We start from the raw sequence: 144,179 nt of genomic DNA, 5'->3' as shown, positions 1-144,179 counted from the left end.
TTTGCCGAGTACAACTTTAATATCTTTCACCTCATTGTAAAGCTCTTTCCTAGTTTTAAACCTTGACTTCCTCTCCATCCTCTATACCATCAAAATCTCTTGTATATCTGTGATAGGGGTGATTCATCTGAAGGAACCTTACATAGTGCATGTACACCATCTTTAAGGAATTCTTAAGCTACATACTCATTCCATCATTCTTACGCTTTTCCTTGTGCTTGCGCATCATCTCAGTGTTCTTCCTATAGGCAAACAAATGTTTAGTTGAGGGATTATAGGGAAATACCACACCATCTAAGCTTGACCGCACTTCTTCTTCTTGTTCTTTGCAATGGGTTCGTCAATTGCACAATCATATTTTCTAGTCTTGTACCGGGAAGATTTGCACACCAAACATGCATCCAAGTACTCAAGCTACCCTTAATATAGGATACAAAATTGTGACATGTGTGAACGTTTTGTACTTCTAGACCAAGTGGGTAAACTATTCCCTTCCCTTCGGCATATTGTTTCGAGTAGTATATTATCCATTGGTATGATCTCTCTCCTGTTGTCGTAACTTAGTGAAGCTTTTGTCAAATCAGCTGTTGCTTGCCTTCAGTTGCAGTAGGAATAGGAAAATGTGTAACTTGGTGTGATACACCTTGCAACCATTGTAAATCAGAATTTTTCAAGTTCTCAACTACGGTTTAAACATCTCAAAGTCTATCATTGGTGTAACCCCTCTCTTCATCGCACTACATTTCATCTAAATTATGTTCATCACCAATTCACCGCTTTCATCAAGCTCATCGTTTGTGTTGTTGATTGAGATCTCGTGGTTGACTTCATCTCTCTATACACACCTCTTCATCATGGTTGTATGGAAGGATGCAGTTAGGCAGAAAACCCCTTGTAATGAGGTGTAGATGTGCCTGTTGTGCATGAATTTGTCCTGCATTTCTGCAATCAACACATGCACACCATATCAATTCCAAGGTATTCACTCTTCTTGACCTCGTAGTTGTGGTGACAAAGGACATTACTCCTCTAATATACTCTATGGAATTGAGGCTCTAGCTGTACATCCATCCCTTGCAAATAAACATTACACGCAAAATTAATCATTAACAACTGATTAAAAACTTTATGTGTAACCACTAGAATATACTCCCTCTGTCCAACAATATTGTTTCAACTTGCACTATTAAAAATACCTATGTTGTAATACAAAAGTTGGGGTACATTTCTCAAAAATAATCAAAAAATATTGTAAACATGTGCAAATATCTAAAACAATGTAATAGAAATTACTATGTCCCGTAGATTACTAAAAAAATAAACTAATAGTGCTTATGTCGTAGACCAAAATTAATCAATGAGAAACTTAATTTTATGAACAAAAATCTTAGGTTCGGCAAGTTAAATTATAAGAATCACAATAATTTACCAAACATTACCACAATGGGAAAATTTACCAAAAATTAATGTACATAAATAAAATTCATGCTAGCGAAACAATAATACTCTAAACCATATTTATTTGTCAATACCAACAATATCCCCAACCACCTCTTAATTTTTTTCTTGACAAAAGCTCAACCAACTCTAGTTTTTGACTATTTGCAATTCTCTTGGATGGTGTGTTCCTTAATACCATCTTCTATAGAACTTTGATAAAATACTGTTTGGACTTACCAACTCGTTTTTTTACTACTCTGCCAGCACATCAACTTGAGTGGAAATGACCTCACTGCTCCTCTCATCTCTCTTATCTCTTATTTCTACCCAACATCAAACTGATCACCGTTGAGCGTAAAACCCTAATGCACTCATTTTGGGGAGGGGTGTTCCTTATGGGCATCAGCACCTCCTGCCACCGTCATTGATTCCACCCCTCTATTGTAGCCAAAGAGGACACCCAACACCACTTCCTAGCGACAGTGGGCTAGGGCTCTAGTGAAGATGAGTGGTGGTGGCATAGAAGGGATGGCACGATTAAGGCCTAGGGGCATGTAATGGTCTTCACAAAAGGTAAGCTAGTATAGGGGCTAAGGTAAATCGTCAACCACATTGACACTAAGATCTAGACGACACTGCATCAAGGATCATGCTCGTCTCGTCCTGCAAGGTCTCGTCCCAGGGCTCCATCCACTGTGATGTTGACAAAGGAGGGGACAAAGGAGGAGACAAAGGAGACAAACACCATTGATGAACTCGTGTTCATCGTGTGTAGGAGGGGAGAAAGCACAATGATGGGAGGGAGTGGCGGCTAGAGGAGAGTGAAGGGAGCCAGGAGCATAGCATCGTGCTAGATGTGGAAGCAATGGTTCACACACTCTAGATAGAGTAAGAAGACATATTTGAGTGACATAAGCAACACTATTATTTTTCAACTTGGTTTGTTGAGCTTGCTACCAAAAGTGACAAAAATGAAAACAACTTGGCGGCCCTGGAGGGCAAGTTATCAAAGTATTTTAGGAAGATGTCATTTAGAAATTTGTTGCCCAAGAGGATGGCAAATAATAAAACAAATCTCATCAACTTTCTATTACCCATACTATCTTACCGTGCTCTCTAACCATCTTAACTTTCTTGCTAAAATGAGCAATGCGAATTCTCACTCACTGTCTCCAACCATTAATATAACTATATTAGTTCCCACGCACACATAACTCTCATTCCCTCCCTCGAATTGTTGGAGCATTTAATTACTTGTCACCCCACGCAATGTGCCTATGATATATGGGGGACCTATATATATTATAGACATATAGGTTAATTGCCACACCTAAGAGTGACATTCTTAAATATGCCTTTATTGCTACAGTTGCTCTACCTCTCCTATTTTCTTTCTGCACCTTGGCGTCCAAGCTAGTTGTTGTAATTTTTCAACCACAGTACTGCAATTCCCTTTTTATTTTCCAAACTTCTTCTCATCTCCACCATGATGACACCTTAGAGCTGGCTCACTCTCTCCTCTTTGTCCACTAATGGTGTGTTTAGAGGAGGGGTTGAGAAACCTCCATAACCCCTCCCTTGTCAGCACGTAAAACATAACAACATATTAATGTATAATTAATTAAGCTAAAAACTTGGAAATAAATTAACATAGTATTTTGAAACTAACGGTTTAGAAAACGTACATGTGGGAAACAAGGGACTACAAGTTGTTAGACACACCCTAAGTGTATAAAAAATCATAAATGATATATACCGTATTCTATAGAGTGTGATACATGAGCTAGCTACTGCTACACCCCTCGCAAAATGTAGCTGCCTAGTATGAGATGTGTCCATTTTCATCCCAGCTAGCTACATTTGGAATAGTTAGAGTAGAGTTTAGGTGTGATAAATGTTTAGTTTCACCCTGCATTGTGGCGAAGGCTAAAATTGTGTTAAAAGTCTAAATTTTCAATAATATTAGTAAATTATTGATAAATGAGATCAAGTAAATATGTAACGACCTCACCAACTCCTTGTTTTTTAAACAAAAAATGACTATAAGACCTACATGTCAACGAATGTTTGTGTGGTTAGAAGTATAACAATTAAGAAATGCTATGTAAAAATAATATTAATAACATGTTGATAATACTTTTAGTAAAATTCTATTGCAATACGTGTGCAATGGATAGTACTAACTGACTTTATTTTTAGCTTATCTTACGTATACCGATTTAAAGATAGAAATGTGGCCATGTTTTGGATTTTTAACAGAAAAACGAAACTATATATTTGTAAATAAAAAATAATTTATGAATAAACTTTTATAGACGTGTTTAGTGATCTAAAGTAAATGATAAAAAATAAAATACGATGAAAGAAAACAAAAATTCAAAATTAGACTTATAAACATAGGCGGAGTCGAGAAGATAAGGATAAACTTATCTTTATCTTCTCAAATCCAGTGCATTTATCAAATACCTTTTCAAATTCTAAATTTATCCTTATCTTTTTAAATCCAATGCATTTATCTCTTACTTTAAAAAATAGAATAAATTAATTACTAAAAAAATAAAATCATTACTAGATAAATATGAGTAACTAAATATTTGATAAATAAAATGGTTACAAATAAAATCCTTTTGGGTCGAAAGCACTGCAATTAGAGAGTCTCAAATTGCGAGCCGTTCCAGACGATTTTGCTCGAGTATATTTGCCCCCCGTCCCGTCCCCTACCCTCCCTCGGCGTCTCTCTGTCTCCTCCCCTCCCGCGCGAGCTCGACCGCCCGCCGCTGCACAGCTCTTCGGCGAGCAGGGCCGCCGGCGTCCTGCTGTTTCCGCTGCATACTCTCCGGTGAGCATCCGTCCAATCCGTTACGCAGTCACATCCTCTTTCTCTCTACCTATGGCACTTTTTTTTTTTGTCTGCTGGGATTTGCATAAACCCTAGGTTCTCTTCTAGTAGATCTGTTTAAGTTTTTCTCTTGATTTGCCTTAACAGTTTTGTTGTTCAAAAAAGGTTTCTCTGCTTCTTGGAATCCCCCTCTTCCCATTAGCAATGCCGTATGTGCCGCCTTGTTCAAATATAAGGATTTGGGGTTTTTCCATTTGTTTTTTTGGTCAAATTTATTTTGTTTCCAACATTTCTTGTGGATACTTGCTTTTATTCCGTTTGGTGTCACTTAAAATTTTGCCCTAGGGGTCAATGTGCTGTGCTTGGGTTTCTTGGTTCAAAAGTTCATCTTTTTAACCCAAGTGTTGCATTCAAGCTTTATGTTTGCTATTCCCTGGAGAGTCAATATTCTGTGCTTAGGTTTCTTGGCGCAAAAGTTGGTTTTTTCAACTCAAATATTGTGTGCAACGCTCTTCTCAATATGCTGTACTTAGGTTTCTTGGTTATAAAATTCGTCGTTTTAAAGCAGCTCTTCTGGACCGGAGGGGAGGGTTAATGCGCTGGCTTAGTATTTCTTTTTGTTTAAAAAGTTCGTTTTTTAAGTCAACTGTTGTATACAAGTGCTTCCGTTTGCTACTCCCTGAAGGGTCAATGCGCTGTTCTTGCGTTTCTTGGTTCAAAAGTTCGTTTTTTTTAACTCAACTGTTGTATACAAGCTCTTCAGTTTGGTTTGGTTTATTTTTGTTGAAACAGTGTGATTTAGACGAGGGCTGCCCCTTCTTAGTTGATGTATGCATTAAAAAAATAGCAAGAAGAACATCCAAAAGCATTAAGCACTACAATACCTGCAACAAATTATGGCTCGTTTGAAACAGACTTTTCACTGGTTTATTACGCAGATTATCTTCTTAACTATAAGGGAAATAAATATTTTGAGAAATAAACTTAACAAATAGTTTAAAACAAGTACCTAAGCAATGCAGTGGAAGATTTTTTTTTTTTGAGAAAACGTAATTTTGGAGGCATGGAGCAAATAATCCATGGGAATAATCTAGGGGGTGATTGTTTGGCTTTTTCATGGAAAATGCCAAATGACTTATTTGCAAATGAAAAATTATTTGTGAAAAATTTATATAAGTATTCTTAGCAATCTAAAAGCCAAGGCTAGAAAATAAACTTTGTGAAAAAAAACTCAAAATCAACTCTAAATTTAAGGGTGAAAATACAAATTTTGTCTTATAAGCATAAGCAAAAGCGAAAAGATGGGTTTGTAGTGAAATAGCACTTTAGAACAGAGCATAACAACAAGGTGGAGTCGGTCAGAGAGTGATATAAACTTTCTTAAAAAGGAAATGCTGTAACAGGCTGGTTTATTAATGATTTCATTTGTTCTCTTACATCTCTGTTAATTCGGCAACATGAATTTACATATTAGTGCAACTGTGATTGTATTAATTGATTTAACATGTTGATTGATGGTGTTTCTGTCACATTGATGCCAGTTCCTTGAAGTGCTAATCTATACTTCCCTTGGTTAATCCCCCTCTTTGCAGTTTGTAGAATGGACACTCATGATGGTGAATCTGATGATTTGCCACCTCCTCCTCCCGTACCTCCAAATGTGGTTCCTATTAAAGCTGATGATGTTGAGAGTGAATCGCCAGCAAACAAACCAACAAAGCCTAAGAGGTTTCCGATGGCCAGGCCTGGTTTAGGGAAAAAAGGGCAGCCAATCCAGCTCTATGCGAATCACTACAAGGTTTCTGTGAAGAGTACTGAAGAATTTTTCTTCCACTACAACGTATGTTTCTTTTCTAGTTTGTTGTCTTGTATCCAATGTGTTGAAACTCATGACAGTAATCAACTTATATATCTACTCCAGCTAATTTCTAGTCCTTTGGTACTTTATTGAATAGGTTATTCTGAAGTACGAGGATGATCGACTAGTTGATGGGAAAGGGGTAGGCAGAAAAGTGATTGATAAGCTGCAGCAAACCTACCATTCTGAGCTTTCAAACAAGGAATTTGCATATGATGGTGAAAAGAGCCTGTTTACAATTGGTGCTCTTCCACAAGTAAACAATGAGTTCACAGTAGTGTTAGAGGATGTTACAACTGGAAAGTTAGTTTTATCCTTGATTTGTTTTTTCATTGTTTGTCCTTACCTAATACTGTTACATTTGATATTATGTCATGTTTAATTATTTCTTTTCTGTAGAACTGCTGCCAATGGAAGCCCTGGAGGTAGTGATAGCCCTGGAGGCAGTGACAGGAAGAGACTCAGGAGACCATACCAGACAAAATCTTTCAAAGTGGAGTTGTGCTTTGCAGCAAAAATCCCTATGAGTGCAATTGCTCAGGCCATAAGAGGTCAAGAATCTGAGAACTCCCAGGAAGCTCTCAGAGTTCTTGATATAATATTGAGGCAGCATTCCGCTAAACAGTATGTTTCTCCACAAATGAATTATCCCTGGAACTTCAAAGTGCTCTTCTGTATTCTGGTTTTTGTATGCAGTATACCACCGTGACAACCACAAGTGCATCATCTTCATGTATACATTAATTTTTTTTTTCACTATCTACAGGGGCTGCCTTTTGGTACGCCAGTCATTTTTCCACAACAATCCTAATAACTTTGTTGACTTGGGTGGTGGTGTGATGGGCTGTCGAGGATTCCATTCAAGTTTCCGTGGCACACAGAGTGGACTTTCTCTGAATATCGGTATGTATTTTGTGCTGACATTGTTGTGCAATTGCATTGTTTATTTGTGGTGCTTATTTAATCCTATATTTTAAGTGAACCCACTTTATTTTCAGATGTTTCAACAACTATGATCGTTAAACCTGGTCCTGTTATCGATTTTCTTCTTGCCAACCAGAAAGTTGATCACCCTGACAGAATCGACTGGCAAAAGGTGGGCTATTTAATATTGTTGATGGTATTGTTTGAATAATCATCCAACCATATTGGCACATTTTTACTCCGGATTTTCTCTTGCTTAATGCAGGCCAAACGTGCTCTCAAGAACCTGAGGGTAAGAGCTAGTCCTGCGAATTCGGAATTCAAGATCATCGGTTTGAGTGACAGAAATTGCGACGAACAGATGTGAGAGCATATACTTTCCTTAATATATTATTCATCTAAAGCAACTTTAAATTAATATTTTGGAAAAGGTACCTGATTGTTTTGAGCTTGTATTTATTTATTTATTGTTCTGAGAACCATTCTGCTATTATAGATTGCTTTCTGATTGGCATGCTTGACTAGGTTTTCGTTGAGGCAGAAGAATGGGAATGACGGAGATGCTGATGTAGTTGAAGTAACAGTCTATGATTACTTTGTGAAGAACAAAGGCATAGAACTGCGCTATTCTGGTAATCTTCCCTGTATAAATGTGGGAAAACCAAAGCGTCCGACTTATTTTCCAATAGAGGTCTGTTTTATTTTTGTTATTATGCAAATTAAATAAAAACAACTAGAATTATCTATTATTTTAAATTCCTGTTGTGAACATTTTTGCATTACCAGCTATGCTCTCTTATTCCTCTGCAAAGATACACCAAAGCTTTGTCAACACTACAAAGGTCTTCTCTTGTTGAGAAATCCAGACAGAAGCCCCAGGAAAGAATGTCAGTCCTTAATGATGTGAGTTATTATCCTTGATGCTAACCTGCTACAACCATATAGAAATGGGTGGAATTGTCATTATGAATGGTAAATGACTGTTTATGTTTACCCTAAATGCAAGGCACTTCGACGCAGTAACTATGATTCCGATCCCATGTTGAGGGCATCTGGCATTTCTATTGCTCAAAACTTTACTCAAGTTGAAGGAAGAATCCTGCAACCCCCGAAGGTCGGCGACGGTTCTCTGAATTTATATGTTTTATGTTCTATTGAATGTATGTAAGTAAATATTATATCATGTAGCTGAAAGCTGGCAATGGTGAAGATATATTCCCACGCAATGGTCGGTGGAACTTCAACAATAAGGTCCTATTGATCTTCTTTATCATACTTTTATCCTTGGTATGAAGGTCAACATTATGATTTCTGTCTTTTTTCAGAAGCTGATTCAGACCTGTTCCGTCGAGAAGTGGGCAGTAGTTAATTTCTCTGCACGCTGTGACGTGCGAAATCTTATCCGGGACCTCATAAGAAATGCAGCTGCGAAGGGGATTGTATGTTTAGCTTTTTATCACATCTATTGCATTCAATATGTTTAGCACTGAACTTTGTTAACTCTTCAGCAAATGGAGGAACCTTTTGATGTGTTTGAAGAGAGCCCATCATTGAGACGAGCTCCTGTGTCAAGAAGAGTAGATGATATGTTTGAACAGATAAAATCGAAACTTCCTGGAGCTCCAAAATTCCTGTTGTGCCTTCTTCCTGAGAGGAAAAATTGTGAAGTTTATGGTTTGTTCACTGTTTCCATTCCCTAAAATGATTCAGTCCCTTGCAAAAAGTATATTATTTTGTTTCAACCAGGTCCTTGGAAGAGGAAGTGTCTTGCTGAATTTGGTATCGTCACACAATGCCTAGCTCCACAAAGAGTCAATGATCAATACCTACTTAATGTTCTACTGAAGATAAATGCTAAAGTATTTAGCACAATCTTGTCTTTTTTTTAACTGCACAGTCCATTTATGTAAGCTTATGGACTTACACTTTCTCTTGTCTCTACTCAGCTTGGTGGAATAAACTCATTGCTGCAAATTGAAGCATCCCCTGCAATACCTCTTGTATCCAAGACACCTACTATCATCATAGGTATGGATGTGTCACATGGTCAACCAGGACAATCTGATAGACCTTCCATTGCTGCGGTAAGAGGGATATACCTTTACTGTCAACTCCACACTTCAATCTGTTGTAGCCCAAGTAACATGCATTGTTTTCTAAAATTTCTATGTTTGGTGCTTAATTGGTTAAGTATGCCTTTGGACTTGTTTAGGTGGTTAGCTCTCGTCAATGGCCTCTTATCTCTAAATACAGAGCATCGGTGCACACTCAGTCACCTAAGCTAGAAATGATGTCTTCCTTGTTTAAGCCACGAGGGACTGAAGATGATGGCCTCATTCGGTAAGAGATGCTAGTTGATGCAATCTTTGTTGCCACTTTATCCTTTGAATGTTCACTAGTTTCATATCTCATAGATGCTTATCTTTGCATTTGGGATTTTCAGGGAATCACTGATTGACTTCTACACGAGTTCTGGAAAACGGAAACCGGATCAAGTTATCATTTTCAGGTTTTGAGTTAAAAATTGTTGTAAAACGTCTCCAAATGTTCATTTACTCAAAATTGTTAATTGAAGCTGTCCTAAACACTGGTTTAAATGCTTGCTTGTTTTAGGGATGGAGTTAGTGAAAGTCAGTTTACTCAGGTCATTAACATTGAGCTTGATCAGATCATTGAGGTTTGTATTTATTTCATTAGCCCTCCCATGTATGTTTAGTGCACGCGCAACTTCTGTACTCACCAATTAGTGGCTATTTCCAATTGCTTACATTTTTTTTTAGTTGTCACCTATTGCACATTGCTTGCATTGTTTTGCTTATAATCAATGCAACTCACCAATCACTAATTACCCCCTATTGCTCATCTGAAAAAATATCACCTATTGTGCATCACTGTTTCCTTGGCTTATATTCAATGCAGGCATGCAAATTTCTCGATGAGAAGTGGTCACCTAAGTTCGCACTGATTGTTGCACAGAAAAATCATCACACCAAATTCTTTCAGACTGGATCTCCAGATAATGTTCCGCCTGGTAACCTTTTAGGCTATTTTAAGAAATCTCTACCATTTGTTGTGTTTAAGTACCCTATGTTATGCCATTTTACTATGATCTGTCATGTGAAATCAAGGCGAGACTAAAAATAAATGTTAAAACACCATTCTGTAGGTACTGTTGTGGACAAACAAGTGTGCCATCCAAGGAATTACGATTTCTACATGTGTGCACATGCTGGAATGATTGTAAGCTATCTCTGGTTTCTGGTTGCACTGTGCTTAGTGAGCTCATTTGTTTGTATGCTCTCCGTTGCTTGTGTATATAAGGTATTTGTTGTTTCAGGGAACAACAAGGCCAACACATTATCATGTTCTGCATGATGAGATAGGTTTCTCCCCGGATGACCTTCAGGAGCTAGTGCACTCGCTCTCTTATGTGTATGTAGAAAACTACACTGGCATTTCATTCTGTGTTCAGTTAGTTATGTTTCTCATGCAATGCTGTGCCTTTTTCAGGTATCAGAGGAGCACAACAGCCATATCAGTTGGTACGATACTTCCCGAGTTTTGTTCGCTAGATCGCTATGGTTTCCTGTTTGAGCCTAACACTATGCATTTGTATGCAGTTGCTCCGGTTTGCTACGCACATCTTGCTGCTGCCCAGGTGGGTACATTCCTGAAGTTTGAAGATATGTCGGACGCGTCATCCAGCCAAGGAGGCCATACGTCTGTCGGAAGCATACCGGTGCCCGAGCTCCCACGCCTTCATGAGAAGGTGAGGAGCTCCATGTTTTTCTGCTGATGTGCCGGTCAGGCCTCACGATCGATGGTGACATTCTGAAAATCTGGTTAGCCGGTTTGTGGAAGTGCTAGTACTTTTGCATCTCATAATTAGGAACATGTTATGGAACCTATGTTAGCCTTGGCATGCTGCCTGTCATGGACTATCTGCTGGTAGTGGTAGGAGTATCGTTGAACCAACCTTTTTAGCTTCAAGTTAGGTTTTAGTTTTAATGGACTGCCGTTTAGTTTGTGGTATTAGTGTGTTTCCAGACTTGGACGTTGTGCAGCGATGCCTAATGCTGGTTATGGTCCTCGCTATCTCCTGCCTTTTACATTTGTTTGGAGTATGCTTGAAACAACCTATGATCTGTTCCGAGGTTGGGGGTGACTGAGGAACTCCTTCCTTGAGGCTATCATGACACCCTCAAGATGTTCCTCTAGGTACATTTAACCTTTTTGCTACTCTTACGGATGAGTCATGGAGCGTTGTGAGCGAAATTAAACTCAGGTTTGGGATATTTAATTTTTTGTCACTCTTACGGCTTAACCCTAGTGTAGTCCGTGAAGCTATGGGTCTTGAGCTATTTGGAGTTGGTTTAAGGCAGTTTGGTCGCAGCTATTCCTTATAACCTTGAGATAACGACAAAGTCCATGCATTGCTAGGATAGAATAGACATCATTCGAGCACCGCGATCACTATACGCACGACGAAAATGCACTTTGGCATGTTTTACAGGTCAAGTCAAATATGTGGGACTATCATCATATCAGGTCAAGGTCATGCTAATCGAATCTAGTTTTCGCTTTTTAGTAGGAGGATATCTTTTTCTTTGCCGGCTGTAATACTTTTGATGGCAATAAGCGCGTAATCAGGTGATGTAATTGCCCACGTAAGCAATTAGATGTGTCTGTATGAAGTAATTATTTATTCAAAAGTCGAATTCTGTAGCAGAGATTTGTTATCACTCGTACGTTCTCCTGGTGTACGATAACAAAATATCGTAGGCAACGTTTTCCTTCAATAGATCGACTGCTACTGTGGTGCAGCATGCAGGTTCCAAATAAATATGAATTTAAATAGTATGGTGGCCCGAGCAATATGCGTGGCTAGTATCCTTACCTTTATAATTATTAGGTTTTAAATGTTGATTTGATTTAAAAAGTTTAAATAATATTTTTACCTAGAACTCTGTATTCTACGTAAACTCATTTCTACATAATGTTTAATTTATAATTCAAATTTTAGATATTTCTAAATTGTATTTATATATTGACTTTTTCTCTTAATTTTTTTCTAATTTTTAACCAAAATTTTATATATTTCCAAATTGTACTATGGTCTCTTTCCTCAATATCAATTATTTTAAAATTTTTAATCAAGATTTGAATTTTTCTAAATTGTATTTATAGATAGACTCTTTCCTTAATATCAATTACTTTAAATTTTTTAATCAGAGATCTATTTGCGTATGGACTCTTTTTTTCATTATTTTTCTTAATTCTGAAATTTTATTTCTAATATGATTACCATAATTTTAGATGTTTCTAAATTATATTTATATTGTATTTATAGATGAATCCTTTCCTCGATATCAATTATTTTAAAATTTTTAATCCGAGGTTTAGATTTTTCTAAACTTTATTACGCATAGACTTTTTTTTACTCCATCTTGTCTTCATTTAGTTGTCACCGTTAACCATTACTATTTTAACTTTGACTATCAATAACATTTAAACGATCGGGTGAAGATTAGCGAAAGTTGTATTGTTGTATATTTATACGTCAAGCATCACAAATTTAATATATTTTTTAATATACACAATATTTTTTAAAAAAGACGAATGGTTAAAGTTCCGAAATAAACCGTAACTGGTATCAATTATTTGTATTATTTTTCTTTATTTTTTAGTTCCAATAATATGATATTTTCTAGCCTATGAAAGTGAACATGTGGACTTATTATTTATTACTTTATATATAAGATTCGATCTTATTGTGTCTTTGTTTCGTATGTATGGGCTTTACATAGTTGGGGTTTTTGTTTGATTATTACGTGCGCTAATTCATGGGCTTAAAATATATTCATACCATCCTGGAGGGGAAATTTGGGATTGTTTAACGGGATTTTCCTTGTCCTATTAAAAAAGCCGTTCTTTTCTCTTTTAATTATCTGATAAAAATAATCTTTTCTTTTTTTCTTATATAATCTGTTGGATTGGTTTCTATTTTTTTTATTGGTATTGATCGGGCCTTTTTCTCTCATAGCTGTTCGAATAAAAAAATATCTGTCCGATTGGTTTATCTGTCCGATTGTTTTTTTTATTGCTATTGCTATTTTTACTTTAGTTGGATTGATCTTTTTTTTCTCTTATTTTTCTTTGATTAATCTCATAATATCTAGCCCGTGAGAAACAACGTGCAAACTCTTTTTTCTATTACTTTATATATATAATAGATTTATATATATAATAGATAGATGCCTTAATTTAAAAATATAAAAAGTGTTATTATAAAAGAATATTGACTAATTATAAGCCAACCGTTAAACTTGCCCAGATATATCTAGGATTTTTTTAAGGTACCTTTTTGCAACTGTAAGCCACCCCGTTACTTTAGATCCAATGGATCTGATTTTCTTGTAGCGTAGTATAAATTTTATAGGGATAAAATTAGAACTAACGCAATCCCCAATTAAAAGTGTTTAGATGGAGAACAACGCTGGTTTAGAACGAGAATTGGATCAACCAAAAGTTCATTCTTATGCCATAAGTGTGTTTTGCCTTACTCTTCTTTGAAAAAAAAATGTTTTAATTTTGCATTTCTCATACATGTACGAGTCTATACAGCATCAGAAATATTTCATCACAAAGTAATTAGGAAATTCAGTATGATAACACAACTGCATCAATAAGGCATAGCATAAACGCACCAACAGGACATAGGGTGCATTCTATCTATATCACGAACCAACAACACTTTATTCCAAACTCAATCCAGCAATAACCTGAGATAACATTACATGTTAAAAAACCATAGGCCGTGTGCATGCGAACTTCTCCTCTTTATACTGCGAAAACATACACAATCAATCACTGTATTACGCAGCAGCAGCATTCGAGCTGTCTGATATTGTAGCGAAGTTCTTGTATCTCATTCTGCAGATATTCCTTCTCTTGAAATCGTTCTCCTGATCTTCCTTCGTCTTCCTGAGCTTGTCCAGATCTTCCTTCTTCTCCTTCAGCTCGGCCCATTCTTCGTTCCGCTTCTTGGTCAGGCTCTCGTATCGCTTTGTAAGTTCTTCATGCGTTCTTCGAAGAGCAGCCAACTCCATCAGCTCATTGCTGTGATCCATCCGCAGCTCTTTGTTCTGCTTCGACAGCTCCATGTTCTGCCTCCTAAGGTCCCTGTTCTCCGTCTTGTATTGCTCGATTCCAAGGATTTGTTTGTTGATGCCTTCGATGAAGTTTTCTGCAGCATTGTTCGTGAGCGATTTTGATCCTGACGATGAAGAACTAATTGCCTGCAGCACGAAGTTTTTGTGAGCTGAACCTGAATTCAGACAAACAGGAAGGAATAGGACAGTAAATAAACTAAGTCATGTCTACTGCTGCTGCTGCTGCTGCTGCTACCTCTGACTTGTTCATTGTGGAAGCCAGTGTGCTCTTGATTAACTTTGGTAATTCATGCTCTCATTTCGTGTATGGTACATTGTATCCACTTAAATAGGTGGTGGGATTTGGGAAAGGCCTGGTCATCCAAACTGAATGTCATTAGTTGGTTGCAATTAGTATTGAAAATAAAGTAGATTTTAGTGGGTTGGTGTTGTCCAAAGGTAAATTGATGCCACCAAACTCAAGTCATAATAAATTGAAATCGCCCCTTGATACGAGTACGTGAAGCTTACTTTATATTCAGCTTTCCCCTATGGGCTATGGCACGAGCTTATCCTATGTGTCACCTATTTGTGCAAGAAATTTATTGTGACTGAACTTACCTGCCGCTGCTCTCTGCAGTTTGATAATTCCTACTGTTTTGAACAACGACAAGATTCAAAATTTATCTGTAACTATATATAATTTTTCATATAATAGATAAAAATAGATCCTTGTTAAAATGCACTTTAATACTTGTCGATGTGTTGTCTCAGTGACTTCAAACTAAACATTTTAAAAGTAACTGATAATTAAAGTTTTAGAAGTTTAACGTCAAATTTATTCAAAACTACATTAATTATAAAATTGAACGGAGAGTACCAGGTGCCAATTTTTTTCCTTTGAAGATTTACCAGGTTCCTAGCTACTACCTACGACTGAGCACCATAAGGACGGACATAAAAGCCATCCATATTTTTAGACAATGGACAACAGACAGCCAAAAGTGAATGTGAGAGATACTCAACATCATCTTTTCGCTAACGCTTATGCTCTTATAAGCTATAATTTAAACTTTAAATCTAAAAATTTGAGTTGATTTGATATTTTTTCATTGTAGTTTATTTTTTAGCATTTGTTTTTAGATTGCTAAGAATATATGTAAAAGTTCACACAAAAATCATGTTTTAATCATCAATAGGCCTTTTCACTTGAGAACATGTTCGCAGGTGGCCAAAACTCATTTTTCTACACAGGCTACTTGGCCTGTCTAGCTTTTTCTATCTGTGATAATAAGACACTTTGCAGGCGGCCAACTAACCCGACTCAGATAATCGATTATGCCAGACGGACCACTTAACATGTTTGTCTAGGAAAATGAATTTTCCTATTTTATTTTCTTTAGGTGCCAAAATAAAATAAAAAATATTTTTTTGTGCACATGTTTTGTTTATAAGATTCAAACCCAAGACCTCGTATTCACCTACACTCATCCTTGCCACTATATTACAAACATTTGTTGCTTAAAAATGAGATGCTATTACTTTAAGTTCACATCTACTAAACTTGTAATGTTTACAAGTGATGTTAAATGAAAGTAATTAATTGCAAAATTATAGATCTGGTCGAGATCTAACTTTTATATAGATCATATCTTCATTTAAGATCATTTGTAACGTTGATATGAGATTTTATAAAAATATGAGATATAATAGTGAATATTTGTGCCTGTAATAAATTTTAAATGGAAAAATGTCAATTACGAGGTTTTAGATATCTCAAAACCAACAATTTTTGTATAATGTTCATCTTTGTGTGACCTCTATGAGAAAATTAGGTGCAAATATATATAATTATAAAATCTGCCTCATTGCAGGGGGACTATTTAGAGGCTTGCCTGTGATAACCGATGTTTCCATAGGGCCTCTTAATGGACCACCAGCAATAATACAATTATTTTTATGGATTTTTCATAGGGCCTCTTAATGACCCGCTGGCAATAATACAATTATTTTTACAGGCAATCCTCTTATTGCCACATCTACGACAATAAGTTTTCGTAGGCGGATCATGTCCTCTTATTCTTATTCGGGTTGAAAGTGATTCGGATAATTTCCGTCCGATCGGATCGTTGTTCGGATTTGGATAGTTTCGGTCGGATAGTTCCAAAAATTTTCGGATTAGGAATCGAATTTGGATTTTTTTCTTCGGATACGAAAACGAATACGGTACGGGTGATATCCATTGGATACTATCCGGATTTTTTTTCGGATATCCGAACCTATGCAATAACCATTCAATCAAATCAGCTCGACCTAAAGAAGTCCATACCAACGGTCCAACTAGTGTTTATCTTAGTTGGTTCTGACTAACTGGCTTCAAGCAGTCTAAGCGTCTACAACCACACAACCGCCACGGATAATTTCTTTTTATGATATTAGTAATCATTTATATTTAAAAATACTGATAAGTTATATACTTATATTAAAAAAATAACAAGTGATATTTATTCTATGATTTGAGAAGCATAGTTTAAGGGGTTTTTAAGTTCCGATTAATATTCGTTACCGTATCCGTTTCGATTCGTATTTGCTCCGTATTTGTATTCGATAATATTTGATTCCGTTTACGTATCCGAGTTTCCGATTCCCATTTTGATTCCGAAAAAAATATGAAAACGAATATGATAGAGCTAGTTTCTGACCGTATTCGATCCGTTTTCATCCTTACCTCTCACGATTGATCACATCATAGACAGTTTCTCTAATGGTTCGTATAGACTATTGATGAGGGGGTTGCCCATAAAAATCGTTTTTCATAGTAGTGAATTATTCTTAATATAGCCTAAAGATGAGGCTGACCATTTTTGGTCTGATATCTATCCACAAAATATGCAAGTTCTTTGTTGCACTGGGGAATCTATTTAGCACCGTCTCTATAGTGAGTGTGGCTAATATGTAAGACCGAACCCACCTGCCAATAATGTCACTGCAGGAGAGGTATTCTAGAGAATCCGAACCCTCTTTGTTGTGTAACATTATATATTTATTGACGGATTGTGGTTTAGTTTGTTTTATTGGTCAAGTCAATTATTTGCCACTATAGTCCTTTTTTTTTCCTTTACAGGTCAAGTCCATCCAAATCAGATCTAGTTCTTGCCTTTTAATTCATCTTTAAAACCATTATCATACTTTTTGGTAGTCAGGTGATGTATTGCCCATATCAGCAATTAGATCTCTTTGTACAAGATCATTATTTAAGTAATAGTAGCATTCCCTGAAAGCTATCGTTATCACGTTTTATGCAGTTGCATGTGAGATATCTCACTCGGTTTCGTTTATCGCAAGAGGTAGCCTATATAATATATATATATATATATAGAGAGAGAGAGGGGTAAGACCTTGAATTGATCCTAGCCATTCATTCTTTAGGGGTAGTTTTGCAACAAAATTATATACATATTTAGCATATTTTCTATAGTTGCCATGAGAACTCAAAGAAAGAAACAAAATAAATGAATGCATTAATGTTGCATAAGATTTGATAGCATGTGTGACACAGTAATAAGGCACATTTATGCCTAATTGTCTTGTTATGAAATGAAAGTTTAAATTATGTGTATTTAATTTGAAAAATCTAGTGCACAAATATATGGTTACTAAAATTATTTAAATTTCGTTGCCATTACTAGAGTTTTAACTTATGATTTTAAATTCATACCAACTATATTGAAAAATTAAAGTTTGCATTTATCAAATTTTTCTTTCACTGCCTCTTAAAATAAATTTATTGTTGTCTCTATTATAATAAATGGTAAATTATCAAGATATTTCAAAACATCACTAAATTAATGTTCGTCGCATTCTTGTGATCCTAAATTATTACTTGGTTCTCAACTTTTATAGTTTCAGTTTTTGATTAATTTCATACTATTTTTTCTCGAGGATTGACATTTGCATATAATATTAGGGGAGACAATATATATATATATATATATAAGAATCATGGTATTTGCTTTTTAACTGTGCAAACCAAAAGTTTCTATACTAATTAAGGTAAATCATATTAAATGTAATATTAATTGAGCACTTGTTTTTCTTCTATAATAGTAGCATATCACCCGTGCGTTGCAATAAAATTTTATTAAAAATATCATTAGCATGCTATTTAAATAGAGTTAATAAAAATGATTTGACATATAGGTCATAGTTGTTTTTCCTCTCGAAAAATAGGAAGTGGCGGTGCGGTAGGCTCCAGATCCACCACCAACACTCTTTTTCTTTATAGGAGTATAGATATAGATGTTATCACAAGTCATTTTTACCCTTGAGTGGTAAGTGATCTCATCTTGCTTCTTGCAGAGTCCAATTAACCATTGAATATTCTAAAATGGATGATCTAAAATTAACCTTAAAAAGTCCGGCTAGGTAAGAGAGCATGATACAAATTGGATTGGTACTCTAACACGTATATTGGATAGGCTCTAAAGTGGCCATTTGATTCGTTCTAAAGTTAGCCCATGATATCAAGGACTAGCTCATTACAATTAGCGCTGAGCCGTTACAATCCTATTATTATAGGCATGACTAGATGGTTAACGCGAGAGTTTCTAGAAAATATTTAATTACTATAGGTATAGACAGATAGCAGCATTTAACCTTTTGTTACTCAATACGAAATGAGTTTAATCTCTCTCATAGTGGTTGTAAGAGATAAGTGATAAATTTATTGGCACTAACATATAGGAGTAACAAAAAGTTAAATTTTATAGATGTGCCAGTGGAATAGGCACGTGGACACCCTGTGCAGTGGGCAAGTGAAATCGCGCATTTAGGGCACCCTGTCACCCTAAATGCGCGATTATGTTCTTGAAGGAAATTAAATCGAGCTTATTCATCTGAATGGTTGCAATTTGATGGCGCATCACCGAAGGTCCTGGGAGGAGAGACACCATCAGCTCAGGCGATGGACCTCGCCATGGCAGACACACGGGACGTACGACGCTGCGATAGAGACTCGATGGCCTGCTTTGCATGGCTTCCGGCACTATATTTTGCCGACGAAGAAGCAGAACGAATGTTCTCTTCTGCCTTTGCATACGACATCAGCTCTGCCGTTCTTCCGGACGAAAGCGAATCATCATCTTCTTCCTGCAGCGGAGCAAATCAACAACCATGAGAACTAGAAACGACATGAACATGAGCAAATCCATGGCATCCACGTGGTTGCTTCGCAGACGACGCTAATGTCTTAGCAAAACGAGAGAGACTCTATCTGGTGTGGGCGTCGCGATGGTATTTGAGATGGTGTTGACAACGGCGTGAGCAGCGACCTCGCCGGCGTTAACGTCGTTGCCGGCGCTCGGGTCAGCTGGCGCACCCGCAGCGAACCCCTCCTCATCGCCGGAGAGAGAGCGCCGTGGGTTAGCAAGCGAGATTGAGCAGCAAGCGGGATTTTTTTATTTTTTTTTGCCAAAATCAACCGAGTGACCGCATGGCCAAATTCAATGTTCATTGCTAAACCACAAGACAAGTCTGTCTTGCCTTGCTCTTAACTGCAGAAAAGACCCTAGGTTCGTTGCAATCATCTTGCATTTCACAAGTCTGTCCGAATGACAGCATTACAAATGTTTCATGACAAAGTAATTATAGAAAATTCAGCATGATTGCACCAAAAGTGCAATTATTCTTCTAACCAAATTCAAATCCCTATCAGCAATCTGAATTCTGACATATATAACATCACGCGTTTGCAAACACTAGCCGTACGCAAACTTATTTTGCTGGAGAATATATTGAGTTGATCGATCATAGTATTACGCAACAGGGCTTGTTCTGTAGCTGTATGATCCTCTGATGAAGTCTTCGTTTCTCCTCACCCGTATCTTCCATCTCCTTCTTGAGCTTGGCCAAATCTTCCATCTTGTTCTTAAGTTTGGCCTGATCTTGTTTCCACCTTTTATTCAGGTTGTCATACTTCTTGGTCAAATCTTCTACTTCTTGGTCAAATCTTCATACTTCTTGGTCAGTTCTTCGATCTCCTTCGACAGTTTCTCATTCTGCCTCTTAACTCTTCTGTTCTCCGTCTTAATTTGGTGGAGACTACGAAATTGTATGTTGACACCATCAAGAAAATTGTCAGTAGCGTCGTCTGTGACCGATCTTCCAAACGATGAAGAGGCCTGCAACACAAAGAATTTGTGAATTCTACTCCTCTCTCCCAATAGAAAAAAAATGGAAAATTAACAAGCGTAACATGCATATTCAGACAAAGACATATAACAAGGCAGCACTCAAAATTTCTTCATGTCTAGGACTATGTACCTCAGACTTCTTCATTCTGCAAGCTCTTCCCAAACAGCTTTGGAAATTGATGCTCTCGATTCATCAATTAATGAAGCCTGGTCTCCACTTAAATAGCTCTTGGGAGACAATGTGCATGCTTTATCCAAGCTGAATGATTCCTCTCTCTTTCATGAGTCGGTTGCTGTCCTGAAGAAATTATTATTAACAATAAAGTAGAGTTTGGGAATAAAGTGTGGGTTTGTGGGTTAGTGCTGCTGCGGCCCACACGGGTGAATTCAAGCCAGTCACCAAGCTGAACTCAGAAATTTTAAACTCGCCTTGCAAATACATGAAGCTTCCTTCGCATTCTTCTTTTTTTATTTTCTCTATGTATGGCATGTGCAACCCTCACATATCTATACAAAACATTTCAGGAGACCGAAGAACACGCTTTCTTAGTTTATCTGCAAGATCGCTTTGTCAAACTTTTGATGACTTCGTTAGAATAGCTTGGTCTTCGTTAGAATAGGTTTGTCCTCAACCTTTTTAAAAGCTCATTCCTAAGCCACAAACCTGTTGGATCGAATCTAGAATGATCACATTTTATCCTTTAGTTCTTGCTATTCTCTATTTCTCGGAATGTGCTACTACAGATTTAGTTTTTATGGGAGACCTCCCCAATATCTCAGCCGTTCCGAAGGAAGCGCCACCTGTGATGGGCAAGGCCAGGAGGATGAGTCACCTATGAAGATGAGACATCGTAGGCGACCCGCTTAAGCTGACTGCCTGTGAAGATGTGTGCCCTCTTGGCAAGCAGTCCCTTAGAGCATCCACAACAACTTATCTATCCCATTCTCTATCTTGAAAATAGAGGATGAAGACTACAAATTAAGCTCTAACAGAATGACCATCCTATCATCTATTTTTAGATGTCATCTATATTAGGAGAGAAAACCTTCGTATTTGGATGATCTCTCTTCATTCTCTGAAGAGATATGGAGGATATCATATATGGATAATCTAGCGGAGCACAAGGAGTACAAAGAGATATGAAGGATGAAACTGATTTAGATGATCATCTAAATAAAAATATGAATGACCAAATTTAGATGAGCTATTGGGTATGCTCTTAAATGGCCCGCCTGCCATGTCCAATCTTCACAGGCGGCCCACTCAAGGGCCCACTTCGATGAATTCGTAGGAGTTTAACTGCGCACCCAAAGATGATCGAAGCCAAAGAAAACTAAGCAGCAGCCTGCAGAGTAAGGCGTGGAGGGCTCAGGAGGGCTCAGGAAGATGGATGATGAGCGAATCCTGCTGGTGGCTCATGACATGCTCCATATCACCAAGGATGCCTTCATTGATAATATGTCTTACGAGGATGATGTCAACAAAGAAGAAATTATACGCCCTGAAGCCTGGTCTGAGAATGAGATACCGTACGATCGATGTGGTCGACATGGAGCTCTCTCATGTTCGACATTCTCTACACCAAGCAGCGGCGTCAGGTGAAAATATGAGGCCCAGTTCAGAGCACTAAGTAGAGGCATAATAACGAGTGCTAAAACAAAAAACTAATGACGCTTATGCAATGGTTGCATTGGGAAAACACTCATGTCTCTTCAAGAAATTTAGAATTTAGACCGGATCTTTATTTTCTTGTGGAATAAAATCTTGAAGAACTAAACTATTATATATATTTATTATACAAGACAACTTAGACTAATTTCTAATTAAAAAAACCCAAAACTATTACATCTACTTAGTATACTTTGTAAATATTGGGGCCTATGATTTTTGGAGGCACTGTGCGGTTGCCCACCTCGCACGGGCTCCAGACGCCCCTGCACCAAGGCAGCCATAATCACACAAATGGCGTGGCTGTGCCATCCGTGTCTCCCCTTTCGTCACAGCTGCAATGCTCCTGCTGTTTTGGTCTCACAGAAAGGTTGGTCTGCAGCAGCCTGACGTTTTGATCACATACATCTTACAGGCTTCCACTGTCTGTTAGGAGTAATGTTGTTATTAGTGAATTTCCATGTTTATTTTTGTTAGTATGCATGTAGCAAATAAATATACATGTAGTACTTTGCATTCGTAGCAGTATATGAGCCGGTAGATCAAGCAGAACATGGTATGTGAAATGCACAAGCTACTGACTTGAATCGGTGTGCATGTTTGGCGAGAAGTCATGCCCTGTGAAGTGGTACATGCATGTATACGTGTTGCTAGGCAAGTGCATCCGGATCATGGGCAACAAAGTGATTTTGTGCCAAGAGAATAGGTCAAGCCGTCCAGAGGAGTAGAAACTTGTATGCAAAGTTTCACATGTGTGTATGGCCGCATGCTAGAAGTTGGTAGTTAATTATGCATGCATGTAATTAGTTTATCTAGTCATTAGCACTTAGTGGGAATCATGGTGCGTGAGTTTTGGCCAGGTGATTGGCTAGTTGGTTGTAACTTCTTGCATGTACATCAGTCTATATAATGAATGTAAAACGGCGAGAGCAGTGTGGCTGCATCGACCAAAACTCCAGTGTCTTGCTCAGTTAGCGTGTGTATCCACCAGCTAAACAGAGCTAGTGAGTGTTTGAGATAAACACCTACAAAGTGAGAGGAGAGATTCCTAACACTGTCATCCTCGATATCAAATGGCTTTTTTAGAGCACACTACTATGGAACCGGTCATCTGTAACGGAACTAAACTTATATTTGTGACGAACAACAGTAATGAGTGGTTACTGATGAGAAAGACTTATCATTGACGGGCCAAAGTCCATCACCGATAAGCGTCATCTTTAATGGGCCAAAAGTAAAGCCTGTCACCGTGTTCATAGCCCGTCATGGATGATTAACTACATTCAAAAAAATAAGAGTGTATAACTCATCTTTGATGGGCTACAATTATGACTCATCACGGATGAGTCATCTTTGACGAGCCTTGAGTTACGACCCGTCACGGATGACTTATCTGTGACGGGCGTTTATTACGGTCCTTCACGGATGGTGAAATACACAATAAAAAAATAATTTGATTTATTGGCTAGCCTCACGATGTTCCTAGCTATGCCCTTTAAAAAATAAACGAATGGTGATCTTTTGGATAAAAAAATGTAATTTTTTAGATTGTGATCGGACAATGAATATCTTTAGGAGGAAAAACCTGATTTTTTGGATAAAAAAGATTTTTGGACTCGAAAAAAAAGCAAAGATAATGATTGTTTGCATCCGACAAGGAAAGATACAAATCAGGATTTTTTTGGATCGAGCTGTCGACGGGCAATATGATATAAAAAGATAATATTTCTTTTGAAATCGGACAAGGAAAGTGAAAAAATAAGTTGTTTTTATCGGCGCCGCTGCCGTCCGAGGAAAGGAAAAAATCAGTTTTTTTTGGATCAAGCGGTCGAAGGAAAATGAAAATCGCACTTTAATCGAAGGAGAATAAGAGAATAAAAGAAAAGATAATGATTTTTTGATTCGAACAAGGATTTTTTAGGAGAAAAAGAAAGTGATTTTTTTATTTTGAAAGGACAAGGAATATATTTAGGAGAAAAAAGAACTTGATCTTTTGGATAAAAAAATGTGATTTCTCTGGAATGGACAAAAAATAATGATTTTATTTGGATCTGACAAGGAAAGGAAAACAAATCTGTTTTTTTTATCTAGTCATCGAAGGAAAATAAGAGATAAAAAAGAAAAGATAATATATTTTTTTGGAACCGTACAAGAAAAAGGAAAAAAATCTGTTTGTTTAATCGACACGGCTACCGTCCCAAGAAAGGAAAAAATCAGTTTTTTTAATCGAAGAAAAATAAGAGAAAAAAAGATAATGATTTTTTGATCGGACAAGGAGTTTTTTTAGGAGAAAAAAGAACGTGATATTTTGGATTTTGATAAGACAAGAAGTATTTTTAGGAAAAAAATGAACTGGATAAAAAAAGAATGTGATTTTTCTGGAATAAAAAATAATGATTTTTTTATCGGAGAAGGAAAGAAAAAAATCAGTTTTTTTTGATCGAGTCGTCGAAGGAAAATGAGAGATAAAAAAGGAAAAGATATATGTTTTTTGGAATCAGACAAGAAAAGGGGAAAAATCAGTTTTTTTTTAATCTGCACTGCTACCGTCCCAGGAAAGGAAAAAATAAGTTTTTTTTTTCGATCATGCAGTTGAAGAAAAATAAGAGATAAAAATAATATTTTTTTGGCATCGAACATGAAAAGGGAAAAATCAATTTTTTTATTCGGCGCTGCTGCCTCCGATCCATATAGTGCAATATTAAACTAAAATAAATTAATCACATAGGCCTCAAATATTTATTTTATTTTATAAGTGAACTCTGTCTTATTTGAAACATGTTATGGACAATCACAAATAAGTGATATATATGAAAATTATGTGATTGAGGAAGATGGAGGGAAAGAAGAGATGTTATGCAGTAAATTTTGAACAACTATTACTGTTCGATCTATTATGTTATTAAGATAATATAAATGTAGTCATTGTGTTTACTATGTGTGGAGCATAAAATGTAAAGGTTTGATTTAAGTGAGTTCCGGGTTTAAAACTATATTGTCACTTTAATATTTATATTTTATAATATAATATAAAATTATATTTGATATAATATAAGAAATTTCATAAAGAAGTTAGTGGTGCAGTTTGCGCGCCACGATGCTAGTTTTATTAATCAAAATAGAAAAGAAGGAGAGCAAGAAGTCCCCGCAAGGAGACGTCTCCAACATGGGTCATTTTGATAAAAGATCCATCCGTTTCTTTGATTCCAGATGTTCCAAGAAGCCAACACAAGCTTTTCCATGAAACAGCCCCATGGGTTAGCTGCTATCATCGTCACACTTTGACTTAGATGTCTTCCAAGTTATGCCAACAGCTGCCCAACATGCTTGAGAAAAGGACCCAGGCGTTCAAAAAATCTTTAATTATCATAGTCTCGAAGATAAGATACCTTGGTTGCAGAAGACACAATCTACTACGGGATAGTGAGGAGTACTATAAAAGAGTCCACATGGGGCTTCTATACAATCTATTCAGCAAACTAATCAAAAGACACTAACTTTTTATGCGCACTTATATACTCTTCCACAACCATATAACGTGATCGATGAGATGGCTGGATTGATCTGAAAATTCGGAGAGAGAATTTTATGAGTATATCTATGTAATATAAAATTGCTATAGATAATAAACATGGAATCAAGAACATCCATTCCTTGCGATCTTGAGCAAAGGGCATCCTTCATGGAATTAATTAACTACCTAGATTCACATGGCGGCTGTGGTAGAAGCTTAATTAACTACCTAGCTAGTTTCACTTGGAGGCTGTGGCAGAAGCAAAACTGGGATCCCATTCCTGGTATGGTAGTGATGCTCATGTGGTGGTTAGGAGATACTAGTTGTACAAATTAACAACATTGGTCAGTGCGTTACCTTTAATCCCTTTAGTTTTTTTTGTATTACGTGGCTTGCAAAAGCACAGTGCATACCTAGTACATCCTTGCTGAGAATATGCCAATGACATGATTAAAAAGGGTTGATCGCCATGCATGCTAGCATGCAGTGTAGCATATTAATTAGCTTTTGGGCTAATATGAAATGTAAAGCCTATACATCCAGCATCATATGCAAATGAAAATGCTCAGATCCCTATAAATCATGGATGGGTACGAGCATTGTTAAGCACAACCAAGGCACCAAGTACAGCTTTACTTACCATCCTACCAATGAACACCATATATTGATCAGATTCGACGAGCGGTCGGTACTCGGTACGTCTCGATCGTTGATGTGTTTCACGTAATTAGATCATCTACTAGTTCACGTTATTAGACTGACACATGTATTAGCAGGGCAGGCCATGGCATTGTTCGATGTGCCGATCAGGGGATTGGTAATCTTCAGCTTCGTGGCGCATATCTTGCTCGTCGTCTTTGCCGGAGTCCGTCGCCGCAAGGCGACGAGCATTTGCACCGTCATCCTATGGGGAGCGAATCAGGTGGCCCGTTGGGCGCCGATCTCGGCGCTGGGCAAGCTGTCCGCCGGCGGCACGCCGCAGCAGGAGCAGCTGGTGACGCTCTGGGTGGCGTTCATGCTTCTCCATGCCGGTATGCCTGACAACATCACTGCCTACTCACTGGAGGACAGTGTTCTCGCATGGCGCCAAAAGATAACTGTGATAAATCAGCTGATGGGACCAGTTTCACCAGCCTCTATTCTTATCATGAATTGGTTCTTCATCAGCAGTGGCGACACCATGATCCTCATCTCCTCGGTCGTCTGCATCATGGCCATATTCAAGTATGTGGAGGGGGCAGACTACGCGCTGTCGCGCGGCAACCTGGAGAACATGCGAAGCTTAAGAAATGATGAGAAGAAGATGTGTCCAGGAGGACGACGAAACAGCCTGCAAATTGCTAGGCGTGGAGGCAGGAAGCTGGATGATGAGCAGATCTTGCTGGTCGCTCATGACATGCTCTATATCACCAAGGACGCCTTCATCGATTATTTGGGCGAGAAGAATGGAGATGCCGACGAACAAGAGGCACTCTCCAGCACCTGGGATGAGGCGGTGTACAAGGTGGTGAGCATGGAGCTCTCTCTCATGTACGACATCCTCTACACCAAGAAGACCATGGTGCACACATGGGGTGGCTACGCCATCCGTTTCGCCTCGCCGTTCGTCGGATCAACGGCGTTCCTGATGTTTTGGTTCCACAGCAAGCAAGGGCAGGCGATGGTGGACGTGTTGATCACCTATGTCTTACTGGCTAGCACCGTTATCTTGGACATCAAATGGCTTCTTAGAGCTGTGGCGTCCACATGGACCTATTCGTTCCTGAATGATAGGCCAAGACTGTGGCTCCATCATGCAGTTTTGTGCTCAGGGAAATGGCGGCTGATCCGTCGCATCATCATCTCTTTGAATCTGTTTCGGTTGATCGCCAACAAGAAGCCAAGTAGCTACAGGATGTGGTCAGGAACCATTGGGCAGTACAACTTGCTGCGCGAGTGCACTTGTGATGAGAAGGAGAAGACAACCGGCTACCGGAGTTCAGTGTTGAAGCGGATTGCGCCGGAGAACATGTGGATGGAGTACGAATACCACAACTTGAGGGGCACACAAATTTCAAGACATTTGAAGGAGCCATTGTTCAGTCGTATTTGGGAAAACATGAAGCTGGCCTTCCCAAAAAGAGACCCACCTCCCCTCCAAGTTTCGTCTCATCCTTGTCCTCCACCTGCAGCTGCACCTCCAGCTCCACCTCAATATGCACTTGATCCACATCAGGATATAAACAACGCTCTCGATTTCACTCCTGATATGCAGGAGACCATTCTCATCCTGCACATCGCCACAGACATCTTCCTCTTAAGCGAGAATTCCCATAAAATTCAGGCATCAGCGTGGGTGGAGGCAATCAGGGTGTTGTCAAATTACATGATGTTCCTCGTCGCGGTGCGACCCAACCTACTGCCGGGGCTCGCCCTGAGCAGTCGGTACGAAGCCGTCGTTGGAGCTCTGGGTGAAAAATGGAAGGAGGAGAAGAGTCCATCTTTGGCCGGCTCTAACGCGAGAGAGAAGCGTCTCGCCGACATGCTGCTTGAAGCAGAAAGCAAGAAAGGTCTAGCACCGGTGAGATACTACGAGTGGCTTGGAGGTAACAAGGAGATCATGGAACCAGGAGGCTTCCTAAGTGTTCTTTACGACTCAAGTTATATCCTGTCAGAAGGAACTAGGCTAGCAGGTCTTCTCCTGAACTGGGAAACAAGGAGTGGTTACAAAGGTGACGAAAGCAATCTTCACAAGACACTCAGGAAGAAATTCGAGCGGCTGTTCCCGGATTTGATGAAGTCTGAAGGAGAGAAGGATGAATTGCCGGAGGATGTGACGGATGCCATCTTCAGGGAGTGGGTGCGTCAGCTGATCAATGTGTCCATCCGATGCAGTAGGGATTCGCATGCCAAGCAGCTCGGCCGTGGTGGTGAGCTCACCACCGTTGTGTGGATCCTTGCTGAACATGCTCGCATACTTCGTGTCAAGCAGACAAGAGATAGATAGCTTCGACGCACACTACCCATTCGTGTTCGTGTCTCTAGTCCATACTGAGAGATTACAGTGTCACAGATTGATGGGCTTGATCTCCTACGATTCTTGGTCTCTCTCGTTTGTGTACCTGTACTGTAACTCGATCGACTTGTAGTTAAATATTTTTTCTCCATTATTATCTAGAGATAATATACCATTGCATCTCGCTCAATTTGTTGATTGGTTCTGAATCTATTAACACTGCATGAAAAATCTACGGCTGAACAGAAATGTCAAAAAATGCCAAAATCTATATATGGAAATAAATTCCTGAAATCTAAGATGATATTAGTATTTAGAAGAGATGCTAATTATTTTTTAAAATTTTATATATGATGAGAAAACTAAGTTTTTTTAATTGGACTATTTTTTAATTTCAGCAATCAAATCTCAATCGTTGTGCGTCTGATATAGCCTAAAAATATAGTCCGACTATTGAGCGGCCATATGTAATATGGGATCCCGCTTCAACGGATCCCACTGCAGCGATGGCGGGCGGCGATGTGCGAGACGTCCGTGGCGAGCGGCGGTGACTCGAATCGTACGTGCGTCCACGTGTGTTTGGCGTCGAGATCCAGCAGGGAACGACGGTGGCTACGGTCGACAGCGACAGCGATGACTACGGCGGCGGCGGAAACAATCTTTGTATCTGGATAAATTATATATATTTGGGGTAACTTTTGGCATTTTAATTGTTACATTCATTATTTTCATTGGTGATCCTTAAAGCAGTCAGTTTTTGCACAGATTAATCTTTGTGGGCTATTTGATGTAAGGCCTTGTTTAGATCCTCAAATTTTTTTTGCAACAAACATCTCATCAAATCTTTAAAAATCTAAATAGCGCATTAAACATAGATGAAACGAAAAATTAATTACATATTTATGAAATAAATCACGGGACGAATCTTTTAAGCCTAATTAAGCCATCATTAGCACATGTAGATTACTGTAGCACTTATGGATAATGACGGCTTAATTAGGCTCAAAAGATTCGTCTCGTGATTTATTTCATAACTGTGCAATTAGTTTAACGTTTCATCTATATTTAATGCTCTATTTAGGTTTCAAAAGATTAAAAAAATTTGGGGATCTAAACAAGGCCTAAACTATTTTTCCAAAAAGAGAAACTGAAATTTTGTAAAGTTGACAGGCATATCTCAGCTATGTGACCGTGTACATGTAGGCTAGATCTAGATCAAAAGCAACCACATGGAACAGGTTGTAAGGTTACTGGAGTACATCCCATAGCCGCCAAAGACTTGGCATATCTCCATGACTCCTATCGTTTTTGTCACTAAAATAAGATTTGCTCTGGTCCAACAAAAGGTATCTCGAGATATCAGTACCTTATGGTACCAAATTATTTCTTACTGTTGGATTTAGATGAATAGGATGTGCATTGTTAGATACAACAATCAGAAACGATTTGGTATCTCAAGATACCGGTATCTTGAGATACTTTTTATTGGACTGAAGCAAATCTCAACTAAAATAGTTATCTCCATCAATTAATATGTAGAAGGCGCATTTTTGCAAGAATTTGCAAAACCAACATAGGCCTCGTAATGCAAAAAATAACTAGTGTTTTTTTGGCTACTTAATCGAGAGTCATATCCAAAGATATCATATATTTCTGTAGTATAAGTCAAAGGAAATAAATTTTGGTAATCTTCACTGGTAGAATTTTACTACTCCCTCCATATTTTTTTATATGATGCCGTTGACTTTTAGATCCACGTTTGACCATTCGTCTTATTCAAAAAAATTATATAATTATTAATTATTTTGTTATAATATGATTTATTATTATATAACTTTAAGTATGCATTATAATTTTGCATATTTGAATATAAATTTGGAATAAGACGAATGGTCAAACATAATCCTAAAAGTCAACGGTGTCATAGATAAAAATATGGAGGGAGTACTATTGTTTATTATCACTCAAAGTGATGTCAACCATTGGTTTATGTGCTTTATTATTAATAGAAAAATTACTATATATTCAGTGGTACTATAAACAAATTTACACTTTAGTATACAAACATATTCTACTCCTCATCATTGCGTGATAAATTTTTTTTTTGCGGGAAATTAGGTGATACATTTAACAACCCATAACATGTAGATATGGTTAAGTGATCACATCCATACCGTGGATTCTTTATGGCATGTAGAGGTTTTCATTTAACATAAATCTTTGACACAGAAATCCAACACCATAACGTGGAATGATCACTAGTTAAGAACTTTTTTCCTCAAATCTTCTGTAGATAATTAAGTTGTTTCTACCATGCAGTTTTGTGCTCAGGGAAATGGCGGCAGCTCCGTCGCATCATTGTCTCTTTGAATGATTGAATCTGTTTCGGTTCATTGTCAACAAGAAGCTGAGTAGATACAGGGTGGGTTCTGTAACCATTCCTCCCTCCGTTCCAGAATAAGGCAAATTTATGTACCTCCTGGTATTTATTAAGAACTATAAAATTACTCTATATTATTAGTCTGGAGGAAATATTTTCACCATTGGGTTTTCAATGCAAGAGCCTAAAAAAGTATATTCTTACTCACATTCATTTCATATTATAAGACTTTCTAGGATTGTTTATATTTATCCATGAATCAATGTATATATTTTGTATATGTGTCTAAATTTATTAGCGTACATATGAATCTACATAAACTTAGAAAATCTTATAATATAATACGGAGGGAATATTTATTAACTGATCCATTACATTGCATAGAAGAAACACACGCAGGGATCAAGAAGGAGATACAATCATAACGTAGCATATATGAATCACTCAGACACATCTGTAGGATCGCAATATAGTAAAAGAACTATCAGAGGGAGAGTGAATGGTAGTAGATCAAAGACCAAATTTTTTCGCGGAAACAAAAGATTACCTTCACAAAAGCCTTACTGAAGCCTCCGGTCGCACTGCGAATGTACCACCGGTCAGACCGCCGTTATGTGGCCGGTCAGACCGCTCGCATAACCTCGGTCAGACCGACGTTGAGTGGCCGGTCAGACTGCCAGCCTACTTGCGTTTAGACCGTCAGGATCTTGGAAAAACGCCGATCGACAAAGCTTCAAGATGTAGATTGAATCTCTCGACTTTTATTGATCAACCAGTATTTACAAAGTGTATAGAAAGCACTCCTAAACAAAACTTTCGATCTAAAATCGAAATCGAGTCGAAACCCTAACTTTTCCTCTCAAACGGCACAAAAAGCTCTCCAGGGGCATACCCCTCGGTACCTATTTATAACCTTGACGTGGGTATGCAAAGCCCACGTATCTAGCACGAATTAGGATTCCCAATCTCGTGGGAAATATATCCTTATCCGTAACTAACCATATCTCTATCTGTAATACAACAAATCTTCTCAAATCCGGACTCTATCCGAACTCAACTTCCATATCCCATACGCACACAATATCTCCATCGTATGCCACATGGAATCTTCACCACCACGTGCATTGAACTCTAGCCTAAGTATCCCGAATGATATCTTGACCACCGGACGTCAACTTATCTCCAAGTTGACTCCCGATCCATCACCGGCAACACTCTCTCGAGGCATCAAGTCACCTACACATGAATCTAATAAAGAAACCATATTCCGAGACCAAGCTATCTCCAACTTGATTCATGATTAGCAAAACAACAGTGCCCATACGTATAAAAACCAACTAGAAGTCGAATTCACGAAGAACAAATCCGAAACCGAAAAGAAAACTGAAAGCTGAAACTTTCGGGACTGACCTGCCAGTCTGACCGCCCAGATACCTGCGGTCTGACCGCAATTATCTGAAAGGTCTGACTGCCCATATACATACGATCTGACCGTCCGATCAAATATCACAAAAATATTTATCTCGCAAACCACCAATTTATTCATCACAAAAACATGTAGATCACTCTTTGATCTTACAACATCGTCTTCTTCACTTAATTCCTTGTCGATGTAGAACTTGCCAGTTTGTTCGGCCATAAGCCAAACGACAGTTGTGAGCTCGCCGCCTTCACTAAGCTTCTTGGTATGTGACTCCCTGCTACAACGGTGGCTGACGTAGAGGAGCATTTCCACCCAAATCTGAACCAGAAACCCCACCGTGTCCACGGGCTTGTCTTCCAGGGTATCGGAATCGGACTGCTCCTTTGGGGACTTGTTCTTGAGGTCGGCAAGCCTGTGTGCAAGCTTGGTAGCAAGCCGCAGGGCATTCCCACGAAGACTCAGCTTTTCTTCCTTCTTCAACACCGGATTATTCTCCGTTATCGTCAGAAATTCGGCGAGTCTATTAGCATCGACTGCATCCATGTCAGTGTTGCCTGCATGGTTCAGTAGTTGATGGCATGTTTGTATTGCCGGCGAAGGGCGAGTCCAGGAACCATTCATGGCCGTTCCACGACGAGGAACATCAGGTAGTTGGACAGAAGATTGATCGCTCCGACAAGCTTGCCGGTGTCTTCGTCGTGTTTCTTCGCCTCCTCGGAGGTCCGGAGGTAGATGTCGGTGGCGATGTGCCAGATAAGGATGCCCTCCTGAATCTCGTCGCGGATGTACCGCTTGAGTTTATCCTTTGCGTACTCCTTTGCCACCAGTTTCTCCAGTGCGAGCTGACCCCTTTCTGCCTTGATCAACCCAAGCGAGTTCATCGGGGACGACTTCCTCCCGGTTGGTCCTACTGATCGACTCCTCACTTGGCTCTCCTGCTGCTCAATATTTCCTCGGAATTTGTCATCAGGAATATGTAAACTGATATTGTCGTCCTCCTCCACCTCCGGCTCCACCTCCTCCTCCTCCTCTGGCTCCATCTCCACTGTGATGTCGTCCTTCGACATGATCAGCTCGCTCGTACCAGATTCAGTTCTCTTCAGCCCGAGAGGAGGAACGCCGTCGTCGTTGTCTATTACGAGTGTGATGTCGTCGTCGTCGCCTATTACGACTGTGATGTACTCATCTTCGTGACGAACCTCCTTCACGTTCCGTCGACGATGACCCTTCTGGTCCTTTTGCGCCTCAGACTTCCTCTTCCAGTCCGGCCTCAGAATCACTTCGGTCAGCTTGTTGAACACAACCTCCATGACATCTTTAGGAATCTCTACACTGGTACTGGAGTACTTCTTCTCGTGACTAGTAGTGACACAGAACTGCAATACGTTGTACTGCCCAATGGCGCCGGACCACTTTCTTTTGCCGGCCGCTTTGACAAGCTCGCGGAGAGACTCGAGCCAGCGATGAAGCCGGCGCCATCTCCCGCTGCACATGGCTGCGCTCGGCTTGCCGACGACCAAGAAAGCGTATGCCCAGCCCGATCCGGCCGCCGACATCAGCGACACTATGTCCAAGAGGATAGCACCAACCAGCAACGCGTAGGTGATGAAGACATCCACGAGCACGGGAGGAGAATTCATGGCGGTGGTGGCAGTGGCACCCATACTACTTGTCCTGCGACTCAGATGAAAGAGCAGCAGGGCGGCGGTGGTGGCCAGCGGCGAAAACACACGGAGGCAGTAGCCATGCCAGGTGTGCATGACGCCAGCCTTGGTGTACATGATGTCGTACAGCAAGGAGAGCTCCATCTGGAACACCGTCCATTTCTCCTCCCATTTCCATCTCACGGAAAATATCGTCTCCCCAAGTTTAGATGTGTCGTCGTTAACCCCGGAGGAGTCAACCATGGCACCCTTGCAGACCTGAAATTGGGAGTGGGCAAAAATCAGGAGATCTTCGGGAGATCGATCTCCAGGAACGGTCGGCACTTGAGTCGACCGTTGCCCTTCATTTCCACCATCGTCGGCGGCGGCGGTGTCCTGCTTGTCGACGGCGCTCCGGATGGTGCTGATGTTTCCGTTGTAGAGCGCCCATATCCTCTCCGCGTACTTGGCGACGCCGACGGAGAATATCAGCCACGCCGCCGGAAGCAACGGTCCGCTGCTGGCGGGAAATGTTTTGTACAGGACGTAAGCGGCACCGAGGACCTGCTGGATGCAATCCACAAGCAGCTTGCGATGCCATAGCTTGTTGTCCTCGAGGGAGTAGGCGGTGATGGAGTCCGGGCCACCGAGGTGGAGCAACAGGAATGGCGCCCAGAACGCCACCAGCTGCTGGCGCTGCGGTGGTCGGGAGGTGATCACCGAGAGGTGGCCGAGGCCGTAGGTGGCGGCGTAGTCGGCCAGCAGGTACGAGTACAAGACGATCGACTTCGCAACGGGGGAGTCATGGCGCCGCCGGTACCCGGCTAGAAATAGGAGGACAACCTGCAGGAGGAAGCTGGAAAGCACAATCAACTCGATCTGATATGCGTTTAGAAGCTGCACCAACGCATACGCATTGTTGTAGTACAATATCTGCACGCTTCTAGTTCCAGCAATAATCTGATCACTAACAAACGCGGCCATCCGGAGATAAATCGCCGGCGCAGCCACGCACATGAAACCAAACACAGAATAAATAAAAAGGCTACTACAGCTCGTTCGATCACTGGCAGATCTGCTTCTGCTCCCACTGAACAATAAATAGGTCTGGTGATCACAGAAACGTAATACCTGCTGTATGTTACTTTTCTAACTAGACCATCAGCTCACTGATTGCACTACCTTGGTTGTGATCCGCTCTCTTGCAGTGTTCCCTTTCAACCCAATGTATAGATACAAGGAACAAGATTAAAGCGATAAGGCTATCTTAAGAAAACAATGGACCACCAACGCATGATAGAGCCATAACTGTAGTTTTACTCTTATGTTTCCTTTTATACCGCGAGATAAAAAAAAAGTATGGGAGTAAAACTTTAATTTAAAATATTAGTTTGATACGTAAGGACCGCCCCTTGTTAAATATAGGTATTTATCTTGTATATGGTTGTATGTGCGTGATGACTGGACGGATAGGAGATGGAGATATGGTCAGGTTAGTTAGCTTACCTCATGCAGCGCTAATCCATCCTATCTCTGCGCAAACAAGATGTAAGCCCAAGGTGATGGTTATTATCATCACTGTGTAAACAAGAGCAATTTTATCATTTTTAAGAAGATACCATGAGGTATCACTGTTTTATATGTAAAATTTGGTACTTTCTTAGTACCTTAGATATTAGAAGATACTAAATTTACATAGAAAACAGTGGTATCTCCTGGTACTTTCTTAAGGATAAAAAAATACTCTATAAACAAAGACTTGAGTAGGTACCATGAGATAATGTTACCTCATGGTATCTCCTCAAGGATAGAAAAATGCTCATAAACAAATGTACGGCCTCTAGCTAGGTTCAATGCTTTTGCACCTCTGATTTTTTTTCATATAGTATCAGAGCCTACCTATTAATTGCATCTATGCTGACCCATGGTGAGTTTGTCGAAGACGGTGGCTGGCATTGTGCTTGGCGGTAGCGCGATCTCGGAGAAATTCTCCAAGAACAACCATGTACTATGGAGAGTGCTGGTTCTTGCGTCAGTTGGAGGTGCCTGTCTTGATGGCCATTTCACCGGTGCTGCACAAATTCCTCCATCCTCAGGCCACGAAGATGGTGAAAGACGGCGACAAGGAGGTTTCTTGCTATGAAGATTGGATGACGACTGATCAACAAATGCTGGATTTCTTGCTGACGACACTGTCCAGGTATGTCATGACACATGTCGCAGCATGCATGTTAAAACCTCAGCCGCAGCATGGAGGACGATTGAGGAGATGTACTCCTCAATGACGCGTGCGTGCAGCGTCCTTCATCAACATGAGGATTGCTGTCTCCAGCAAAAAGAAAGCAGATCTCTCTGTTATTGAACACAAAGGGTTCTGGGATTTAAAAATTTCGGCACCTACCGAAATTGATGAATTTCGGAAAATTCGGATGAAATTTGATCGCATTTCACACAAAATTCAAATAAACAACAACAAAAATTGGTAAAATGATAATAGAACCATGACAAGCAAAATAATAGTAACTACAAATTAATGTCAAAGTTTAGAAATGCATTTGCAATGTAAATAGATGTGAACAACATTCATAGGATCATACCAGCATTATCACACATGGCATTCATTCTTTGTACCGATACTACGCAGAAAATTGCATGAACAAATTCCAATTAATATTGCTAGAACAAATACATACACGCATCAGACTACTTTGTTCTTACCTTCAGAACATGGTTCTAAATCTCCCGCTATAGCTGGAGATAGCTGTTGAAGAGGGAAAAAGCTAACCTAATTGAATATCGCCGCTATAATTTACCTGCCGCTAATAGCTATGTTTAGCCGGAGATAGCCGGTAAATTAGCCTTCGTTTAGCTTTATTTAGCCGCTAAAATTTTGACATCAAATTTTGGGCCCGCCAGGAATCAGTCCTACTAAAAAGCTTAGTCAATCTCTCATCCTATGAATTATGAACTCTCTGTATGAAATTATTAACTAAGAATTTATGGTGAACTAATTAGAGAAAAAATGTGTCAATTTTTAGCCAAAATTCTATCAATCTTTTGAATTTTTTTCAAATATTTTTCAAATCCGCTAAATGCCTTAGCTGTGGCTATAGCCGGCTATAGCTAATCTTAGCTGTTGGAGAGTCCAACCGCTAACCGGCTTAGCCCGCTATTTAGAACCTTGCTTCAGAAGCCAGTGACAACCTTGCCGCTTGCCTTATTGCAGCTCCTCTCGCCACATCATCATCAACCAATCATTTGGGGCTGCAATGTTGTGCATGTTTCTCATCCGATTGCCGCCGCCATTTTCTTGACCACCGGCGGCACCACCAAGCACTGGGTCGATGCCCCACGGAAAGCTCTATGACGAGGGGATTGTAGACTCGATCTGTAAGGAGAGATGGAGGGGAACAGGGGATTTGGAGCTGGGGAGAGAGTAGGACAATGGAGCAGCTACTCCTCACCTCCATCTTGCTGATCATGCCTCTCTGTCGCCGGCTTTTTTTTTTTGGAGCACAGCCGCCATCAAGGTAGTGGACAGAGAAGAGAAAGAAAGTTAGGGTTTTTCAGTGTGTTGCTTGCACTTTTATACCTAGGGGATGCATAGGTGGGCTTATATCGACCTTGGGTCAGCCTCATTTTTTAAAATGGGCCGAAATTAATTGGCCGGTTTTTAGTTGTCTCGGGCCCTAACGAAATGGGTGAATTTCGGCCCTTCGGTCTGAATCCCAGAACCACGTTGCCAAGATGAGAGCACTAGCCGATGAAATAGGCACATATGGTAAGAAAGTTGATGATAATGATCTAATATCATACTCCTTCCATCCAAAAAATGTTTGACGCCGTTGACTTTTTTACATACACTTGACTATTCATTTTATTCAAAAAAATTACATAATTATTATTTTTATATCATTTTATTTATTGTTAAATATTCTTTTATGCATATATATAGCTTTACATATTTTTTAAAAAATTGAACAAGATGAATGGTCAAACATGTATAAAAAAGTCAACAACGTCAAATATTTAGGGACGGATGTAGTATATAATTGCTGGTCTCGATGAAACCTTCGAGCCAGTGGTGTCTCTTGAATAGTCTCATATTAGTTATGGAGGGCAAATAACCTAGGATATAAGTGGGGTTACTCCTGACCTCAATGGCTAGCTTTTGAGGTGGGAAAGGTCCTTTACGATCCTATAATGGTATTAAAGTCTGACCAGTTAAACATCTTTGGTCCGATGGACACAGTGCGTGAAGGCCTGATGGACATGTTGACACCAAAATATGAACATTGACGTGTCACACACGAAGGCCTGGAAGCCAATCTTACACAGCTCCAGTGCGGAACCTAATTCTTAGAGTGCGTGAGCGTGCCAGTCAGTTTGATCTTGAAACTGATGAAATGAGCGGTAAAACAAGCCGATCGGCTACCAAGAAGATAGGTAATTGAATATCCAGCCGATTAGATATTGATGCTGCAACGATTAGCTGATAGGATAAATGATCGGCTGTAAAAGCTTGGATCGGCTAGAAATTCAAATAGAAATAGACTAAAATTAAATATTAGAGCAACGTAATCTGCCAAGTTACTTATTACTAGATCGAACCAAACATACGTAGATCGGACTTAATCAAGATAGTATGCAGGCGAGCACGATATAATTATAGGAAACATGAAGATCGATAAGGCTAATAAATAAGCTGACGGATTACTTGGAATAAATAATTAATCATATGCTGCGATCGGCTAAAACCAATTTGCACGTAATTCTCATAGGCCGATGCAACGTAAATAGCTATCGATCTAAACTAAATCAAACCGATTAGTATAAAAATAACACAGTAAGGTAATCGGCTACAATATTGATGTAAATATGATAAGTATGTAGATCGAAAAAAATCATCGGCTATAGATGACGGACAAACAACCAAGATATATAAAACATCTAGCCCAGATTGCTAAGAATAATCATAGAAGATCGGACCTAACCGAGACAGTTCAAGATTACACCTAGCAATGTTAGGATAGATACTAAACAGATCTAGATTGTTATCATGCCAATGAGCTGATGACTGATAACTTATCGGCTGGTACTCCGATAAAATAGTGAGCAAAATACATTGATTTGATATAAACTATCTGATAAACGCAATCTACTAGATCGGACCGAACCGAGATAGTACTAGATTGAATATGTCAAATAGCAAATATCAAGCCAACATAGATCACTCAAATGGTCGACCAGATCAACTCAAAGCACGAAAGTGATCTAAACTTAAACTGATACGATAACTGGCAATCTCATGACTAGATTAGAAGATAGGACCTAACCGAGACAGTCCTAATCTATCCGATGCGATTACCGTGGCCCGGCGAAAAATAGGACTTACCCCTCCGCCGGAGATTGAAGCGATGCCCCACGTCAGGTCCCAAGTTCCGTCGGAGTTGAAAACCTCGAACAAGAGGGTGGCGATGCACCGAAATTTGATTGATCTGATTGTAGATAATTTACAATGACCCCGAGCATACATATTTATACCTTTTGGTGGATGCTAGTCCATGTCGGACACGACTCCTAAGAGATAAAAGAAATAACAAACTTTATCTCTAACACGACACAATTTTAATAGATAAAAGAAAACAAACAAGTTCTGATCGGACTCTAATATCTTAGAGATAAAATAAAAATCCTAATTAATAGATAAATTTGCGCCGCCAAGCCTTGATCTTCACGATTCCTTCTCGAATTCGGTCTCTTGCGGATAAAATTTCTATCGGCGATTGCACCTTAACTTATCCAAATCCAATACAGAAATTTACCAAATTTTAGTGTTAACAGGACCGTGGGTGCTTGCAGGGCCCGTATACCTGATGGACCATGAGCCGGTGGTTCTCGGATACGGTGAAGGGGCGGTGAAGGGCTGATGGACACCAATGTATGAAGGAGGAGATTGTTGAATAGTCCCATATTAGTTGTGGAGGGACAAATATGACCTAGGATATAAGTGAGTGAGCCTCTCACCTTAATGACTAGTTTTTGAGATAAAAAAGACCTTTACGATCCTATAGTGTCCTCTCTTGTTGGTAAGATGCAGCCGATGACTATAGGAGAGGCGTACTCCCAGGCTCCCAGCTACTTAGCTTCGAGCAGCGCCAATATTTTCGTTAAGCTGGAGATTCATATCAGTCAACATGGCCCATAGGCCACAAAGGACGCAGGTCTGGCGGCCAGCAGCGTGAACATGCCGGATTTAATGCTTCTGCCAATCGTGGTCACGACAACATAGGTGGAAATAATTTCAATCGTGCATAGGGCGGCAATTAATTGTTGGTTTTAGAAAAGGGTATTTTGCCTGGCTTCTATGTTCGGTTGGATCTATACCACTTTTTTTTTTAATTTGGGCTTAGCCTAAGTAGGGTACTTAGCCCCACATATAACCCAATCTGAAATTCATACTCCTATGGAAATTTGAATCCAGGAACTTAGGTACTACTCAGGTCATTGCAATCACGTTGACGTAAAAAATATGATCAACATATCACACACGAAGGCCTGGGAATCACTTGGTAGAACGTTCTAGTGTAGGACCTAATTCTCAGAAAACCAAGCGTGCCAGTCAGTTTGATCCTATAACTAACAAGATATAAATATAGAAATCAGTTAAACCTAAACCGCTATCGGCCGAACAACCGATACCGCTTTAGGACCCTAGCTGATGCGTTAGATGATCGACTTTACAGAAATTTCATGGTAATGTGTAAAAATAAGTCCTGTCGGCTGAATTATGAGTAGGGTAACCATCAAATAGCTCAATCAACCATCTTATCTCAAACGATCGGACTTAACCGAGATAGTTTTGAGATTAGTCAGCCGATCGAACTGATCTAGCACTTATCGCACATGCAGTCAGTAGCCGATAGGACACTAAGCGTGTAATTCGAAGTAAAACTAGATTGCTATGGTAATTACTAACACAACACAATAATAACTAAATACATACATGCTCACGCTAGAGCTAGAAGATCAGAGTAAACCAAGACAATAATTAAATATGTTGGTCCACGAAGAAAATATTTAATGAAGATACTTGTTAACGCCAGATTTTAGCAAATGACTGCTATGAATTAACTAGCGATTAAAGACCAAATCGGATAGGAAACAGGGCAATCGGACACACGATCAATCGAAAGACAACTCGGGTTTAGCCGATAGAGTCAGGATCAGACAAGAATTGGAGTACGATTGGGCCCGGATGATTATAGATAGATTCGGAATTAATCACAGTCCGTGTAAATAAGCTTTATCCATATCTTAGAGTTTGTTTAGGATTTTATCTCTAATTAGAGTATGTGTTTAATAGTTTAGATATTAATACGGATTTGTATCTGGTTAGGTTAGTTAATTTCTGGGATATAAATAGGGTATCCGACTCCTCCCAAGCTTCGGTCGCCATTGGGCTTCTCCTCGTCGCGCCGCCTCCGCGCTGTCGCGCCGCCTCTGGCTGTCGACTTCGCCGAGTGTTGTGGCCATTCCTTCGGTTCGGCATCGTCATCTCCTCCGGCCACGCCCTCGCGCTGCTGCTGCCGTCCCTGCCACCGCCCGACATCCGCGCAGCTGTCACCGCCACTCCGGTCACAGCCGTCGCGTCGGCCGAAGCCGAGCGCCGCCGGCGCCATCTCCCCCTCCCTCCTCTTGTCTCCCTCGCCAACATGCTAGCCCCGTCCATCGGCCTCTCTTCACTCTCTCTCTCTCTTCCTCTCCTCTCGGGCCCACTAGTTAGCCCGGCTAGCCTCTCTCCCTCCCATAGGCCCCGCTTGTCATGCACTCATCTTCTCCCCTCCCACCGACAAGTGGACCACACTTGTCGGCGCCACCACTCCCCTCCACTGACGTCAGCGCCTCACTTAATTATGCAATTAATCGATTTAAGGTTTTCTGTTAAGTTTAAAAGCACATTTAAACTTCTTAAATTCATAACTAATTCATCTGGTCTCTGTTTATGTCCATTCAAATTTCATTAAATTCATAAAAATTCAAAGAATCCATTAAAAATACTTTCTTGTGTTGTTTCAGTAGAGTAGTGTCTGTTTTATTTATTTTTGTGCTTTGTCGCTTAGATTCAGACCCATTAACGCTTCGATTTACTTTGAAATCATCGCCGAAGTACCCCAGGGAGTATAATAGTGCAAGTGGCATTCATTTTTTATCATATTGACCCTATTGTTGCAAAATCCCTGCTTTATTTATTCAAACTTGCATTGTTTTATTTAAAGTATTTACTGTATTTATTTTACGGGTAACCTATTAATATGCCGTTGTTTGTCCTTCTTTATTCATGTTATACCAGGGATAAATTGAGTAGAGTTACGCCTAGGTAATGCTTAGCTTGCTTAGAACAAGTAGCTCATGATATTACACATTAATCATTTCTAGTTGTGAATAGCTGATGATAACGATTTAATACCCGATGCGGGTTAATACCAACTAAAATATTGATACTGGTGGGTGGGTGTGCATGGTCTTGTGAGTCACACCCATGGCAATTAACGACCGGTTCGCAAGAAACCCTGGAAGTTATTTTAGTGCTAACCACAAGCTAGTATGGGCAACAGTGGGATTTAAAGTGTAACTGCGAACTATTCGACGTACCCAGGCTAGGGTGAGCTTGGTGGGGTATGGATGGACCCAGGCAACGGTCTATGCTGCTTCCGAATTTGCCTAGGCACAAGAGGGGCTGTCCGCCTTGGGTTAAAGGATGGAGCGAATCCTGCAGTGTGGTGCGATTGAATAGGGAGGGTTATGCGATGGGTCCTATCACATGTTACTTTTATGTATGCTATGGTGGTATGTCGCTGCACGTTCAAGTGTAATGGAACTGTGTCTTGTGGGTACAGTAGTACACCTCCAATCAGAGTAAATCTATTCGAATAGCCGTGCCCACGGTTAAGGGTGAATTGTCAGATTCACTGTGATTAGTCGAACCATTAATGACCTGAGTAAAATGCTACTGGTTTGGGACTACTGCAATATGGTGTAACATTGAGTAGTAGTTAGGCTTGTTGCAATGTGGTGTAACGTTGGACAGTGATGTTGGTACTTTACAAATGTTATTAATTTATTTATGTTATTCTATTCAGATCTCTTATTTATTAAATGTTGCTTTATACAATTAACCTTAGCCTATCCCTTATGACCCATTGCATCATTTATTCTCCTATTCCATGCTACTTGTTGAGTACGTTGGTTTGTACTCAGCCTTGTATAATTTCCCCCTTTAGAGTTAGTGGATGAATCCGATGGAGATGACTCTTAGGAGTAAGCTGTCCGACATAAGGCCGTTGCCTGTGGACTGTGGACTGGAGTCGTGCTACGTTCGAGCTAGTCTACTTTATCTTTCCGCTACATTTTGTTAGTTTAAATGTTATTTTTAGTTGTTTCTAAAAACAATGGTTATGTAATCAACATTGTCTATTACACAATTAGAATTTTTTGGAGAAATATTATTATTTTAATGGAAAATCGCAATATTAGAGGTCATTGACTGGGAATCACGGGAGTAGCTGCCTGTCGAACGGTGGAATGGCGACAAGGCACATGTCGACCGGCGGGAGGTCGACAGGCCTCGGCCACGGTGTTGTCGAACAGCCAAGGGCTTATCGAACCAGCGGGGGGGGGGGGGGGGGGACGACAGGTCGGCGCCTGTCGAACGGGGGGAGAACGACGGGCCTTCCCCTGTCGAACGGGGGAATGTCGACAGGCCCCCTCGACCAGCCGGCAGCATCTACTTTTGCTTTCGCTTTTCCTTTTCCTTTTGCTTTCGCTTTTCCTTTCGCTTTCGACCGTCCCTTTGCGCAAATTTCTCCACTCAGCCTACCGACAGCGAAATTTCGGCGTGTCCAGTTCACCTACCGCGACAGCGAAAATTCGATGCCCCTCGCTATATAAGAGCACCGAACACACACCAGCGAAATACAGAAACTTAGAACTCATTTCCTTCTTCACCGTGAGAAAGGCTCCATATCCGTGAAGCAACCAAGGTTACCAAGCAGACTATGCCGAACAAGTACGTTAGCATCACCAACCGCCTTTTCAGTTTCTTCTAGTCGCAAAATATGCTACTTTTGTGTATTCGTGAAACACAAATATAATTATGTACATATTAAATAAATACAATTATTTATCTACTTTAATATTTTACAAATATTCAAGTGTTCCAATATTATTGTCATATAATTTATCAGTTGGTATACTTGAATATTGGGAAAATATTACTGTACAGATTTATATTTGCATGTAAAGAATACACAAATGTACCTTACTCAAGTACTGGAAGAAACTGAAAAGGCATTTATGATCTAATTTACCTGTTTAGCCTAGTCTGCTTATGGAAAGGACTATGGATGAATCGTTATTCGACATGTTGTTACAACTTAGTAGTAATGTAAAAATTGTAGTATATATTAAAATCAGTTTGTAGTTTCGGTTTAACGGTAATATTTAGTAAGTTGACACCTAGTCAAAAGAAATGCTACTTACAACAAGATCGTCGTCGACAAAGCAGGGGCAAATGAATCGTCAAAAATCTCGGAACCACTGATGTAGATTTGGTACGGTGGCCCGCGCATATTGCGCGGTTAGCATCATTATAAATTGTAGCTATATAGGGAATCTTATCTTGATAATAATTAGTTTTTAATAGTTAATTTGAATTTAAATTTTTTATATTATATTTTTAAATGGCACCTCATTTACTTGTATTCTTGTACATAAAGTCTTCTCTACAAAATATGTAAATTATAATTACAAATTTATATTTTTTAAATTTTACTTATATATTGACCTTTTCTCTTAATTTTTCCTAATGTTTAAAATTTTAGATCTAAATTGTATTTATAGATGAACTTTTCCCTCAATATCACTTATTTTAAAAATTTTAGTCGAGATTTGAAATTTTCTAAACTGTATTTACACATGAACTCATTTTATTTTTCTTTATTTTTAACTCCTAAATTGTATTTATAGATGGACTCTTCCCTCAATATCAATTATTTTAAAATTTTTAATCCGAGATTTATTTGCCCATGGACTTGTTTTTCTCTTATGGTTGTCTGATTAAAAATATATTTTCTTCTTTTTTTCTTATATGATCCATCCGATTGATTTCCCTTCTTTTATTGCTGCTATTGATTGCTATGTCCGATTGAATCAAGTATTTATTACCGTGACGTACATGGATGCATGGACTTTTTTCTAAATTGTCCGATTGACGTGTTTTTAATTGCAATTGTTCTGTCCGATTCATATTTCCTTGTTTTGCCCGATTGATTTTTTTTCTTTTTTCCTATTTTTCTTCGATTAATCTTAGAATTTCTAGCTCGTGAGAGACAACGTGATGCTCCTTTTTCTATTACTTTATATATATAATAAATTGGATTTGTGGTTATGGTTTAGGGCAACCATTGTTGTACATAATAGATGTCATTAAAGGTTAAGCATGCCGCGCGCAAAAGTGTTTTAACAGATGCAAAAATGAACATACTAGAATAAAAAAACATTAATGAAGTGTTTCATACATGTCTTAGAATTGAATAGGAATAGAAAAATCATGGACGGTCAGTGTCCTTCGCACGCTTGCTAGGTCCCGCCTTCTTCCTATGCCTAATTTGCTCAGTGGGATATGTCAAAGCATCGGGGGTGCCTATCTCTTGGTGCCTGCTGGGGTGTCGCCTCGGGTGACAGAACGACCTCTCTCTCCTGCATCGGCTGTGTGACTGGAGGTGGTGGTGCGTTCCAGTAATCGAACCCTGGGTCCAGAATGACAAAGAAGTCGGCAATGGCTATAGTGCGAGGAGTGTGAGGGGACTGAGCTGGCATCCCGTAAGTAGGCATCGAGGCCGAACCGTAGTCATCGACTGTTTGCATACGAGGGAGAAACCAAAAAAATACGTACTTAGTCATGATACAAATAATGACGGCCTAAATTGTAGAACTTTTTAAAAGGACTTACATGTGTGTTGTGCCTGCCCTTCTCCAGCGCACGCGGAGTGATTTGAAGTCCCCATGCCGGTGCGTTCAACATGTTATCCCCTGTTGGCATGGGAGGGATGTGCACCGATCTAGATGCTCCCTGTGTAGACTGAACAAATGGAGGAGTTTGTTCTCCCTGCGGGTGTGGATGCCTTGTGCTTGACGTCGGCACCCCTGATCCAGCTAACCCACTTGTGTAATCTAATTGTGATGTGCGCTGAAAGGAAGACCGACCGTGAGATGTGTGGGGCTCTTCGTACCTGCGACGTGACATGGATGGACCACTATTATTGACGCTGGAACGTCGGGGTAGAGGTGGTGGCCCCCTATGGGCCGACGGGGGCACCACATCTACCACGCTCTGACATGAGACGCGATGTACAGTGTGGCAGCACGGGCGCAGAACCGGCGAAGGATGCTCGCCACGTCGTCAGGGGTGACGACCGTAGGCCGCGGCTCTAGCCTTCTCAGCATGTCGTCGGACTCCTGATGAACTTGCTCAATAAATTCTGCCTGGTTCCACAAGTAATACAGGTAATTCATACTATTGTAGTAATTGCATCTTAATTAGAGGAAGTGAGCTAGCTGCAAATTTATCAAACACGTACCATTGAGTTGTAGGCCGAGCGTGGCTGAGGGGCAAACATGTCGGTAATGGTCGCCTGGTGGGGCACACTGCTATCTCCTTGTGGCAGAAAACACCTCCATCATGTGGCACTGTGGTACCAACGAAGGTACGCCCCATAGAAACCCCCATCGTCGAGAGCTGTCTCAAGTGTCATGTTTTCGGCTGCGTGCTCCCACTCTTGTACAGTTGGCTACACTGCGGTGACAACAGTCATCTCGTATGACAGCCCGAGCCCCTTTCTAGAGTACCTGCACACCAGTACATGCAGATGTACGTAAGAATTTTATGAAGTATTTTTCAAATAGTTCCGGATTCAACTATTTTGATGAGTACTAACCTATGCAGATTTTGAGCCAATCCACGGCCGGCTTGTGGAGGGAAGGGTTGGTACATGCCCATTTGTTTCATCACCCTGTGGATGTTGTGTGGTTCCACATGCACGTCCAGCACAAGGTGACAGGTAGTCCTCCAGAGTTGTGTCGCGTGTAAAGGTCCGTGTGACCATGCGGGGCCCTGTCGTGTACATCGTGTGTGGTGTACGGAGTCCACCGAACACAGTCAGGCGTAAGCTGATCAAAGTCAGCTACAAACTGCGTGTACACACGCCGTGTCATCCCGCTAACCCACCTCGGCTGCAACCAGAAGAAATTCATTCTATTAGAATAGTATACCAGTAGTACTGAACTGTTCGTAATGACAATAAAAAAAATTGAACTAAGATAACCTCGCGGTGCGTCCACAACGATCCCATAGTGGGACGATCATCGATGTCATCGACACTGGATGTATACATCTCGGACACCCTATAGCTTGCGTACGAGTCGAGCTGAGGTCTCCCAATGTCGAACCGCTTGTGCGCCCACAACATAAGCAACAACGGACATCCTGTTAGTGAACTTTGCTTGCTGTTCCTCACGCAAGCATCGCACAATCCAGCATAAGTTGCCGCAAGTACCGCAGGCCCCTAGCTATACTGTGGAATATCGTCCACAAGTAATGTTGCAATCTCCTCTGCGTAGTGGATGAAGTGCTTGTCCATGGAGTCAGCGTGTGTTCCCGTGAACATCACCCGTCCGAACAACCACAGGAGGTAAGCGGCTAAGTGCCGTTGCTGTATCCACTCGTCCTAGTCATCAGGGAAGACATCCTGCCGAAACTGACTGAGCTAGGTCTTCGTTGGCCCATGGCCATCCGTGAGATCATTAAGTCCATCGGGTAGCACACCTGCAAAACTGGCAAGAAGGTCGTTGACCCATCCAGCATGTACCACAGTTGGGCCAACTACTGGCCCAGCTAGCGACAGCCCCAACAAATAAGACACATCCTGCAAAGTGGGCACCATCTCTCCAACTGTCAGGTGGAAAGTGTGGGTCTCTGGCCTCCATCTATCCACAAGAGCACTAAGAAGCGCCGCGTCAATTGGGATTCTTTTGGCCCTTCCACGTGAAGGCTCGACCAGCCGTGCAAAGGTCAACAGCCTAGCTGCTCTCAACCTACAATATGAAGTAGGGTATGTTAGTAATACATCAAGGTTTAAAAATAAGATATTACTAAGAAAACTATCTGTAAATTTATGCACCTTGGAATCCAACAAGGATCAATACGCCAATATTGATTCGATCCTCGCATTTTCAGGGCATTGCAGAAAGTCCCTGTACTAAGTCGATGCGATCGGTGGTTCCGATCGGTGTCCAGGTCGATCAGCTGCTGCACTACAGTCTGATCAGCCATACCTGCACATACCATCACATATTAGGAGAATGCACATCTGGTTGCAGTAAAATACATAATGCAATTGGAGTACTTACCAATTTAAAGTTCAAAATCTAACAAAATGTACATTGTACCGATAATACTATAGTGCACGGCAAAATTAAAGTTACAAGTCCACGACACATAATTATGGATATTGAAAGTGTACCGCATATCAAAATTATAAGTACAGGCCCCCGACATAGAAATTCCATTATTATAGTGCAATGGTGTTCGAAATTAAAATTACAAGGACATGCCACATAGATTTGGATATTGAAAGTACAAGATGGTTCAAATTAAAATTATAGCCGTACGCAACAACAACACCAATATGTAATCTGGAACTAAGGATTATTTTTCTTCTTGGACTTCCCCTTTGGAACGCGACAAACATCAACACCTGCGGCGTCTTCCCCTACAGTCTACAGGGGACAATATGTACGGGCATGCTTCCCCCCGCAAAGAATGCAAGCTTTCTTACGACGAGATCCATCGTTCGCTTCAGCTTCGTCCATAAGGTTCTTGATCCTGCGACTTGCGACGACCCTTCGTATCAACTAATTGACCTAAGTTAGGAACCCAAATGGCTTGCCCCGGAGGAGGACGATTGAAATCGCACACGGCACGCCAACCACGCAATTCACCATGCCAAGTTGCCTCCCACGCTTCCTTTGTGAAGTACGGGGAAACAAAAAGGTTTGCATCAACGCCAGCTTTTGTCGTCACGGCAAACACATGAGAACATGGCCGGTGAAAAAGAGAAGTCTTGTTGCAGTTGCATTTGCAAACACAATTCTCTGGCCACAATGTGCATTCCAATGTGATGTCCGTTGATCCAATGCCGACACCACTCTTGTCACGAAGTCGTATCTCAAATAGCAACTCTCTATTCCCAGTAGGCCACACTCTGTGGATTCCTCCCTTCTTGCTTTTCTCATCCATATGTTGCATAATAGCTGGGCTGTACTTAACACTAGGCTTGCTGAGGTACAGACAGGCCATGTAATATCTTTTGTGGAGGTACTTCTGTGTACCCTCGTGATTCCCTCAAAAATAGCAACCAGTGGAAGAGGTCGTGTATTTTTCATAACCCAGTTGTACACTTCAGCAAGATTTGTTGTCATCAGACCATACCTCGAACCATCTGTATCGTGCAACAACGAACGTTTCTCCTTTGGCTCGAATTCTATCTACTCCGTGAAGCACTTAGTGGCCCTTCCACGCCTCCTGTGACGAGTAATACTTGGTGATTCATTAGGGATGGCTTCAAGTCCCTCTGGCACCTCCTATCTGGCAAATATGGGCCTTTTCCTAATCTCTTCCTTGTGTGTGCTGGTCAAACAATCCAATTGTTCCCATATAGCATCAAACTTTCTTTGTTGATTTTGCTTGCATAGCTTCTTGAACAGGTCCATCAATCTCTTACTCCGAAATTGTCTGAAAAATTAGCCCCCAGATGTCGCATGCACCATCTGCTACGCAAGTCAGGCCAAGGCACTTCCTCGGTGACATCTTCTTGAAGCTTTTGTATCGCCGATAGCAAACCGGGGTGTCGGTTATGCAACAGACAGACATTTGGTTTGTTTTGAACAACACCCACATTGATTTGTCGCAAAAACCAAATCCAGCTTGATGTGTTTTCGCTTTCAACGAAGGCGAAAGCAACAGGAACGACGTGGTTGTCCGCGTCAACTCCGATTGCAGTTAGAATTGTTCCTCTATACTTACCAGTCATGAAAGTGCCATCCACACAAAAGACAGGAATGCAATTTCTAAAGGCCTCTATCATACACCCAAATGACCAGAAAGCCCGACGAAGAACATTCTCCCCATTTTCATTGACCTCGTCCAGAATAGCTATGTGAGTGCCAGGGTTTCTTGCTTGCATCACCTCCAATAGTGAGGGGAGATTGTGATAAGAATCCTCGTAAGTTCCAAACCTCATCTCCAGTGCCTTCTGTTTTTCCCTCCAAGCCTTGTCGTACGATATCTCATATCCGTACTCTTTCTCTACATCATGCATTATGGTGAAAGGGGACAGTGATGTTTTTCTCACCACCTTTGAATATACCATCTATGCTACAAATGCAGAGGTCATGTTCCTGTGTTGCAGTACGGTATTGTGCAACAAACATGTATGTTGCTCAACCCTCGAAGCTACCCATAACGTGTCATGTTGTGGCTTGTACCCATGCACTCTCCAAGGACATCCAGCCTGTGTGCACTTCACGTCATACGTTGTCCTAGTCGAAACCTTCACCCTAAACTCACGCTTCTGGTCAAATGCCTACCTCTTCACCGCAGCTTGTAGGTGACCTTTGTCGTGAAACGTCTGTCCTACTTGCACCTGCTTGTAGACCATCGTTAACCTTCATACGAATCATGGATATGGTCATCCAGTCGTCAGGTATGTCGGTTTCGTTGTCCCACTGTGTTGTATCTTCTTCCTGCACTACAAGCTCAAGGTATTCCTCGTTTTTCCACTTCCATCTGATCCACCGCCTCATTCTCCTCCGCCGCGTCAGCACGCATCGGTGAATCTGGTTCTTCATCATCCGAGTCATTGGCCTCTTGACTATTGTCACGAACAATGACTTCTGCTTGTGTAGTACCTTGTGCTGCTTCTCCCTCTGGAGCTTCCTCGGTCCGCCAAACATTTTCCACTTGTCGATCCCCCAATAGAGTTTCTTCCACTACGACATGACTTGCCTCCCCCGATTGATCAACACATGTTTTCTGCACCAGTATTGCCAGACTATACCCTTTCTCCCTAACTTTACTAACAAACTTTCTCCAACCTCCAGTTGAGGCAATCTCAACTACTCTCCACTGCCATCCGTGTTGGCCCATCACTGGCCACACGGCATTTGTCGTAAATTTATCGAGCACTGGATCTACCCCAAACATATTATATAACCACCTTAACAGGTCGTTGAATCCCATGTGCTCCGGTGCGTTTAGACTAGTATCATGGAAGCCATATATAATCAAATCCACCCCGCTATCACATAGTTGAATAGGAGCATCGCCATAATACAGAAGAATGGGCATATCACCTGACATCCTGATAAAACATGACAAATAGCCTAGCGTTTAACTATGAGTAACCAACGATTGGTTTCGTAATCCAAATAAAATACAATACCTTGCGATTAATAACATGTACTAACTAACAACTAATTTAACCTTGTCATTACCGAGCCAATCCACTGCATGCCCCTGTAATTTCACATAATCCCTTCTACGCCACTAAACTATTTGAGTTGTTGAAACAAACAAAAATAATTTAGTCACTATTTGTTTTGAATGTTAAAAAAAAAAATTATATGAAATATTATTTCATTATATTTAGCAAGATTTATTGTAAAATGCTTTGCCTCAATTTTGAAAATAACTTTTCAACAAATGTATGTTGCAAAAATATTTGTTTCACCTATTAGTTTTTTCACAAAATATAAAACATATTTTAATTTTTTTAAAAAAATCAGATCAAATTTGATGTATTTGATAACATGTAGTTTTAATTCATAATTTTTCTATTGAAACTTATGTTTGGGTTTAATCATATTTTTTAAAATACAAAAATAACAACTGCTATTTTTTAAGTTGGTCATGAAATGATTATATCGCTTGTATGTTTGTATAAGTTAATATTGTCATATCAAAATTTATTTCGTCCGTAGCAGGTATACTACACGAGGGAAAATGTAGTAATATTTAACGCTCAACTAATGGTCAACATTTGCCATGTACTAACTTGAAACTATTTTTTAACCAGCTACTGGATTCATAATTCAAATAAAAATATAGTACCTTGTGATTAATAACACGTACTTACTAACAACTAATTTAACCTTGTCACTACTTATACACATCTAGCACCATTTACCAATGACACTGTAAACTGGTACATAATTAACAAATTGTCTAACAATTTGCCATTTAATTATTCAATAATTACCCTCCAATAACTTATACTACATTGTCATGTTACCAGTATTATTAACCAACTAGTGGTATCATAATCCCAATAGAATATACAACCTTCTCCCTTATTTTTCTCATAACTACTCTGTAACATGTACTGACCAAGGGTTATTTTAAAATTGCTATTATTTCAATTCACTGGAAAATGTGTACTAACATTGCTAACCAAACAGGTGCTAACAAAACGTACCTACTAACATTGATATATCCAAAACAATTAAAAAAATGAAAAACCACTTTTTAATAAACTTTACTCGGGGATTAGTGGTGCATACCTTCGCTGCTGTAGGCCGTGGCCACCTCTTTACTGCTAGCCAGCAGCTCCTCGGCCTCCTCTTCGGCGTGGTAGCTGCTCCAGTCACCCTCCGGCGACTCTCCACGGTGGACAACGAAAATGGTGTACGCCTTCTCAGAGATGTGGTCCAAGAAGGAAGCCGTGGTTCGGTTTATACGCTGTTGAAAGTGAAAGGAAAAGCGAAAGCAAAAGAAAAAGCGAAAGCGCAAGCGAAAGCTGAAAAGCAGATGCTGTCGGGGGGACCGGGGGGGGATACCTGTCGACATGCCCCCGTTCGACAGGGGCCGACCTGTCGTCCCCCCGGCCCCTCCCCCGGTTCGATAGGTCGTGGCTGTTCGACAGCGCCGTGGCCGAAGGCCTGTCGACCTCCCGTCGGTCGACATGTGCCTTGTCGCCATTCCGCCGTTCGACAGGCAGCTACTCCCGCGATTCCCCGCCACTGACCTGTAATCTTGCGATTTTCCATTAAAATAATAATATTTCTCTAAAAAATTCAAACAAATTAAGTTCAAAAATTTGTGTGAGAAATTTCTTGGCATAACACAGTGCGCCACTACCGCCGTCGCCTCCCCCCAGCAGTGCGCCGCCGCTGCCTCCTTCAACCAGCCCGACGCCACCTCAATCGCACCCCCTCCCCCCCTTGCACGCCTGGCCGGCTACGCCACCGCTCTCCCCCAACGCCACCATTCTCCGTCCTCCCCGTGACCAGCCGCCACGGCCAAGGCATCACCAGCACCGGTCAATGCCCCACAACCTCTTGCCGTCGCGGTGTCGCCGGCCCGCCCCAAAACTTTAACACCGGTCGCTAGATATGGAAGAGAACACGTTAGAGAGGAGGGTTGGAAGAGGATAATTGCAGGGGCAGTATAGTTCACTCATAATTAAAATTTATTTATTTTTATTTCATTTAACCGAAACCCTAATGACATGTATAAACGAGAGTCTGACGACTGCTTTATTTTTGAAAAGGAGAATCGAATCTGTAAAACTGAAAAAGGAGTGTCAGTTCGGTAGTTTGCCTTCAAAGTAGGGTCGAATTAGCAATTTTCCTTTTCTTTTTTGAAGTACAAAACATCGAATCTTACCTGTTGAAAATATATATTTTTTCATCACTATGTAACCGTGTGTAATCTTGTTGTCTTAATTACTAATTGCAACGAAGAATGGATAAGTAGTTAATAATCGAATAGGAAAACAGCCGTTTCTGGCTGGCCGCATGCATGGTCGTATATAGTCAGACGATAGAGTGTGCACCGCTGAGAGTGTTGGGAGAGAGGCAGCCGCATGAACATGCATAGAGCGAGTGGAAAGGATCTTTTGGGCATCACGCAGGGTCTTTTTTATTTGTATGTTTTGTGTACATGGACAACAATAGTAAAGTACTAATGAATTTCAAGAAGAAAATCATCATTCCCCTCTTTTGATCTAGCTTACATTATTCCTTCTTATCTATATATTGGGATGAACCGAACATAGCAGGATGCAGGAGTACATGAGCCGACCGCAAGCTGAGTTCAGAACTTGAGATTCAGCTGCTATTATGGTTTTGTCATCCCCATTGCTATCATTTGTAGTTTACTGGGAACAGATCGACTTGCCTGCGATCAATCGAGCTTTGTTATTTCATTTCATTTAATCTTGTTCTTGTTCATTCTTTGTGTGGCTTCATGTGGGTGCCTGCGCCGGCGCATTACCGGCGGATGGCCGCCGGTATTAGCGACCAAATCGCCGGAGTTGGATCGGCGTCCAAGCTGATAATGTACAACCACGACGCGGTGGTGCGGTTGGTGAGTGCATGGGAGATCGAATTCGTTGTGGTTTCCAGCTTCCTCCTGCAGGTTATCGCGCTGTTCTTGGCCGGGTACCGGCGGCGCAGCGACTCCGCCGTGGTGAAATTCATCGTCTCGTACTCATACCTGATGACCGACTCCGCCGCCACGTACGGCCTCGGCCACCTCTCGGTGAACTCTCGGCCGCCGGAGCGGCAGCAGCTGGTGGCGTTCTGGGCGCCGTTCCTGCTGCTCCACCTCGGCGGGCCGGACTCCATCACCGCCTACTCCCTCGAGGACAACAAGCTCTGGAAGCGCATTCTGCTCAAGGACTTTGCCACGCAGGTCCTCGGCGCCGCCTACGTCCTCTACAAAACTTTCACCGCCGGCAGCGGGCCGTTGCTTTCGGCGGCGTGGCTGATATTCTCCGTCGGCGTGGCCAAGTACGCCGAGAGAATATGGGCGCTCTACAACGGGAACATCAGCACCATCCGGACCGCTGTCGACAAGCAGAACGCGGCCGCCGCCAAGGAGAACGCCATCGACGACGACGACGACGACAGTGGCAGTGAACCGCAACAGGCACGTCGAGTCCCCGGCATTGATGGAAATGGCGATCGATCTCCGGAAGACCTCCTGCTCTTTGCTCACTCCCAGTTCGAGGTATGCAAGAGCGTCTTGGTTGACTCCTCGTCGGGGGAGAACACATCGTATCTTCGCAAAACAATATTCTCCGACGAGTGGGACTGGAAGGAGAAATGGACGGTGTTCCAGATGGAGGTCTCTCTGCTCTACGACATCATGTACACCAAGGCCGGTGTCATCCACACCTGGTATGGCTACTGCCTTCGCGTGTTTTCGCCGCTGGCCACCGTCACCTCCTTGGTGCTGTTCCATCTCAGTCGCAGCACAGGCACGGGTACCGCCATGGACTCCACTCCGGTGTTGGTCGACGTCGTCATCACCTACGTGCTGCTGGCTGGCGCCGTCGTGCTGGACATGGTGTCGCTGCTGTCGACGGCCGGATCGGGCTGGGCGTACGCGTTCATGGTGTTCCGCATGCCGCCGAGAGGCGCGAGGCACGGGTGGCTGTACCACGCGGCCGTCTGCAGCGGGAGATGGCGTCGGCTCCATCGCTGGCTGGAGTCTGTCCGCGACCTCGTCGGCGGCGCCGGCAGGAGAAAGTGGTCCGGCGCCATTGGGCAGTACAACTTACTGCAATGGTGTAGTGCTACTAGCAAGCAGAGGAAGTACTCCAGCACCAGCGTAGAGATCCCTCAAGATGTCATGAAATTGCTCTTCGAGGATCTGATCAAAGTGATTCTGAGGACGAAGAAGACTGAGGATGATCAGAAGAAGCCTATGGTGACGGCACGCCTTCGTGTTCTCGGGCAGAAGAGCCAAAGCCATGTTCATCTGCAGCAGACCAAAGTGAGCATGCCGTCAGAAGGACGAACAGGGGATCCGAACGTACCCGTGGGTTCTACTGGATTAATAAAGGTTGTCCAGGGTATGTCCATACTGAAGCTGAACGAGTTGGTTCCTCGTCTCGGGCGGTTCATCCGCGCCGACATCCAGGAGGGCATCCTTATCTGGCACATCGCCACCGACATGTACCTCCGGACTCCCCATTTCGCCATGGGATCACAAGATGAGGAGACGGCCAAGCATGTCAGAGCAATCAACCTTGTCTCCAACTACATGATGTTCCTGGTGCTGGAACGCCCGTCGATGGTGCCCGGCCTGGCCCTTCGCAAGCAGTTCCAGGTGACTTCCAATCGGCTGTTGCGACATGTCGCCGAAGCCAACGGCGATCCTGACAGGCTTGCTGACATCCTGACCAAGGAGGAGGTCAAGAAAAGCGAGCAGGGGAAAAAGAAAGACCTTCGAGGCAACGCCCTGCGGCTTGCAGCCATGCTTGCACGACAGCTCAACGCCCTGAATTCTGAAGAAAAATTCAGCATGCTGCAAGTTCTGTTCGAGATCTGGGTGGAGATGCTGCTCTATGTCAGCCACCGGTGCAGCAGGGAGTCGCATGCCCAGAAGCTCAGTGAAGGCGGCGAGCTCACGACCGTCATCTGGATCATGGCGGAACAAGCTGGTAAGTTCTACATTGATAGTCAGCAGAGTGGTGAAGACGATGTCGACAAAAATGAAGACAAAGATCCAGACAGAAAGATGATCGATAAGAAATTATATACTGGATGATTGTATCTTCCTTCAATTCATCTCTCTCACTCGACCCTGTCCATCTCCCTAGTAGTAACAACGTACCATATGTCCATATTAATAATAAGAGCAATTTTTACCGTCCTTGAAAATGTAGGATGAGGTACACCATTTTCTTTATAGATATCAAAAGGTACTAAATTTTACATAGAAAATAGTGATATCTCATGGTGCCTTTTCAAGAATGAAAAACATGCTCTAATAATAAAGGAGTATGTCAAAATTTTTAACCTCTCGAGCGAAAAATGGATTCTAGTTGTGAACTGTGGAGGACATCTCTAGACCTGATTGCTTGGCGTATATATGTAGTTTCAGTTTAGGCGCCATCTGTTTTTTGTTTTTTGTTGCAAGCGGTATAGTATCATGACCTAGGTACAATCAATTCTTTAGGAGTTTTTTTACTATCTTAAAAAGTATCTAACGGTATCATATTTTTGTGTAAAAATTTAGTATTTTAAAGTACAATTTACCTTAGGATATGAAGATTTTAAGCTAAAATTTTTGGTACATCAAACACCTCTTAAGAATGGTAAAAAAACGCATTCTTTTAGGAAATTGTTGCTCGACCGACCGATCGTAACAACGTTATGGGATTCAGTGACATTACATCGTGATATTTTTGGTGACATTCTGTCATTGACGTGTGGGTCCAGACACATGCGGGTCCGACATGTCAGTGACAGAATATCACCGAGAATATTATGGTACAATGTCACTGAATCCGGATCCCGTAATAGACAGTGTCTTCCATGTAGGGGTAAAGCCATGGATGTACCTTCACTGGAATTTTTTTTGTTTTAATAAAATATTAATCCAGCTGGAGGCTGGAGCTGAGGATTTGGCAGGTGCATGCCATCATGATTTAAGCTAGCTGGGATTTTAATGCATGACACAGTATTATTAGGCCATCCTTAATGCAAGTTTTATGCACGCGATTGCCTAAAGTGACATGTCATCTAAAAAGTTTGAAACTAGGATGAAACACCCCTTTCTCAATGAATAGTTTTATCTATTGTTGTTTCCTAGGTTACATGCAAGACATAAGTTGTCTAGGTAACAGTGCATAAAAGGTTTCATCCCCATGAAACTCATTTCATCTCTCTCTTCATTAATATTTTGCCACATCATCAAAAATATCTATATGGCACACTATTTATTATTCATGAAACACTCATTGAGATTGGCCTGGATCAAGCTATATTACTAATCCCAAGATGGCTATCATGCATGGCCCAGCTACGCATAGCTACTAGTACAGGTTTGTTGCCTGCCACGGCCCACCTGATTGCACAAGATACCCAAATGATGGCAGCTCGGACAACAATTAAGCACCATACAATCTAATAACATGCATGATACCTGGGACTTTTCATATAGCAATTCGGTATTTTTATTTGGTGGCACTTTACAATGTTTAAGAATGTAATCCGTGTTGGTTGATTTATCGGTTAGCCAATATTTAGGAAAGGATATAACCACCGTAATCCTATCCGTAATCCATCTCTAACTCTGAAATTCGTAACCCTTATGGGCCGTAATTGTGATCGGTGGTTACGGGTCAGAATCGGATTAGGAAAAGTCCCCGAGGCCCACCAGTGCTATATAAAAGAAGAGGAGCCCACGGGGACGCTCGTGTCGCTTATTCTCTAAACTAGAAATTCGAAATCAAGCTCTCCCGATCAGAGAAGCGCTGGAAGGGTTTCGTGCGGCGATTTCAGGACAGTGCCGTTGGAGACCCGAAGGTCGGAGATTCAAATCAGATCACCGGCGACCTAATCTTGCCGGAGACGAAGGAAAGAAGACGGAATTGAAGAAAAGAAAAGAAGAGAATCAGATGGCTTTATCTGCAGGTTTATTTAGTTTTCCGCATTTGAATTAATCGGTGATCATGTGCTGATTAGGGTTTAAATTCGTAATCTCTTGTTTATGATTGAATTGAATTATCTAACAATCCGAGGTATCACATTTTCAACTCTAAAAGTTGTGAACTACAAATATACTTGATGTATTATTTTGGTACCTACAAGTAATTTATTAAGGAGCGTAAAATTTTTCTTTGTTAAACATTAGTAAAGTTGCTCAAAGGCTGTATTAGCTTTATCCTAGGTTCTGACAATATAATGCCTTCTCTATTGCTAAAATGTATGCAGCATAAAGTGGACTGTAGTTAACAATGAGGAGGACCAAGAGACCAAGATAAGGGACAAAATAAAGTACTACCACAATTTTATAATACTCACTATATATATAGATTTGATGATATAATTCTAACAGAAAAAAATTAGTTAGATTTTTAATCATTTCAACCTAATTTTATACGAAATGTCGAAACTGCATAATAGGTGGCTCTGGCTGTTAGTTAACACAACAAAAAAGATATTCACCATAACCTGCATGTGTGGTAGCCGCCGCCCATATGATTACATGATACAGTATTTAGTACGCACCCCCGGAGTTACGTCAGCAACAAAAAGTAGGTTTCTTGACGTGTTCGGTGTTCAACATGCACAGCCACAGGTAGTTGTGTTAGAAAATTGATCTGTCTAGAAGTAGAATAGATTCGCATTTGCTCCTCTCCTGAAAAGCATCTGATAAGTTAAGAAAAGGTTGAGGTCCACGTAGGTATCGACTTGTTTTTAGAGACGTCTCATGGATGTTCCCTGCGGTTGGTGTATAAGCATTTATTAAGACCAAGGAAAAAAACAAATAGACTAAAGGTCATTCTCACTGCTAGATTTCATCACACGGTTAAAAACACAGGATGCATGAGATAATTGTTATCAATACAAGATTTTACTTCTCAGTTTCATAGGCTAAAATATCACTTAAATTCTGCATTTAAGTGACTAATATGAGCTGATTAAATGTGTGGTGATGAAACGAATTACTCTAAGTGCATGTTTTAATCCACTTTTAGGGTGTAAGTAATTAACTGTGTACACCAAGTCCAAGTTTTATCCGATAAAATTCAAATCCTCTCTATCATCATCAATTTTATGCCGTGTCACCATGTGACATTGTGACATATGATTAATAAGTTTAAAACCCCCCCCCCCCCAGTATGACTAGCGTAAGAGCAAGCATTGTGTACCTCTTAACACAAGATTCAAAAAGCCATGTTGGATTAGAGAGTCATAGCATGTATAACAAGGTACTATTTATTAGCACAAGATAGTTGGGCTAGCCGATTATCTTGCTAACAGTGGACAAACATTTCAAGTGTCACCTAGATCATGCTAGTATTGCATCCATATAAAGATATTTTCTCTGTTCCATATTATAAGATTTTCTAGTTTTGTCTAGATTCATATGTGGTAATAAATTTAAACACATCTACAAAACATATACATTAATATATAGATAAATCTAGGCAAATTCAGAAAGCCTTATAATATAAAACAGAGAGAGTATAAAATACTACGTGTATAGTAAATTCAATGTAGGGACAGGCGAATGACCAACTTAACATTGTGGAGTCATAATTTATATTATAATCATCAAACAACGACATGGTCTATAAAATTTGTCTCTAACTGTGATTTTCGGTCTACAAAATTTGTCTCGAACTTAACATAGAAATTATTAACAACCAAAGTTCTACAAGTTTGAGCTTAACCTTACAAAAATAACATTGGAATTAGAGGGAGACTACGGAGCGTCAGCGTACCGTTCTAGAACACGATAGACCTGATACCTATATACTAGTTATGATACACATATCTATCAGATTGATACCTATGTATCAACCTGTTCCAACGAGACACTGTAATTTTTTAGATTTTCTAAGAATTACGGAAGTAGATAGAGCATTGATTCTAGACTGGTCCGTGTAACTTGCCGTCCGTGAAAGGGAATTCAGACACATGGCATATGTGGTTATCGAAAGTAACAAATTCTTTGCATATTAGTATGTCTGGTGCTGGGAATCTCTCTAGATCATCGGTTCTGCCCTACCTACGCGTGATTGCCACTATATTATATATTGTTTGCCAACTTGGGATAATGAAATGATGCACCTGGCCGCAACTAACTAACGCTTCCAAATTAAATTATTACGGCTCCATGACACCAACAAGAAAGAGGATTAATTTTTAGTTCTCCCTCCTTAAAATATATAAACCTTCTACAAACCCGGATGTATGGCAAAACCATGCCGAAAAAACTAGGTGCCACATTCCCAAACTTACTACTGTGTACAATCAAATTAGTCTCTGACATCTTTACACAACTCTTGAGCCAGACAAGGTTCTGTACGAACAACTTTTGGAAAAATTTCTTTATTGCCAGTCTCAAAAGGAGAGAATTCCTAGCAAATACTCCCTCGTCTCTAAATGGTCAACGTCGTTGACTTTTTTATACACGTTTGATCGTCGGTTTTATTCAAAAAATTTACTTAACTATTAATTATTTTTATATCATTTCGTGTATTGTTAAATATATTTTTATGCATATATATAGCTTTACATATTTGACTAAATATTTTGAATAGTCAAACACGTAAAAAAAAGTCAACGATGTCAAATATTTAGGGACGGATGTAGTAAGTTATAAATGCATGCTACTAACGGAGCATCACTAATCACTTAAAATGAATACAATGCTTTATTCCAGGTGAGACCAAGCCTTCCTGAATGGAGCATCACTAATAAATCTAAAAGGACCACCATGGCCTCCCCCTTCACTGAGACAAGAAAGAATCCCACCTAACATGTATAATACCAGAAATTGACTTAAGTTTTCAATTTCGAAAACTTTTAAGTAAAATTTCCATAACGATATATGTTTAATCTAAACAATAAGATAGAAATGATAGTTTGTGCATTTCCTAGATTAGAGTTTGTTTTTGGTTTTTAAAGGCATCACATAATACCTGTTTTAAAGACTGAAACGATGCATCCATCTCTGAATTCCATTTGAATGGGACCCCCTGATAATGGAAAAATTCTTGACGAATTTCCTATAGTAGCCAGCAAGACCCAAGAATCTTCTCAATTTCTTAATAGTAGTAGGTACTGCCCAGTTGATTACATCTTGTACCTTCTTGGGGTTAGTATAGACGTCAGCTGCACTGATGATATCGCCCAAATACCCAATTTGCTGTTGTGCAAATGCACACTTATTCAGCTTCATTTTCCATTGATGCTTCTAAAGCAGTTTCAACACTTATGTTAGATGCTGCAGATGGGAATTTAGATCAGGACTATAAATGAGTATATCATCGAAAAATACTAATGCACATTTCCTCAATATTGGTGCTGAAGTGTCATTCATAGTACTCAGGAAGGTGGCACGAGCTCCAGTCAATCCAAAGGACATGACCTTGTATTCATAATGTCCTGAATGAGTTTGGAAGGTTGTTTTTATTCATCCCCTTTTGCCATTCGGATCTGGTGATAGTCAGCTCTCAAGTCGAGTTTAGAAAACCATTTAGATCCAGCTAATTCATCTAATAGCTCTTACATAAGTGCTACTAGGTATTTGCTTTTGATTGTCTTGGCATTCAGATTGCCATAATCTATGCATAGCCTCCATGAACCATCTTTTTTCTTAGAGAATTGCTTCAGTCCAACAAAAAGTAACAAAAGGTACCGTTATCTCGCGGTACCAAATTGTTTCTAATCATTGGATCTAACAGTGCACATCCTACTCACCTAGATCCAATGGTAAAAAATAATTTAGTATCACAGGGTACCGGTATTTCGAGATATTTTTTGTTGGACCTAAGCAAATCCCTTTTTCTTAACAAGGAGAGTGTACCTCGAGGTACTTTTTGTTGTTGTACCGGAGCAAATCTCGTAAATTTTATATGATTTGGGATCAGTGGAGTAATTCGTCACTAATAACCAAGATACTACTTGGCAACAAATTCGAACAGCGGACGGTATGTTTGTCTCTTGTTTATGCTTTATACTAATCTTCCGTTGTGCTCAACTAACACGTAAGAATCAGCAGGGCTCGACGATGCCGGGATGGATGATTCGCATGGTGTTTTTGCTCAACTCGTGGGTGATACGGACGCTGGTACTCCTCAGCTTCACGGCGCATCTCGCCCTCGTCTTCTTGGCCGGAATCCGCCGTCGCAAGGCCACCGGCGTGTGGATAACCATCCTGTGGGCGGCGAACCAGCTGGGCCGTTGGGCGGCCACCTACGCGCTCGGCAAGCTGGCCCTCGGCAGCACGCCTCAGGAGCTGCAGCTGGTGACGCTGTGGGGGGCGTTCCTGCTGCTGCATGCCGGCGGTCCGGACAACATCACCGCCTACTCCCTGGAGGACAACGTTCTGTCGACGCGCCAGAGGGTTGAAATGATCTTGCAGGTATCAGGAGCATTCTTCGCCATGTTCAAGAATATAGTCATCAGAAGTGGGTCCGGTACGATGGTCTGGGTCTCCTCTTCCATGTTCATCATGGGCACCGTCAAGTATTGGGAGAGGGCAAAGGCTATGCAGCTCGCCAACTTGGAAAACATGCGAAGCTCAATCAAGAAGAAGAACAAGGAGACAAGCAAACGAAGCTTGAGAAATGTTTGGCGTCCAAGCAGTTGGATGCATGATCATAAGGATGAAGCACTGCTTGTTGCTCATGGCCTGCTCGACATCACCAGAGGTGCGTTTGTTGATTCTTTGGTGAATGACCATCAAATCCCTGAATATGCTGCCAGGAAACGAGAGATATTCCCTGAAAGAGGCTGGGGCATGATGTACAAGGTGGTCGACATGGAGCTCTCCCTCATGTACGACATCCTCTACACCAAGGCAGCCATGGTGCACACATGGCATGGCTACGCCATACGCGCCGCCTCTCCGTTCGCCACAGCCATCGCGTTCATGCTGTTCTGGTTTGACAGCAGGCAAGGCCAGCGGATGACCGACGTCTTGATCACCTATGTGTTGCTGGGAGGCACAGCCCTCCTGGACATCAGATGGCTTCTCAGAGCGGTGGCATCAACATGGACCTATTCGTTCCTGAATGATAGGCCACACTTGTGGCTTCATCACGCATTTCTGTGCTCTGGTAAGTGGCGACTGCTCCGTCGGCTCATCGTCTCCCTGGATCCGTCGTTGATCCTCGCCAAAGAACCATGTAGCTACAGGAAATGGTCAGGAAAAATTGGGCAGTATAACTTGTTGCAGGAGTGCACTCGCGACAAGGACGAGAGGACCACAGACTACTTGAGCTCTTTGGTGGAGAAAGTAGCATCGGAGGACATGTGGATGGAGTAAAAGTTCTACAACTTGAGAGGTATTCATATTTCACAGGATTTCAGGAAGAAATTGTTTAACTGTATTTGGGACTACATGTATTTAGCATACCCAGTTGAAGAGGTGGATCAGGAGAAGAAGGAAAAGAAGAAGAAAGAAGAGGAAAAGATGGCAGAAGAAACGAAGCCTAAGCCAAAGCCGCGAATGAAGCCGGTTGAGCACCATAATGTTCAGAAGATTCGTAAATTGGAAGAAGCTCTGGATTTTCTTCCTGAATTTCAGGAGTCCATTCTTATCTTGCACATCGCCACGGATGTCGTCTGCATGTACACAGAATCTGAACAAAAGGCAGCATCGTCCAAGCCCAAACACTGCGTGGAGGTGATCAAGGCCTTGTCAGATTACATGATGTTCCTCGTCGCGGTGCGCCCCGGCATGCTGCCTGGCCTCAAGCTCCGTAGCCTGTACGAAGCTACCCAGGACGCTCTTGCTAATATATGGTCTAGCAAGAAAGAATCTTCCCGCTGCAGCTCCATAACAAGAGCAAAATGTGTTGCTGACATCCTGCGAGACATGGAGAAGGAAAGGAAAAAGAGAAAGAGAAGGCAGGACAAATCCGACCACTGGAAGCCAGGCTACAGGACCAAGAACTGGGAGCCAGACTATACAACCGAACTATACGAAGTTAGTATTGTTCTGTCAGATGGGATTAAACTGGCTGATCATTTGCTGCAATGGCTACACCGTAACTACTGGCTCGAATTTCCCAGACCTGAGTCCTACGAGGCAAAATTTGGGCTGATGTTTCCGGAATTGAGGAAACTCCTGAACGGCCCGATGCACGACGAACCGGATAAATGGTCGAAACTGCTGGAACACATCTTCGAGGAGTTGGTGCGTCTCCTGATTAACGCGTCAGTCAAGTGTACTAGAGATTCCCACGCCAAGCAGCTTAGCCGTGGTGGTGAGCTCATGACCATCGTTTGGATGCTGGTTGAACACGCTGGTGTATTTCGCGTCGACCGTTTAAAGAGATGAAACTGCCAGATTTGCTGTGTTATTTGACCTCATTTGCTATAAGTTTACCAACAAAGATGTCAGGAAAATTTTAGACAAACTTTAATTGTACAATAGAAACTTCAGAACTTTATGCAGAGTGGGGGATCAAATTTATTTATGTAATGTGAAACTGGAGGACCGAAACAATTGAAACTTTTGAATATAAGCATTTTTCTCATTCTTAAAGAGCTGTTATGAGGTACCACTGTTTTTTATGTAAACTTTAGAAGCAATTTTATAATCATTGAGTAGCTACTGAGATGTACCAAAATTTTAGTGTAAAATTTGGTACCTCTTAATACCTAGGTATCAAACCTCATATAGAAGATCGAAGTGAACCGAGACAGCTCTATCTAGCCAATCCGTCAGGTTGACAATTACAAACTCACGTTGCAAAGTTTACTAACCTCACGCCGAGAGCTCGTTCCTGTCAAAAGTTTGGCGATTTGTTCTCTATCGGCTTGTCCAATTCTATCTCCAGTAGATTGGTCAGATTACCTTGATTGAACGAAAAAGATCGGCGTGTAAACAAATGCGGCGGTGTCGGCGATCCCCCGAGAATCAAACGTGGGGAAGGGGGATGGTAGTGTTTACCCCGTGAACTGTAATAGAAACGAACTTCTCATAAAGTTTTGTACGGTGATAACTATGCCGATTTTGATGTGGCTGAATTCATAAGATTCGTTTCCGTGAAAAGGCTATATTGTAATGACCCACCATTGAAATAAAGTTAACAATTAACTTTCATCACGCATTCAACCTCCTACCAGTGTGCTAGTTAAAAATTAACTCATATGCCTAGCATGCGTTGTGTGTTCGATAAGTTAAACTTTAACTACATAGTATAGTAGCATGATGTACGCGCTTGCTGGTGGACGTGTTAGGTAAAAAATAACTCAATATGTGTGCGTGTATAGATGTTAGTGTTTTAGTTAAAATTTAACTTGCTATACCTGGCCTACGTTTTGTGTAAAAATCGGTGCATGGCACACACGGGGATGCAACGTGTTTGAGTTAAATTTTTATGTAAGGCATACGTTTTGCGGGGCTTTTCAGAATATTAGTTAAAACTTATCTTATATTCGTAGGGTATGTTGGTGTTATTTCACTATGTTAAATATTAACATGTGGGATGCACACGTGATAGGGGTGTAGGGTAAGGGGTTGATGGCGGTGTGTCACGCGTCTATATTACAGAGAGCGCAGAGCGCCGTATAATATACAATATATATATATATAATGTTTAAATTTATTAAAATAATTGTTAGTACTAATTGATACAGGTTATTCTATTGCTTTGGAACTTAATATAGAAATTATTAACAATCAAAATTCTACGAGTTTGACCTTAACGTAACAAAAGAAACGTAGGAATTAGAGGGAGACTACGGAGTATCGGCGTATGTCGTAGATGACCTAGTACCTAGATATTAGTTACATATCTATCAGATTGATACATATGAATCAACATGTTCCAACGAGACACTGTAATTTTCTAGATTTTCCAAAAATTATATATAGAACTAGGTAGAGCATTGATTATAGACTGGTCTGTGTTACCATGCCGTCCGTGAAAGGGAATTCAGACATATGGCATTCGTGGTTATCGAAAGTAACAAAGTCTTTGCATATTAGTACGTCTGGTGCTGGGAATTAATTCTCTAGATCATCGGTTCTGCCCTACCTACGCGTGATTGCCACTATACTTATTGCTTGCCAACTTGGAATAATGAAATGATGCACCTGGCCGCAACTAACTCACTCTTCCAAATTAAATTATTACAGCTCCATGACACACCAACTAAAAAGAGGATTAATTATTAGTTCTCCATCATTAAAATATATAAACCTTCTGCAAAGTCGGATGTATGGCAAAACCATGGCGACAAAACTAGGTGCCACATCCCCAAACTTACTACTGTGTACAATCAAATTAGTCTTTGACATCCATCTTTACACAACTTTTGAACAAAACAATGTCCTTTACCGACAACTTTTGACTAATTTCTTTATTGCCAGTCTCAAGATGAGAGAAGAGAATATTTCGAAAGTTCACCAAAAGCATCCAAGTGGTTACCTCTTTGGCTATCAGAATTCTTAGCAAATAAGTTAGTATTTAAAATGCATGCTAAGAATGGAGCATCAATAATTACATAAAATGAATACAATGCTATATTCCAAGTGAGAGAGCCTTCCTGAACATCACTAATAAATCTAAAAGGACCACCATGGCCTCCCCCTTCCCTGAGACAAGAGATAGCCTGTAACATACCAGAAGTTCTCACTAATTAAGTTTTCAATTTGAAAACTTATAAGTAAAATTTCCATAACAATATAAGTTAACCTTCAAATTGAAAATAATTTTTCCCTAGTTTAACCTAAACAAGAAGATATAAAAGATTGTTTGTGCATTTCCTAGCTAGATTTGAGTTTGTTTTTGGTTTTTCACGATCCATGTTTGAGTTAATAAGTCTATATATATAAAATTTTACCATGATAAAATTTAGAGGGCAACATGTCATGTTAACTTGAACCAAGGTATACTCACATCCATTTCTACTTGGATCCCTATTAAATCGAAGATTAATTGGTAGTTAAGTAGAGGGAGAATATGTACACATATATACTCTTAAGTAAAAATAGTTGCAGTTATAAAAAATTCCTAGACAAATAGGCCTCACCTATCAAAAAGACTTAAATGTCTTCAGTAGTTCTTCAATTCATCATTTCATGCAAAAATAATGTGTTTATCTATACATATTGATTTATTATAACCTAAATCAGGAAAACTAAACTAAGGACACTTCTATAAGTGTATTAAAATGAACAGAGGTGACTAAGTAACATAATTCTCTAGATTTTGTTTTATCAGTATAAGCCTCCTAGGAATTCAGATAAAATCCAGCCGAGCTCATTTCCATGAATCTTAGGGAGAAAATCAACTTGATTTTTTGAATGAAACTTTGAAAAGGGATGCTATATAACCAAGACTACCTCCTTGTAAATACCCAAGATTTTATCATGCACATATCTAATAATATTTTTGGAATTTTAAAAATAGAGAAGAGAAAATTCAGAAAATTTTCAGAATTTAAAAATAGAGCATTCATGTGTGGACCGCATGGACTTTTACTGGATAGACTTCACAAAACTTCATGTCCTATATACTTGTTAGTGACTAACTCATTTGTCTATCTATCGACTGTTCGCTGGGTCATCGAGACTAACTTGTGAAGTATATCTCAATTTTGTTGATGTAGCTCCCAATTTCACGATGCCAAACGAGCAGGCGAACCGATCGGGTACCTCGCCCCCTGCAGGATTGCCAAGACACAACACACTAGAGCTCGGAGCTAACGGACAACACACTAGAGGAGCAAGCACAATACATAGAAAAACTACATATAGGTAAAAAACGTCAGGGTTGCTATATACATGGGAGGAGTTTTTTTTGTCTTACCAAAATAAAAATGTTTATTTTGAGTAAGTCACGTATACGTGACATCGTTGGCAATAGTTCTTGGCCCAATGGACTACGATCATGAAAGATATATGGAAATACTCACCATTATGAAACTGCAAGTCCACACCTTATCTTTGATACATTGGTTCTTATTAAATATTATAGTTACGTACATGATTATAATTACAGATATTTACTAATTTAATAACTTCTAATAACGTCGCTCAAAGTTTTACAAAGTAAAGAGAGGTGCAGTCGATGACCCAGACAGATTTTTTTTGTCAAAGCAAAATGGCTGGTAATAATGAACCATTTCAATCCATATTTGGTCTTAGTATCAATGCTTCACTGACTTACAGAATTTTTCTTGAAGTACTTTAAACAACCACGGTGTTGTTTTACTATGTGGATAATACGTATGTGAAATGCTTAAACTAAATAGGAGATTTATTATAGACCCCGCCCACGTAAGTTCAAATGAAATTATCTTATTATGCATGCCACTATTTGAGAAAGAAACCTCATCATCCTCCACCCGCACCAAACCCTAGCTACACAACATTCGTGTACGACGTTACTTTCCTAGATGTGTGGATATCAGCAGAGGCGTCACTAGATTCTGGTGATGGTTGGCATAGTTGCAAGATGAGTTGAATGCATATGGAGGAGAAGATCAGACTCTTGTGATCGACTACTTACTCTAGTTTGATGGGTGCTATATCATCGACATTCTCTCGGCTTCTTCGCACTTTCATTCGCTGCATAACTCATCGATTGGTAATTATCCATGATATTTTCCTTACTGGTGTACGTGACAGAAAAAATTTGTTTTATGCTACCATAGCATACACGTATCCCTTCATTTTAAAAACAGAAAACTGTACACGATCTAGGTGGACTACATATACCCATTTGAATTTGTGCTAACTATATCACATCTAGGTGGTCTAAATATACTCATTTGAAATAATCCTAACTAGATTTTTAAGCCAATATTTAACTAGGATAGTTGGTCTATTTGCGATTAAAACTTTTTTTTGCTATGATGATCAACACAATTTCAAAGTAAAACAGCTTAATTAGTGACTAGTCTAATCTAATCCACTGTGCTTCAGGACTGATGCTTCTTCGAAGCGTGCACTTGGTCATTCTCCTGAGTCTCCCAGCTACCCAAATGAGTAATCCGTTAGTTAAAGCAGCGCATTACCTTCTTTTATTACCGAGATATTATATTCAATGACGGAATGACGCTACTTTAAAAGTCAAGGGAAAATAACACATAGATCGAGGTGAGTGTAATCAAATCCAGCTTTGCTTCTGACACATCCCATACCCAGAAACACCGTGTGTTTGCTTTAATCTGTTATTTGCGCAATCCCATTATTAATTTAAGTAGTCTTTTTGTTGAAGCACACGATCGAAATCGATCTTACACTAGTCCCTGACATCTCTCCCCGTATCTGAAGTAATGGTATGTATTGTTTTTGAATATTAATCTCTTGCTCTATGTTGTTTTTCTGGTTCAAATCAATTAGCAATCTTTTGAAGGATTTCTTGAGATGATTGTATGCTTGGCAGGGTGATAAGAAACTTACGAAGTTCAAGGTCCGGGGTGCAAGCGAAACAGAGGTCAAACATGTACTTCGTCGTGAGTTCAAAGGTTATAATCATCGCATCATACTCTGCTTAACATGTTGTAGTTTTTCTAGTAATAGGGTGATGGAAATTTCACAAATTTATAGTTCAGGATCCACAAAATATGGACAGAAGTTCAGGAAGATTCAATTTCAGTCGCACACAAATTCTACTCATCTTCTTGTTTCTATCTTTCAGAATCTGTCGACTATGACAAGTCCAACGTAAAACCAGATGGCAGTAGTTTGAAGGTGAATGTTCCGGGGACTGTAGATGTGGGAAAGCTCTACGAAAGCCTGAAGAAGATGGCATCCAGTGTCACGATTGAATCAGTTGTTCCAGTAGGTGCCATGTGATATGGTTGGATAGAGTCGTGATTCTCGGAGGTCAATATCGGTCATCGGCGATAGGATCGTGACTAAGCTCAGGGAGAAGCTAAGGTCCGGACGATCAAAAAAGAATGCTGGGTGACGATGTTGAATACGAGATGACACATGGTGGAGGAACATCGTGTGGGATGGAGTCGTAACGGGCTTCGCATGTTGTATGTGTAAGCATCAGAAAATTGCGAAGTAAATTGGATAAGAAAAAGAGAAAGGTGGCACATGAATCGGATTGCTACAGTGGCGCGGGTACTGTAGCAAACCTGTTCGGACACTGTAGCGGGTCGGTTACTGTAGGGACCGCGTTACTGCAGCACCGAGGTTTGGTTTTGGATTCTAGTTGGAGATAATTTTGGTGATGAGTCCTACTAGGATAAGGAGTCTGATTCCTAGTCAGTGAAAGATTTTGTTGATATAAATAGGTATCGAGGGATATGTCCCCGGTGTGCTTTTTGGTGAGATTTAGAATTAGAAAATTAGAGTTTACAATAGTTGTTGATTCTAGATCAACAATTTTGAGAGGAGCGTTGTTGGTGCTCTTTGTAAATACCAGTTGAAGCAATAAAGTTCAGATCATTTAATCTACATATTCTGCTTTTATCTACTGGTATTTCTGTGGATCTCAAGGATCTAATCAGCGGCACATGAGCGGCGCGATCAAGTTAATCTCAGGAGCGGCGTAACCATATTGGTGGCACAGGAGCGATGTAAGTAGAGATAATCTCAGGAGTGGCGTAACCAGAGGTAATCTTTTATTTTCGCTAAAAGATTTTTTGGTTTTAGTTCTACTTAACATTCACCACCTCTGATAGGTTTGTTTAAATCTGTTTCGATCCTACAGTAAATTCTTCATGTGCTTGCAAGATAAATGCATCTGTCTTCTGATTTTTCTTTGGCAATCTTATCCTTCTTTCGGGATGATTTAACAGAAAAACTGAATCGATACAAGAAAGAGCTTCAAAGCATAAAGAAACAGAAGGAAGAGGTGGAGTCAGAACTAACCAAGAGAAAGGAAAAATGCAAGGATCACCAGGAAAAGAGAAAGACCGCCGAGGAGGGCTAGCAAAGGTTGATGAGAGACAAGGAAAATCTCAACAAAAAGATCGGTTATCTGAACTCAAAGCTCGAGAGAAAGGGAGAAGACAACGTGCGCCTCGAGGAGGAAAACAAGAAACTGCAACGAAAAATCAAGGAACTCGAGGAGAAGCAAAAGGTATTCTATCTACATCTGAACTCAAATGCTACCAACTGCATGCCTCCGGTCACTAATACATGACGTTTTGGACAATCAAATGAACTATCTTTTGCTTAAAATTATTTTTCTTAACGACAAATATTAAAGACTGGAGGGAGTATATTTTTTCGGACAACCATAGGTCATTATTGTCTGCTTTTTTTGGCTCTAGGGATGGACATCTGTTGGCACTATAGTCAAGGTGAATAGCATGTCATCTTTGGATGTGAGGCATGACGGGGTGCATCGTAGTCATAGGAGGCAGAGGAATGAATTTCACATGCATCAAGAGGGCCATCTACAGATATTGGGGAATGATGGAAGGGGCATGCATCAACAGCCCAGGCTGGAATTTCGCCACCGAGGAAATTGATCCTCCTACCATGCTACATATGTATGTGTACTTTCAGTTTGCCTGCCTGTGTGATACTGAGGAAATCTACTTGTCTTAGTTGGACTTTTTTTGCTCTGTTCTTAGGGGATCTCTAGTACAATAAATAAATAATGCTGGATTACTGAGTAGTTTTATTGTACTGAATGTTTAAGCGTGAATTATGTTGCTACCTCCATCCCTAAATATTTGACATGGTTAACTTTTTCATATATGTTTGATCATTCGTCTTATTCAAAAAAATTATATATTATTAATTATTTTTATATCATTTCATTTATTATTAAGTATACTTTTATGCATATATATATCTTATAAAAAGTTTAAATAAGACAAATAGTTAAACGTGTATTAAAAAGTCAACTGCGTCAAATAATTACGGACAGAGGGACACTACTAGAAAACTCAATTTCAGCATCGTAGGGGTTCGATTTTCGTAGGCGAGCATGATCTTCAGAGCCAAAACCCCGCCGACAAAAAATGTACCCGGGGTGGAGGGGGCGGTCCACCTGCGAAAATAGATCTTTGCAGGCGGGCCATATAAACATCGCCTACGAAGATGTATCTTCGCAGGCGGCAGGCGTCGTTCGCCTGTGAAGATCGATCTTCGCATGCGCCGCTTATATGGCCCGCCTACAAAGATGTCTCTACATAGTCTTCTTCCTCCCCGAGCCAAGTTCATTCTCCCCAAAGTTTCTCTCTCCTAAAGTGACTTAAATATAGGGGGGTTTTGAACTTCAAATCTTCGGGGATGTTTCTACGGTGCTTAGATCTACTCATTTCCACACTAGCTATGTAAATTTCAAGCTTATAGACCTCAATTTATGAAGGATTTATGCATGCAAAATTATGAAGGAAAAGCTCCATATTTTTTAATTTACTTTCTTTTGATATGTTGATGTTAGATGTATGTGTAATACTTGATGTCTCTTGTTGCAGTGGTTTAATGTGGTAACATAAATTCTAATATTTTTTATTTTGCTATCAAATCCACCTCCTAGTTCTAGATCTAGATCTTGTCATATAAATATGAGAGAGAATAAACTTTTAATGTCTATTTATTTGGTGCAGTCAAATAATAATTATATTAGTTTGTAATATGTTGATGATATGATTTTGTTAGATTTTTCTAATATACTAATTGGGCATGTCTGTGTAAAAAAATTTAAAGTAATAATATTAAGGTTTATATATTTGTACGTACAATTATTATTTTTATTATGTAGACATTTTCAAATTATAAAAATAAACTGAAAAAGATTTTGAAACAAATATATTCACATCTGTAACAATCTTCGCAGGCGGACAGACCGTTTGTGAAGATAGTTATGCTGTGTAAGGGTTACATCTTCGCAGGCGGACGGACCGCTTGTGAAGATAGTAAAAAAGGTCTTCGCAGGCGGGCGGTCCGCCTGTGAAGATGATCTTCACACGCAGACCGTCCGCCTGTAAAGATAGCTTCCCTATATAAGGCCCCGCCCGTGACACCAAAATTTCTAAGTCCAGGTAGGAACCCTAAAAATTTTGGCGCCGTCAGGCTGCCATTTTTTCGTCGCCACACGCCGTCCTCCACCGCCACCCGCCTGCGCCATCGCCCTCTGACCTTCGACCTCCGGCCACTGCCGCCGGCCCATCGACCGCCGACGGCCTCCACCGCGTGCGAGCTGGGGGGAGGAGGAGGCGGCGGCGTCATCGAGCTGAGGGAGGAGGCGGCAGCAGCGGCGTCGGGCTGAGGGGAGGAGGCGGCAGCAGCGGCGTCGTGCCACCGGCCTCCACCGCGTGCGAGCTAGGGAAGGAGGCGGCGGCGTCGTCAGGCTGAGGGGACAAGGCGGCAGCAGCGACGTCGGGCTGAGGGGAGGAGGCGACAGCAGCGGCGTCATGCCACCGGCCCATCCACCGCCGCTGGCCTCCACCGCGTGCGAGCTGGGGGGTGGAGGAGGTGGCGGCATCGTCGGGCTGAGGGGAGGAGGAGGTGGCGGCATCGTCGGGCTGAGGGGAGGAGGCGGCGGCAGCAGCGGCATCGGGCTGAGAGGAGGAGGCGGCAGCAGCGGCGTTGGGCTGGGAAAGGGATCGAAGGTGAAGGAATATGTGAATGACATTGGGAGGGTATGTTCAATTTTGGCAGGATACGTGAATTTGTCAGAAAATTTTAATAACATGTGTGAGGGTACGTTTAATTTTTTTTATAACATGTGGAGGATATGGTCACCTTATTACTTTTTTAGCAAATTAGTTTGCACTAATTTAGCAAATTACTTTGTACTAATTTATCAAATTTGTTCGTACTAATTTAGACAATTAGTTTGTACTTATTTATTACAATTTACAATTATGTACACAAGTTTTTATTTAAACATTCTATAATTATGCATGTACTCGTCGCCAAGCGATCCTTGTCCAAGCCCAAGTCCGAAGAGGAGGAGAAAGGGCAACGGTGAAGAAGGCGACAAAGACTATATTCCCCCTAAAGAAGGGGCAAGTGAACTTCATATGTAAACTGATCACCATGATAACTATTAGCCGAGCTAATTTGAAACTTTGATATAGCTTCTCGTAGATAACGGCGCCACGACGATCAAAACGGCAGCCGAAGAAAAAGATCCGTCCAAAGACGATGAGGTCCCAGCTGACACAACCGGCTCCAAGAAAAGTGAATAGTCAGCAAAAGCGAAGAAAAGAAAGGGCGAGAGAAGTGTGAATAAAAAGGATGAAGGGTTCCATGTTGTTACACATGTATTTGAGGTAACAATGTAAATGTTGTAATATATATATTTTGGCGACACTTTTGAGTTATGCAATATATGTAAATTTCTCAGTACCAAATGCTTGTTAATCTTCCAATATATGTACATAATAATCTATCTACAAGAATTTCTATTAACGGGAAAATTATTATTAAATATCGTAAATTTCTACCTATCTTCGCAGGCGGCGGTTTTCTATTTTCACAGGCAGCCCAGACTAGCTAACGACCGCCTGCGAAAATTATCCTTGTAGGCGGATAGCCACCCCACCTGTGAAGATCGGCGATTTTCACAGTCATTTACGTACAGGCAGGCGGCCTCCCCGTCTGCGAAGATCATTTTCGGCCGCTTGCGATAATGCTTTTCCTAGTAGTGGGAGTATATTGATGTGAAGAGGGCAATGTAGCGCCCGGATACATTTCCCATGCTCAGTAGTGTTGGGTAGGATTAGGAGATTAATTATAACGTCGCATCATTAACACTTTCGGCGTCTGATTACCGTCATCGTCATCTCCTCAACTGCCAGAACCAACGTTTGCCCTCCTGGCCTCCGCTCCATTCCTCTTTCACACATATCTCGCACCAACAAAGATGCAAATGTCCATAGATCCCAAATGTGCCTTTGTAACTATTGATTTTTTGAATCTTAATTCTGAACAGTTTATGCGATGAAGATACTTAGAAAAAGTTCTAGCTACGAGAAGCTCTTCAAACAATACCTTTGTTTGATGAGTCTGACTATATATAGCACGGGATGCCGTTGGTCCTGCCTGTGTACCTTGATGTTCCTGCAAGGCAACACTTATAGCAGCCACAGGAAAGGAGAGGCTAACCAAAGAGAGGAAAGAAGAAGAGGAGAGGCTGGCCGACCATTGGATGGTGATGTGTATCCTCCCAGTACCATGATACTTGGTAGTTTACATACATAACTAGAGGCAAGTATCAACATGTTAGTATCAAGAATTGGCTAATAAAAATCGATACCAGGTATGATATCCATATGTGCCGGTACCCGACACTACCAGGTATTGGTTGACATCCATCGATACCGGTTATGATATTCATATGCATCGGTACCACTAGTACAAGGTATCAACTGATACTCATTGGTACAAGGCATGATATCTATATGTACCCTAGTAATAGGTACCGGTTGATATCCATATGTACCAGGGTTGGTACCTATGGACATCAACAATGATACCACAATTGTCATGCTTGAAACCTTGTGAGTACCAGCTAACAATGACATACTTGTATTGGAATGTTGACGAGCGGTGCAAGCGGGATGGCGAGGCGTTGGAAAACTGCCAATCAAAGCTCTAGATCTAGTAGCTTACATAGCCTCCCTGCTCCCCATCCATTGTCCTCATTGTCCATATGAGCTTGAACCTCGATCCAGCTATAGAAAAAGCCTAGGCCTTCTGATTTGTTGTTCAGGGTCTGCAATAGAATTTCATTGGAGCATCGCTGGAGAGGAAGCACACTGGAGCCCAGTATCAGCGGTGAAGTAGGCAGAGGGCAAGGCAGAGGGGAGGAATCGCGAGTCTCCCTGTGAGAAGGGAGCCACTTGGAATGACATATCTACTAGGAGCTCTGTGCTCCAGAGATGCTCATGCTGGCCCAAATGCAAAGTGAGTTGTCTGCATCCTCAGTGAGAGAAAGGAAAGTGTGGTTCACCATTAATAAATCCTGTCCTAGACCGGAGGCCGTAATGTAGTGTTTTTATTGTTTGGAATATGCTATATACCATAAAGACGTTGTAGCAGTACGAATGTTTCACTAACTTATTAGAAACCAGGATGCTATATATTAGTGCTAGGGCATACTAAGACATTAATATATAGGCCCGAACCCGTCTATTAATGACTGCTATGGCACTATTAGTGCTCCTGAAGACATATCCTATTACTATTGCAATGTGTTGATGCTTTGTATCGGCGGTCATAAATGGGTTGCTAGTCAGGTCGAAAGAAAGATGGCACGCAGGAGATAGAGATTTATCTAGGTTTGGACATTTGAATACCAAGTAACATCGTACACCTGCCATCTAGGTTTTAACCTTGTGTTTTGGCATTGAATAGCAATAATCTATAAATCTATCCTCGAGGTTTTGAGTGCTGGTTTGGTACGACGTCAAAAGTTTACGTGGGGAGGGTTTTGTCTCATGTTGATCAGAAATAATTTGCACCAGTGGTAGAGTAGCGTATCGAAAGTTTAGCTGAATGCATATCAGCTTGTATTTTTTTGGCGCTGTATGTACGAGGATTAACTTATAAGCCTTGCCGCTAAGCAGGGCATCATGTGTTTATATATATCTATCTAGGTTTGAGGATAATCCGAATGAATTGTAATAGAGCAAATAGTATCTCCTTGAGTAGGTACCGAGAGATACCAAAATTTATGTAGAAAAAATAGTATCTCCTAATATCTTCTCAAGTACCATAAAATTACTCACTGTAATAACTTTGTATGGCAATTATGGATTAATTAATACCTCAAAAAATGCTAACAAGTAATATCTCTACTACTAAAAAGCATTCATATATTGGTCCTCTCCTCTACGTTCCCTCGTGAGCGTGTGTCCACTTCTTATCCATCGCATGATCCAATGGTTTATCCCAGCCTATTGGATATTCCCAATCCCATGATGCAATGTTTTGTCTACCTTATATATATATGCTGTATTGGAAGGATGAATTGGCTACGTACGTACACTATGGATTTGCAGATATTATGTACGAGTTTATGAAGTCCATCGAGCATCCGCACGGCTATGACTATCGTATCAGAAACGATTTGCAGGAAGCTTCAATTCCTATCAGATGATAGACATCGTGGAACTAATGATTCCCGGTGACCACCAATGGAGGATCAATCTAGTACCCTTACTCTTGGGCTAAAAAAATACTACCTAATGGGTAAGTCGTTGGCGAAGTCACGAGGCCCTCTACTTTTCATTATAAAACCGATAAACCAGAAAAAAATGGATTTTTTGCGAAAGAATCTTTGGACCCATAAAAAGCAGATTTTGTGCTTGTAGAAATTCTCGCGCGAGCGGAGCTGAAAACGAAGATGAAAGGTTTTGCCAAAAATGCGGAGTAGAGTTTGTTGATTCTCGGATACGAATATATCAAATGGGAGAAGGAACTACCTATTCCGACCGGGGAGAACATGCCATTCTACAGGGTGATTCGGAAATTGCAGAAGTTTGGTTTGATCAAGCTGCTGAGTATTGGAAACAAGCTATAGCTCTTACTCCGGGAAATTATATTGAAGCACAGAACTGGTTGAAGATTACGAAGCACTTTGATTTTGAATAAGACCACTCTCCTTTTTCATAAAAAGGGGTTTGGTTATTGATCCATTAATCAAATAAATTAGGTCGGAAGATCGAATCAAGAATTTCATTATATCTCTTTCCTCTGCCTTCTTTTTATATTATATTTCATAAGAATAAACGATAGGATCTAGAATAGGAGTAATAAAGCTAATAAAAAGGGGCAATATAAATATTGCTAATATCTCAGGACCATCTTATTAATATTATAGAATTGAAGAATTTGTTATGGAAATCGCATAATTAATAAATAATTATATTACAATGGTATATGTATCGTTTGTAGATATTAACTCTTGAGGATGAACTGATATATACAAATACAAGCATTAACAGTGTATAGTTTTTTTTGAGTTGTTTGCCTTAAAACGTAATCAGCAATTAGGAGATTAATTTTAAATTAACGGTGTTGACTTGTAGCTACAAGCTCAATTTACTTCTATGGGATAGCGCCAGTAGAATACAAAAGTTAAGAAAACGGATAATTAGATGATAACATATGATTTATTAGTCGACAATTAAGTACTCCCTCCATCCCTAAAATGTTTGACGCCGTTAACTTTTCAATACATGTTTGACCATTCGTCTTATTTAAAAAATTTACTTAATTATTAATTATTCTATATCATTTCGTGTATTGTTAAATATATTTTTATGCATATATAGCTTTACATATTTGACAAAATTTTTTAAATAAGACGAATAGTCAACGGCGTCAAACATTTATGGACGGAGGTAGTATTTTATTAACGGAATTGCTATATGACATTCGAATGAAATTTGAGGATAAAATCTTATAGATTTTGAACCATTGGATCCATGCCAAGATTCGTGCATGAGCTTCTCTCCTCCAACTCCAGCGAGCTCCTCTTCTTCTCCGGCGCCGATGACTCCCCCAACTCTGGCAATGAGCATACGGGTTAGGGTTTGGGGTTAGGGTGGGGGGGGGGGGCGGTTTTCCTCCGGGCTTAGAGGGATGGCCGTGGGTGGCAGAGGACCGGCGGTGGACTCCGGCGAGCGGCGAGGCGGCGACGCCGCCACCGAAGCCGCATGGATGGAGGAGGGCGGTGGGTCGGCATCGGCGGCGGGGGCAAAGCAAGCGGAGATTAGGAGACGGCAACCAGTGGTGGTGGATCCGGCGGGGGGAGCCGCCGGAGACAGGGAAGACGGCGGGGCGGGGAGGGGCAGCGTCGTAACCACCTTGAGAAGAAAGAGAGAGGGGAAGGGGGAGCGGGGAGGGGGCTCGTTGGGGAGTGGGGTCTCACCGGCGCCGTTGACTCCTTTCGGCCAGCCGGCAAGGCGGGCGGCGGTGCGGTGGGGCGGCGGCGGTGGCGGCGCGGTGGGGCGATGGTGGCGGCACCGTGGGGTGGTGGCGAGCAGAGGAAAAGGGGTGGAGAAAGAAATAGGGTTAGAGTTTGCACAAATCTTAAAGCAGATCAAATGGTCCAAATTTTGAATGATAGGAGGTGGGATTTTCTATCACATGATGTATAGGCAACCCCTTTTATTAATTGACATGTAGTTGTGTGGTCAATGTACTCACCGTTGAACGCAGAAAGCGGCCATAGCACCTGATTTTTTTTCTCATTTTATTTATTTCTACTGAATTAATTATTTCCGTAAATATTCAGATGCAACGCTGTTTGTTCAGTTAGGAGTATAACCGTGATGATCCAATTAAACCCATTACGAGCCACAAATTTGCTGATGTGGGGACCTACCACTGTTTCTCCCTCCTTCAGCTTCTGCACGTAGAGCATCGCCGGCCAGATGGGAGTCACCGTTCACGACATCGTTGTGGCGTCTCCAACTATCAAAGCAATTTTCCAGTTTGGTTTTGAACACATCTATAAAATTTTTTATTTATAAATTAATTTATATTCATAAATATGTCGTTTAGCTTTTTTTTTTTTTTTTAAACAAACCATACGATCGTCCGATGACACCATCAGCTTGACTGCCGACATCGTACTGGCCCGCTCATGGAATACATGTTTCTTTTTTTTTCTCGTTTTTCTTTTTCTTTTTTGGTTTTAACTACTGGTGAGTGGTGAGTGAGCTGTGCGCATGCATTATGTTTTTTGGACGACTATTGTTCGCTGGCTGACGTGTCGCATTGTTGTTTTATTTGGAGAATCACTTTTGACCTCGAGATAGAGAGAGATTGTCTTGATTTCCAGAGATCTCTGGAGATACTATTTTTTTTCCAGTGCAGCAGAAACTCTCACCCATATCTTTTTCTCAAGCTTATTCTTATAAACTAAAATTTAAATTTTTAATTTTAAATTTACAGTTGTTTTCTAGATTTTACTCATTTAAGTTTATTTTCCAGGCTTGGCATTCAAATTGCTAAGGATATGTATACGACGTTTTTATTTCCAAACTAGTTTTCATGTACAAATATACCGTAGCCAAATCACCCCCTCAGCTATTCCACTCAGCTACAGGTATGCAATGCTTCAAGTCATCGTCTTGCTGATTTGGATAGATTGGAAAAGCAAGTCAAGTTAGGCCGATCCGGTGTAATATCTTCAGCATAGATATTAATATATTCAACGACTGCCGTACCTTGCTTTACAGGTCAAGGTCAATGTACCGACTACATAGTTTACCAGTCAGTGCGCATCCAGATGGAGGTGACGAAGTTCGTCATTGCGTGCCTTCTAGGTAGAATATATATATATATACCGCCATATCCCAGGATCGATTTCATATTGCTATAGTACCTGCACTTGATCTTGCAGCCATCAGCACCCCTTATAATTTTTCCCGATCTGCACCTTTTTGTTTGGCGATCGAGCTGGAGCAAATGGTATATGAGATGTTCTTGAGTACTTTCTGTTGCATATATTGGGTTTTTCTCCTGGTCCAAGCATCAATAATTTGATGGATTTCTTGTGGCTGATGTAATTTGGCAGGGCGACATGAAGCACACGAAGCTGAAAATTCGGTGCGCGAGCCGCAAAGAGATCCAAGATGCAATTCATCACGATGTCCCAGGTATAATGATCCCTGCAGTCTTCCCTGCTGCTCTTGCGTTTGATTCGTTCGTAATTCATCAGGTGATCAATATAACATTAGATTCTCACAACATTGTTCCTTCTGTGTTCCCTCTCTTACTCTCTCTCTCTCTCTCTCTCTCTCTCCCGGCCAGTGTTTATAATTTCAGACCAATAGTGTCAAAATTTCAGGTTTACCTGTGTGTCCTGATTGATGCGTTCTCTACCAAAATTTTGGTTATTTTTTCAGAAAAAATTCTTCCAATTCAGAGAAAATTCTGTTTACAATCAACAAAGAATTACTTCTCATACCTGATAATCTTACCATGTTCAATACATAGGTCTCCAGAATCATAAGTACAGTTCAGATGGCAGCAGCTTGATTGTGGAAATAGGTGGACATGTGGATGTGGGGAAGCTCTATGAACGTCTGAAGAAGATAGCATACAGTGTCAAGATTGAATCCGTTGTCCCGGTCTGTACCAAATGCAGTGCACACGCAAGATTCAGGCGTGTCCATTTGCTGAGTTTGCTTTCGTTGTTTGTTTTTTGGGTTCATTCCAGGGCGATTTAAAGGCAGAAATGGAAGATCTCGAGTCAAGACTGAGGAGAAAAAGAGAGGAAAACAAGTCTCTCAAGGAGCAAGCCATGGCTGCCGAGGAAGAAACCCAAAGACTGAAGAGGGACAAGGAGTATCTCAACTCAAAGCTCGACAAAAAGAGGGCAGAGATCAAATCATTCGACGAAAACCTGAAAAGCGTGAAGAGGGAGAAGGAATACCTCAGCTCGAAGCTGGAAAGAAAGAGGGAAGATAACACACGCCTCGAGGAAGAAAACAAGAAATTGCAACGAAAAATCAAGGAGCTCGAGCAAATTCACAAGGTTTTTATCAATCTACTGCATGCTAAACACGAATTAAAACTATAAATTATCGTCAAATTATGCAGCTGATTTTTGTCGGGTGGTTTCTGCCTGCAGGAATGGACATCTGGCACTTTAACTAGGTTGGATAGATTCGAGTATTTGGATCTGAATCATCATGGGGTGCATCACAGGGTGCGTAAGGAGGTGCACAGGCGTGAATTTCATCTCCATCAGGAGGTGCGTCAGCAGGGCAATCTCAGGCTGGAAGGTGGCCACCGAAGAAATTGATCCTCCTACGAACGCCATATATCTATGTGTGCCTGGGTCATGTTCTGTCCTTTGCTTGTCTTTGGTGGAGATTTTCTTTTTGTCTATGTTACCGGGTGTAAACTAATTAATAAATAAATTGCATCCACGGTATACGGACGTGTAAGGTGTGGAGGATCGAAATACAAGAAACCATACCAACCAGAGTGGGTTGAATGGTAAAAAAATGAATCAACTAGATCCTTTAAGCAAAAATAAAAAGATCCCTCTAAAGTGATTAACTCATCGTGATCGCCTCACTGCTAAAAACACAACTCGAAGATAGGCTAAAAGTAGAGATCAACTTGATTGCATCAAGTTATGTTATAAAGTGCATTCAAAAACCCTACTTTCTTTCTTCCACAAGTTATACATGTATCTGGGGCATCAACCCCTCACCTATTTATACCAAAAACTCTATCATCTACTAGGAGTAGGACTCATCCCCTTAATTTATAAAAATGAATTTAATTTGCCAAATTAAATTCCCTCTTTTCAAATTTCTCAACTTTGTGGAGCACGTTACAAATCATTTCCCACACGGTGTTCCTTCACTATGGGCTACCTCGTATTCAACATCGTCACCAACATCCTCGATCGTTTGGACCTTAGCTCCTCCCTGAACTTAGTTGCGATCCCACCGTTGGCTGATGTTCACCTCCAAGGATCCTGACTCTAGTCCAACCCTGTCACATCTCATCCCGACCATCTTGACTTCGGTTTCTCCCTGAACCTAGTCCTAGCCTCGCCATTGATCATGGTTGACCTGAAGGTACCTGATGTGGACAGGAGTTCTCAATCTTCTGAAAGGTTCAGACAAATAGTCGATTTGGTGGAGTAGCAACACAAGTTTATGTGGTTTTTTAACGAAGATGCTCTTAAGCCTCACAGTCATAACACCATGACTCCTCTGGTTATCAATTGTGTCAAAATTCACTTGACCTTACCAAGAAGGCTAAGCCCTATTTACAAACAAGAACAAGGAAGATTGCCACCAAATTGCATATGAATGATTAAGCTCATAAGTTAGGGTCTCACAAACCGAAGGATCGGTGAAACTATTCTTGACAGATTAATCTAAACAAAATCTCAAACCCAAAAGGTGGTCATGGCTACTAGTATATGGAGTTATGGAGTTCAGCGTCGTACAAATACCCCATGATGCAACCCTAGTGGGCTCCAACATGATACATGGCCCAAAGCCCAAAATTCGGGGACACAATACTAGTAGGATAGATTTTGGACATCAAATTGTTCGGTCGATTCCCGATAACTCATAATGATTTTGAACATGGTATTAGAACCATTTGTAAGTTTATCTTAGCTTTCCATACATATAAAAAAACTCCCCAATCTGAGCATGTATGCGACCTGGATGCCGTTTTAGTGCAGGCTAGTCCTCGACTCTGTAACTTACTCTAGGTTGACTTGATTTGAACCTCTATCTTGACTTGGACATGCTCTTGCTGGTCCTCCACACCTATAAGTCCCTCTTTAAGTATCTCTTTGTCCTCTCCATTATTTCTAATCATAATATAATCACTGGGTAACAATCTATTCTCAAATTATATAAAGAATAACTTAGGAACGAGCTCACCTCTAAATTCAATTATCACACATGAGCTCTTGTGGTTGGACGTTGAATGACTAACGCAGGATTGTTGTATATATCCGAAGGAGTGATGTCCTCATCCTCCTGCCCCTATTGAATTAGAGTCGTCCTAAACTGAAGCGTATCTTCTTCTTCCAAGTATGACCTTAAATCAGAAATGTTAAAAGTGGGACTAACCGCAAACTCGAGAGGCAACTCAAGTATATATGCAATATCATTAATCTTCACAATGATTTCGAAAGGACCATCAGCTCTAGGCATCACCTTAGACTTTCTCAGATCTGGAAATCTATCTTTTCACAAGTGCACCCAGACTAAATCACCTAGTTCAAACTTCAGCACATGGGAGAACATTAGGATTATCTTTCAAATTCACCACCATAGCTGGGCTATTAGTTGCACCTTTGTTTTTCTTTTATTCATGTTCTAATTTTTTGACATATGCAAACCACTTCCTTTCAGCTCTCACAACCTTCCATATATGCTTTAGCATGAATTCGTTACCATTATGAGTAGAAGCATACATCTTTTCAGCAATTTCCATCGATTGGTGTATTCACACTACTTCTATGCACTGTGTTGGTGTTTACCTAGCAACCATATGGAAATCAGTTACTGGTTTCTTAACACGATCTCAACAGATTTTGAGTTGGTTCCAGTTTCTCCTGCGGCAAACCTCTGTTGGTTTAATTTGTTGTTTTCTTGATGAACATCTGCCCGGTACTGATTTGACTTCCTGTCGATTCCATCAATCGGGTCCTTTGAGTTATGCACCCAAGCATAAGCCTACGTTTGGAAAACAACAACTCAAAGTTTACAGCGAAGCAGAATTTTCCAACAGTCCAAGCACAAAGTTTACGGACTAAGAAAGTTTACTTACCAATCTAACGTCTTCATCTTTAGTCTAGTTCAATCGCTTCTCAGTCCTACCATCTTATATAGCTTCATCTTCATTAACATCAATTGTTTGTTTGTCTTGTGCATTGCTTTCAGTTGGCAGAGTTCTTTTCAAACTTGGAGCAATTGAAGAAATTGTACTTCTGCTTGTTGTATTGCCAACTAAATGGAAATTTTCTGGACTACTATTGTCCTAAAAAATAAAAAGAGATATTCAATGCCTTGAATAGTTACTGTTGGGTACATCCTTAAAAAATTGTAACACATTTAACTACAAATTCCACTGATTAACATTCAACGCATTAGAAAAATCCAACCTTGATCAAGCACACTATGACTTGTTAAGTAAATGTACCTTTCATTGGAGCCTATGGGAGAGGAACTTGTCCACCACCCTAGAAAACTGGTGGATTGAAGACTTGGAAGTGGTGTAGATGATGTGTTACAGCTAGCTAGTACGGCGGGGTTAACAGCAACTGAAGTGGATCCAAGAGCAGTATCGAGGCATCTCAGGCGACTTAAGCAATATCGGGGGATCTCAAGCGACTTAAGCAAATCGGGCAGTGAGTGCGGCGGGAGCACCTTGGCTTGCCTCGCCTGGAACATGAGGGAGGGTGGTCGAAGTGGATTCATGGAACTGGGGCCTCGGAGATTTAGGATGGAACTAGGATAGATCCGGAGCGATGATGCTAGGTCATGTAACTGGGATGGAATGGGAGTGAGGGCGGGCGCAGGAGAGGGAAGGGCGAGCATGTTATCTATGCACGAGAAAAGCGGAGGTGGGAGCACACCATCTGCACATGGTGGCAGCGCCGCACTCGATCCAGCTAGGATCTGCTTGAAACCAGTCGAGTCTCCCCAACGGAATGTCAGTAGTTTCTCGGTGCCTTGGTCCTTTCTTTCGTGGACCCGGTTTGATGGAGAGGAAATCATTTCTTTGTTTTAGACTCTCTCTTTTAACTCTATTGCCATGTTAGAAAAAACTGAGCTGTTAAGGTAATTAATATACATCAAAACCATCATAAATACTCCATTTAAAGTGACATGACACAAATGATTAGTATTAATTATACATCTACCTCGAATATAGGCAAACGTCTATAAATGCATTGTGTGAAGCATCATTATACATGTGGACATGGGTGTGATATGTTTGTGCGTGTTCGTTGGACTTCTACAGTAAATAACCTGTTCAAGAACACAACAAAAAGTTATTAATTATTTTCTCCTTAAGTCTATTTGGCATACCGATTTCTTAAGTATTGTAATCTGTCCACCAGCTAGCTCTCTGTCTTCTCCCACGCTCTGAAATTTTCGGACGCCGTAGTAACTAGATGAAACTGACGAACTGGAAAACAAAGGAAGAACCGAGCAAGTTTAGGGTTTTTGGTCCTGCGAACTTAGCAACCTTTCTCCCTTTTCTTGATTCTGTTCTCTCTTATATATTGTACCCATGAATCACAAGGAGTTTGTTACAAATGAAATCAACACCAGCAGCACCGTCACACGATCGTCCTCAGCGCCAGCGGCAACTAAGGTAACTGAAGAATACTATCATAACTGAAACAGCTAACAAAATGTTAAGGAATTCATGAGACGACACGACGAGATTATACATCAAAATAGACATAGTTTACAATTTGTAATACTCTTATATGAAATCGGTTGCAACACACCGACACATGTCTAGCGTAAGTGAGCACGGACACATGTGTCTATCGAAAATATAACTTTTTTATCATTCTTAAAAAGTACTTTGAGATATGAAAATTTTACGCTGAAAATTATGATACCTCAAGGTTTTCAAGGTTACTAAAAAAGGTCTCCGAAGGATCATTCTGTTCTTCGTCTGATCCATCGTCTTGGTCTTCCCCACTGATCCTTTTGTCCGTGTAGAATTTGCCAGCTTGTTTCGCCATAAGCCACACGATGGTCGTCAGCTCGCCACCTTTGCTGAGCTGCTTGGCGTGGGCCTCACTACTGCACCGGTGACTCACGAACAGCAACATCTCCATCCACATGTCAAACAAAAATTTTACCTTGACTGGCTTCTTGAGCAGCTTGCTAGCAAGCCTGCTGGCAAGTGGCAGTGCACTCCGATCACGATCACCACTGGAAACATTGTTGCTGGACATGTTCTTCATCGTAACCAGACATCTGCCATGATTATCTGCATCTTTATGGCCATCCGTGTTCTTCTGGAGCAACTCATCCCGGGTTGCTTCGTACTGCCTGAGAAGGGCGAGGCCAGGTACCATGGATGGCCTTTCCACCAGGAGGAACATAATGTAGTTGGACACAAGCTTGACTGCTTCCACGAGTTGCGAGGAGGCGTCGTCTCTTTCAGCATTCTTGGCGAGGTAGATGTCCGTGGCGATATGCCAGATGAGGATTTGCTCCTGGATCTCGTCGCGGATGTACCGTTCGAGATATTGGGTCAGCCCGTGGTTAAGCAGGGCGAGCTGTCCCCTGTCTGCCTTGATCGTGCTGCGCTGAGAGTCGACGGGCAAATCCGGCGACACCGTGCAGCAACTACTGATCTCCTGGGTCGGCTGTCCACAGATGTCACCTGGGTCGACGATCTGCATGCAGCAAGAATTGGATGAACTGTGCTCGGTACCACAGTCGGCGTCATCCGAGTCTGGTAACCTCAGAATGATTGCCACCATGTTCTTGAACACTAACTCCATGACATGCTCAGGAATATGCACTGTGGTACAGGTACAGGTACAGGTACTGGAGTGGTTCTTCTTTGACAGCTGCAACAGGTTGTGCTGCCCAATGGCGCCTGACCAGTTTCTCCTGCCGTCCACGTTGAGAAGCCGGCGGAGACGCACCAGCCAGCGGCGAAGGCGGTGCCATTTCCCACTGCAAACCGCTCTATGGTAGAGCCACTGACATCTCGGCCTTCTGCTGACCAGGACAGCGTACGCCCAGCTCGACCCGGCCGCTGTCACCAGCGGCACTGCGTCGAATACGTTTGCACCAACCAGCAAGAAGCAGGTGATGCCGACGTCAGCTCGTGGTGCACCTCCAGTGCAGCCGCTGCTATCGCTGAGATGGAACAGCAGCAACGCTACGAAGGTGGCCACCGGCGAAACCAGACGGATGCAGTAGCCATACCAGGTGTGGATAACACGCGCCTTGGTGTAGATGATGTCGTACAGCAGGGAGAGCTCCATCTGGAACACCGTGAACTTCTCCTTCCAGCCCCATTCGTCCGAAAATATCGTCTCGCCAGCAGCGTCAGATTGAGATGTATCCATGTCCATGTCCACCCAGGAGGAGTCGACCAGGGCGGCCCGGCACAACGGGAACTGGGAGTGAGCATACAGCAGGAGATCATCGGGATCTTGGCACTGTCTCTTGCATACTACTCCAGGTTGAGAAGATCCATTCTTGTCGCGCTTCTGCTTCCTGACGGTGTCGCGGATGCTCCCAAGTGTTCCGCAATCCAGCGCCCATAACCTTTCTAAGTTCTTGACAAAGGCGACGGCGAACAAGAGCCACGCCGTCGGGTGAAGGTAGTTCCCCGTGCAGCTGCAGCATCCTTCTGGGAATGATGCCGACAGAATATATGCGACGGCGACAACCTGCGGGAGGAAACCCTCCCCCAGCCGGCGTCGCCCCAGGTTGTTGTCCTCGAGGGCGTAGGCGGCGATGGTGTCCGGGCCGCTGAGGTGGAGCAGCAGTAGCGGCGCCCAGAGTGCGACCACCTGCTGCCGCTCCGGGTCCGGGCAGCTGAGCTTGAATAGGCCTAGGCCGTACTTCGCGATGTGCTCAGCCAGCTGATACGATATCCAGACGAAAGTTCGCCGGACGTCGCAGGAGCGGCGCCGCCGGACCCCTGCAAACAAGAATAGGACTACCTGCAGAACGAAACTGACAAGGACAACGATTCGTAATGCCCATTCGTCCAAAATCTCCGACGCCATATCCATGATGCTCTTCGCGGATCCACCTCCATGTTTACCTCTACCTCTAGCCATCATGTGGCTACAAACACAAATATAATCAAGCTATATGTACAGTACAACTCGATCGCTTACAAATAAAACCAAGTGACTGAATATTAGATTGGACAATCATATCTATGGCTATCACATATCCCTATATGTCGCTAGATATATATATATAAACTGGACTTGCCATTGCTATGTTCTCACTGGACTAACTAGTATTGTGTGCATATTTTTTAGTTTGCAAAAACATAACATTAAATCTTTGGACACACGTTTGAATTATTAAACGTAGTCTAATTACAAAACAAATTTTAGATTCCGCCTGAAAAACGCGAGACGAATCTTTAAGTCTAATTAATTTGTATTAGCATATGTTGGTTACTGTAGCACTTATGGCTAATCATATCCTATTAGCCCAACAGATTCGTCTCATGATTTCCCTCGTAATTGTGTAATTAGTTTTAATATTCATGTATATTTAATACTTTATTTAGATATCAAAAATTTAATACGATGTTTTTGAAAAAAGTTTCTAGAAACTAAACAAGGCCTTATATCGTGGTGGTGACTGGTCCATGCGGTTGCCTTCATGCCAGGATAAGCCAGCTATGCTGCAGTAATTTCTCCTCTGCCTTGGACATTTTTAAATTTCTAGTATGTCCTCGTACTACAGTTCAATTTTGACACCATTTTTGGTCAATACAATGTCGTTGCCAAAATGATAATGTTATTACTACTGTTATCCAAAGGACGATTGTACTAAATGTTCAGAAAAGCTACCCTAAGCTATAACCGCTTAGAGCATGGTCAATAGAAGAGCTAACTACTGGCTCTAAAATATTTTCATATCATTAAGAGCTAATATAGTATCAACTTGTATAATAGTTACACGCAAATATATACTACATCATTAATATATGGTCCTCATCTCATATATATATATATTATCTTGAAGCTTGTGCTACAACTGGCTGTAAATATGTATCATGCTTTTCTTCTCTCTCCTATGCTCTCTCCTCCGCGTAACGATAAATATGACATGTCTATTTTTAGAGCCCGCTTAATTACATCATTTATTGTAGTCGCTCTTAGGGTATATATATAGCCCTGAGAATTAGAGAGTATAGGGATACATGATTGATTAGAAGATTCTTGCTTAAAAGTGATATTTATAAGGATAAACAAGGGAATATATACATGAATGTGTCAGCTAGAATTGCCTGCTAGGTAGGTAGGCATGGAACATCTCAATATTTCATTAAATGAATGAAAGCATACCTATCATGGGAATGCGATCGTACAAGTAAAGCTAGGTCATAAGTGCTGAATGGATCTACGAGTGACGAATTATCTTATTACGTCATAATATAAATTGAGGATACAAATAAATAAATAATTTATTATAAAGTAAAAAATCAACTATTTTAAAATTGTGTAAATTGCCCCGGAGGTATATGAACTTGTGAGAGGTTAGTGCAGTCTAGTGCACAAATTTGTAAAACCCTTGTTTTAGTGCATTAACTTTTATACTACTTACTTACCAAAGTAAAGATGGTACACCGAAGTTAATTTTTCTATGTTACATACCGATTAGAACACTCTGTCGCAATTCACGGCGACCATTCTAATACATATAGAGTTCAAACTGATGTTACAATTTTTATGGAGATTTTCTTTATGTTAAAGGTTTGACCTGTTTCATAAAAACTCAGAAAATACTATGATGTTTCTATTGACACATCAGTGCAATTAGTTAATTCTATGATTTTTTTTTCAGCTTGAAGGGATACTAATTTAGATTTGTATTGGTTTTCGGAAACCAATTTGGCAATTGGAAAGCTCCTGTTTAGCTGTCAAGGACTCTTTATTTGTATTGCTAAGTTGACGTTAAACAAGCCACCATCAACACTAAGCTCTTCTGATATGCATATCCATGTAATATCCTAATCTATATATGTCTCACTTGGGAAGGTTATTCAAGGTGTATAGTTAGACTTAGTTCGCAAGCACTGCACAAATCCATGTACTGAAATAAACATTTTACAATTTTATGTTCTGAATTGCATTATCCGCCTCGCGAAATCGCCTATTAGCTTAGTAAAAGTGTCCCTGATAATTAATCCATCTCGGACCTATCCAGCCTACAGCCTCATGTATTGAGTCTTGACGCCATAATTCCAGCGATTCTGCCTGTACATGACGGTGAGTCAGCAGGAGCAGATGGAAATGGAATTAATTAGCCAGTCCACAATAATGGGCAATTAATTAATGAGGCAACAACTCTTCCCCCAATCAGCATCTGCCGCTGAACGACATATGGAAGTGAACAAACAAATTAATGTCACGATCGCTCGACATTTCCAATGTAACATGCCGAGAACTGACAATGTCGTATTCAGTCTTAATACAACCAAACTGAGGACAGAAATTCGCAAATAATTAATGCTCAATTATGCGTGTACGATTAAGTTGTTCCGCCGCCAAAGATATACTCCTATCGTTCCCTTAATTACTTTATTTGTGACCATTGTTTTTTATATCTATGTATGTTCATTCTTCTTTTTCAAAATTATTGTGAAAATAAAAAAATTATAGATCATGCTTAAAGTGCATTTAATGATAAAACAAATTGTAACATTATAATTAATGCTTATATAACTTTTTAAATAAGATGAATTGGTCAAATAACAGAGCTAAGTATATTAATTATAAGTCTTCACAAAAATAAATACATACATATATATATATATTATACCTACGAATACCATTCTCGCACAACTCCCAAATTAAAATATATAATTGTTATTGGCTAAATCCAAGTTCTGGAGTTAACAAAGTCGTAGTTTACCTTTTCTCTATTCGACGTATCCAGAAAAGGTTGACCTTTATGGAGTATGGATAGACCCTGTGAAGATCTATGCTGCTTCCGAGTTTGCCTAGACATAGGAGGGGTTGTCTGCCTTGGTTTAAAGGTGGGAATGAAACCTGAAGTGTCATGCGATTGGATAGGGATGGTTAAGTGAAAGGTTCTATTATGGTTTCCTTCCAAGGTATCGTGGTGATACATCGGCGCATGGTAGCATGTTGTGGGACCTTGTATTGTGGGTAAAGTTGTACATCTCTGATCAGAATAAAACTATTCAAATAGCCGTGTCCACGGCTATGGGGCGAATTACTAGACTCAGCGGGATTAGTCTCATCTTTAATAACCTGATTAATTTGGAACTTGTATAGTTCAGATGGTGGTTTTTGGGCATGTCTGCAATGTGGTGTAATGTTGGATAGTGGATGACGGTTTTTAAATGTTGTACTTTATTTTTTCCATTCTATTTAAATAGTTGTTTTGCTAAATAAATATTCTTTTATGCAAAGTAACTTTAGCCTATCCTTGATATCTAATTTTATTCATTTATCTTCCTTTCCCATTAGTGTTACTTGTAGAGTATGGTGGTTTATACTCAGTCTTGCTTAATTTACCCCCTTGGAGCCAGAGTTTGAGTCCGACGGAGGCAGTACTGAGGAGTAAGGTTTGTCCGATCGTCAAGAATGGAGATGTTGTCGTGTGTTCAAGATTAGATAGTTTCAGTTTGTTTCTTTCCCGCTGCATAATCATTAGACAATTGTTTTTATATGTTTTTAAGTCATGAAACTGTATATTTAACTTTGTTATAATGTGTACATAGGCTGATTAATTTCTAGACCGAGATTTAATGTATACTATTGTTCAGAAACTGGTGTTGCGTGAACACCCCCAACAACACACACAAAATTGGCCTAAGATACATTTAATCATTGTATGCGCGCCTAGCTGTTTCTACCACTCTTGCATCAGCATATGCAAAACTGAAACTGATAATCCCATTTTAAATAGCTAATAATCTCACCCGCTTGAAGGCAGTGACTATTCAGTAACCACATGAATGTATTGTTTAATATTCAGAGGAGCTCTTATTCTTATATTCAGATCTTGGAAAGGAAGATGGAAAACGGTTACATTTTATTCTGCATGTAGGTCAACCTGAGGATTGTTTGAAGGAACCTGTTGGCATCATCTTGGGGAAGCACATGGACTGAGGATGTGGTGGTGTTTGGACTATATATGTTGCTTGGTTTGCTTAGCATTCTAGTTTTGATTTAGTGATTGTTTACAAGTAAAAGTGAATATGTTGCTTTGTAAAGATTATAATCTGAACTTATCAGAACAAAAATGTTGTAGGATCAACATCAAAGAAGGCAGCAGACAATGACGGCAGGATCACCATTGTAGAAATTTGTCACGCCCTGAGTTTAATCCTAGCCAAGAAATAATTAAATAATGCATTAAAAACAATTTGTTAATTAAAGTTCAGGAGAAAACCCAGTGTATAAATTAATTTAATTTAATTGGAAGCTTTTCGGACATTCTAAAATGTCCCGAAAACATTTTAAATGATTAACATGATTTAAATTTGAATTGCAGTCAATAAAATTTCCCAAACAAACTTAATAAAAATCGGCAAAATTAGAGGGAATTTCTTTTTTTTTCCTCCTTCCTTTTTCCTTTTTGCCATCTCCCTTTCTCCCTTTTTTTTCCCTTTTCTTTTTCTCTTTTCCTTTTTTTTCCTCCTGGCCGAACTCCTCCCTACCCCCTCGGCCTGTGCGATCCTCCCTCCTCCCCTGGTCGCACCTCTCCCCCTTATCCCTGTGTGCACCCCCAACCACCTCCTCTCTCACGGTAAAATCAATTTCAATTAATTAGGACTCTATTTCTTATCCCTTTGAAACCTTATCTATTCCTTGTTAATAGGGGATGGATAACTAGATTTATCTGTAGCTCCCCCTATAAATACCCCCCACAGCCTGGCCTCTTTCCCTCATCTCTCTCCCATGCACCTCCAGTCACCTCTTGCGCCTCCGCTACAGCTGTGTCGCCCCCTATCCAGCAGCTGCGCAGCAAGCCGCTAGTAGCCCTGTTGCATCCCTGTTCGCAGCAGCGAAACACGATCTAATCTGTCACCGAATCTCAGGTTCGCATATATTTTATTCTTGCGAATCAATCTAAATTAATCTATCGTTTAATTGTTTAGATTTCCTAGCCGAACAGCGAGGAAACGCAACAGTCCGTCGCCAATCTCTCCACCAAATCTCAGGTTCGCATACGTTTTGCTCATGCAAATCAATCTATCCTTGATCTACTGTTTAATTGCTTAGAATTCCTAATCTAATCAGCTAGCGTGAAATTGATCTACAGTATGAAATTTAATTTCGTACACGTAGATTGGTTTTACGTTAAAGTCGTGAGATCCCTATTTAACGAGTCGTTAAATCTCGATTTAGCGTGTCGTCAATCCTATCATTGTTTCGCTAACAGTGCATGGTTTCGCGTTTCGGATCTAATTCATCGTGCGAATCTATATTCCCGCATGTTTTAGTTCTGTTCACGAGTACATGTTCTGTTCGTAATTTTCCCGAGCCGCGCCTAACTTGCGCTCAAAGTCCGCATCGCCTCCCTCGGCTCACTCCTCCTTTTCCCTCTCCTCCCGGCCAGCAGGCCCCCGGCCCAGCCCGTCGGCCCGCTCGGCTCGCCTCAGCCTCACTCCCATCTGCCCCTCCTCTCTCCCGCACGTGGGCCGAGCCACGGCTCACAGCCACCACTCTCGCGCCAAGTCCAGGCCGCCTCCCCTCTCCTCCCAGGACGCTGACAGGTGGTCCCCACCAGTCAGCCCCATCTTCCACCTCCAGTCGACGCATGCGCCCGCACGCGTCGCGCCCGCGACTGCATCACCATGCCGCCATCCTTGCTTGTCTCGGCCGCACCCCACTCGCCTCGCCGCCACGGCCTTGCGTCGTCGTCACCGTTGCATCCCGGTCGCCCCTTCGCCTCCTCTTGGCCGCACCACCCCGCGACGCCGCCGCTCTCCGCTGCCGCCGCGTCGTGCTAGCACCCGCCATCCTGGACGCGCCACGCCCTCGCGTCCGCGCGCCTTCCCACCGCGTCGCTGTGGCCGCGCGCAGCTTCCCCGCCACGCCGTGCCACCGACCTCTCCACGTCGCACCGTCGGCCACACCCCTTGCCGCCTCACTTTGCCTCTGCTTGCGCCGCTCTCCGCCCCCGCTCGTGTCGCGACGCCGCGCCTGTGTCGCCGTTGCTCCGGTTGCGCCGTCGTCGTGCGCCACTACTCCGGTAGCGCCATCGTCGTGCGCCACTGCTCCGGTTGCGCCGTCGTCGTGCGCCGCTGTCATGCCCAGAAATTTACACCAAATTTCTAAACAATAGCATGTATTAGATCTCGGTCCAGGCATCAGCCCGAGTACACATTATGACAAATCAATACACAGTTCCACGACTTAAAAACAGATAAAAACAATTATCTATTGAAATGCAGCGGAAAAGGAAAACAACTAAGCCATCTAATCTTTAGCTTCAGCTGGCGATGACGGCTCCACACCATAGGCATTCTCGACGGCAGACTGAACCTCACTTCAACCTTCAGAACAACCTCCTGACTCAGGCTCTGGCACTTGCTCTGGTGGGGGGAAAAATTAAGCAAGGCTGAGTACATACCACCGTACTCAACAAGTAACACCCAAGAGAGGGAGAATAACGAATGCAATAGGGTATCAAGGATAGGCTAAGGTTAAATTACACAAAGCTGCAGTAATTTAGCAAAACAGTAGCTAAAATAGACTGAAATAAAAGTAAAGTAAACATTTAAAATAAACATCCACTGTCCAACGTTACACCACGTTGCAACAGGCCCAACCCGCTGTCGAACGTTACACCACGTAGCGACAGGGTCAACCCTCTGCCCAACGTTAAACCACGTTGCGACAGACCCAAACCACTGCCAACGTTACACCACATTGCGCAGGGTCCAACCAGTTCCAAGATTAATCAGGTTATTAATGGTTCAACTAATCCCAGTGAATCTGTCAGTTCGCCCAATAATCGCGGGCACGGCTATTCGAATAGTTTTACTCTGCAGAGATGTACAACTTTACCCACAAGACATGGCTGCCAAGCATGTTACCATGCCCCAACGTATCACCACGATACCTCAGTACGGAAACCATGATAAGACCTTTCACCTAACCCTCCCTAGACAATCGCACCGCACTTCAGGTTTCACCCCCTCCTTTACACCAAGTCGGGCAGTCCCCTCTTGTGCCTTGGTGAATCCGGAAGCAGCAGAGGCTTTCGTTACACCACGATTGCCCGTCCATACTCCATCACGCTCACCCTTGCCTTGGTACGTCGAATAGGGACAAGCTAGATTACGAGTCTCACCGTTGCCCATTCTGGCTTGTGGTTAGTACGTGTAAGACTTTCAGGGTTTCCTGAGAACCGGTCCTTAATTACCATGGGCACGACTCTCAAAACCATGCACCCACAGCCCACCATAAGCAATATTTTAGTTGTATTAATCCTCAACGGGATATTAATAATGATTATAACCATTAAAGGTCTATTAAAGTGTAACAGTAATTAAATAATAATTGGTGAGCTAGTTGAACTAAGCATGGCTAAGAATTGCCTAACCCTAAGTCTAGTCAAATTAACCCTGGGATGACAATAATAATAAATGGGGATCAACGGGTATAAAGGTAAATGCCCAATAGATAAATAAAGTAAATACATTTGAATACAATGCATGTTTGAATGTAAAAGCGGGGGATTTTATAATCATAGGTTCAATATGATCAAAGAAGGGTGCCACTTGCCTTGCTTAGACCAACGAGGAACTTCGGCGACGACTTCGAGAACGAACGGCGCTGCGACGGGGTCAAAACCTACGACAAACAAGGCAAAACAAGAAAAACAGGCTAAAAACTACTGAAACAGAGAAAGAAACTATTTTTAATGGATTCTTGGCATTTTTCTGGATTTAATGAAACTTGAATGGACCTAAACGGAGACTAGATGAATTACTTATGAATTTTAGAAGATTATCTGTGTTTTTAAAGTAAACAGAAAACCTTATTGATTTATTGCGCAATTAATGGGGCTGCTGACGTTAGCGAGGAGAGAGGAGGCTAACGGCTGACAGGTGGGACCCGGGGAGGGGGAGAGAGAGGAGGCAAGGGGCAGTCAACGGCTGACGAGTGGGACCCACTCGTCAGCGGCCCAGAGCAGAGGAGGAGGGGGAGGCGGTCCCGGCCGGAAGGGGAAGACGGCGTCGGCGGCAGAGGGTGGCGACGGCGATGACCGGCGGCGCGAGTGCGACGACGTCGGCGACATCGACTGGCGACCGGAGGGTGACGACGGCGTCGGCGACCACCAGCGCGAGGCGATGGGCGGCGGCACACGGCGAGGCAGGGGTGACGGCGAGCGGAGGGGTGGCGGTGACATCCAAGGCGCGCAGGCGCGCGGCGGCGGCGGCGTCCCTGGCGACGGCTCACGGAGAGGAAAAAGAGGGAGAGGGGGATGGGATGCGGCGGAGACGGCGTACTCGGCTTCGGCTGGAGCGGAGGAGGGAGAGGGCGGCTGAGCTGCGGCGGTCGGCAACCAGCGACGGCGGCGGGGTACTGCGAGGGCCAGGAGAAGTGGTGACGGCCAGCGGCGAAGGAGATCGGCGGCGGCGACGGAGAAGGTGGTGACGGGCGAAGGGACGGCGACGACGAGTCGGCGTGGAGGAGGCGGAGACGGCGACGGGGTTGCGCGGCTCGGAGCGGCGACGAGTGGCAGGGTCGGGTGGTGGCGAAGGACGTCGGCCGACGGCGAGCGGCGGGGCGCACTCGCGGTGGCACGAAGAAATAGAGGAAGGGAGGAGAGCGGGCTCACCGGGGTGGCGCGGCGACGACGGCCGAGCGGCGCGCGCACGGAGGAAGAGGAGGGGGATGCAGCGGGGCGGCGGTGCGGGAAAGCAGGGGCGGCAAAACGACGGCGTGACGGCGACGACGTCGGGCGGCGACACGGCGGCGGCGGTGCGTGGCTCCTGTCGCTTGCCGACGGCACGCGGAGGTCGGCAGCGGCGGCGAAGAGGAAAGAAAGAGGGAGAGAGGAGAGGAGAGCTCACCAGCGGCGATGGAAGGCGGCAGCACGTCGGCGAGGAGGAGGAACGGGAGATGGCGAACGGAGCGGGGCGGCGACGTCGCGAGCGCCGACGGCGACGCGCGGACGACGAAGTCGGGCACGACGGCGAAAAGGGCGAGGAGGCGGCGAGGAAGCTCGGGTGCACACTGAAAGCGACGGAAGCCGACAGAAGGTCGACGAAGGCGAGGCGGCGGTGGCGACGCGGTCCCGCGGCAACGAACGGCGTCCGGCGAGCGGAACCGATCGACGGCGGCGAGGAAGCGGCGGTGCACGGAGGAGGCGAAAAGTGGCGGTGGGGCGGAGAGGTGGGGGCTTTATAGGGTGGCGGCGCCGGCTAGGGCGGGATGGCCGGTGGAGACCGACTCGGCGACGTGGCGGACGCGACGGCGGCCGTGGCGGCGGCGGCGGTTGCGACCTGGCGGCGGCGCGACGCGGCCCCGGAGGAGTCGGGGCGGAGGCGGACTCGGCCGGCGCCCGGGTTCGATCGCTGACAGGCAGGGCCCGCCTGTCAGTGTCGCAAGGGAGGAGGGAGGCGAGGCGGACTTCGCCGCGGCGCGGGCGCGGACTGGCGAAGCTGGGCTGGCGGCTCGGGGCAGCTGGGCCGAGCGGCGGCCCGGGAGGGAGGCGGCGCGTGCGGGAGAGGCGGGAGGCCTGGCTCGGCTGGGCCGGCCGAGCGGGGAGATGGGCCGGCTCGGCTGGGCTGGCCCAGGAAGGAGGAGAGGAAAAAGAAAAAGGAAAAAGAAAAGGAAGGGTTGGAAAATTGGACTTTGGCCCAATTTGAGAAGGGAGGGAAAAAGAAAGGAAAAAGGAGGGAAAAAGGAAAGCCCCACTTTTGCCGAATTTTAAATTAATTTGTTTGGCCAAATTTTATACTTCTGCAGTTTGAGTTTAAATCCAGTTAATCGATTTGCGAACCTCGATTTAATTAAATTAATTTCTTTAGAGGGATTTTTCCTGAGTTAATTAAGCCAATTGTTATTTACGAATTTCTTTTACATATTTAGGCTTGGGATAAAACTCCGGGCGTGACAGCCGCCGCTCCGGTCGCGTCCGCCGCTCGGCCGGCAAGCTGCATCGCCACTTCACCGAGGCCACCGCCTTGCGCCTCGCCTCACCGCGCCGTGTTCGCGCCGCCTAACCATCGTGCGCATCGGCCGCCGCTCTTCCCGCGCTGCTAACCGCCGCACGCAACCACCGGCCACATCCGCGTGCGCCGTCCTAACTACCTCCCCGTCTGCTCCACATCCGTGACCCCGCCGTCCTCGGAGGCGTCTTCATCCTCCGGCACCCGTCTCTCCCTCGCGTCGAGACGTCACGCCGAGCTACCAGCCGCCGCCTCGCCGTGGCTGCCGTCGGCCGCTGCCTCGCCGCCTCGCCCATGCCGCGTCGCGCTCACACCACGCGCCGCCGCCCTCCTCTGCCTTCACCCCTCACCGCCACGGCACAAGCCGAGTGCCCACGATGCGTCGCCCGTCGCCGCGTCGCCCTCGCGCTCGCGCCGCCGTGCTGCGTCCGTCCAACCTCCACTACTTGCCACCGCGCTGGCGCCATCGCGCTGCGCCGCTGCCACGCCTCGCCATGCGCCGTCGCCCCGCTCCCTCACGCCGGCGCAACCACCAGTCTGCTTTCCCCGGTCGCTGCCAAATCCGTCGCCCGGCGTAACCACCGCCCCGCTTCTGCAGGCGCCGCCCCCTTTCCCGCGCCCGCCGCCGCCGACCTCCCCACCCTACGCGGTAGCCGCCACTCATAAATTCCTCCATCGGTCACGCCGTCGCCCCCTTCGCTCCCTCTCGAGCTCGCCTCTCACCGCCGCGCTTTGCCACCGTCGGAACCACGCCGCCGATCGATCTCGCGTGCCACCGCCGCCCTCGCTCACCACCGGCCGTCACCGGGTGTGCCATCTCCTCGCCGACGCGCCTACGCCTTCGCCGGCGCTGGTGAGAAACTCCTCTCCTCTCTCCCTCTTTCTTTCCTCTTCACCGGGTCGCCGCCCGACGTCGTCGCCGTCACACCGTCGTTTTGCCGCCCCCGCTTTTCCGCACCGCCGCCCCACTGCATCCCCCTGCTCTTCCTCCGTGCGCGCGCCGCCCGGTCGTCGCCGCCGTGCATCGCGTTCGGTCGCCGCCGCCCCAGCCGTCGTCGTTCCCACCGCCGGCGTTCTCCGTGCGCCGCTCCCATTCGCCGCCGCCGGTCGCCGGTAGTCGCCGCCGCCCGTCGCCGCGATGCACCGTCACCGCCTCCCCGTCCGAACGCCGCATCCCATCTCCCCTCCCCTCTCCCCCTCGCCTTCCTGCACCACCGCGCCACCCTAAGGTCGACGCCGCTCCGCGTCGTCGTCACCGTCTTCGTTGTTTGCCCGGTGAAACCCTCTCCCCTTCCTCCTCCCTCACTCCCTCAGCGCTCACCGTGCACGTGCAGCCACGTCGCACGCCGTCGCCGTGCTGCCCGGGGCCGTCGCTCGCCGACCCCCTGCCGGCCGTCCCTGCCGTCCGCCACCCTCGCGACGCCGACGCCGGTTGCCGCCCACCACCGCCCGCTCCACCGTCACGCCGGTCACCGGCCGTCGCTTCCCACGCGCCGCCATCAAGGCCGGCGCCTCCCTTCTCCTCTGCCATTGCCGCTTAGCCGCTCCGCTCGCCTCCGCCGCCGCCAATCACCTGCCGTCGTTGAGCGTCCGCCGCCGCTGGCCGCCGGACCCCGCCTCCGTCGCTGGTTGCCGACCACCGCCGCCCGGCCGCCCTCCGCTCCAGCCGAAGCCGAGTGCGCCGTCCCCTTTCCCTCTCTGTTTTCTCTCTCTGCCAGCCGGGGCCCACCCATCAGCCGGCTGGTCCCCTCTCTCCTCTCTCTCCCCCTCTCGGGCCCACCTCTCAGCCCCTCATCCTCCCCTTCTCCCACCGCCAAATGGGCCCTAGTCGTCAGCCTTCTCTCTCCCTGCTGACGTCATTGCCTCCGATTAATTGCGCAATAATTCATTAAGGTTTTCTGTTTAGTTTAAAAACACAGTTAATCTTCTAAAATTCATAAGTAATTCATCTAGTCTCCGTTTAGGGCCATTCAAGTTTCATTAAATCCAGAAAAATGCCAAGAATCCATTAAAAATAGTTTCCTTCTCTGTTTGAGTAGTTTTATAGTCTGTTTTTCTTGTTTTGCCTTGTTTGTCATAGGTTTTGACCTCGTCGGAGCGCCGTTCGTTCCCGAAGTCATTGCCAAAGTTCCTCGTGGGTCTAAGCAAGGCAAGTGGCACCCTTCTTTGAACATATTGATCCCATGATTATAAAATTCCCCGCTTTACATTCAAACATGCATTGTTTATGCAAATGTATTTATTTTTATTTATCTATTAGGCTATTACCTTTATATCCGTTGATTCCCACTCATTATTATTATCATCCCAGGGTTAATTTGACTAGAAATAGGTTTAGGAAATGCTTAGCCATGCTTAGTTCAACTAGCTCACCAATTATCATTTAATTACTGTTACACTTTGATAGACCTTTAATGGTTGTAATCATTATTAATCTCCCGATGTGGATTAATACAACTAAAATATTGTTTATGGTGAGCTGTGGGTGCATGGTTTTGAGAGTCGTGCCCATGGCAGTTAAGGACCGGTTCTCGGGAAACCCTGAAAGTCTTACACGTACTAACCACAAGCCAGAGTGGGCAACGGTGAGACTTGTAGTCTAGCTTGTCCCTATTCGATGTACCTAGGCAAGGGTGGGCGTGATGGAGTATGGATGGGAATCATGTTGTAACGATGGTCCTATGCTGCTTCCGGATTCACCTAGACACAAGAGGGGGCTGCCCGACTTGGTGTAAAGGAGGAGGTGAAACCTGAAGTGCGGTGCGATTGTCTAGGGAGGATTAGGTGAAAGGTCTTATCATGGTTTCCGTACTGAGGTATCGTGGTGATACATTGGGGCATGGTAATATGCTTGGGAGTCATGTCTTGTGGGTAAAGTTGTACACCTCTGCAGAGTAAAACTATTCGAATAGCCATGCCCGCGGTTATTGGGCGAACTGACAGATTCACTGGGATTAGTTGAACCTTTTATATTTTGATTAATCTTAGAACTGGTTTGACCCTGCTCAATGTGGTGTAATATTGGCAGTGGTTTGGGTCTGTCGCAATGTGGTTTAACGTTGGACAGAGGGTTGACCCTGTTGTAGTGTGGCGTAACACTGGACAGTGGTTTGGGCCTGTTGTAACGTGGTGTAACGTTGGACAGTGGATGATTATTTTAAATGTTATTTTACTTTTATTTCAGTCTATTTTATCTATTGTTTTGCTAAATTACTGTAGCTTTTGTAGCTTTTGTGCAATGTAACCTTAGCCTATTCCTTGTATCCTATTGTATTCATTATTCTCCTCTCTTGGGTGTTACTTGTTGAGTACAGTGGTTTGTACTCAGCCTTGCTTAATTTTTCCCCACCAGAGCAAGTGCCAGAGCTTGAGTCAGAAGTCAGAAGAAGGTCGTTCCTAAGGTTGAAGTGAGGTTCAGTCCGCTGTCGAGAATGCCTGTGGTGTGGAGCCGTCATCGCCAGCTGAAGCTGAAGATTAGATGGTTTAGTTTGTTTTGCTTTTCCGCTGCATTTCGATAGATAATTGTTTTTATTTGTTTTTAAGTCGTAGAACTGTGTATTGATTTGTCATAGTGTGTACTCGGGCTGATGTCTGGAACGAGATCTAATACATGCTATTGTTTAGAAATTTGGTGTAAATTTCTGGGCGTGACAAAATTTGAATTTGTCTCTGAGGTAACAACTCCAAAGCTGACATCTTTTGTGGCTAGCTTGGTAATGGAATGTCTTCATAATCTAATAAGTATTAGATAACCCCATGTACAATAATATGTTGCGTTGGTTATCTCTTGCTCACTGTTGTTTGAAATTATTTATCTCATGGTTTACATAGGCCTTCAAGGCTTCTGAAATGGCACTAGCGAATAAGGCACAAGCTAGTGTTGTTATGTATATTCTTCACACTTCATGGCAAAGATTTAGTAGTTCATTAATTAATTGAAGTATATGAAATTGACATAAGTATATTCTAATTTTGTAAAGTCATAATAGTGACTATTAGCTGGTGGTATGCTATATTTTGTTGGAGTTTGTTTACATAATCAAAGTAAAATATACTTCATATACGAACATCTCCAAAGTTGAGGCAACAGCGAGTCATGCTCAAGGAAATCCATTGCTTGCTCCATACTGAAGTAATACCACACCCCTACTAGGAAGGGTATAGTCATGTGTATTGGTGGGGTGTTGAATATGACGGTGAACATGTCTTTGAGGAAACCCTTGCCCCCCGCCCCCATACAAAGAGACAGGGTTACATCATAGGGAACCTAACCAAGCACAGCTTTGATTTCCATATCTGTACATGTTATTGTTTGATTGAGACTCTATGCCTTACCATGCGATATATATGAAGCAATATATTATTTCAATGCTACTCTATCTCATATATCGTGGATCTAGCCAACCCATATCAAAGCAAGAGACAGTTGTAGCTAGCGTGAGGACAAGATCAGCATGCAACAATGGCAAAGGTGGCCAAATGGGTCATAAGGTCACCACTTAGCGGTGGATGTAACTAGAGTGGGGATGAGGTCACCACTTGTCACCACTTGGCTGCGATAACAATGCGGCCGACGTGGGGATAAGGTCACCACTCAGTGGCAATAGATATGGTAAAATGTGAAGCGATGAAGTCATATGGCAAACGGGGTCAGTGTGGCGACCAGGTTACCACTTAGCAACAGTGAAGGCGATTGATATGGCCAACGTGACAATGAGATCATCACTTGGTGGTAGCAAAGGCAAAAAGTGTGGTGGGGATGAGGCCACCACTTACCGGTGGTCGATACGGCCAACGTGGTGGGGCAATGAAGCCCACCGATGATGGCGTTGGATATGACTTATTAACAAGGTAACGAACCTATGACCTTTTGTAAAAGATAAAAGTGATAACAGAAGAGCTAGTAATGGGTCCATCATACTCCTCGAAATTTATCCCAATGATGCCCCTATCTGGTACACCAATTGTTGAGGTTTTGTACTGGCAGTAAGAAACATAGTGGTGCATGACACCGAAAGTATGATGGTGTACAGGAGATGACAGATTAATCAAGTTCGAGTCTTCTAATATGAAATAATACCACACTCCTACTAGCTGGGAAATAGTCATGTGTATTGGTGGGGTATATATTGAATATTTCAGTGAACCTGTATTTAAAAAAACCCTTGTCCCCGCTTTTTACCGAGAGACAGGGTTTACATCGTAGGGAACCTAACCAACCACAGGTTGGTTTCCTTATCTATACATATTATTGTTTGATTGGGACTTTATACCTTAGTATGCGATATGAAGCAATATATTATTTGAATTTCACTCTATCTCATATATCGTCGATCCGGCCTATCCATCAGCTGTTTTGTCTTCTATGTGTGTAGAACCATTTTATTTTTGATTTAAAAATATATATTAAATTCACATTAAAAATAAATACTAGTGAGAAGCCAAATACAGTGTAAAACTATGTACATTAATCGATACAAGTTATAAGAAAAATCTTGTTCTTGCCTGCACAAATGCACGAGTTGATGGCTAATTAGATCTATCTTTAAATATACCGATCACCTAAAATCTCTGTCCCCAAGGGTAGACACGTATTAAAAATGAGAATTGCTCCGGTCCAACAAAAAGTACCTCGAAGTACCGGTACCTCGAGATACCAAATTATTTTCTACCATTGGATCTAGCTGAGTAGGATACGTACGGTTAGATCCAACGATTAGAAACGATTTGGTACCGCGAGTTAGTTTTTGTTACTTTTTGTTAGACTGAAGCAGATCTCATTAAAAATACGGGCCACATGCATATTTGTCAATTGCTCGAAAAGAACTGGATACATCCGTCGATTGATTGAGATGTTCGAAGGTAACAAAGTAAAAACAAAAAGAATGTAGGCTGTGGACAGCTTGCAAACATGTTGAATCGAATAGAATGGAGAGAAAAATCGAATGATAAATTATAATTTTTAAGCTACCGACAAATTACAAATCTGTAGAAATACATGTTGGTATCAAACATCAATGACCGGAGATGATGCAAGTACGATCCAAACAGAAATGCATGTTTCAAAAACCAGACTGATTTGTAGGCTAAACAAATACAGCAATTCAAATGTTCCTTAAAAGTCTCAGACTAGGAGCAATGTACGTAAAGATAGAACAAGCTCGATCACAACGCGAATATATTATTATTAACGTAGGTCGACTGATCGTGCTTCTAGACCCGTGCTATCAACTGTCAGTATTACTAGATCGGAGGCTTCAGGCTTGGCAAGTTGAGGCAACGGCAAGTCATGCTCCAGGAAATCCATGGCTTGCTCCATAGTTGGGCGCATAACAGTATTACGCGTACAGCACCAAAGCCCCAGGACGATGACACGCTCCATCTGCCTCTCGTCGAACGCACCTTGCAACCTGTCGTCAGCAGCCAGCATCAGAGTTTTGTCAATGTACCTCTGCCAGACTTGTGCGTAGCTATTTTCATCCTTCTTGCAAGCAATCTCCAGCAGAACGAGCCCAAAGCTGTAGACATCTGAGCTACGGTTGAACATTCCCGTCTTCATGCACTCTGGGTCCAAGTAGTTTGCTGTGCCTACAACCATTGACGTTTGAAATGTTCCGTTGTCAGCTGATCTGGACAGCCCGAAATCTGCTAGCTTGGCGTTGAAGTTTTTGTCTAGGAGTATGTTGCTAGGTTTGATGTCTCTGTGCAGGATGTATGGGTCTCTGTCATGGTGAAGGTAAATCAGAGCGGAGCAGATGTCCTTCACTATTTTGTACCTGACAGAGGATGTATATTTCCATGCACAGTAAGTATCTCATTCTTTAGTTCCATGTTTTATAAAGAAGAAAATAAATCTGTCAGATAGCAATACGTGTATACCTCATTCTCCATGGTAACACTGCTGCGGCCTCCTCGTGCAGGTGCGTGTGTAGGTTGCCATTATCCACCAATTCATAAACCAGGAAAACTTCAGTCTTATTCTGCCTACACCAGCGCATGAAATCTTTGACGCTCGAGCTCTGTTTCATTCCCCAGCCAAGAAGTTCGATGAGATTCTTCTGCTTCGCTCTACTGAGGGCCTTCACTTCATCAAAGAAGTCCTTGCTTCCTTCTGATCTGCACTCCTTCAGGATCTTCTTTATGGCTACTTCACGACCCAGTTCTTTCATCCAGCCCTTGTAGACTTCGCCGAAAGCGCCAGCTCCAATTTGTTTGTCCGTGGAAAAATGGTTCGTTGCAGCAACCAAGTGGTGGTACTTGAATCGCCTTACGCCGCATGTTCCCTTGTCAAACTCAAGGTTTGTGTTTCTCCACTTCCACCACGAGAGAATAGACCATACCAGGAACACAAACATGAGAGGTCCTCCTATCGACAATCCTACTGTAATGGCCTTATGGTCATGACCTGCATCAAATACGACGCCAAGAGCAACGAAATGGTTAATTCTGTCCAGGAATAATTACATTACAAATTCTTGTTTTAAAAATTACAGATTACGGAGGTGTCTAATTGGTGCCGCAGAAGTCTGACCACACTGAGCTACTTCAGTAATTAGACTACACACTACTCCCTCTGTCCCAGGCAGAGTTTTTCTTTTAGCTCATCTCAAACCTTAGGTAAATGATCAAATGCATTAATTCATCAGAAGAATAACTCTTTGTCGGACGATGGGAGTACTCATTAGTCATACCACACTCACACGCACGGGCTTTTAAAGTTTCAGACATTGTACATAACTGTAAATGAAGTAGATATGAAACCCCTGTACGTAACAGGGTTTGCATTATCGTTCCCAAATTACTGGCACTTTGGAAATTTTGGTCCTCTTGGCACCAAGCATTTTGGCATCAGAAACTTTAAATTATTTTCAATTTAGCTCAATTGTGGCAAATATGTGTTCAATATTTCAATAATTTGGGACCAAAATATTCCAAATTGCTGAAATTTCCTCAATATCGAATTCGCCATGCCCGGTTAAAATGTTTTTTTCTGTTCCCTGGCACATTGTTGCAATAAATATTGCAAATGCTGGATTTGCGTTATTGGTAGACATCTGGGTCATCCTTAGGGTTTTTTTCAAAAAAAGACAAACAATATATTTACAAATAAAAAATAATTTGTGAATAAAACTTTGATATAAGTGTTCATAGTGATTTAAAAGCCAAAGTTGCAAAATACACTTCAGTAAGAAAACCTCAAAATCAACTTGAAATTTAAGAGTGAAAAATTTAAATTTTGTGTTATAAGTAAAACCTAGACACAAAAGATGAGTTTATATCTAGTGCCCCCAAATCACGATGAGCTCATATCTAGTGTCCCTCTAGCTCATGGAGGTTGGATCCATACAATCTCATCTTTTCTCCGCTTATACTTATATAGAAGATAAAATTTAAATTTTCTTCCTTAAATTTAAAGTTGATTTGGGGTTTTGTTGTCGTATTTTAATTTCTATCTTTAGTTTTAGATTACAGAGAACATGTATATAAAAATTTTATTTATAAATTATTATTCATTCAAAAAGTGAAAAACGATGCCTAGGGTCTCTATTTTCGCAGCCTTTAGTTAGAGGCGGCGGTCAATGCTACAGATCCCTACGATGGTCCAACCGTGACAGAGCCCAAAAGCCCGTCACTGGCAAAGCCATTTATGATGGGCCATAACAGGGTCCGTCACAGATGTTGCGTATGGTTCGGTCCGTCACCGCTGATAGTTGCTAAAATTAGTTTATTCATTGGAATAATTAGTTGCTATAATTAGTTTCTTACTGTCATTTCAATAATTATTTGTTAAACTAAATTTTCATATTTCTTTGGCTTTCTGTTAAACAATTAATCGTTTGTTGTCATTAAAATAGTTAGTTGCTAAAATTAGATGATTTTTGCCTTGCTGTTAAACAATTACTTGCTTGATGTCATTCTAATAATTAGTTGCTTTTAAACTTCCACAACGCAAATTAGTTGCTTGCTGTTAAATAATTAGTTTCTTGCTATCATTTTCGTAATTAGTGGTTAAACTCAATTTTCATATTTTTTTTGCTTGCTGTTAAGTAATTACTTGCTTGCTGTTAAATAATTAGTTTGTTGGTATCATTTCCGTAATTAGTCGTTAAACTCAATTTTCAGATTTTTTTTGCTTGCTGTCAATTTTATAGTTAATGACATGCTTAAATAATTAGTTGGTAAATGTTATTGCTTGCTGTCATTTGTATATGTGATGAATGGTGAGCAATCGAATTTTCTTTGGGTTTAGCAAAATTTGTCTAGTCTCCTGAGACGTGTAACACATCTGGTCGTCGCCTTTGTGCAGTTTGACGGGCATGTCTCAGGCTGAAGTTGACTGGCACGCTAAGCCCAAGCAAAGTGCTCCCTTGCGATAGTTTATGTAGTCATATGTACGTAGTTATGTAAGTATGTTGTCCATGAGATTTACTTCATATATCTCACTTGAACAATATACTTACTTACTTTGCCTAAAGAATATTGGTCTGACAGTAACTATAGGCTAGTTAATGTACACTTTGTGGGGAAAAAATCTTGACCATTCGCTGATAGAACAAACAAACTCCAATGCAGGAGACAAGCACGCACACTACAGGACAAAAATCCTGATCTAGAGCACTAGAAGCGTGGCTCGGCTAAACAAGCAAGAAGAGTTCATCCGGAGAATCCGAAACCCATCGAACGCGGTGCGTAGCATTGTAATGTTCCCGCATCTGGCGAGTACGGTTTGGACTTGTTCAAGGCAGTGTTACGAAGACCATGTTCACTTCGCAACACTACCTTGGACAAGTCCAATCCGTACTCGCCAGATGCGGGAACATTACAATCCTACGCATCGCGTTCGATGGGGTTAGGTTTCTTCGGAGGAACCCTTCTTGCTTGTTTAGTCGAGCCACGCTTCTCGCACTCTAGATCAAGATTTTCGTCCCATAGTGTGTGTGCTTGTCTCTTGCACTAGAGTTTGTTTGTTCTATGAGCGAACGGTTCAGAGTTTCCTCACGAAGTCATCATTAGTTACCCTGTAATTACTACCTTTAACAATACTTAGGTTAGATTAGAGGTGTTCGTTACATGTGAAGCTGATGTGTATTGATCGTATTTCTACTGAGCAATGGTTTTATGTTTCGACCTTTATTAATAGGAAAACTTCCAGGACAGACAAGCCGATTGTATCCGAAATGGCCAACCAACAGCAATAGTCATCCTTACCCACTATCGCAACCACATCGGGTTGGAACCGTAGGTTGCAGAATAAACTTCCTAAGACCAAGTACACCATCACCGAGATCTATGGTACTGGAACACCCACAGCACCTAAAATCGTGGTGTAGAAGTTTGCTAGTATTTGTGGCATTCTAGGTCGATGCTACTTTAGCGTAATCCACAAACATGTCAACCAGGTGACTCCGATGGAGAATAACCAGGCCTGGGAAATGTTCAAGGATGTTATGACTTCACCGAAGAAGCGGAGAGGGCCCTGAAGGAAAGAGCAATGCAGAACATGGGTACGGCAAGGAAGAACCTGAAGTATAAGCTACACACTCAGTACGTGCTCAACCCACTAAACCCAACCCCATTTGATGAGTACCCACATCTCATACGCAAAGTTTGGGAAGAACTTAAGCAATTGAAGACCACGCCGGAGTTCCAAGCCATTAGTTCGGCTCACAAGCAATTGCAAGCTAGGAATGAGCATCCGCACCGGTTAGGAACGGGAGGATACATAGGGAGAATGGACCAATGGCGCAGGGAGGACGAGGCTGCCCGAGAGTCTAATATCCCGGCTCCTTTTGCCGAGATCCCGGATGAGGGCGCGAGAAATTAGGCACGAGCATGCGGAAAATCCAATGCCAATGGAACGGTTTCCTTCGAACCCCGCGGATGCCCAAGTCTACCAACAACTAGTGAGTTTGCAATGAGATTAGCATCATATCCTCATAGACAAGCATCGTCGAACTCCCATCTAACCAAACTTGTCTTATGTAGGTTGCTCTAGTTGCAAACCTAGAGTCCTTGCCAAGCGAGGTCCAATCCAAGCAGAGGGAGGATGATCTACTCATCAAAGCGCTTGGAAACCCTGAGCATCAAGGCCGCATAAGAGGAATTGGTTTTACCATTCCTTGGAAAATTGGCCTCACTCAGTATAGCTGGCACTACAAAAAAAGGAAAGGAAGCAAGGCGGACAAGGAAATCCGCTTAAAGGATCAAATACGAGAGGAGTTACGGGAGGAATTTTGTCAAGAGCTTAATGCAAAGATGGTTGAGGTCGAGGCAAGGATAAGGCATCAGCTTGAACAGAGATAGGTAGTCATAGTTGACGAACCACCTCCCGCCGTTGCAGAAGAAGTATCCCCGAAACAACGGAGAAGCAACTGCGCGTCAACAGAAGTTGGGGTCGTAGCTCCTGCGGTGCCAGCCGTAGTTGATCACGTTGAAGTAAGTAGCGACCTATTTGATACTTGATCAACTTTCAATATGTAGATATATCCTTACATTAAATACGTGATTTTAATGTACGCAGGATGCCTCCATGTGCGTCTTACGAGTTAGGGTGACACCCACCTGGTGTTGTAATGCTGCGGAGGGCCAAGCGTACATGCCAATTGATACCATGAATTGAAGGTGCATGGCACGGACTTGGTTGCTAGACACGCAAAGGTCCAAGTCAACATGGTTAAGAATGACTGACTTACATGGTCGTTACAAATCCCTCCCAACGACGAGATCATGACACTAGGGGCGGTTCGTGGTTCGTGGGAGTTTCACCCAATGGCCCAAGGACCTCATTGTCATTAAGTTGGCTCCTACATCTACTAAGCCATTGGCTAAGCCTACTGCTCCATCTCGCTCGTCACCTTCAGCTCCCATCGTTGTACAACAACTGCATACGCAAGCCGTAGTACAAGCTAACATTGATTTTGGCCCTACATCCATGGCCAACTGCTGTAAGGAAACCCAAGCTTAGTCATCGCCTCCAATGGTTGCTTCTAGAAAGGACCTTGTAAAGGGAAAAGGCAAGGGGAAGGTGCCAGGATCGTTAGCTCCCAAGAAGCTTAACCTTGACATTCTAGTGGACAATCCACAAAAATTCAAGTTAGGCATGCCTTTGGTTGCAGACATTGTCCTTGGCCAAATGGGGCCTTATTCCCGATAACTACATGGGTACTATATGGAGAGGACTAACGCGTCAAGGACAAACAAAGATGCATCCATAGTTGGGTACCATGGTCCTGAGCCATTCCTATCGTCACCCACGTTCTTCATAGTGGGATTCGACGATATATGCGACCTTTTTCACAACGGGCGATCGACATAGGGTTGTTGAAGTGCTACTCCTTGTAAGTATCAACACCCTTAGTATGGATTAATTCTGTGAGTACAATGCACCGTACAATGCTAATTGTAGCTTCTTCACTTGTAGGTTATGTTGGAAATAGTCTAGACAGCAAGATGCCAAGTCGGCTTTCTAGACCCTCAGCAGATTAATGACACGCAGCTGAATATCTTAAAAACTGCTTGTGGGCACACCAAGACAAAAACTTCATCGTGTATGCACACAACCAACAGTAAGTAATCGATCCATACTTAGAAACTATTTCAAAACATATATCCTCGGTTTCTAACCAAAAAATACGTTATGAACACATATATCATTGGATTTTTGTGTGCATTGTCTCTAAATGGACTAGGGTTTACTACCTCAACTCTCAAAAGAGTGACAAGTACCACTTCTCTCCTCTAACATCTGCCTTGGACTCTGCATGGGACCAGTATGTCCTAAAGGGGGGCAAGCATCAAGCAGGAAAAGCAAACCTACACCACCACCTTAGACTTCCCTATCCAACAACAGGTTAGCGACACATGTGGTTTCCACGTGTGCCACCACATGCGAAATCTTATTATGCAGGTGAGGAATTCAGATCTTGAGGTTTGTGTAATGTTCCATTACTATGGGTTTACTTACAGCATTCTAACCACGTTATGGAACTTTCTAATTTTCATCGCTATCTCTGTTATAGGCAAATATAAATAATATTTCCCCCATAACTTCAGCAATATTAGAGAAGAATTAACTGCCTTCTTGCTTTCTAAAGTTGTATCACCAAAAGGAACTTTTCATGCCACTTCGAAGCCGTCCTAAACAATTTTCCCTCTAGCCTGCGGTGTAAAGCTAAACATTTTTTCCGAGTAGCTGTGTGTGCTATAAAGTATAACAATTTTCCATGTAACTTGTGGTGCAAAGCTAAACAATTTTCCATACCTTTCAGCTAACTGTGTGCTTCACAAATATTTGCCATTAACATGCTGTACATCATGTATTCTTGTATATATTTACAGATGATTGCTGACGGAGTACAATATTTACAATGCACAAATATTTGTATATATCTATATTGCTCACCAAATACAACTGTTGTGACCAAATATTTGTATAGATCTGTTCTATTAATTTCTTTGTTCTGAGATTATATATTTATGCATGTATTCCAGAGGGCATGGCTAGCAATCTAGAGGCTATCCGAATTTTTTTTAATATTTTATTATTGGTGACGGGAGGTAAGAAAAGCTCGTCACGATTGCATTATCCGTGACGGGCTTATAACCTATCGGTGACGGGCTGTAATTTCAACCCGTCAAAGATAAGTTTGTACCTGTCCTACTAAATCGCCTGGATGCCTATCGGTGATGGGCTATAAATTATGCCTGTCACAGATGACTACTATCTTTGATGGGCTCTATTTTAAGCTTGTCGCTGATAATGTATGCGTGACGGGCTGTAACATCTTCTGTGACATGCCAACTTTGAGGCTCGTCAAAGATGCCTACGATCCGTGACGGGATTTTTCCTGTAAGTAATGTATCGGCCTCATCAGTGATCACTCAACACTGATCAGGCCAACTTCCGTCACCAAAATGCATTTAGGCCCGTCACATGTGTCGGGTTCCGATGTAGTGGGTTGACTATCCGTGTGAATATGGATTTCCTTCCTCGCAGCCGTGAATGTCAGCTCTGGGACTCCATGCATAAAAACGATGGTATAGACTCTTGACCATTATGCATCACTGCCAACCGATAACCATACTTAGGTATCGTTAACGGTTGTGGCTTTAGAACCGGTAGTGGTACACTTGTATTGACATTAAATCATACCGCCGTCATAGCAAAAACGATTATAGAAAAATAGAAAAAACCATATCTTTACACCTAACGAATCCTTGAACTCAAGACCTATTGATACGAGAGTTCTTTATGTATCATTCACCGTCCGATCCATCTTGACCCTAGGTGATTTATTGTTTGTTAATATCTTGTCTTACATATATTTAGTTATTTAGTAGTATTAACTTTCAATTAAGTGTCTTTAAGGAGCTTAAAATAACTCAATAAAGTCTCGATACCTATCAGGCAGATTATACAGTGCAACAAATATGTCTACATAAGATTAATTTAGCAAATTAGATTAGAAAACTGACTGTAATTAAAGTGTCTCTAGGGTTAAACTATTATAGGCAATTTGTAAAATGCCTCTAAACATCTTAGGTGTTTTTCAATTTGTCTCTACAGAAATATCATTAAGTAAGGTTTTTGTTGTAGTACATGGGGTTTTTACACATTTATTTATATATGATTCGTATAGTCAAGTTGGAATGCATACCTTTTTCTGGAGCAGCAAGAGTTGAGTTGAAAGACCATGAGAGTATCTGATGGACCTCGAAAGCTACATCTACGGCAGCAGAAAAGCCCACCGCTATGTCCGACGGGAGGTAGTCCCGAGGATTTGATAGATTTGCACTGACATTATAGTGATAGTTAGGATTCTCAGTAATATTCAGGGATGCGACCAGCATGCTGGTCGTGCTGTTGAAGGTGATGAACGCGTTCATGGTCCCGTTTGTGAAGTTTAACAACTGAGTAGTTTTAGCTTCAGTGACCGTGTTGATGTAGATGCCCATATGGTCACCAGTTTGCTTAGGAGACTCCCAGCTGTTGACGAATGTGTCAAACTCGACGGATATAAATTGTTTCGGGCCGGAGCTAGATATGATCTTATTCGAGATGAGACCGAGGTTGCCGCCTTGTGAATCTGTCGGCATGTTCGACGGGTAACCTGAGAGGAAGAAAGCCATACCATCTCCCTTTTTCTTGTCGCTTTTAACTGGGCCCACGATTCTGAAGCTGAACCGTGTACTGAAGCTGGCCACCTCCTTGGTGTTTTGGTCGTAGAAGCGCACCGGGTGATTGTACGACATCCGACCAGCCTTGCACTGCGAGATGTCGACCACATAGTCGTTGCAGGTGAGGTCGACGAAGCCGCCGTGCACGGCCGCATCGCCCTCGAATTTCAAGTCCTTTGCGCTGTAGCTGGACGTGTTGGCGAAGTCGAAGTCGAAGGAGAAGGCCGGCGAAGCATCGCTGCTGCTGTAATGAGGAGCATCAAGCAGCAACACGCCGAGGAGAAGGCCGACAGCCTGCCAGCCTTCCATCTTCGTTTAGTTTTGGACTTTCATCTGGGACATATATATTGGAATTAATGTGCAGCTGTGAATTAACGATGCAAGCTTCTGGCTGGCTAGGTTTGCTATATATATACACAGATTGGAGATGCCCAGTAATATATAATAATCGACAACCCATAGAAACGAATAATGCTGCCTTGTATATGCAAGTAGGATGTTTCAATAAGTATATATATTGAATGTTCCAGGAAGTAGTATGCGATGTTTCAATAAGCATGACTCTGTGTTTCACGTCTAATTAATATTTTATTAAACTACTTGGGCCAAAGTAGTTTGCTGTTCCTACAACCTTTTACGTTTGAAAATGTTCCGCTCTGTCAGCTGTTCGATCTGGACAGCCCGAAATCTGCTAGCTTGGGCGTTGAAGTTTTTATCTAGGAGTATGTTGCTAGGTTTGATGTCTCTGTGCAGGATGTATGGGTCTCGGTCACGGTGAAGGTAAATCAGAGCGGAGCAGATGTCCTTCACTATTTTGTACCTGACAGATCGATGATGTATATATGCATGCACAGTATGTGTTAAACAGTAAGTTAAGTCTGGTTTACCACTCTGTAATGCCATGTTTTAATTAATTAGAAAGGAAAAAGTCTAGCATTACATACCTCATTCTCCATGGTAGCACTACACCAGCACATGAAATCAATGATGTTCCAGCTCTACGCTTCATTCCCCAACGGCCCAATAATTCTTAACAGCCACTTCGCGTGTGTTTTTTAGAGAGAAAGCTTAGAGCCCTGCTTTTTATAAAGCACAACACTTCGCCTGTGTGGTCACGGCCCAATAATTCTGTCAACAAATTAACCCACGTGGACTTGTTGCAATAGCCAACTGATGGTAGTTGAACCGCCCAACACCGTCAGCTCCCTTGTCAAATTCACGGCTTGTGCTCATCCATTGCCACCATGAGAGGATACACCACACCAGGAGCACCAATACGAGAGGTCCTCCAATCGAGAGACCTACGACAACGATCTTCTTAGTGTTGTCATGACTTGCATCCATGTTATTTCAGACCGATTATATCTATCTATACAATTGTCCCAGCAGGCCGAATCACAACATCATATATTAAATCTACTAAATAGTAGGTCTCTAACTCTAAATCTACTACATATTGCAACATTAGGGACTAGTATAACCCATGTACCGGTTGGATTTAGTCGGTAAATCACTGAACCACACAAAACCACCAGGTCATCTGTGTCGGGCCCTTGAAACCCGACACTAATAAGCCCAACTAATAATGTACCATGACAACAAAAATACACCCATTACAAATGATATGTTATCATTTGTTCCAGGTTTTATTTACAAATATTTATTTGTGCTGGGTATTTGTCAAAACCGACACAAATAAAATCGAGCTAAATAAGGCAAGATGCTGGGTATTTGTCTAAACCGGCACAAATAAAATACGAATAGACAAGCCGAGCAGCCGCGCGCGCTGTCACACCATGAGTTTATCCTAAGCTTAAAGCATTAAATAAATCACCTGATAATAATCTGTTTAAATCATAGGAGAAAACCCTCAAAAAGAAATTAATTTAATTAAATTTAAGTTCGCTGAAACATTCTAAAATATCTTGGGATCAGACAAATAATTAATATGATTTAAACTTGAATTCAGTGGAATAAAATTTTTTCAAATATTAATTTAAAATTTAGCAAAGGTGAGGTTTTTTCCCCTCTTTCTTTTTCTCCCTCCCTTCTTTCATTTTTTCGAATTGTGCTGCAGCCCAATTTCCTCCTCTCCTTCAGGCCTGCCTCTCCCCTCACCCTCTCTTTCTTTCTCTCTATGGGTCAGCTGACGCTAGCGGCCTGTTTCTTCCCCGTGCCCGCGTGCCTCCCTCTCGAGCTGGGCTAAGGCCCACGCTACCTGCGTGCCTATGCCGTGGAGTCTGAGCCGCCTCCCGAGCCACTAACAGGGGGCGCCTGTCAGCCTCATCTTCCCCACATGTCGGCCGAGTCCCAGCCACCACTGACTCCGCCGAATCATGTGTACCATAGACCCTAATGACCTCTGGTCCTAACCGCGCACCCCCGCCCTGATTTAAACCATGCCGGCCACCGCCACCACTTTTCCTCCGCTGTCCGTGCATCGTCGCACCCTCCTCGCTCCCAATCTCACCGGCTGCACTCGAACGCCACCGCCGATCACTGTCACCACCTCCACCTCAACGTCGCCACCTCGCCGCCGTCTTCCCCACCGTTGGTGAGTGCCCATTACCAGTCCTCGTCCTTCCTTTTCCCCTTCGGCCATCACAACCAGTCCGTGCGGCGCCGTTGCGCCTCCTCGTCGTCATCGCCGCTCGTCCCGGCGCCATCTCCCCCACCTCGCCATCGCTATCGCGCCACCATGCATCGACGCATGCGCCTCTCTACCGCCAATACATGCCATCGTCATCTCCTCGACACCACTGAGCCATGAATCCCCTCGGTCTTCGTTGTCGCTGAGCCCTCCACCGTCACCAGTTGTCGCTGTCGTCCCCGCCGCTTGTCCCGGCACCATCTCCCCCACCTCGCCATCGCTATCATGCCACCATACACCGACGCATGCGCCTCTCTACCGCCAATACATGCTATCGTCATCTCCCCGACATCGCTGAGCCATGAATCCCCTCGGTCTTCGTTGTCGCTGAGCCCTCCACCATCACCAGTCGCCGTTGTCGTCCCCGCCGCCCGCTAGACGTTGCACTGCCTTCGTCGCCACCGCCCACCGATCACCGCCGCGCCGCCAGCTAACCAACGCCCGAGCGTTGTCGCGCTCTCTCTCTCTCCCTCCTCTGCTTCCCGCCGCCGACATGTCAGCCCTACCCATCGGTCGCACCCCTCCCCCTCTCTTCCCCGTAGGCCCCATGCGGCAGTCCCTCACCTCGAATTCTCTCTCTAGACCGAGGCCCACTTGTCAGCCTCTCCCCTGGCTGACAGGTGGCCCCCACTTCTCAGGGTCGGCTGGCCTCGAGCTAACATCAGCAACCTCATTAGTTGCACAATAAATCTATTTAGGGCATTTCTGTTTAGTTATAAAATATAGAAAATTTCTAAAATTCATACCTAATTCATCTAGTCTCCATTTTAGTCCGTTCAAGTCTCATTAAATCCAGAAAATGCTAAGAATCCATTAAAAATATAATCTTGTGTTGTTTCAGTAGAATTTAAGCTTGTTTGCGTGTTTTTGTGTTTTGTCGCTTAGAGCATCCCCAAGAGCTTATCTAAATTTGGTCATCCATGTCTTGATTTGGATGATCATCTAAAACAGTTTCATCCTTCATATCTCTTTGTAGTCTACCAGATCATCCATATATGACATCCTCTAACCTTTTTGAAGGATGGAGAGAGATTATCTAAATATGAAGGTTTTCTCTCCTAATATGGATGACACCCAAAAATAGATGATAGGATGGCCGTTCTGTTGGAGCTCAATTTGTAGTCTTCATCCTCTATTTTTAGGATGGATAATGGGATAGATGAGCTGTTGGGGATGCTCTTAGATTCAGAGCCCGTCGACACGCCAATTTACTTCGAGATCGTCGTAGAGGTACCCCAAGGGTCTGAACAAGGGAAGTGGCGGTCATCTTTGAACATATTGTTCCCATTATTACAAAATTCTCTGCTTTATTTATTCAAACTTGTATTATTTATTCAATTTATCTATTATATTTATTTTCTGAGCTTTACCTATTATTATGTTGTTGTTTATCCATCATTACCTATGTTATACCTGGGGTAATTATAGTAGAGTCAGGCCTAGTTCATCCTTAGCTTTACTTAGTACAAGTAGCACATGGGATCACATGTAATCAATGATAGTTGTGAATAGTTGTTGATCATGATTTAATACCCGGTTAGGGTTAATGCCAAATAAAATATTGATTAATGGTGGGCTGTGGGTGCATGATTTTGAGAGTCACACTCACGACAATTAAGGACCAGTGGGATTTGAAGTGTAATGGCGAACTATTCAACATACCCAGGCAAGGGTGGGCATGATGGAGTATGGATGGACCCTGCGATGGTCTATGCTGCTACAAGATTCAACTAGGCACAAGAGGGGGTTGCCTGACTTGATTGAAAGGAGGGAGCGAAACCTGCAGTGTGGTGCGATTAAATATGGAGAGTTATGTGACGGGTCCTATCACAGATTCCTATCCGGTGTGTCATGATTGCACGTCAGCGCATGTTTATGTGTAGTGGAACTATGTCTTGTGGGTATAGTAGTACACCTCTAATCAGAGTAAATCTATTCGAATAGTCGTGCCTACGGTTATGGGCGAACTACTAGATTCACTGTGATTAGTCGCACTTTAATAATTTGGTTAATCTAGAACTGGTTTGGGACTACCAACGTGGTGAAACGTTGGGTAGTGGTTGGGCCTATCGCATCATAGTGGAACATTGGAAAGTGATGTTGGTAATTTCAATTACTTATTTATTACTCTTTTTATGTTATTCTATTTTCCACTTGTTGTTTATCAAATGCATCATGTAGTACTCCTTCTTCATGCTGCTTATTGAGTATCGTGGTTTATACTCAGTCTTGTCTAATTTTCCCTCAGAGGTTGTTGACGCTGAAAATACAATCCGACGTGTCACTCACGAAGGCCTGGGAGTCAACCTTAGACAGCTCCAGTGCAGGACCTAAATTCTTAGAATAATGCGCGGGCGTGCGAGTCAGTTTAATCCTATAACTGACAAGATAAGCAATAAAACAAGCCGACCGGCTATCGAGCCGATAGGTGAATAAATATCCAGCCGATCGAATATTAATGTTGCAACAGTTAGCCGATAGGGTAAACGATCGGTTGTAAAACGCTTCGATCGGCCAGAAACTCAATAGAAATGGAATTAAATTAAATATTAGACCAACATAATCCGCCAAGTTACTTATTAATCTCAGTTGATCGGACGAGTCCCTATAACCAGATCGAACCAGACGTACAGAGATTGGACTTAACCAAGATAGTATGTAGTCGAGCACGATATGATTATAGAAAACATGAAGATCGGTAAGGCTAATAAATAAACCGACGAATTACTTGGAATAAACAAGGAATCATGTGTTACGATCGGCTAAACCTAACTTGCATCTAATTCTCATAAGCCAATACAACATAAATAACCGCCGATCTAATCTAAAACAAGCCGATTGGTATAGAAATAACGCAGTAAAGCAATCGGCTACTCTATTGATGTAAATATGATAAGCATTTAGATCGGCAAAAATCATCGGCTATAGACGGCAGACAAACAACCAGGATCTATAAAATACTAGCCCAGATTGCTAAGAATAACCATAGAAGATCGGACCCAACTGAGACAGTTCAAGATTACGCCTAGCAATGTTAGACTAGAAACTAAACAGATCTAGATTGCTATCAAGCCAATGAGCCGATGACTGATAACTCATCGGCTGATACTCCAATAAAACAATGAACAAAATACATCGATCTGATATGAACCATCTGACAAATGCAATCTACTAGATCGGACCTAACCGAGACAGTACTAGATTGAATATGTCAAACAGCAAATATCAAACCCACGTAGATCGCCCAAAGTGGACGACCAGATCAACTCAAAACACGAAAGTGACCTAAGTTGAAACTGATACGATAACTAGCAATCCCGCTGCTAGATTAGAAGATCAGACCGAACCGAGACAGTTCTAATCTAGCCAAACGATTACCGTGGCCCGGCAGAACGATGGACTTACCCCTCCATCGGAGATCGAGACGATGCAGCCCCACGTCAGGTGCCAAGTTCAGCCGGAGTTGAAACCTCGGTTAGGAGGGTGGCGATGCGCCAAAAGAAGTTGATCTAATTGATGTGTAGATGATTTACAGGTACCCCGGGTATACATATTTATATCCTCAGGTGGAGGCTAGGCCGTGTCGGACACGACTCCTAATAGATACAAAGAAATAACAAACTCTATCTCTAACACGACACGGTTTCTAATAGATAAAAAAACAAACAAGTCCTGATCGGACTCTAATCTCTTAGAGATAAAATCCTAACTAACTCTAACTAATAGATAAATTTACGCGTCAAGCCTTGGTCTTCACGATTCCCTGTTGAATTCGAACTCTTCCAGATAAAATTTCTATCGGCGATTACATCTTTCCTTATCCGAATTCAATACGGAAATTTACAAAATTTTGGTGTTAACAGAGGTAGAGTACGACTCGGATAGAGGTACTCTCAGGAATGAGGCTGATCCAATCGTAAAAGTTGCCTCTGGATTGGAGCCGGCGCTTCACTGGAGCCCGCTAGCTAGTCTACATTTATCTTTTTTTCTGATGTATTTCGTTAGAATATTTGTTAAACTTATTGGTTTCTAAGACGAGGTTACGTAATCAGCATTGTCAATTTGTGTACCCTGGCAGCCCTAGACAATGTTTTAATGCACATTTTAGTTCAGAAATTCATGTGTGGAATATTTAGGCGTGATACATGTGAGCTAGACAAATAAATCAGAAGGCTGAACAAACCAAATATCACACACACCTTCTCTTTACCTCTGGCTATCTCACTCTTCCTTTAGCTATTGCGTGCACGCTCTCTCTCTCTACCTCTCTCTCACTCCCTCTGGATCCAAGAGTGGTCAGGGCAGCCATGTACGGCGAGCAGCCTTGGATCCGTGAGCAACCGAGACGGCCACGACGAGTGGCGCTGCTGTGGTGTCCATGGCGAGCGGCTTTGCAAGGATGGCCACTACGAGCAGCGACGTTTCCTCGACCGGGGTCGACTCCATGAGCAGCGGTGGTGGCGAAAGGGAGCAGGGGTGCCTATGGTGGTGGCAGGAGGAGGGATTGCGGCGAGCGGCACCAGATCCACGACGAGTAGTGGTAGTATCGGCTCAAATGAGTTGATCTGTTTACCTATGCAACCCTATCTATGCCTGGTGTTCAGGACGGCACTGATGACTGTGCCTCATTAGTGTCAGAGATTCAATGACTGGATGAACTGGCAATTGGTAGTTTCTACCGGTGCCCATACCAAAATTACCTATTGGACATGGGTTTTGTCGACGATCGGTGTCGGCAATAAACTATAGTGTGGCTAAAAGGCTAGTAATTCGATGGTTAGGATGAAGACGAAGGTTTATCCAGGTTCACGCTCTCGGCTAGAGAGATAATATCCTAATCCTACTTAGATTGTATTTTAGGTTGTACGATTCTGCGTCCCTCAAGGGGTGCCCCGTGCCCCTTTATATAGTGGGGTATAGAGCTTACAGATATTGTAGAGTCCTAATCTAATAAGACTAAGATCTATCCTACAGATATGGTCAGGTCCGGTACGTGCAGCATGTAATCCAGCAATTACCAAACTCCTGGCCGATGCGGTACAGAGTTATCTTCTTATTCGGTACCCCTATGACCGTATGTATACATATAGTCTACGGATACTCCTAGTATAGGTATCCTATAGCAACCCCAGAGTCGTTCATAGTTGCGTAAATCATTCGAGTAGATGGTTGATATCAGGCGTATCTTCACACAGTATGCTTAACGTAATCCGAGTGCTTCTCGAGCGCTTCCCGAGTGCTTCCTAGGTAATCCCGAGTACTATGCAATGATTGCAGAAGCTGTGAAGGGCTCTGAACAGAAGAAAAGAATAGGTGCATCGAAGATGCACCTATTAGGTGTAACCCCCGACTCTATGCTTAAATGCGTAACAATTAAACATAGAGTCTAATGAAGATTGTATTAAAATCTTTGGTGAATCGAAGATGCCGACTCTATGCTTAAATACGTAACAATTAAATGTAGGGACTTCTATGGACTGTTACAGAAAGGCGTCCTCGATGTTTTGAGTTTTTCGACTCGAGCAGCACTATTCCGAGTGCTTCTGGACCCAAGTGGTACCTAGCTCTAATTGTTCTCTCTGATCGATTTGAACCCGAGTGGTTTGGAGGTGATCATTTTGCCGTGTTTCCCTAGACATATAATTTAGAATCATGTTTTGCCTGTAGGGTAGGTCACACTGAATAGCTTAACGGTTACAGCTGAATAGCTTAATCGTTACAGCCGAGTAGTTAGTACAGAGTAGATTCGGGTTTACTCAATGTTTAGGCACAAACTAATTAGCGCATTTAAGTGTCTTGGGCGATACCAAACAGTGCTTGTGTAAAAATAGTTGTGAGCCCTATGTACAGGTGCACTGTTGATTTCTGATTTTTCAGGAAATTACGAAATTACTAATTTAGTAGCATTTGCATGTATCCGTAAACACAAACTGAGGAAAAATAGGAGTATAAATGAATTTTCCAAGTTCAATGGCCACGATTATGAATTAGCTATAAATTTTACAACACTTAATCAGTTTGAACCCTATAAGAAACTCTATGCATATTTATCGTGCAATGCAGCATTTATTTCTGCACTCAAAAAGCGGAATTATGACATCACCATGTTCCATGACATGCGGGACCTGCTGTCTCAGATTGGACCAAATGCATCGGACAGGTCACCAAGGGCGACACAACGAAGCAACAGCTGGGATATGAAGAGATCATGCAACTTACTTAAAATACTCCAAGCCAGATTTTACTAAAGAAAATTTGTTTCCCACTTTAATGTTTTGCACATTAATGTTAATTCTAGAGTTAAATTATTAAATAGTCAAGGTACGACATAGGTAGCTCCAACTGGGATATGACGGAGCTCCTACTGGGATCGATGGCACTCCCAGGAATTACCATGATAAATTATTCGCGTATTAATCCAAGCATCAATACAGGCTAGTAGCAAACAGATATAGGCGGCACTAGATCATGAAAATACTAATTAATCAAGGAGTATTTGCATGTTTCACAACTACAGGTTATTTAAAGACAGAAAAGACTTCTCAAAATGCGTCCATTATTAACTTCAGTCGAGCGGTTACTCCCATGATAATGCTACTCCTGATTACCAATTTTACTTGAGGATGCCTCCTGCTTGGCAAGTTCAGGCAATGGCCCGTCATTCTCCAGAAAATCCATGGCTTGCTGCACTGTTGGCCGTACGTTAATATTGAGCTGACAGCACCAGAGCCCCAAGACGATGACACGCTCCATCTGCCTCTCGTCGAACAAACCCTGCAGCCTGTCGTCAGCTAACTGCATCAGAGAATTCTCCATGTATCGGTTCCAGACTTTAGCGTAGCTGTTTTCATCTTTCTTGCAGGTGATCTCTAGCAGAAGAAGCCCCAAACTGTAGACGTCCGAGCTGCGTTTGAACTTTCCGGTCCTTCTGCACTCTGGATCCAAGTAGCTAGCCTTGCCTGCACTGTCAGTAGTGGTTCTTGATAGCCCGAAGTCTGCTAGCTTGGCGTTGAATTCCTTGTCCAGGAGCACGTTGTTTGGTTTGATGTTTCTGTGCAGGACGAATGGGTGTCTTTCATGGTGGAGGTAAACCAGCGCAGAGCAAATGTCCTTCACTATTTTATACCTGACAGATGATACATGGATGAACAATCTATCAGTGTTAAAAGAGGTAGTTTTGATATCACTTTGTTAGCTCCATGTTTCAGAAAGGAAATTATATCGCTCCTCTATCAGTACTATAGGCAATTATACTGAAATTTACGCTCAAAATTTTATTAACTCAGGGCATAGAATAACTTAAAGTATCAAATTTTACACTGAAAAATTGACAGCCATCAGTATGTTCTCAAGGATGATAAAATTGCTCGCTCAGTTACTATATATATATATATATATATAGTCATACCTCATAGTCCACGGTAGAACTGTCTCCTTCTCGTGCAGGTGCACACGTAAGTTACCGTTGTCCACAAATTCATAAACCAGGAACACGATACTGTTTTTTTGGGCATTGTGGCTGCACCAACACATGAAATCAACGATACTCCATCTACGATTCATGCACCAGCCAACGAGTTCGACGAGATTCTTGTGCTTGGCTCGACTGATGGTCTTCACCTCGGCAAAAAGGTCCTTGCTTCCTGCTTCTGATCTGCTCTCCGGCGAGATCTTCTTCACCGCAACTTCACGGCCCAATTCCTTGAAGAAACCCTTGTAGACTTCGCCGAAGGCACCGGCGCCGATGAGCCTATTCTCGGAGGAGAAATGGTTGGTTGCAGCAGCCAGCTCGGTGTACTTGAACTGCCTAACTCCGCCGGTTCTCGTGGCGATGTCACGGCTTGAGCTTCTCCATTTCCACCATGAGAGGATAACCCACAGGAGAAGCAGTACAAATATGAGAGCTCCAATGATCGGGGACATTGCTGCCATCCCTTTCTTCTTGTGATGACCTGCATCCATGTTACGGCACATGAATTGATCATGTACTCTGCGTTGAGGCCTAGAAGATCTTGAGAAATACGGCTACGTACAGAATACAAAATTATTCAGCAGATGTATATATATATATATGCCCCTATCATTTCGCTTATGCATGCTTATACTTATAAGACAAAAATTATTTTTAAACTTAAATTTAGAGTTGATTTTGTTGTATTTTCATCAAAATTTATTTCTCATACTTGGTTCTTAGATCGTTAAGAATATATTTTATCCAAAATTATTTTTTTTTAAATATGCTGTTTGATTTGCACCACAGGACGTTAGTCCAGTAATTAACCTTGGAGCTTTGTACCGTCCTTAAAAAGCTATATGGTCAGCTTATGTAGTGTAAGAACTAGGTATTGAAATATTAGATCTAGATGTATCAAAATTTTACGATAGAAAAGTGATAGATGTAATTAATTTTTAAACATAACACCGTAAAATTTCTCTTAACCTCCACAATATAGATCTTCTGTCTTGGGCCATGGCCCATGGGTTCATTCGTTGGACTGCGCATATGCTACTCGTAGGAGGAAACTTCTACACCCTAAATATTCATTACTCGTAAGGAATGCTTGTACTACCCCTGTCTAGAAAAACTATTTCTTTTAAATCAGCCATTTGAACTCTCGCACATTAAAAATAGAAAAGGAAGAAATTACTAGATGGAGGATCCCTCATGGTTTGAAAAAATGTAGTGGGTAGGAGTTAATTTCCAGAATTACTAAACGTTATTAGAAATGGGTAACGTTGTGATATGGTAAAGTCATATTTAATTTGTTGCCTACCGAAGGGGTCGATCTTGGCAATAAAATGAACATGACCTCCCTTTTGCCAGGATGTGTCAAGAATCGGTTCATGCATTACCTATATGCAAATGCCACAAAAATAGATACGATCGAGACAAAGGTTCGTCTCCTATGGGAGACAGGACAGGCATGTGTGTCAATATTAATTAGTGCAAGCATGCAGCCTGAGCACAGTGATTAGTACTAGTTCTGAATAGATTCCCAATATATAGGGATGCCACCATGTGAACAAATAATGAACATGGAGGTAAGTGATCACAAAAATCAATGCGCTAAGTCACTAACACCGATGAAATTCTTGTGGATTAACTAATGAATGACAACAGATGATCTTACCTGGACCTAGCTAATACACGTACATGATATAGGTATATGTACAGATACTGAGTTAGTGAGTAGTACTACTTTATGTATGCACAAATATAAGCATTTCTTCCTTCTTATAGCAGATATTAAGTTGGAAGGAAATCAAGAGTGCTTCATTTTTTTATTATAATATCCATTATTAAATGTGTTGTAGGATTGTGTTTATCATGTAGGCAAGTTACAGTATTAATGAGGCTGGTAAAACACTCAAAATAAGCCATAAAAACGTTTATATATATACTTGTCGATAAATTGTAAAAAGGTAAAATGCTTAATATTTGAGGGTGGAAGGAGTAAGCAGATCATATAATCTGATGGAATAAAATATCAGCATTGTTATTTATCAGTTGCTTTCTTCTTTTTTTCTTTATTTGTCAGTCACTTAACTTGCTCAGCACACTTATCCTAAGCTTGCACACTGTAACATATACATATGCTGCAACTTTTATATTGTTTTCTTTTCTATAATTCTACATTATAAAAGATATACCTTATGCTAATCAAGTTTATATTTTTTTCAAACTAATGAATATAGGGCCACGATCAAAGTAAAATTTCTAAACTTTCGAGTATTCTTTATTATGTCGCAAAAGGAATTATCAAACTTATCCAAGTTATTTAAAACAAGTGATTCATACCAAAAAAAAATTAAGTCACATAAAGTATTCAAGGTTTAGCCATCGAGTATACATATATATACCTTTAAATGGAGGATGAGGAGCAGAAAGAGTTGAGTTGAAAGACCATGACAGAATCTGATTGAGCTGGAAGGTTGCCCCATTGGCTGCAGAAAACCCCACGGCGACCTCCGGCGGCAGCAGCGCCCTCGGATCTCCCAGCTTGGCGCTCACCTGCACGGCGGCGGAGCGAGACGAACCAGCAGCCGCCTCGGTGAACTCGACGGAGGCGACCAGCATCCTCGTGGTGTTATCGAATTTGATCAGCGCCTTCATGGCCCCGCTCCTGCTGAAGTTTAAGCTCGTCCTGTTGATCGAATTGGCGACGCTGCTGACGTCGATGCCGATGTGGTCACCGATCGGCTTGGGCCGCTCGAAGGAGTCGTCGTAGGTGTCGAACTCGACGGCGATGAACCGGTCGGGGCCACTGCCAGCGTCGTCTCCGTCCCCGTCGATGAGGCCGAAGTTCCGGCCGCTGGGGTTGGGCGGCACGCGGGACGGGTAGCCGGCGAGGAAGAAGGCCATGCCGTTCCCCCTGGCCTTGTCGTTGGGGGTGACGATCTTGAAGGCGAACTCGGTGGCGAAGCTGGCCACCTCGCTGGTGGCCCTGTCCCACAGCGGGACGGGGCGGCCGTACGACATGCGCCCGGTGGTGCACTGGGGCACGTTGCAGGTGAGGTCGACGATGGTGCCGTGCACCGCCGCGTTGCCGGCGAAGCTCAGGTCTTCCAGCCGGTAGGTGTACGTGTTGGAGAAGTCGAAGTTGAAGGAGAAGGGTGGGGCCGGAGCCGGAGGCGGGTTGTTGGTTGTTGCTGCAGCTCGGCTGCAATGAAGCGAGCAGCAGGCAACGAGGAGGAAGAAGACGAGGAGTTGTGAGCTCGCCATGGTAGCTAGCTGGGATCGATGAAGTGCTGGAAGCATGGAGCTTGCTTGCTATGTATATATAGGCCTTGCCTACGTACGTGGTTAATCCTCTTTGGTTGGAGAATTGTTTTAGGTTCATGGCAGTTTAATTTTATGTTCATCAGTACATCACTACGGTACGGTTGGTACTTTAGTGTAACGGCATTGGCAGTTTTAGTTAGTATATGTTTACACAAATCTCAAAACACTAATTCAGTTATAAAATGGAAGGATTTCACTTGTATATAAGAGTACGGCACTAGAGAATCTATCTATACCTATACTAATTGGGCACTTTCTACGAGCTCTCACGATAACCAGAAAATTTCAACGGTTATATTAAATAGTCCCACATTGGTTGTGGAGGGGCAAAAGACCTAGGATATAAGCAGGGAAGTCTCCCACCTCAATGGCTAACTTTTAAGATGAGAAAGACCCTATTATCTCATCGTGACCGTTCAATTTACATTAACCACTATGGGTCCCTCTTTTAAATGTAATCTTTCCATTAAAAACCTTGGCCCGAATTTTGAATCCCACTCATTCGTGTTTTTGAAGCCCAGTTGTTTAGGCCATCGTACGTATGGCTCTCATCCACGTGAGACAGAGAATTTGGATATGATCGCGAGTTAATTAATTGAGCATGCAAATTACGCTTCATCAAATATATTTTAATTCATATTTAAATGTCACCTACTCTGCTTAATAACTAATTAGTTTTGTCTCAGTTATAATACACTCAGTATCAAGCAATTAATTAACTCTCCAATTTAATTTAAGAAAATATATTTGAGTAGATTAAAGATATATATATTTTAAGAAGAAAAAAAATAAAGAAATATGTAATTAGTAGATGAAATCTCGGATTTAATTTAGAAAACATATATCTATACTATTATAAAAAGAGTATATAAAAAGCAGTAACGGTTCTGACGGAGATTTTCGTCCCTCTCTGAAGTCACCCATACGTCAGCAGCAGCAGCCGCGTCCCCAGTCCCCACCATGCGCCACCTCCAGACTTGCCAACTCGGCGTGTCGAATCCCTTTCCTCCTCGCCTCCCATAAGAGCACACTCTCCGCGCGATACCAAAAACTGCATGTGCGCACATGCCTTTGGTTCCGGCCGGGTCCACCCGTCAGCGACCGAACTGCTTCCGCGAGTGCTCCTCCCGCTGCGGCGTACTCCCTACTGTAGACCCTACTTGCCAGCGACGTGGAGTTGCGCGCGTGCCTCCACTGGTGACCGGCCCGCATGCACTGCGTTCGCTGGGATGACTTGGACTGTCAGCCATCTTCGCTCGCCAACTGGGCTGGCTCCAGCCAGCCAGCCTGCCACTGAGCCAAGGCCGAGCCGTCGGCGTGCATGCGATCAGTAGCCAAACCAGCCACCTAGCTTGTCCATGCATGTGACATACTGAGGGTGCATTAAAACAACCAGTCTAATCAGCAGCACGTAAAACGAAGAAAGTTATTCCACATGATTAATTGAGTATTAGCTTTTTCAAACTTTAAAAATGGGTTAATCTGATTTTTTAAACAACTTTCTTTTTTTTACAAAAAAATACACAATTTAGCAGTTTAGGAAGTGTGCGCACGGAAAAAGAGGAAAAATTTACCCTCCTTGGTCAGTTGCGAACGGGCCTTGACCTACATATGCATGCAGCAATGTACATGTGCTCCTCCTTCTCTTCTTTGCGAATTATTTCTTCGAATGTTGTCCGTCCATGAACCATCTTGAATCCAACCCGGTCACGAATCTTAACTTCTTCTGAGTTTAGTCCGATTCCACCGTTCAACCTGGTTGACCTTCACTCCCTATGCAAAATAGAGCGCCACAACAATACGAGAATAATTGAAAGAAACACTTTCACCATTTTTCCATCACAAAATAAACCAAAACAATTGTTGGTTTTACACCCTCTCTCTTCTCTCTCCAATCTCATCTCATCGGAATCCATGGAGTCAACACGGTCACGGAAGCAAACCCGCAAGGACTGCGATGGAGCCAGTGCGCCGCTGTCGATGGAGCGAGCGGTGCTATGTTCCATATGTTTTCCCACATTAGCCGCTCGAAAGACCACCCATATTATTTAATTTATTTATGATATTGAGCATAATTAACTATTCTTAATTATAATCTTCACGATGCAACATATGTTTCTCAAATCAACTGTGTTTGCAAACTTTACTATTCCCGACTCAACACGTAACTTATTTTTAAAATTTTTTAAAAAAATTATTTTAATTTGTACAATTAAAAGTAACTTAGCCCGGTGCAACGCACGGGCATTTTACTAGTATATATATATATATATATTATAACCATGGATTAATTCTTCAAAGCTAAGTTCGCTGGGTCCACCATCTATTAATCTATCTCAAAAGTTGGAGGAAAACAAACACCCCCCTAAGCCCACATTGTGCAAGTGAGAGTTATTAGCTATAATATATTATATATGGCTGTTTATATTTTCTAGGCACATTAATCCAGGAGTATATACCCTAAATATAAATATAAATATAATTATCCTTGCGTATATTCTCTAGGGGATGTAGCCTACATCCGACGGTGCCCTCGGATACAGAAAATCGGAAGACAAAACCAGGGGCGGAACCACGTTTGCTCCTGGCAACAAATTCTCTCTGCACAACACCAAAACCAATGCAGGTTAATTAAATTTGCTAGCTTGAGTATGATTTATGTAATGGTGATAGATTTATAAGAGCTCTTGGGTTCAGAAATTTAATCTTGGTCATTAATTTATCACTACTGGAGTTCTATATAATCTTATATACACCCTACTTTTGTTTCTAATTCTCTTTGCCACACGAATTGATCAGAGAATTTCGAATGAGGCATTATTTTGATTGTGACATTTCTTTTCCATGTTCTGATGAAGGTTGTAATATTTAATTGAAGTGGAAGTCCTTCCTTCTAGAAAGAGGCCCATGCTAGAACTTGCATGTGAGTTAGCATGATATCTGTAGAGTGCGTTTTCAGATGCAATATATTTGTAAATAACGATAAATTTAATAATATTGCTTATGTACTTTATCTCCCCAATAGCTGGCACACGTTTTATATTACATACATTAATCACACTAGTACAGAACCCCATCGGTAACGATTATTTTTTCTCAGAAAATACAGTTCGTTATACGTAACTCATCCGTAACGGCTTAAAATGTAACCCGTTTCAGATATGACACAAGGAATAGTGTGTTACGAACATAAGATTATTTGTAACAGATCATAATTATGAGTCATTACGGATGATCCATGACGACACAGAACCACGACCCTATCGTATGACAAACCATTACGGATAACTGACCTTATCTATAACGGGTCTTAATTATGGCTCGTTACGGATAAGAGTTATATGTAATGGTCGATAATAAAATTTAGCGGATCTTAATTAACGAGTTTTAATTTTATGATCGATTCTAGCTAGTTCAACTAAACTAAATTTTATTTTATAATAAAATTTAGTTTATCTCATAAATCTGAAGCTAGCCCTAGATTACTCCCGGATCTACCCAGTCCATCCTTACCAGCGATGCAACGGCGCTCGCGGTTTCATGGAAGAAGAGGATCGACGTACAGTGGACAGATCATGCAATCATGCCTTGGTTTCCTACGCTTTTGCCTAATTGGTCCCTTTTCCTGATTGGGTTCTACACACTGCATTTGTTTTTACCGTACGTGTACTTTGCCATACTGAGGCTCACGTCCTTGATAATTATCTTCCTCGAAGTATGTATGCACGCAGTAATTTTCTTAATATAAAAAGTATATTTAACACTGCTCAAATCTAATCAAGATAAGAGTACGTGCGTGGCGTACGTGTGATTGATCCATTAGTCTGTCTGTTGCTTCCAACCTTCCAGATAATCCCATTCTTAATGCATATACAGAGGTCCCAACATATATGGCATGCAACTTCTTCAGTTCGTCGATCGGATCGGCCTCGTGATACTTGATATATACTCCTATATATTATATATAGCGATTACGAGGCAGCTTGGGATCATATCAACTTGGACATGCATCCATCAAGTATATATTCAACTTGGAGCTTTAATTTCCCAAAGGCTATGCTAGCTTGTACTTGTTCTCTCTTTCTTTGATTGCTCAGCATATACACATGTCAAAACAAGTTCTCTCAGCCTGCCCAGATTAATTAAAGGACATTTTGAATGAAATTTACCTAGCTATAATGTCCCGCTATTACGAAATTCAGCTTAATTACCGACTCACTGGAAAAAGCTCAAGAAATTAAGAAACATCCCAGCGATTGTTTGTTGTTTCTATAGAAAAATCAAAGAACATATTTGTAAACGAAAAATAATTTATGATTATGTACATATTCCTAGAGATCTACAAGTTAATATATTGAAAAATGAACTTTGCTGAAAAAACTCTAAATTATAAATTTGAGATTAAAATTTTAAATTCTAACATGTGCTGAAAATAGCATGGCGCGCTCCTTGCACCAGATCCACCCTGAGCTGATGGTGCTGACTCCGCGCTCCTCCTCGTCAGTGTCCTTCATTTGTCGAACATAGGGTGATTTCTTTGAGTTTTCGGGAACATATCATCTACTATTTGTATTTATCGTTGACTATGAATAAAATATTAAGATTATTTTATATACACGGGCTATATCTATGTGTTTCTCTGTTTATCACCTGATCAAGAGTTTCATATCATAATGACAATCCTCGATCTTGATTAATTAGAAAAAAAGGTTGTGTGGTTTCTTTAAAGATAAAGATTTGTGGGATGCACAATATTTTATACTGTTTCATAATTTAAGATGTTTGACTTTTTTTTGTTACAACGTTTTGACTATTTATCTTATTAAAAATTTAGTACAAATATGAAAAATAATAAGTCATGCTTAAAGTTCTTTTGATAATAAAGTAAGTCACAAGTAAAATAAATAATATTTTCATAATTTTTTGAGTAAGATAAATCATCAAACTTTATAAGAAAAAAGTCAAACATCTTATATTATAAAACGGATCACCACTGACATATGGGCCTGGCCAGTCTGTAGTCAACCATGGACCCACTGATATGTGGACCCTAGCTATGCTAATTAAATCCTAAATTAAATGGTTAGTCTCAATGACACGTGCACCCCATCCCTTAATCCGGCCCTTCGGCCTAATTAAGGCGATTGGGGTTTTTACATTTTTTGTGTGTGATCGGTTGCGTCCTCTATCGTGTGCGTTTACATGTATAGAAGACGTGGCGTGATATCTGTATTTTCTTTTGTTTTGTTTATTATTCCGTGGGGTTGTTGCATTGGTATTTGCTTTGTGATTTTTTTGTTTCTTTTTTCTCGGTGTGCGATGCGTGTGTGGTAGATATTTTTCGCTTTTAGAGAGACACGATGTGGATAGCTGCATTGGGATTTTTTTTTTCCTTAGACTTATTTTTATTTTTTCAGGTGTGTGCGTTAGTTGTTTTATAGGAGGGATACGCCCGAGAAGATGGGAAGGATGAAGACTCCCCTTCTATAACAGTAGAGAAATCTAGAAAATTCAATAATTTGTATTCCTCTATCTCTAATCATGATCACCTAGTTCAAGTCTGCATTTTGTTTCTAAAATTGAAATCTACCCAATTATAATACTACCTTTGCTCCCAAAAAGACTTTATTTTTTGCCAGTATTAATGTTTGTCCCAAAAAAAACTTTATTTTGAGAAATTGTTGAATGTTAGTTTGGTAAAGTAAGGAACAAAGAACTTGTGATTTGAAGAGACAGAACTTGGGGTTTAAAAGGCTGCAAGGCTTTTTAGTCTTTGTAACTTTATATAGCTATATGTGAAGTCGGATAAAAATAAAGTTTTTTTAAGAACGAATGGAGTACTATTACTAATAACATTATTCTTTTTATGATTTGTTGTGGTGTTCACTTTCGCGAGTAGTCAACAACGTTGAAAATTATTTCTAACGTCAAACTTTGATGAATTTAAAGACAAAGGCTAAGGCAAGTCACCCTTTGATCATATTTCTCCCAGTTTAAAAATGTGTTGGTTGTATACTGTAACAAATCGAGTTTTTTAATTAAATCATAACTGAAAAATAAATAAAGAAATTATTTTTCTTAAGTCAAGAGTTAATTAAGTGAATCTAAATTTTTAAATTAAAGGCCTAAAAGGCCATTGAATATTTTTGTTGGAGTGAAGTACATGGTCAGTCCTTAAACTTGTAGCACGGTATCACTTAGGTTGATAAAATTAGAAAATGCATGCATGTTTAGGTCCATGAACTCGTTTTAATGTCTAAAACTGGATGATACATTAAAGCGAGTTCATGAATCTGGATGGTACATTAAAACAAGTTCATGAACCTAGATGTTACATCAAAACTAAGTTCATGGATCTAAACATGTATTTTCTAAGTTTATCGTACCGTGGCATAAATTTAAAAACCGGCCATATACTTTACTCTTTTTTTTATTCGTGTGCCAAAATTGATTAACGGGATTTTCAGTGGAATTTATAAAGAAAGTGGATTAAAGCTTCCATGAACAGAAGTCGTTTGAAGTTAATTAAACGAAAGGCAACTTTTTTTTTCTTTTCTTTCCTTTTCTTCCCAGTCCCGGGTCATCGCCTTTTCTTCTCTTTTCCCGGGCCGATGGTGAGGCCAGCCGTGGCCGAATTGGCCTTGATTCCCTACCTTCCGCGTGCTTTTGGTGGAGGAGTCCGAATCCCCTCCTTGCTGGTCGTGGTTTCTTTTCAATTTTTTTTTTCTTTCCTTTCGGACTAGGCTAGGAGTTCAGGCCGCGTTTTCGGCAGGCCGGAGAAGAGGCTACGTCCACGAAAAATATAGTAATTATTAGTATATGATTAATTAATTATTAATTATTATAAAATTATAAAATAGATTAATATGATTTTTAAAATAATTTTTCTATAATTTTTTTAAAAAATATATTGCTTAACAACTTTTCTATAGAATAGATCTATATTATGTGTCCCCACTAAAATCCAATCCAAGGTCTTGTTTAGTTTGTAAAATTTTTTTAAAAAACATCACATCAAACTTTTAAATATACATTTGAAGTATTAAACGTAGTCTAATTATAAAACAAATTTCAGATTCTGTTTGGAAACTGCGAGACAAAATTTTCAGTCTAATTAATCCGTCATTAGCAAATGTTGGTTACCGTAGTACTTATGGCTAATTATGTACTAATTAGGCTTAAAAGATTTGTCTTACGATTTCCTCCATAACTGTGTAATTAGTTTTAATGTTCATATATATTTAATGTTTTATTTAGATGTCAAAATATTCGATAAGATGTTTTTGAAAAAAGTTTTTAAAACTAAACATGCCTAATCTTTCGTGTGCAATATAAAAGATCCCGCTGGCGCCGTTTCCGCACGAGTTCCTAGCAGCCCTGCCCTGTTCAGCGTCGCTGCTGTTCGCTGCAAGAATTCCCTTCCCTGTGTTGCACGTATGAATTGCAGTTTCGTGTTGTGCAGCCGCAAGTTGTGTTTGCCGTCACTGCTTCGTGCGCCTGATTTCACGATCCGGTGCGACACATCACTTCGTCCATGGTTCTCGTTCGTCCGTGCAAATCGGTGTTTCGCGCGAGTTTTGTCGCCGATCCGCTGCTGCTAGCGTGAGCCGTGTGGATCTGGTATTCGTGCGCGAGTCGGTTATCGTGTTCTACTGACAGTCATTTTTTCAGTCGTCAAGATCCATACAGTAACAGTGTTTCTAGCAGAAGTCTTTAACGGGTAGTCCCGTTATCAGAGTAACATCTCATTTCCCTTTTTCGTTCAATGTTGGATGTGCTTGTGATTTGCATGTGTGAATTAGGTTTTGTTCACACCGTGCTTAATGAATTGTTAATTCATTTTTAGGTTTAGTAAAGAAAATGACAATACTTTTAAAATTCATAACTAATTAATATGAAGTCGGTTTAAGCCCATTTAAATTATAGCATACCCAAAATAAGAAGCTAAGCAAACATCGTCATGGAGCTCCAATGTCGTCCAAATTAGCGGCGCGACTTGACTAATTTCACCGATTGATTCCAAACAACTCAATATGATATATGACAAGGCGGACGACGGTTAGGAAGTCACCTCCACGGCCGAGCTGCCTGCAGTGGGGAACTTCAGTGCAGTTGTGGGCTGTGTAGCACAAGAACTCCACCCACACACCAAAGATCACCTCCAAAATGTTGGGCACATCCCACTGGTTGCCAATCAGCTTCCCGGCAAGATGAGGGCCCCTGTAGTAAGCGGTTTGGAAAGATTCATCACTGAACCTTTGCAGTAGATACTTGGCAAGCTTCTCACTTTGTGTCAGCAGAGGGTAGCTACTACCATCCTCTTCAATGGAGATCTCAATCTTGTCTTTAACCTCTCTTGTAGACACCATGTTCTTGTCTCCATCTTGTCCAGTAGAGATTGTATTCCTATCCTCCACTTCTTCGATAGATTGCTGTCTGTTCACCTCTCCAGTAGAAAGCTGCATGTCCTGCTCTCCAGTAGAGATCCTAACACTATCCACATCTCCAGTAGAGTGACCATGACTGCTCCCCTTTTCATCTCTCGAGTGACTGCTCATGTCTTTCTCTCCTTTAGAGTGATTGCTCTTGTCTTCTCTAGTGGAGATTATGCTCGAAAATTCCTCCAAATAAGGGCAATTGTCTCGATAGAGGCTGCGGCGAACACCACCGGGCATTAGGTAGGGGCGTACCAAGAGAAGGTAGCCCATGTAGTTTGACAGTACTTTGATTGCCTTCACAAGTGGTGCCATTTCAGGTTTGAACATTTCTTGGTCATCCTTGTAGCATGAGAGGTAAATATCAGTAGCAATGTGCCAAACAAGAATGCACTCATCCAAATCCTTACCATCAACACTCCAACCGATGTCGTCGAACATTCCACAGTCTGTAAGTATGGCTCTGCCACGAACATACCTGATGTTCCATCTGCTCCAGTCACGCATCATCTTCACTATCTGGTTTATCACCAACTCTTTGAACTCCACTGAAATTGAGATGGTGCTTGAGTAATGCGACCGGCTCCACCAATCCCCAAGGCCTATTGCTTTGGTGATTCTGTCTTTAAGCTTGGTCTTGTCACGAGTGCAGAAATCCAGCAGATTGTGTTGCCCGATTGAGTGCAGCCACCTCCTGTTGCCCCCTGCCCTGACAAGACGTCGAACACACAGAACCAAAGCATGGAGCTGATCCCATCTGCGAGCATGCAAGGATGCACAAACCCATGTTGACCCTAGTGCCCTGAACAGAGATGTCATCTCCAGGATGATAGCACCAATCAGCAGAAGATAGGTGATGGCAACATCAATTCTGCTATAAGCATCTTTAATACCACTGAGCTGAAACAACAAAAATGTTATCAGCAATCCAAGTGGAGAGATGAGACGGATGCAGCAGCCATACCAAGTGTGGATCACTGGCGCCTTGGTGTACAAGAAGTCGTACATGAGGGAGAGCTCCACCTCAGACAGTTCATACATGTACATGGCACCCTTGAGCTCAAACTGCCTGCCTTGCTTAATAGCTGCAGCAGCTTTGTATGCCGCGACCGTCGGCTTGCGGTCAACAAACTCATTCCTGCACAAACTGAACAGGTAATGAGCTCCCAGTAGAACCTCTTCCTCTTCACCCAAGTTCCCTCTCCTGTCGAGCTTGCTATATTCACCAGCTGGTATGTCAAGAGAGGAGCCAAGGTTTTCGATGTCGGCGCACTTGAGTGCCCACACCCTCTCCCCATACTTGATAACACCCAACACAAACATCACAAATGAAGCTGGGATCAAGGTCCTCCCAGCACTGGCAACGTATAGGCAGAGGACATAAGCAACTCCTGATACCTGCACCAGAAGAGTAAGCAGGTGGCGCTTCCAGAGCTGGTTGTCCTCCAGTGAGTAGGCAGTGATATTGTCCTGGCCACCGAGGTGCAGCAGAAAGAATGGTGCCCAGAATGCGACGAGCCGGTCTTCCTGTGGCCTGCTGTTCAGGGACATGTGGCCAAGGGCATACACAGAAACGTTGTCAGCCAAAAGATAGGCCAGCCAGAGCAGGATCCTCGCCGCTGTGGAGGCGTTGCGCCGGCGGATCCCGGCGAAGATGAGGAGGAAAACTTGCAGCATGAAGCTCACAAGTACTAATATTTGGATCCCCCATGCTTTCCACAGATGCACCAGCAGTCCTGCCGTTGCCATCCTCGTCACTGAAAATGCATGTGTTAACTTGTGTCAGATATAAACTCTTCATGATCATAAAGAGAACACATATCTACATGCAAGAGAGCATGGAGTTCAGACAAAGCAACTTACATGGGAGTAGCAGTACCACTGACCGGCTGACATCAATGGAGGAAGAAGCAGGAAGAAGAGAAGAGGCAAAGAAACTTACAGGAGTCTGGCATCATATCCCTACTGATTATCAACAGACAGAGGAACATAATTGGGAGGAGGGACCCACCTGGACCACAAAATAAGACTTCCCGCCACTAAAAGATTAATTACATGCTAAATATTATTCCCTCCCGTTTTTTATTTGATATCATTGGCTTTTATATTGACGTTTGAATATTCGTCTTAAATTTATATAATTTGTAATTATTTTGTTATGATTTGGTTCATTACTAAAGGAATTTTAAGATTGCTTATAATTTCATATATTTACATACAAAATTTTAATAAGACAAACAATCGAATATATGTCCAGGGAGTCTTAGTTTTTCAACTTTAAGTGCCCTGAACACGTTAACCTGAAAACGACGCACTAACTGGCCCGCCGGGCCATAACAATGGTCAATATACATATAAAAGAAAGACTATGGTGACAATCATTACCAGCAAACAGACATTTATTTTTAATTGTAAATGATTCTGCATCCTTTTCCATTCAACACTAACTTTGAACATATAATTTGAGCAAAAGTATGTCTAAACTTTATAATAAACCCAAATGGTTATATTTAAAACACAGCAAACAGAAGTACATCAGAGAGCACATGCAAGACACTGATACACGAAAGTGCGAGGTTACAAGATAAAGTCACTCCTAAAAGGTAGTATCATGCCAAGGAAAAACAATTTTAGGCTACAGCAAAGGTAAAAAGATGTTGGAATAAACAGCTTAAGCTTACAGAAATGTGGCTAATAGCACCACCACATGGTACTGTCAAACATAAAAACAGAGTCCGCCAAACTAAGAACAGAAGCACCAAACAGGTTCAGAAACAACACAACATGAAAGTCATCTTTATTTTTGTTGTAGTTCAACATGCTTTATTTTTTACAGAAAATGGTGTTTACAATAGGCACAGAATGAATACTTTCAAAGGGCGAATGCTCCAATAAAGTAGGACCCCTGTGTTGCAACAACACAACCAGTTTTCATCGCCTATCTGATGCCACAGATTCAGCAGAAAACAGGTACTTCACACGAGAAAGGACAGAATCATGAGCTGGGTCATATGGATGATCCTTGGATGGGATCTCCAATATAGCAGGAACTGGTCTATTGTAACTATCCACCAGGAATCTAATCATATTTGCAACCTGCCAAATGAAACATAGAAAACCATCAGTGTGTCTAGCACAGAGGACCATTTTAGACTGCACATAATGCAAAGATGCAGGAACCTTAGGTCAGTGCAACCAACTATATCTATATTTTTCCTAAATCAGGGATCACATAGAAAGATATTTCTGCAGTGCAGTCAATTGCATTTCTGTTAACGCTATAAGTATAAGTTATAACTCTGCAAGCAGTAATGAGAAGATCTAACCAGAAGGTTAGCTTTATGCAACTCAAATAAAACAATATAAGCAACTTAGCATGCTATAACAGTTTGGATGCAGGTGAAAGTGCAGCGGCAACATTCATTCAATGGTCTAATGTAATCATATCAGTAAATTGGTAGATAAAGAAGATAAGAACAAGAATTAACATCTTTCTGATCGGTCTTTGTATAGAAATGCAGTGATCATGCTCCTGGCACATGCCATGTTGAAAACTCAGAGAATGCTCTAACAGAAACAAGGCTGACAATCAACTACTAAGCAGGCATGACACACTAAATCTAATTTTAGAATTGAAATAGTTCTATGCTTTCTCAGGCTAGGGGACTTAGTGATGAGCAGATTAGTGATCACTTCATTATACAAACGAAGAACTAGCTGGACTATACAATCAAGATACTTACATATTGACTGATGAGTACAATTGCAATGTCCTCCCTTGTAGTGAACTCCTTAAATGCATCTTCAATTTGTTTAACTGTGGTTTCTGTAACATGTCATAGTGAAATTCAGCCGTCTAAAGTCTATAGACTACTATCTCAAACATTACAAAGTATGCTAGCAAAATAAAATGCACAAGGGTAACATAAAGATGAAACCATAAGGTCAGTCTGTAATTCATGTCCTACAATAATTAAGAGATTGATTGTTACTGAGATGTGACTAGGTGTGAGATCCAGCTTTCTATTGATTGTTCCTGAAATATGACTAGGTGTGAGATCCAGCTTTCTTTATTTGATTTAAGTGATATACTAGCTACCAGTCCAAATACATAACATATATATTCCTCTCGTAAGCAAGAAATCACAAGATCAATACAACCATTGAAGAAGATTGAATATCTAGGACCAAAATAGGCCTTGGGATTGAAGCAGCATGCAGCATTATAATAAAAATTACATCGATAGAACTTCAACAAATGAGTGCTTATCATGAAGAAGGCGTTCTACCCAGTCTAAACTACCTAATAAGATTAGCTACTTTCTCGATATCCGTTAGCACGCTTTTCAAACTACTAAATTGTGTCTTTCGTGCGAAAATGTTCTATATAAAAGTTTCTTTAAAAATCAAATAAATTCATTTTTCAACCTTTTAATATTTAGTTCTTAATAAATCATATGCTAATAACATTTCTCGTTTTGCATGAAGCTAATGGGCTAATTATAAACGCCAAAAAGAACACACCCACTGATTTGTAGCTACCAGTTAGAAGAAAGACTTGGCAATCAGGTAATGGAAATGTAATGTAACTAAGTAATAATAATGATGACTTCTGGACATGAGATGATCAAAATGATATCATACAATGCCCCTGTTGTATAGAGGCATAACTTGGGGACAAAAATAGAACAGGTAGATATTGATGGAGAAATCAAAAGTATTAGCATGTTGAAGTTATTACTGTTATCAACAATAAGATAATTTGTGTTTTTCCTCAGATCAACATTGCCAACTCCAGCCAACAAAAAACCAGTCACTGTGTCCTGCATACACAGGGGAGGAAACAAAACATTTCTGTCAGATAACTTCAATCATGGTTAAACACAAAGGTACATGTCAACTCGTATAGGGGCTGGTGCCAAACCAATAGAACGGCAAGACATATTTCTATTGATAAAGGTAGTATGTGGTATGAGTCAGTTATTCATTAAGAGTCTTCAGTTAGTTATTCAGCTCTTGTCAAATGACGCTGATTGGCCTCTAGTGAAGTCTGACGCAAATAAGCCCATTAGGAGTACATGATGTGAAGCAAGTGAGAATTGAATTATCAAGCGTCCCTGAGGTAAAATTTTCTTGAGTATCAGCCAGCCTTTGTTCCTGGTAATTATCAGAAGCATGTTCTCATACAACAATACAGTGTGGCATTATTTTGCTTCATGCTTGTAATCATAGCCCTCTCAAAAAGTTTATTTCAAATTTACTCTTAATCTTGGGTGAATGAACAAGTAGTGATTGCAAAGAACTGAACAACCACACAGATATGTAACGGAAGGCACTGATTTGTAGGTACCTACTGCATCCGTTTCACAGGCGTAAAACTTCCTAGCGTTATTTAGATTCATATAGACATATATACAGCTAATTTATATTGATAAATAGATGAATTAGGCATCTTAATTAGAAAAAAATTAATATTGACCCTCACCAAGCAAATAACAAATTGGATATGTATCCTCAACCAATCATTTTGTCATGTTAGAATCGGCAACCAGTATGCTACTAACGCAGCAGAAGAGGCGCAAGCGAAGAGGAAGCCGTACCTCGTCGGCGATGATGGCGATGAGGGCGGAGCTGTTGGTGGGGATGCTGGGTCTCCCCGCCATGGCGACCTCCTAGCCTAACCTGGGATCAGATCAGAGAGAAGGGGGCATGGCACGGCTTTGAGACGAGGGGAGAAAACGCGTGCGGTTAGGAGGGGTTGGGGAAATCCTCGACCTGGATCTGGACCGACGCGAGCACTTACGCCGGCGAGGTGAGAATCGGCGGCGAAGGATGAGACCGGCGGCAGGTGGCCGGGGAGAATGAGACGCCGGCGGCGGCGGGAGAGGAAGAGGACGACGAGACGGGGGTGGGTCCCACCTGAAACAACGGTTTCGTCTTCGCACAATCGTATGTATGTACATAAATTGTACGGGCCGACTGCGCAACAGAATCACGTTAAAATTGGATAAATTACGAACTACTACCTTCTCCGTTCTAATATAACTGGATTTCTAGATTTTTTTCTATCCAACTTTTAGCAATTCATCTTATTTGAATATTTTTTAAAAAATTAAAATATAGTCAAATAATAAAAAAATATTAGTCATGAAACATTTTCAAAATGATAGGAACAATCGAATATAAACGGTAAAAAAAATTGTGAAACGGAGGTAGGCCCCGTTTGGGTTTGGGTTCGGATGGAAGGGCATAAATTAACTTATGAGTGGCACGAAAAACGTACTAATAGATTAGTACATGATTAATTAATTATTAACTACTAAAAAATATAAATTAGATTAATATGATTTTTTAAAATAACTTTTGTATACAAATTTTTTTATAATAAATACACCATTTAGTAATTCGGGAAATATGCGCACGGAAAACGAGGGAGAGGTAGTTAACTTGTCTGTATAACCGAACGCAGCCGTACTAAGGTAGTATATGATACCCTCGTATTTCAGTTGGTGTATTATACGATTGTACGTCGAAAAAAGACATCACAAGAGAGAGGGATGACAGCAGCAAGCAAGACGAGGCCAAGATGAATTGGTCCATAAGTTGCTCGATCCATTAAGAGAGCTCATCCATCTCATCCTCTATCCTATCCTTCATCTTAGAAATAGAGGATGAAGAGTAAAAGTTAAGCTCCAGCATATTATTTATCACGTCATCCATTTCTGGATGTCATCCATATTAGGAGAGAGAAACTCTATATTTAGATGTTATCTCTCCAATCCTCCAAATAGATATAGGATACCATATATAGATGATCTACCGGAGTACAAAGAGATATGAATGATGAAAGTGTTTTAGATGATCATCCAAATGAAGATATGGATCTTCATTGTTGCGCTTCGCTCAGCCCACTGACTGTAAATTTGAAACCGTACATGGGAATCATGGGATTTTCCAAAAAGATTTTCAATAAAAGTTGATGGAAGTCGTAAGAAAGTTTCACCAATAAGTGTTAAATTTCAGGAAAATTGCTGTATGAATTTCATCAAATTTTCTTAGAAATATAATTTGGCTTTTAAAAGAACATTTTATAAAAGGGATCAACAAGATCTGTCCTCGAGCACAGTGACTCACCCAGTTCTCTAAAGGATTCTCGTCTAACTCAACACCGGTCTCTCAAAGAAAATATTACAAGACTGAACACAACCACCATACTCAACAAGGCACACTAGAAAAGTGCAATAATAATATATAGGGAGTACGATATAAATATGCTCAAAGAATAATTTGCATAATAGCATTTATAAAGCATTGAATTTAGCAAAAGCAAAAACATAGTTAATTATTAATTATAGTAAAACCATCCACTAGCGAGCGCTACACCAGGTTGCACCTAACACATCCATCCACCAATAATATGCTAGCTACACTACACCGACTTCACCCATATATGCCCTCAGTATGATGAATTCAATCAATCGTGAGATAAATAATTTTCTATCAAGCCAAATAGTCAATTAATATGAATAAATCTTCAGAAATTTGGTGGATAATATAATTCTTTTTCCTACACCGATGGGTTAAATAAATACATTCTACCAACTCCAATATATTATTTCAACAATATATCAATATATCATCATATAGTTTTGACCAAGACATGTAACCATATATTCCTTCCATCAACCCCTGGACCTAAACTATATTTTCTGACGAAACGCCGGCCTGCAAATATAGAAAATGCCACGTAAATCATGCCACAATTTGGAAATATGCAAAGTAAGCATCTTTAATTAAAGAGTTTAATACGTTTTCACTATGGAGCGTCGGATCTTTACCTCTTTTGGAATACAAATACTGAAAAAGATCTCAACCAATTCAAGTTACTAGGCTTTGAGGGGTGCTAAGTTAATTCACCCTGATATGTAAAACGTAAAACGTAGTAATAGATTAGTATATAGTTAATTAATTATAATTAAATATAAAATAGATTAATATGATTTTCTAAAACAACTTTTCTATAAATTTTTTTTGCAAAATGTATACTGTTTAGCAGTCCGGGAAACGTACGTGCGGAAAACGAGAGAGATTAGTTAACATACAGGGCAGTCGAACACGGCGTACATCTGTTCAGTGTTATGTTCTGCTTGGAGGCTTTCTTCGGCAGATTATTCTCGCTCTTAATCATGTACTAATTAGTATGTATACTGGGACTGGAAAAGGAT

General features: G+C 41.9%; 10 protein-coding genes and 2 pseudogenes across 11 annotated transcripts; 6 read left to right on the top strand and 6 right to left on the bottom strand.

The window, feature by feature from the left end:
- The first annotated feature begins 4,135 nt into the window (after positions 1-4,135).
- Positions 4,136-11,380, top strand: LOC102717610 (protein argonaute 4B). The gene is made up of 23 exons (XM_006652031.3): positions 4,136-4,279; positions 5,872-6,119; positions 6,235-6,440; positions 6,537-6,761; positions 6,904-7,040; positions 7,136-7,233; positions 7,327-7,424; positions 7,587-7,752; positions 7,848-7,964; positions 8,068-8,175; positions 8,250-8,312; positions 8,387-8,500; positions 8,570-8,735; positions 8,808-8,920; positions 9,008-9,145; positions 9,274-9,401; positions 9,505-9,570; positions 9,675-9,738; positions 9,981-10,092; positions 10,228-10,301; positions 10,399-10,493; positions 10,572-10,603; positions 10,682-11,380. The coding sequence occupies exons 2-23, from the start codon at positions 5,880-5,882 to the stop codon at positions 10,855-10,857; spliced, it is 2,736 nt and encodes a 911-aa protein (XP_006652094.1). The 5' UTR covers positions 4,136-4,279; positions 5,872-5,879; the 3' UTR covers positions 10,858-11,380.
- Positions 11,381-13,827: 2,447 nt separating this feature from the next.
- Positions 13,828-14,516, bottom strand: LOC102711426 (annotated as a pseudogene).
- An 11,854-nt stretch (positions 14,517-26,370) lies between these two features.
- LOC102711150 lies at positions 26,371-28,572 on the top strand. Its single transcript, XM_006653084.2, has one exon. The coding sequence runs from the start codon at positions 26,371-26,373 to the stop codon at positions 28,570-28,572; it is 2,202 nt and encodes a 733-aa protein (XP_006653147.1).
- A 4,429-nt stretch (positions 28,573-33,001) lies between these two features.
- Positions 33,002-35,011, bottom strand: LOC102710869. Its single transcript, XM_040523018.1, has one exon. The coding sequence runs from the start codon at positions 35,009-35,011 to the stop codon at positions 33,002-33,004; it is 2,010 nt and encodes a 669-aa protein (XP_040378952.1).
- A 19,414-nt stretch (positions 35,012-54,425) lies between these two features.
- On the top strand, positions 54,426-56,702 carry LOC121054149. Its single transcript, XM_040523017.1, has one exon. It carries the CDS (start codon positions 54,426-54,428, stop codon positions 56,700-56,702), a length of 2,277 nt encoding a protein of 758 aa, XP_040378951.1.
- Positions 56,703-62,684: 5,982 nt separating this feature from the next.
- LOC102710298 lies at positions 62,685-64,961 on the top strand (annotated as a pseudogene).
- A 1,582-nt stretch (positions 64,962-66,543) lies between these two features.
- Positions 66,544-72,245, top strand: LOC102710016 (probable DNA double-strand break repair Rad50 ATPase). Its single transcript, XM_015835876.1, is given in 5 exon segments — positions 66,544-66,594; positions 70,024-70,105; positions 70,279-70,420; positions 71,379-71,676; positions 71,870-72,245. Coding segments are annotated over 5 exon segments (774 nt in total). The 3' UTR covers positions 72,071-72,245.
- Positions 72,246-80,818: 8,573 nt separating this feature from the next.
- On the top strand, positions 80,819-82,523 carry LOC102717334 (trichohyalin-like). Its single transcript, XM_006652030.2, has 5 exons — positions 80,819-80,984; positions 81,091-81,172; positions 81,513-81,646; positions 81,736-82,053; positions 82,150-82,523. Exons 1-5 carry the CDS (start codon positions 80,982-80,984, stop codon positions 82,321-82,323), a joined length of 711 nt encoding a protein of 236 aa, XP_006652093.1. The 5' UTR covers positions 80,819-80,981; the 3' UTR covers positions 82,324-82,523.
- A 2,042-nt stretch (positions 82,524-84,565) lies between these two features.
- Positions 84,566-88,785, bottom strand: LOC121054148. Its single transcript, XM_040523016.1, has 2 exons — positions 86,644-88,785; positions 84,566-84,739 (listed from the first exon to the last, which is right to left on the bottom strand). The coding sequence occupies exons 1-2, from the start codon at positions 88,783-88,785 to the stop codon at positions 84,566-84,568; spliced, it is 2,316 nt and encodes a 771-aa protein (XP_040378950.1).
- A 16,311-nt stretch (positions 88,786-105,096) lies between these two features.
- On the bottom strand, positions 105,097-114,395 carry LOC102709458 (L-type lectin-domain containing receptor kinase IX.1-like). Its single transcript, XM_006653079.1, has 3 exons — positions 113,567-114,395; positions 105,789-106,314; positions 105,097-105,685 (listed from the first exon to the last, which is right to left on the bottom strand). The coding sequence occupies exons 1-3, from the start codon at positions 114,393-114,395 to the stop codon at positions 105,097-105,099; spliced, it is 1,944 nt and encodes a 647-aa protein (XP_006653142.1).
- Positions 114,396-123,330: 8,935 nt separating this feature from the next.
- Positions 123,331-127,459, bottom strand: LOC102709171 (L-type lectin-domain containing receptor kinase IX.1-like). The gene is made up of 3 exons (XM_006653078.2): positions 126,598-127,459; positions 124,145-124,688; positions 123,331-123,862 (listed from the first exon to the last, which is right to left on the bottom strand). Exons 1-3 carry the CDS (start codon positions 127,457-127,459, stop codon positions 123,331-123,333), a joined length of 1,938 nt encoding a protein of 645 aa, XP_006653141.2.
- Positions 127,460-138,721: 11,262 nt separating this feature from the next.
- On the bottom strand, positions 138,722-141,882 carry LOC102717056 (V-type proton ATPase subunit F-like). Of its 2 annotated transcripts, XM_006652029.3 has the most exons (5): positions 141,730-141,881; positions 141,555-141,636; positions 140,696-140,777; positions 139,698-139,780; positions 138,722-139,050 (listed from the first exon to the last, which is right to left on the bottom strand). In XM_006652029.3, the coding sequence occupies exons 2-5, from the start codon at positions 141,615-141,617 to the stop codon at positions 138,886-138,888; spliced, it is 393 nt and encodes a 130-aa protein (XP_006652092.1). In that variant the 5' UTR covers positions 141,618-141,636; positions 141,730-141,881; the 3' UTR covers positions 138,722-138,885. The 2 variants fall into 2 exon arrangements, with proteins under 2 accessions (XP_006652092.1, XP_040379716.1); XM_040523782.1 differs by having other exon boundaries at positions 141,555-141,882.
- Between the last annotated feature and the right edge of the window lie 2,297 nt (positions 141,883-144,179).

Source organism: Oryza brachyantha, chromosome 4 (genome assembly GCF_000231095.2).
Source record: "Oryza brachyantha chromosome 4, ObraRS2, whole genome shotgun sequence".
In the NCBI taxonomy this organism is placed as follows: Eukaryota; Viridiplantae; Streptophyta; class Magnoliopsida; order Poales; family Poaceae; genus Oryza; species Oryza brachyantha.
This window is presented reverse-complemented; position numbering and strand designations above follow the sequence as displayed.

Bases quoted from the DNA above. Each gene is read 5' to 3' on its own strand.
- LOC102717610 (XM_006652031.3), top strand. From the start codon at position 5,880: ATGGACACTCATGATGGTGAATCTGATGATTTGCCACCTCCTCCTCCC. The intron at 8,176-8,249 runs GTCGGCGACGGT...TATATCATGTAG, and splicing joins GAATCCTGCAACCCCCGAAG to CTGAAAGCTGGCAATGGTGA. The intron at 8,313-8,386 runs GTCCTATTGATC...GTCTTTTTTCAG, and splicing joins GGTGGAACTTCAACAATAAG to AAGCTGATTCAGACCTGTTC.
- LOC102711150 (XM_006653084.2), top strand. From the start codon at position 26,371: ATGGCATTGTTCGATGTGCCGATCAGGGGATTGGTAATCTTCAGCTTC.
- LOC102710869 (XM_040523018.1), bottom strand. From the start codon at position 35,011: ATGGCCGCGTTTGTTAGTGATCAGATTATTGCTGGAACTAGAAGCGTG.
- LOC121054149 (XM_040523017.1), top strand. From the start codon at position 54,426: ATGGCCGCCGGTATTAGCGACCAAATCGCCGGAGTTGGATCGGCGTCC.
- LOC102717334 (XM_006652030.2), top strand. The intron at 81,173-81,512 runs GTATAATGATCC...TTCAATACATAG, and splicing joins AATTCATCACGATGTCCCAG to GTCTCCAGAATCATAAGTAC. The intron at 82,054-82,149 runs GTTTTTATCAAT...TTCTGCCTGCAG, and splicing joins AGCTCGAGCAAATTCACAAG to GAATGGACATCTGGCACTTT.
- LOC121054148 (XM_040523016.1), bottom strand. From the start codon at position 88,785: ATGGCGTCGGAGATTTTGGACGAATGGGCATTACGAATCGTTGTCCTT. The intron at 84,740-86,643 runs GTATCATAATTT...TTCCAAACGTAG, and splicing joins GTAACCTTGAAAACCTTGAG to GCTTATGCTTGGGTGCATAA.
- LOC102709458 (XM_006653079.1), bottom strand. From the start codon at position 114,395: ATGGAAGGCTGGCAGGCTGTCGGCCTTCTCCTCGGCGTGTTGCTGCTT. The intron at 106,315-113,566 runs GTATGCATTCCA...TATTTGATGCAG, and splicing joins TCTTGCTGCTCCAGAAAAAG to GTCATGACCATAAGGCCATT. The intron at 105,686-105,788 runs GTATACACGTAT...ATCCTCTGTCAG, and splicing joins GTGTTACCATGGAGAATGAG to GTACAAAATAGTGAAGGACA.
- LOC102709171 (XM_006653078.2), bottom strand. From the start codon at position 127,459: ATGGCGAGCTCACAACTCCTCGTCTTCTTCCTCCTCGTTGCCTGCTGC. The intron at 124,689-126,597 runs GTATATATATGT...ACATGGATGCAG, and splicing joins TCCTCATCCTCCATTTAAAG to GTCATCACAAGAAGAAAGGG. The intron at 123,863-124,144 runs GTATGACTATAT...ATCATCTGTCAG, and splicing joins GTTCTACCGTGGACTATGAG to GTATAAAATAGTGAAGGACA.
- LOC102717056 (XM_040523782.1), bottom strand. From the start codon at position 141,617: ATGGCGGGGAGACCCAGCATCCCCACCAACAGCTCCGCCCTCATCGCC. The intron at 140,778-141,554 runs GTACGGCTTCCT...CTGTGTATGCAG, and splicing joins TCGCCATCATCGCCGACGAG to GACACAGTGACTGGTTTTTT. The intron at 139,781-140,695 runs GTAATAACTTCA...GACATGTTACAG, and splicing joins TTATCTTATTGTTGATAACA to AAACCACAGTTAAACAAATT.